Below are 144,179 nucleotides of genomic sequence, written 5' to 3'. Positions count from 1 at the left end.
GTAGGGTCAATGTGAATTAGGGACACAATCCTGTGACTGATCCTCACACTTGTGAAGTGGCATTATCACCTTATTAGGGTATTTCATACATTTCAGCAGGACTGAGGTCCTGCTATCCAACCAGTGTGGTATCTCATTGCAGAAATACTTTGGGTAGTTGAAGGCTGTCCTGATCAGGGGTCATCATTGATTTTAAATGATGAAAATCCCACTAACATTTTCCTCTGACTTAGTATTTATTTTTGTAGCTCAACGTTCCAGGCTGAATATGTGATATTCATATGTGATATGGTTCCATGATATGTGATTCACACACTTTTTCTTCTGAACAGAAGTAGTTTGTTCAAAGGAAGGGCGAGTAGGACTTGCTTTTTCCTACATAAGGTTTTAAGAGAAAAACTACAGGAGAAAAGGGTCAAAATGACTTCAGCAGCTGAAATGTAATGGAAAATTTGCCTGCTTTCAAAAACCTTAATCTTTTCTTTGTGACTTTTGACTTACCCTGATACTAGATAATTCTAATTTTATGACTCTGAATTGCTATTGAATTTTATTCCTGAGGGGGGGAAAGTGAATTAATTCTGTTTAACCTCTTGCAGAAATTCAGGTTCTTTCCTTCATATCCCTGCTGTGTTTTATTTAGGCAGCTGCTACCTACATCTGTGAAGGCACACCTTGTTTTGTTCACAGACCTGCAATTTCCCAATCCTCCTTGCAATTACTGCAGTGCAGTCAGTGTTGACCCAAATATTTACAAGCCAGGGGGGTTTGACAGGAGCAGGAGCAGTCTCTGAAAGCAGTGTGCAATGTGGCTCTAGAAGAGGGACATGAATTCCTCAACCTCTTTGTTAAATAAACAAAGTATTGATGCTTGTGGTGAGTTGAACATCTGCATTTCACTTCAAGCATTAAGTGAAACTTGAAAATGCAGTACCCTCTGTTTTTATTAAATTCAGCAGCTTGACAAAACTTGGCTGTCAAAAGTACTTTTAAAAGAAGTGACCAGTAAAGAATAGTGTCCTTTATCACATTGAAAAACCAGATGTACTGCATATACCCCTCATGTGGATGGTGATTCCATTACTGCTCTTACTGAGTGTGTTACTTTTTGTCTATGTGGTAATTCCTTTATAGGTTAAACTTCAAGGCTTTTCTTCTCAAGAAAAAGCCGCACAGGAAGAGGATCATTCCCATAGTTCTCCTAAAGCCTAAAGATTGTTTATTTTTTTTGGGAGGAGATCCAACATGAACAGATTTTTTTCCAAAAAAGCAGAAACATTAAATTATTTAGAAATTTTTTATAACTTCTGGAGGAAGTCTGGACTATCGCATTGGTCCACACTAAACCCCAAAGGAGTTCAAGACATACATGAATTTTTCTTTAATACCTTTGACCTACTGTTTTTAGGTGAACAATTTACTTCTCAAAGTACACTACTCCAGGCAATATGTTCTGGGATATATGCTAACCAGGGTTTGCTCCCATGATGTCCCAACCTACTGCTCTGGGCTACTCATGGGATGATGAGTGAAATTTCTTCTAGGAGTGTGCAGGGCAGTGTTAATGCTCAAGTAACCCATATTTTGGATGATTTTCCAACAGAAAAAGGTGAAACTTGTGAGTGGTGTTCCTCATTTCACTTGATCAAGGAGCAAAATGCTGCAACTCAGAAGCTGAGAAGAGGAAACCCTGAGAAGGTCACAGGCAGGAGGTGACAACAGCTCCCTGAGGCTGAGCATGTCACTTGTCCCTGATCCAGGCAGCGTGCTGGCCACAGCTGGCTCTTTTCCCCCAGAGAAGGGCTCAGAGGACACAGCAGCACGTTCCCACAAATCCCAGCCCTGCTGCTTTACGCAGCCAGGCCTGGCACAGGAATGGTCCCTGCACTGCCTGCGGGCTCTCTGTGCCCCGGGAGCCACGGGATCAGCACCTCTGCTACACAAAGGCTTTTTTTCCTAATGCTCTCTGACTCTGGCTGGCTGGTATTACTGAGTGTGTTAGATTTATTTCTCTTTGAATGAAATGTTTGTTTAATCTCAAATGATCTGTCTTAATTGGCTGAGTATGTGGAAACATTTCAGTTTGGGACAGACCCAAAACAATAACCACAAACTTGTTCTTTTTGGTTGTTGTTGGTTTTGGGTTTTTTTCTCTTGGCTACTGAACAACAAAAAAATATCAATTATTTGCATGTTTTCTGTTTAAACATCAGCTGCAGAAGAACTCAGTAGGATTATGCCTTTATTTGAACCTGAAAATCAATGCGAAATGTGATCAGAATCAAAGCAGACTGGGAGAAACAATCGGGATAGAGAAGACAGAGTACTTTGCTGTACTCTGTCTTGCTGTACAAGATGTACAGGTGTATTTCTTTCTTTATGAAAAACTTGAATTCAAACTGATTTAATATTGGAATCTCTTTAAAGTTGGTATTATTTGGGAATTAATGATTTCCTTTGATTAGGTATAGAAATAGAGCTACAGGTGATGCACTGTTCTGTTTCAGGATAGTGTTCACTTGTCACAATATAATGTGAGCAGGTGGTTTAGATCAGGACATAATGACAGATTTCAAACTTGTTAAAATCAGTGGTTTTTCTGGACCAGGGCTTCATATTTTATGTCATCATCAAAGTTACAATTTCCAGACAGTGTGAGCTTCAAAATCTTCCATTGGGATCTCCAGATCAGCTGCATCTCAAGTGAAGGTAAAACACCATGTGGAGAAGGAGACAGCATGAAAGACAGGGAAATAATTTTTCATGTTTGTCTTACAATGATGCAGTAAAGAATAGAAATGGAAATAATGTTGTTAGAAACTACCCAACACAAACAGGATTTAGAGAGATGAACAAGACCTTTGGTTGCTGCAGAAAGGAGTCCAAGGTGGGATTGGAGACCCATGCTGCCTCTCCTGTGGAGCAAAGCTAAGGCTGTGGTTTCTGCTGCATCTGCGTCAGTAGTGTTGGGCTCTCAGATGGAAAATAAGAATTAAAAAAATTCCATTCTTGTTTGTCCACGCACAAATTAAATAACTGTAATTTTCTTTGTCTGCAGTGGCATTGGGGAAATGGAAATAGCTCACTTAGGTGCTGGCTATGAGGGCACTCTCCCTCTCTCCTTTCCCTTCCTCTTCAAGCACTTTGTCATTTCAATCTGTCATTTGATATGCTGACCACCAAATTAAACACATACAACTACTGTTATTTTGCATTGCTGTCACAGGAACAATGTTAAAGCAGTTACCCAGTAAACACAGCTTTGATTAGGTAAACAGAGCTGCCAAGAGTAGCTCATATGAAGAATGTGGTAAAGTTAGAAGGTGATGTTTTGGGTAGGCTAGATATGTGATTAGGGTCAATTCAGGGGTTGCTTTTGGTAAATTAGCAATCTTTTTTTTTTTCTTTACTCATTGCTGCATATCTTTGAAAAGGCTACACTACAAAATGTAACAGTCTCAATTACACTTTGGACGAGTTCCTGTCAGACCCACTCATGTCCGTCTCCAAGTTCAGCGTGTCGGATCACACTGAGGTTTTCTGAACAGCAAATGGGGCTTGGAATGTCACTGAAGCAAAACAAAACTCAGCTCTGTGGAAAATAGCGAATAAGTGAGTTGCTGCACTTTCTGGGAAAGCTTTTGTAAATGAAAGAGGGAAAAACTAGTCAGCTAAAAGAATCTTATACTGTAAGGACATGAAATTTCTCTAAGCAGGTGTGTTTGTGGTGCTGGCTTTATGATCTCACAGAAATGTTTGCAGGCACTGCTTGCGTCTGACATGTCCCCAGAGCAGGGGCACAGCACTGCCTGTAGATGGCTTTGCTAATCTGGCTGCAGAGCTAAACTCTGGCAAGCCCTGGTTTCACAGCTCTAACTCTAGTTGTGTACACACTTGGTTTGTAAGATAAGAGGCCCTGATGTAGCATTATCCACTGCTCCTCTGCCTTCCTATTCCCACAGCTTTGCTCAAAGTGGTGCTGTGACATTTACAACTACAACTGGCAAGGCCATGTAGTAATACCAATTTATCATCTCCTCCTTAGTTATGATTTCCTCAGTCCTACTTCTCAAACTTTCTATCCCCAAAGTAAATCACACAATTAGTTTATTTATTTTTTTCCCTATGGTTCTGCTACTGTAACTCAATAAGTCTATCAGTCTCTGCTTTATTTCCTATTTTCGCTGTTAGACAAAAGTGAAGTCCTGGCTAGGAGGCCAAACATGGTACAGAGGGAGTAAAAATATGATATTTTTTCCAATATATTTCCATTGTCTTTTCTTTAACTGGTCCAACTTAATTTTTCATAAAATGTCAAGAGAATAATGTAACTGTTCTACCATAACTAACTGAGATTTTTTTTCTCAGTGCCTGTAACAGGAAACAGTATAAATTTCTATCTTCCTACTTTGTCTAATTACCCGTATCTAAACTAGGTAACAGCTTAAAGGGTAAGCAATATAAATAATTACCTAGGACTTTTAATTAAATTTGGACGCTGTGTTTTTGCCACAAAAAGTTGGACCAGATGATCCTTAAAATCCCTTCCAACCTGGTATTCTGTGATTGGAATATTGACCTTTGGTCTGAGTCATCACTTTCCACTATAATTGTGAACTCTGTTGGCAGTAACCATATGTACAGCCTTTGGTACATGGCTAACAGATCTAACAGACTCAGAGGCTTTGAAGCTGGGATTAGAAATGTTAAAAACATCCCAAAAACTCATCATTCATGGACATGGACCAAAGTCTAGAATGGAACAAAGTATGTGTCTCTCAAGATTGGATCTGTTATGGAGCAATCACAAACTGGGCTGAGAGACATCGAGCGCTTTTCAGCTGTGTTTAATTTTCCTTCATCTGTTAACCAGGAAACAGGTATTATTATTATTTCATTTTATACAGGGGGATCAAAACTAGGGAGAAATTTGTTTAAGGTCATTCAGGAAATCTATAGCAGAACAGAGGAGATCAGGAATTTCTGAGTTCCAGACCAGGACACTAACCATGGGACAGCTCATTTCCTCTCTGTAGGAGACTCTGCTGCCAAATTGCATTAGATGAGAACAAGTCCCTGTTTACACTTCTTTAAAACAAACCTTCATTAGGACTGGATTCAATACATCACAAATACATTATCAAGATTACCATGAAATGTTTATAAATCTCTAAATCCAAAGGATAGGATTGGCTCATGTAAATGAAAATGAGATCACAAGACTCAAGACAAAAGCAAGTAAGTTTTTTGAGGAGAAGAGTAAGGTTATTTGCTGATGTAAGGCAAATGAGTTGAAAAAACTCAGAGAAGCTTTTCTGAATTGGGGAAAAAACTTGTTTGTGTGATTGAATATGTCAGAATAATTTAAAAGCCCATTTATTATGAAACCAAATCTGTTTGTTTGAATACTGCATTTCAACTAATCCCTCGAGGCTGTTTACATAAAAGCAAACAATCTGCTAATGTTAAAAATTTTACTCACTTCCCTCATTTCCCAGTTCTTTCTTAAGGAAAAAAAAGGAAAATAAAGAAAACCACTTTAGTGCAACATTCTTAAACTTACAGAGATTGTCCTTTTGCAAGAGCCAAGTGTCGCTGAGCTGCCATTGTCTGCAAAAGATGTTGTTCAAGTAAGTAATGGAAAAAAACCTCTGCTTTAAAATCAAATAAAATCAAACTGTTTGTGCTTAGTATTATGGATCCTTACTGGATTGCAAGTATTGTTTAACACCTTGAATACGCTGTAGTGATTTCTTCATTTTTACAGTGACAGTGCATTCCTCACCTTGGTTCCAGGACAAACGGCTCCTTGACATAAGTCAGGATACATTTTCAGTACAGTGACTGTACAGACGCAATTTGTCTTTGATCTTCTTTTTATTATTTTTATTCCTAGGTACTTATTTACTTCTGTTACCACCAGATTAATTCCACAATAATTTCTGGGTTTTTCCTCACTTTTCAATAAAGGTTTTCTAAGCTGCACTAAATTTAGGCCTACATCTTGCCAGCATTATTCCTTCCGTGCTCTGCTGCAGTGACAGACATACAGACTGCTCTGTGTTCTGCCTGTGAGTGAACAGCCATTCATTTATTTCCCTGAGTGCAATCCTGCTGAAGTCAATGGGGGTTCTGTCTTTATTTCCATGAGTCCTGACTTTCAGCCTGTGCCTCAAATAGGGTCAGAAAGTTCCCAGGGACAGCAGCTAAAGCAGGGATGTGACTAAATCTGTCTGCAAATCTGGCATTGCTGGTAACTCAGCCAGCTCTGCTTATGGGATGAGACAGGTGAATGTGTCTGAATGTGTCTTCTGGTGCCCAGTGGCAGCCACATCCACATGTCCAAACACAGGGCTGTCCATGAATTGACTACAATGGAAGATAATAATCTTAATCTAAACGATTCATACATTTTGTTCAGTTTTTTTTTTTTTACGTTATTCAGCAGCCAAAATCTAGGCACAGAGAAACAGTTGAAAAATTACTTTGCCTGGGCCCTTATTGCTATTTCATAATCATGAAAACATGTGTTGTTTAAAAAACAAATGTCTGAATTCCTCTTGTTTCCCAAAAGAACATTAAATGCTTGTTTAATGTCTGTCAGGTAAATACAGATATCAAACTTCTTTTAGACTTGCATACATTCCTTTCTATTCAACATTGGAACATAGGGAAGAGTGAAGCTGGAGTAAGGCTCCCATAATAACTTTCTTTATTGCCAACCATGTCCCTCCTTCCCCAAATTCTGTAACCTTCCTGTTCTCTGTTACTCTTCAGTTAAACACCACCTTGCATCCCTCCTATCCTATTAATGTGGTCACTTGTCCTTCACTCCCTCTTCTCTTTTCTTTGGGAATGATTTTTTTTCTTTTTCAGACTTATCACTTCATATAATTTTTTTAAAAAAATGTATTTGAACAGAAATCAGAGGGGAACAGCTTTATCCTAAAGCAGTTCTCACAAATCCTTTGGGAAAGGCAGGATGATGTATTTGGCCAAGGAATATACTGTTTTGTCTTCTGGCAGGTGAACAGTGATTATTCTAGGCTGGCTCTTTTCCCTATTTCCTTATCAACAGTTTTGCTACCTACACAATTTCTCTCTCCCAGCTCTTCAACAAAGCATAAGAATTCTTGACATGCATCATTTATCTCCAAGAATAATACAGGCTCCAATACCAGAATATTATTTCTCAATTTTACCCATCATCTTCTTTTATATCAATCTTGCCAATAATTTACGGTGCTGCTGCATCTGTCAAGATGAGTCTTCTGCTGTGTTTAAAGGTGATATTTCTAATAATGCTTGAAATGGCACGCATTTTTTGTTGGAAAAAAAATAAACCCCAAACCTATGTCCATACCTGTTCTTTAATCGGATTTTTCTCTATATTGTTGACAAGGTCAAAACAGGAGCTCATGATAAAGATTAATTATCAACCAAGATGCTGATGCTGTAATTGGATAGTCTGTTTTCAGTTGTGGCAGGAAATCTCAGCTCACACAAGGGCTCTGCTCTGTGGAACCTGCAAAGCAACACTGGCCCCAAACAGGTCGGGCTGGAATCTGAAAGTTTTTGTTGGCCAACAAAATCCTCCCAGCAGTGACCTCCATCGTGAGCTCCCACATAATGTACTGCAATTTGACTTCCCAGAACTGGGAACAGGGATAATGGGAGGCGCATATTGCAAACTCTGTTTTGGTAAGTATACAGGATTTTTCTCCCTAGAATGGCACTGGCAAATTACTAGCTTGTTTTTCAAGTGTTTCAATGACTTCACTGCTTTATTGCTATCAACTGTGATGAAAGCCAGGTCTTTGGTTTACTTGACCCCTTTTGAAAATGAGACTACTTTCAATTTTTCTGGTAAGACCGCTTTGGAGATTTTGTGTCTATTGCTTGGTCATGTGCTGCTGATGGAGATTTGAGATTCTGCTCACGTATAGTAAAAATAAGGTTGAGCTTATGCCTAATCTCTCAGAATTTTGTGGTGCAGTTTTCAGGTAGATAGTGAATAGTCAGTTTGGAGTATTTCCCCCTCAAAGAACATAAATAAGGAATCTATGAGTGATTGCCACAGACACTCACAAGAAATCCACACCACAATCCAGGCAGTTTGATGTCTCAGTAGTTGTGTATTCTTGTGGGCTCTAAAGAACCTTCATGGGAAAAGAGGCTTCACTGAGGCTGTTATTAAGGATTTTATTCTCTCCTCCTACAAAAAAAAATATTGGTCAGAGATAATTTCACAGAAGACAAACTTCTCATCAGCTCTCAGCAGAATTAAGTGCCACTTATGGAGACAGAGGAGTTAATGGAAGAATGAACTGCATTGTAAAAAAGGCTGCTGTAGCTCTTACATGTACCATTTCTTGATCATCCAAGAAATGATGGAGATTTCATTAGAAAGAAAGAAGAACATTTTTAGCTTTGGATAGGCAAACAATAGGAGACACACTTATTTTAAAGCAACAATTGAGTTTCCATAAGATTCAACCAGCTATTCTAGAGCCAGCTGTGACACTGATTACTTCAGTAGGCAGGTGATGATCAGAACTATTTAACATCCATTGAAATAAATACTGAGGTAGAATCAAAAATGCTTTCATGCCTCAACATTGCTTGTTACTGTTATCAAGAGGGGGTAATTTTTAAGAAAAAAAAATCAGGTAAAGATGGATAGTGTGTTCAGTACTGAACTGCAACAAAGAAATAGTCAAGTAAATGAATTTGTTAAATAAGAAGTACAGTATTTATTCTGAGGCTGTCTCAATGACTATGTCTGAAGTGATCACAAGGAGGCAATCTGGACATTTAAACAAAATAAAAATGGCTGAGTCAGATAATCCATGGGAACTGTTTGCTCTCTTATTAGTCTGTGGCCAAGGCAAAGCATTGGATGTAACCTTTTTCCCTGCAGAAAGGACAAACCAGACAAGTGTCTGACCCAGATGACCTGCAGTTCTTTTGGCAGAGGGTTCAGAAGCAGGAGGTGAGCACTGTTTGCATTTATTGATGAAGGGTCCTGATCCTGCTTTCATGTCTCATGGTAAAGTGTTGGATTCAGCAAAACCTCAGCCTGTGAGCTGTGAGCCTGGTGGAGGTTAATTCTGTGCTCAGTGCAGAACACCAGGCACAGTGCACTCTGTGACATTTCATCAGAATTCCAGGGAAAAGGATGAGATGTAGACCACAGCTGCTCAAACCTGTTGGAATCACTCTTTTCCAAATGCAATCAGGCTCTCTGCTGAGAGTCTGATTCACAACATCCTCAATGTGATTCAAGTGTTTAGGGCTCTTGCATTCTAAGGATAAGGTTTTGTGGGAAGTACAAGAAGACAAGGGGCATGAAATATGATTGTCAGATGTAACAGTGTCTGGCTGTAGAAAAAACTGATACTGTGTTAGAATTTTAATTCCTTCCTGAGTGAATTACTCAATCAAATTCAAGCTCACTGGAAAAAAGAAGGCAGGAATCAAATTTCTGATGCAGATATGCTCCTGTCAACATCATACACATGAGAAAAATATGTAGTAGCATGAATTTGAGCTTTAATTGACTGTATATCAGCATAATTGCAAATGTGAGCTGATTTAGGTATAATATTTAATGAAGAAATACCCCTTAAAGTTTACTAAAGCAGGTAATGTATTTTTGACCTCTTTTTTTAGATCAGTTTTCTCAACAGCGGAGGGGTTTTGGTGTATTGCTTGGTAGAAGTGATTTTTGGTGGTGCTTTTTTTTTTCTTTCTTTCTTTTTTTTTTTTTTTTATCTTGAAGCCTGAATTCTCCTACAAAACAAAACCCAAATTGTTTCTTAGTATTACAATTTTCCCCAGATTTGGTAACTTTTCTTTCTGCTATGTCTAACTGGTCACCAGGAGAACTTGAGCAGGGTCCTAAGTGGTCAAAAGTGCTTGACTTTAACATCCAGAGGGAGGGATCTAGAGGCAGTTCTGGTTTACAGCTGGGTGTAACCTAGCTGATCTAAATGCTGAGTCTGCACAGAGCCCTGTAGCACTGCTGACATTCAAATCAAGCACAAGGTGCAGTTCCCACACTTGTATCACTCCTGATTTCCTATTCCTGCACTCTCCCACCCTTTTGCTAAGAATTCTTATGCTGCAAAGCAGGTAGAAGGATTTTCTTATTTTCTGACCCTAGAAGATTTAATTGAAGAAAATACTTTCGTTATTAAATGAGAGTCAGAAGTGGTGCTGGAAATGGTGGTACTGAATGAGCACCATTGGAATGGGTGAGGGAAACCCACCCAGTGCTGGGAGATGGATGCCAGCCCAGGGAAGGGGAAATTGAACTGCACAGCTGGAACTCTTTCCTTGGGGAAAACCTGGTCCTAAATCTTACCAAAAATTATATACTTCAGTCCTATAGTTTATAAAGTCACTAGCATACAGCCACCTCATTGTGATTATGTATGAAAGCATGAAAAATGTAGCAAAATACTCAGCTACAGAATTGTTCTCATTAGCCCATATCTATTAGCTTGGAATATGATTTTTCTAGAGAATAGCTGATTAAGTTCTTGAACCCTGTACAGAAATATGTCAAGCAAGTTTTTTTCTTTCAACAATAGAGAGATTCTACATGCCCATATTTAAATGAATATGACCCACAAGCCTTAATAGTTTTATTGCTGATTCACTGCCTAAATTATCTGCTGTTAGAAAGTTGTTGTTGATGTCCTGTATTGTTAAACCAAATTATTTCTATAGGCCCCATTTTATTGTCAGCATCCACACCTGAAATTCAGCAGCATGGCTGACTTTGCTAGTATTTCAATGAAGCAAGTTTTAATCATAGGTTCTCTCTTTTGCCTTTGCACCAGTAAGGCTCTTGGGTACAGCTTGTCCCCAGAAACATTCTAGGGAAATGTAACATGATTTTCCTCTGTTTTACTGAGGGCTTAATTGTGCAATGGTAAATAACTTAATTGCTCCTTTAGCAAATGGTGATGCTGCTGCACTGTTATACTCTGTGCTCCAATCTGTAACTCATTTTCCCTCTGACTCAGAAAACCACTAATTCTAAGGAAAATAGTTCTTTAACAGAATTTAGTATTTTTAATAGATTTTTTTTTTCTGTTAGCATGTCTGAACCTGCAGTGGTTAACCTGAACGCCTGACTCAGCTGTGTGACAGTGTGGCAGTCTGTGACAAGAGGGCTGTGCCATGCACAGCAGAAGATTGTCACCATGTGTCCCAGCACAAATTCTGTCTGCAATTAGGGGTCCTCTTTATAGACAGTGCAGACTAATTTGCTGTTTGTTCAAGATGATGAGGCATTAGCAGGACCATTTGTTTGGATCATTATGTTTTGGGTCATTGCTGAATTTTTGAAAAGAAGATAGTCCCACAACCTATTACTATTAGAATGTTTGTTTCTTTGATTTATTTTTTTTAAGGTTGGCTCAGTTAGGAAAACTTTTCTCTCTTCATGGATTCAGCTACAATTTATCTGCTCCCAAAAAAGATAACATACATTTTATGAAGGTGTTAACAACTCATGGATATTGATGCATTCCATTCACATATGACTCTGAATATAGCTAATCTGCTACACAGCTAATTAGGGCTTCAGGAATTTACCTCCACGTTTTATTCTGTTGTCAATATGCCTCACCAAAACCAAGCACAGAGAACTTAAGCCAAACATTAAATATTACTTGCTGTAAACAGCTGACTAAAAGATCACACTGAATTTCATCCAAGAGTAGGTTCTGGTAAACAAAGGACACTGTGCTCAGTGATCTTACAAACCTCTGAGTCCCTTTGGCCTTTTCTCTTTTAATACTGTACATTCCTTATGATATCTGCTCCTCTTTCTGTGACTTTTACTGTACTGGCCTTGCTGGGATATTCTGTTTTCACATTCAAATTATAAAATATTTTTTTTCAAAGCAAAACATGGAAATGTGATTTGAAAACAGTAACTTTTCCTGGCCTTTGATCATTGAAGGTATCATAAAAGAGTCAGTGGTTTCATGCAGCCATGTGTTTTCCATTTTTATTTATTTCATTCAAGTATGGAATTTTGAAAAGAATTATTACTCATTGATCAGTATGAAGTATGATGTTTTCATGGGATGTTCAGTCCCAGAGACTTAACAGTTCAGTTAAATTAAAGCCCCATAATTTCATTCATTGTGAACAATCAATCAACACATCTGAAAGACAGAGCTGCCAAGGAAAAATATTTCACATTAATATACTCAATGAACAACAAATAGCCAATTTAAAATTGATAAGCTCTTAGAAAAAATAGAAGTTCTGTAATCAATCTAAAAGTATAATATTGTTATGGGTGATTTTTTATTTCTAATTTAGGATGTAGCTGTTTTCATTTAAGAAGTAGATTTTAAAAAACTGATAATGTTTGTTTTCAGAAAGTGGGAAACATCAGGTAAAAAATATTTTCTCTTAGTTTAATAAACTGAAAAAACCCACTGAAATGAAATTTGTGCAGTTGAACTGGGCTGTCAGGTTTGGCTCTCCTGTTCAGTGTTGCATCAGCACCAGAATGCATCACAGCCACCCACCTCTCATTTTACTGCATTCTTCTGATACTTCCTATTGCTCAATCTAGTCCAGTCAGCACCAGTTTTGTCTCCTTGGGCTTCACTCTTAACATTTTCTTTCTTATTTTGGTATTTATGCTCATGTAGAATATAACTTCATCTCCCACTTAATTTCTGCTTAGCCAGGTCTGATTCATTTACAGCATTCTCTCCAAATTCACATTTTTCAGTCCAACCCCTTAATTATTATCCTTACTTAATTCTTTTCAAACTCTTTATCTTCTGTGGTAGCAAGGCAGAGCTATCTAAATTTTTCTAGATGTGAGGAAGCAGTAACATATTTTCCTAAATAATTCCTTATCAGCTTTTATCAGAGACAATGGAAGTTCTTCAGAAGACGTCAGAAGGGAGTGGATAATTAGCTGTGAAAGCTAAGAAAAAATATAGGAAAGACTGATTTTCTTGAAAAGTAAATCAAAGTCTGGGCACTATTCAAAAAGAAACAGGGAGGTTCACTGTCAGTTTTTACTCCTTGGTACAGCTCAGGTGCAGCAGGACCCACAGCAGTAAGGGCTGGATGTTTCCCCTTCATCCTACAGGCTGAGTAACTCAGAAGGAAACAACTCTGATCTCACACTGGCAAAGGAAAGTCAAAAAGGAAAGTAAAATCAAAGCTATTACTCAGGATGAGAGGAAATGTTCTCTTATAAAGGTCTTGATAGTTGATTACTTAGGCAAATTTCAGCAGAAATGGGACTTGTCCAGCAGCCCTCCAGACTCATCCATTTAGGATCCATTTGGGTTACTTTTCTAACCCAAATCAGGCTACTCAAATCAGGCTGTCTTGTTTCCACTGCAGTGCTGCACAGTGCTAGTATTATGGATTAATTTTGTACTGGTTTTCATTTTACTTCTGGAAGGAAAATGATTTTTACTGTTTTACATGTACTAATTAAACAGCCCTGCCTAGCCCAGTTCCCTGAGCTAGAAAGTAGAAGTTTGATGCATAACTTCTTGGTTTACTATTAACCAGCTGTGACCCCAGGCAAGCAGAATGTTAAAATGCTATTAATTGTTTTGCTACTAATTGGAGATTTTAAATAAATAAGCCCTTCTCATTTATTTTTGCAACCTGTAGTGTTGCTCATGGACTCACAAGTTGCTGAAGAAGGCCAGTTACTAATTTAAAAGTCAGAAGTCAGACTCACTCTTTCTGTGCTTGCTCTCACTTCTATCTATGTACAAATTTGTGTTGCTGGCCTCTAAGAACCCTTAGGCCACTTTGTGTTGTGAGTCCATAAAGCCAAAATTTCTCATCAAGCACCTGTACCTGGAGAGAGGGGTCACAAATCTGGGGCTGGCAGATGCTCTGTCTCTGCCCCTGGACCTTCAGAGGCACGTGGGCTCCACAATGATTACTAATCTGAAATTTGCTTGGTCAGTCCTGTTCTGTAGAGGTTCCTCACTGAACCTGAACACTTCCTTTGACTTATAAATTCAGCCCTCTGCCCTTCAGGAAACAAAGCCAAAGAAAACCAGTGTGTTGACATGTACTGCATGTGAATTCCCCTTTGCTCTCAGGCTTTGACACTCTGGTTCCTCTCCAAGCACCTTCTTGTTCTTCTTTCTCCTCTCCAGTGAAACTCCACTAATGCAATTACTGAAAATATCATTATCTTTCATTAGCTCTCTGCTCATCAAATCCTGCTGTTTATCAAGAGTAACTGCCTTACTGAGATTTCACAGGTAATTGTTCTGCTTGGCTCAAGCCTATATCTATACAGATTGTATTAATTTAGTAAGAGCTGAATGGTTACATGGCTGCCTAGCATAATATTATATTCTAATTAAGGATATAAACTTGTTTACCAGATTTCTCTAGCACAGATATTACTTGTGGTAAGCCAACACTGTGAGAACTACTTATAAAAAATTAGATCATTCTTAATTAAATCTTTCCACAGAGATACCTCTCCACATCATAAATGAGTGCTCTTCCTTTTCATTAATGTGAATTTATTTCTTCATCAAAAAATTATCTTCTGCCAGGAAATTTGAACACTTTCACTTAGTTGAAAGCCTTGAGGCTGAATTCCTGCTTCTGGCTGTGGTTTGTTGTTGAGTCTAAAGCTCCTACTACGCTTTAAGATAAGTATGATTCTAGGGAAAAATAATGTTGTGGAAACATGAAGCTTTTCTAAAATTAGATTTGCTTGCCTAAGTTGTTGTCTTACTCTAATTTCATTTAGTTTACTTTGGTATATCATAAAAATTATTTTTCCTCACTTTTAGATGATAAGACCTTCAGATAACTTTTTATTATTTATCTAGAGCAGTCATGTATTTTTGCATCAGTATCAATCTCTAGCTGTGGTGGCATGGCTCAGGGAGAGAACTGTTTATTTGAAATGTAATCATTGGCTATTCTGGGGCTGCTTTTTCTGCTAACCAGATGGCATTTACTTTGTTTGTAGCCCAAAACCTCTTGATGTTACTTAAAAGCTTCCCACTGCTTTGAAATGGACTTTAGATTTATATTTTATGATACACTTAAAGAATAACAATGAAGTAGTTTTACTTTGAAACATGAAAAATTATAAGAGGAGAATCAGAGTAAAAAAAAACCATCAGAAAACCAAATGAACTTTCCCACTTATCAGGATATATCAGAACAGGATAGAATGGAATATTTCAGTAGAATAGAACAGAATGGAACAGAAACTGGAAGGGGCATAAAATGATCATAAAGTCCAACTGTCTGACCACTTCAGGACTGACCAAGTTCAAGCATCTTTTTAAGGACGTTTCCACATGATTTAGTTATTGACAAATTTGGGGTATCAAGCATCGCTTGAGGAATAAATAAATAAAATAAATTGGAATAATTAGAAGGAAATTATTTCTTTATTTAATTTGACTTGAGCAAACTGATCAAAAAGAATACTTGATGACAGACTTCTTCTGGCTTGTTTTTCCATGGTCTCCATTCTGGAGAATGGAAGAAGAGAAAAGGAGCTACTATGAAGTTAAAAGCAGTTAATTTAGTATAATTTGTAGGATGCTTGTTCTTATGTCCCCAAATACTAAAGAGGTAAGTAATAAAAAAGAACATTCTGTCCTATATATTTAAAATAAGAGAAAATTACTTTGTTATTTTTTTGTGTAGAACTGTACTTCCACTCCTGATGAAGCCCACTTACTACAAATTACCCCATTCTGAACAGGCAGGATTCAGTCAGTAATGGCAATATGTGTCTCCTCTGCCCTTTTAAAAATTTGGGTCTATGGTAGTACAAAAAATGGATACTTTATATAATCATAAAGGAGCCAACCCTTAGTTCTGAAACATCAAATTTAACTTTAAAACATATGTTTAAAAATGCGTAATCTGCTATTCATTATCCAGATAAATGGGTACAGAACTGCTACATGAAGCTTCCTATAAATCCTTGAAGGGAATGCTTTCAAATTCATGGGTTTACAGGAAGAACATGCTCAGTGATACACCTGCTCTATAATCACATTGCTATTATTCTGTTCATCTTCCCTCACTCCTAAGGGCTGTACTTGTACAAAGCAACACATAAAACTGCACATAAAAAAGAATCAACCCACACCCTGAAGGATCCTAATGATCTCCCATGTACGCCTTGTATTGTCATATCAAAAAAAAGGGTTCAAGAAAGTACCAGATACAAGGTTTGCAAATGAGAAAAGGGAATTACTGCCCTGCAGTTCTTTCTGATACAGCCAATTTAGTCACTATTTGTAGCAATCAGATAATTTTAGAGCAACAGTATGTGATTAAGATGAAAGTGTATCTCTAAGCAGGAATAAATGCAAATCAATAAACTGATGTAATGAAAGGTTTCAAAAGCCACTTCTAATATTTAGCATTTGTCATGATCCATTAGGGAATCATTTGACCAACATGAGGCATCTTAGTTTTTATCCTTATGTAAATATTGCTCAGAACAAATGTGAATAAGGCAGTATGGAATATTTTTTTGTTGTTGTTGTTGTATTGAATATCCTGGCAGATTGCAAATATTCTGACTTAGATTGGAAACTTCTGGGTATAGTAATTTTTTTCCATTTGGAAGTTTTGTCTGTCTTTGATAGCTGCATGATGGATACTTGAGCTCACTCCTCCTCTGCTAACACAGTTTGGCAAGGATGACTTAGTCAAATGCAGTTGTTTCAGCAGTTTAGCACCTTTGTTTCGGCTTTGCTTATCAAAGAATTGCTTTGCAGGTCTGCTGGTATCCCAGTAAGAATCTGCTTGGAATCAATAGTACCATGAGCCATTTGATGATCAATTCCTTGGTTAAAGGATTGCCTCTCAATGGTCTTCTTGGACCCTCTTTTTGAGATCACATTAAAACAGAAAATCTGTCTTTGCTCTTTCTAGTGAAAAGAACTATAATGCAAACATATTTCACAAATTGTAGCAAACCTCTGTGTCCCCTCTCCCACCTCCAAACCTCACCAGGGAAATTGAGAATATTTCCTCCTTGTTCTGTCTACAGCAACTCTTACCTCATTTGCCAGGAGCTGTGTCTCATTATCAAGAAGCAAAGAATTTAACTTCCTTGCTGATAGGGATGTTTAGAAAATAAAACACCATTATTCACAACTGTACTTCCAGTAAGAGCAAACAGTCCCTGTTCAGATATCAGCAGGTGGAAATCTCAGTAGAAAGATGCATGTTTGTTGTTATGATTCCTGATGACCTTTCTTGGTTTTATTTTGCTTTGATAGTGAATGCTTACTGGCATGTTGGTGGTTTTAACCTCCTGAACAGATCTGGGGCTTGTTGCAAAACACCATTAATTTATATTTAACTACCTAGGAATTTCCTCCTTTAGCTGCCTTGGCTGTGTCCCAATTCAGGCAGCACTTAAGCCACAATTTGTGACTGTTTTACTGCTATGAAGGTCAGAGTGGTGGTTATCAGAATGACAAAGCCATGGGTGAGTTGTCAGCTGCATTCTGCTGAACCACACTTCTTTTAACTTGGTGAATTGCCTTAATATATATTTTAAAATGTGTATTTTGAATATGACAGGATGCAGCAAGTATTTTATGCACCCTCCTCAAGAATCAAGCAAACCCAGGATCCTGAGACACATCTTTAAGGAGACATATTCTGACCTCCATGTCTTGTTTCAGATACCTACATGGTCTGACTGCACACCAGGATGACTGTGCATGTGTTCTTACAAAATCCATTTCCTAGCCTGGGCAGAAATTTACCGTTTTGTCTTAACACTATCAAGCCAGGATGTTGAGGATACGCTGCAGTCACATAACACTTAAAAGGAAGCCTTATTTGCTAAATTTATATGTTACTTTAAAAGGCTAGGAATTTGTGACATCCTTTATTGTGCACTTACTGCCATTTTACTATGTACATGATCACCTTCCACATTGCTGACCTAATTTTCTGATTGCATTTTCTAGACAGGAGGCATAATTAATTTCTCAAGCAAAATTGGCCCTTATCAGTCTTAACTGCTTAATGAAATGAGATTGCAAATTGTCCTTCACTACTATACGATTTAAAATCAGTCTCTTTGAAAATCTGCTGTAAAATCAGGTTAACAACCTTAAAAAAGACATGGGAATAATTCCCCATTTCATAATGAGAATACTAAAAAAGACCACTAAAAATCCAAGAAGAATTAGTAATGCTGGTGTTCTTAACAAGTGACTCAGATTTTCCAAGACTATAATTTTTTATGTCCATGTTTCTGCTGTCTGACTATTGCTAACTTCAGAACAGAGCAAGCTTCTGCCCAACCTCTCAGCATTGCTTATTAACCTTTCGAAACTCATCATTTCCATGATTTTTCTTCTCAGCCATATAATACTTAGAATGGTATATATGCATAAAAATATGTGCAATCTTTCTGATGTAAATCCCACCTAGTCTAAATCTCCTTTGGTACCTTCAGCTGCATATAATCTTTTTTTTCATTTGAATAGTTCATTCATCATGTACAGTTAGACCTTTGATAGAAGCTGTATTTTGGGTGGCAGGGCACTAATTCCAGAGAAGAAGGAAGTCCTGAAGGATTGCTGGTTTTGGAGAAATGGAAGTCAGTAACCCTAACCCTCTATGGGGATGGGTACTGTAGCATTCAGTGTCTGTGGCCTCAGAAGTCTCTTTTGTCTCAAACAATTATGGGCTGAACAAGGTGGCATTTAACTGAAGGATTCTCACTGACAGCTTTATTTGACTGAGGTGCCCCGAATCTGATCCTATATTCACAGTATCCCTCTGGAGTTATTTTGATTTACTACTTTGGTCTGTGAAATTTAAAGGCTTTTATATCACTGCTATTTCACTAAATGGAAAGATGACACTTAGCTGTTGTTATGCACAAAAAGGAAAAGGTTTCCAATGTTTTGCAGCAAGAACTGTGAATATAATAAAAGTACATAGTAACTATCATTGAAGGCTGCATGAGGAATTTATGACGATGAAAAATGATGAAGAGATATTGTTTTTATTTGCATTCTACCAACTTTGCTGTTGCTTCTGAAATGCCTACCTGTTCATTTACAGCAAGGTTCTTTGAAGCTGGTATTTAGTGAAAAATCTGTGCAACACTTGAGTAGCTTCCTGGATTTGTAGCAGGAGGCTTTGAGGACTTGATTACTGTACTCTTAATTTGCAAACCAGCAACATCAGAAGTTCTCCATCCAGAAGATTTTGTGACATTTTCTTTCCACTCTTTGGCAACCAGTGTGTGGACTGTAATTGTCACAGAACATGAGATGTCTTTTTATCTCTGTAACTCTTTCTCTCTATATATGTTAAACCATTGCTCTTGAATTTAAACTCATTGAATGTGAGCAGGAGAGCAGTACCTTCATTCAAGTTGAAACTTGTGGCAAAAAGAGTATTTTAGCTTTCTGATTTTTGGAGTGCCCAGGAGTCAAGGGCTTTGGAACAAACACAAGTAGCCCAACATAATAAGAAGTGCTGAAGTCAGTGAGCTAAGCCAAGGCACCACCTCAGTTCTGCAGTCTTTGAATAGGTAGAACGAGAAAGGATCAGGAAACACTCCACTGTGGCTCCTGCATCTGCAGCTTTTGTTCTCAGGCATAAAAAGGAGTTTAATCAAACCCAGCTCCATTATGGTTGACTGTCAAATGGTTGAGAGGAAGAGCCACTGCCTTGCTAAAAATTACATTAATCCTTCCTCCACTTTCCCACAGCTCTTGGCCTGTGAAAGGACTGCTGGCCCCTGAGAAAGCAGTGGCTGCCCATTCACAACCCACAGCAGAGGCTCTGGTGGGACAACTTTGGTCACTCCTGTTTTCATCAGTAATAGGAGATGAAGGAGCTGACCATGGGCCAGTATGAAAAACTTAGTTCTGCTGGTGTCACTGCCAGTTTTCACCCCTCCAACACCTTCTGAAATCTCCATCCCACTTAGCCATAATCCTACAAACCCATCCCCTTCCAGAGAAGTCACTATTTAAGTTATTCCTGTATCTGGAGCACACAGATGTGTAAAGGGAGCACCAGACACACCTCTCCTGCTTATGCCAATGCTTAACAAGCTGCTTGCTCACAGCACAAAACTGGGATGTGGCACTTTGTGCTCTTACAGGTGCACAGATGCAGGCACTTTCAATGCCTCTTGTCTGAAAAGCAAGTTGGAAGCTTACATTTACTTTCCTAACACTATTTCTTGCCTTTTTTTCTCCATCTCTGCAGCAACTGAAATGCTGCCCCTCCTTTTGGCAGGCTACTGCATTACTCAGGATGCGCTCTACAAGTTTGCCTTTCCCTTACTACATTTTACAAGTACACTCAAACAGCTGTCTTGAGGTTTTTCTGTTCTTTCCTTTGTCTTGATCTACCTGATAATGCTGTTTCAGCTTTTACCACCCAGGCTGCAGTCTTGAAGTATCAACTTCATTGCTTCTTTTCAAGCAAAATTGCCCCCCTGTTTCAGGATCTTTGGGTGAAAAAATCTGGCTAGGGAAGAAAGGCATGGAGCAAGCTGTTTGTAGTTTGTGATCTCCATCTCCATTTATTCCTAGGCAGGGGAACATAAAATAAACTCTCCTTCTCTGATCTTTAATAGGTAATAATGTATTTTGAGATATTTTTATGTTTTACTGTTGTCTTAAAAAAGAACTTATGGGAATTTATAGGTCCCAATTAGACCAAACTGAGCATTTTTGCCCATTGTATGCTAAAATGCCAAAATCTGACAATTTTGAAGAAGGTCATCATGTGGTGCTCTTAACTGTTTATGCAAGTGACTCTAAATACTGTTTGAAGAAATAGATTTATCTAGCCTGTGTTTCCTCACTGGTGGATTACAGAAAGGCAACTTGCACCTGCACTATTCAAGATATGAAGATAAGCAAAAACTAGTACATTTGAGAATGTTAATTTTTAAGTAATCATCTTGTGGCACCAGGGACAGTACCACTCAAGACTGTGTACCAATGAAAACAAATTTAAGTTCATCATCATTGTAGCCATGATAAATTCTGTAGTATTTTACAGTTTTGTTTCATAATTTGACATTGATTTTATATTTTGGTTTACTCTACAGTAAGAGTTGTTACTAAAAGCTCCCATTCAGGCCTGTTTGGTAGTCCTGGGCATTGATGGATGAAAGAACTTGAAAGTCATGTATAACTTCAACTGGTAAGAGCTTGAGTGCATGATGGGAAACAACCTCTGAATTTCCAGCCTATGGGTCGTATCATTAATGCCTCATCTGGATGTGCTCTCACGGTGTTTCTCCAGTACAGAAATGGTCCAAGGAGCACTGTTGGCTCTCCTTGACCCGGGAGGCCGAGGGCCGTCTGTCTGGGGCTGTGCCAGCCGCATCCCTGACGGTATTCCTGGGGTTACCCCTTCCCGAGCTCCCCGCGTGCGGCTGACGGGCGCAGTTGGGAAGCAGCGTGTGGAAAGTGTAGAGGAGGTGAAGCGGTGCCTGAGGACAGATGTGGCCTCTTGGCTGCCCCATGAGTTGCTCCGGCTGTGGCTGCAGCCTGGCGGGCGGGAACCCGCCCGTGGCTGTGATGTGACACGGCAGCGCGGCTCTCCTTGCGGGGACACCGCGGGCTGCGCCTCCCGGGACGGCGGGGCGAGGTGCGTGTGCTGCAGCCCCGGGGCATCGAACTACGGCCCCGGCACGGAGCCGGAGCGCGTCCCGGGGGCGGCGGGCGGGAGGCCGGCTGGGGAGGCCGTGTGGGGAGGCGGAGGCAGGGCGGGCGCGGGCGGCGCCGGCGGGAGGGGGCTCGGCAGCGCTGGCGGCCGGCGGAGCTCCGCGCTGCGCTTCTCTCCGGCCCCGCGGGGCGACGCGAACGTGAGCGGCGGCAGGGCCGGACGGACACCGAGACGGGGGTAGGGAAGCACGGTGGCGCGGCGGGGCTGGCCCGGGCCGGCGGACACCAGGGCACTTGTGCCCGGCGAGCCGGGCTCGCTCCGCCCCCGGCGGCGGCAGCGCTTAAGGGAGAGCGGGGCGGGGGGCGGGAGCGCCGCTGCTCCGGCACCGGGGCTGCTGCCGGTGTGCGCCCGCCGGTGTGCGCCCAGTGTGTGCCCCCGGTGCTTGCCCGCGGTGCGGTTGCGCTGCCCCGCTCCGTCGGAGGAGCTGGCCGGCCGCGCTCCGCTGAGCGCTCCCGAGCGGCAGAGCTGCCTGGTCCGGCGTGCCCCGTTCCCGATGTAGCTCCGGAACAGAGGGGCTTCAGCGGCAGTTTGTAATACGGGCCCGCTTTTTTTTTTTTATCCTCCCTCCCTTTTTTTTTTTCTTTTTTCTTTCCCCCCCTGCCTGGGGAGGTTTTGGTATTGGGAATGTCCTTGGAGTAGAGATGGGAGATAAAGCATAAAGTAACTTGCGGAATTGGTTTCTGAATTACGGTGCGTCTGAAAACCAAGTTTGTGCTTCAGCGAGGGCGCTGGGAACTTGAAGGCTTCAGTGCTGGTTAGGTTAAAGCTTTGAAACATGAACTTGTGGGAGGAGAATTGTTTAGAGGTACTAAGATATTGTTTTGAAAAGAAATGTTTAAAAGTGGAGCGTGATTATGATCTCAAAATGCTCCAGTTTCAGTATTTCACTTTTGTGGTTGGGCTGGTTAAGTACTGTCATTCTTGGAGTTTATTGCAAAAACATTTGTTTAGCTTAGTTTAACCAACAGAATTGTTTGTATTGTTTATCTTACTATATGTACATAAACATGATATATTGTATACATTATTTTGTATGTATTATGCATGCAGAAACTTTAAATTTCCTGTGGGCTCTATTTGCATTGTGTAATCCATGCGGATAATTGTTTTACAATGTGAGTGATGAACTTAAAATGTGATGCCATATCATATCACTCAGAAAAGTGGAAAATTAGATTTGTACCGCAGACTAATATTATGGAATTTCTGCTTGAAATGCCATTTGAACAGTGGTATGCCTTTTACAGCGTTGTGTATATTTGTTTTTATAATTGCAGATGCCTTTTGATTGCAAGACTGCTGAAATGCTTTGAGGGCTGCGTCTCCTTTCCTAACCATGAACAGTTCAAAATCACCGGGGCTGGCTGGATTTGGAGTCTTGAAAAACACAACGTGCCACACGGAGAAGAAGATTTCAGTTTTCTTCTCAATAATCTTCATGACGGCGGGAATTTTGTCCAACAGTCTTGCAATAGTAATTCTCATGAAGGCATACCAGAGATTCAGACAGAAATCCAAAGCCTCCTTTTTGCTTCTTGCCAGCGGCTTGGTTGTCACAGATCTCTTCGGCCACCTCATCAATGGAGCCATTGCAGTGTTTGTGTATGCCTCAGATAAAGACTGGATTCGGTTTAACCAGTCCAACATTCTGTGCAGTGTTTTTGGCATCTGCATGGTTTTCTTTGGCTTGTGCCCACTCTTCCTGGGCAGTGTGATGGCTGTTGAACGGTGCATTGGAGTCACCAAGCCAATATTTCACTCTACAAAAATGACTTCTAGACATGTGAAAATGATGTTGACTATGGTATGTCTGTTTGCTGTTCTTATAGCTTTGCTGCCTATTCTTAGGTTTAGAGCCTACCAAATTCAAGCATCGAGGACCTGGTGCTTCTATAAAACAGAACATGTTGAGGACTGGGAAGACAGATTTTATCTCTTACTTTTTTCTTGCCTTGGGTTCCTGGCCCTTGCTATTTCATTCCTGTGCAATGCTGTCACAGGAATTACCCTCTTAAGAGTCAAATTTAAAAGTCAACAAAGACAAGGCAGATCTCATCATTTTGAAATGATCATTCAGCTCTTGGCTATAATGTGTGTTTCTTGCATTTGCTGGAGCCCATTCCTGGTAAGAGCATAATGTATTTGCCAATGTTTAATGCACATCACTGTATAAAAGTTATACTTTTTTGTCTCCAGGTTTTAAAGCACTTAAGTTGTGATAACAGCTCCACCCACTCAGTGATATTCATTTTATAGCATATTGCCCGTAATGTATGTACCTGTGCATCTATAAAAAACTTGTAGTTATTCTCCACTTCTGATGTATACACTAAACTAAATATATAGTGATGGTGAGGACTGCATTTCCAGTGCTGTGGAGCAGACAGTGGTAGAAGAATCACGGCTCGAATAATTCAGAACAAATATTGAGCTCTTCCAAAAATTCAGTGAAATCTAGGATTGGGAAGTCTTTTTACTCTGTACAGTGTAAGTAATTCTTTTATTTATGGCAGCCTGTTTGCTGTTATTTCAACAGTTTACTGCTACTTGTGAGCTTTGTTAGGGCAGGTAACAGTTAAGAACCTAAAAATCCTGCCTTCCATTATCAGGGTCTTAAGGGCTTAGCTTTAGGGTCGTATTGAAAACCAGTGGTTGGCAGTGGGTTGAAATCAACATGTGGTTTAGACCTAAGCAAGCTGGGTTTGTAATGTGGACAGAGGAGCAGCAGAGCTGGTATGGGACTGTCCCTGCTGCGAGATGGATCAGTGCTGGATCAGTGGATGGATCAGTGCCTGCTCTGTCAGTGAGCAGGGTCACAGGAGGTGGGATTGTGGCATGGGAAAGAATTTGACAGCTCCAGCTCTATCATGGCACTAGAAAGCTGGTGTTAGCTTTTAGTGTAGCAAACTTGTCTGAAGAAATTGAGGTTTTTTGCTAGAGGGTTTAACTCACAAGTAACGTGGAATCTTGATTTCTTCCCTAGAAGCAGGGTCCTTTAGTTTTCCAGTGATATGAATGAGGAATTCTGGATTGAACTAACAAATGCTGACATTTAAGTCTAAGATCTGTATCATATCCAGCTGTATTCCATCTGCTCACTGCCTGTGGTACAGTCTGAAGTTACCTGAGTTAGTTAAAAATTAGATACTGACAGTGGCCTGGCTGCAGCAGTTTGGTGTCTGTCAGGTAGCATTTAATTAATCGAGTATCACCGGCCTCAGGGTGAAGTCTAGGTATGAATATCTGCAATCACTGAAATTAACAAAAACTTTCAATTTTGTTCAAATCATGGAGAATTTTTGTAGTCTTGCTCTGCAGCATAGTTTAAATTCATGTTGGCTTCTGTCAGTGTTGTGCTGTAGTGTGTGGAGCATAAACAAAGTTGTCAGAGCAGCAGAGCAAGTTTTGTAGGGAACTTTACAGTTATTTCAGACACCATCTGAAGTTTGGGGCATGCCACAGAATGGTTTTCAAAAAAGGATCTCATATGATGACTTTACTTTCCATGAAAAAGCAGCATTAGTATCCTCTGGTAACATTTATTTTCATTTAAATTATTTGTTCTTAAAAGCAGAGATTAATTTGGTTTTGAAAAACCCTTGAGTGTCAGAAAAGCTATAAACTTTTTTAGTTCAAAAGAGACCATTTATTCAACACATTAAGGAAGACTAAATTGCAACTACTGTGGTTGATTTTGTTATGCCATTCAGTTTTAATTATGATATATATTAAAAGTATATAAAATTATAGTTTTAGAAATTGTGACAATCTAATGAAATCACAGCACTACTTTTGTTAAAATATTTAACTTCATCTAAGTGGTTGTTGAAGATGAATTAATGGTCAAGCAGGAATTTTTTTTTCAGACCCTTTTTGGAGTTGGTGTTTGCATCAGCTGATGCAGGCCAGTGAACGAGGTCTTGCTTAATTTTGGACTTGGTATTTTGTGGGACTGTGTTGCAGAGGGAAGTTTGTTCACACGGAATTCTGATTCATTGGGTGGCAAATCTGATGGTGCTTTTTGTGCCTGCTGGGCTTGTGATGCTTTGCCTCTGGATTTCTTTTGAAATGAGGTGAGCCAAACTCAGCCTGGCATTATGAAAAATAGTTCTGCTATGTGGACAAATTTAGGTTAGAAAGGAAGGTTTGAAAAAATAAAAAAAGTAGATGTAGTGTGGGATTAGATTCTTGGAACAAAGTTTCAAGGAAGTGAACAGTCAGTGTTTTAGCCAGAGAGTTTCAGTGGGAAATGCAATGGGACAGGGTCCTTTGTGGGTATTTCCTTTCGTAGATGTTAGGACCATAGAGTTTATACCAGTTAATTTGCTGATTTATTTACCCATTCCTTGTTTTGATAGCAACAGACTACAAACAGAATTACAAGTGTGGTGTTAATTTAGCAAGCTTTTTGGCCTGCAGTAGAACAAAGTTTTGTCAGGAGCATACTGCTCATGTGCTACATTGAAGTGATCCAGGGTTTATCAAGTTACATGCTTTATGATTAACTGCTGATTCAAACCTTCTGATTCTGAAAGGTCTCAGGGCTTTTAATTTGTGAAGAGAGTGGTTTACATTCTATAATACAATCAGCATATACCAAAATAAGTATTTCTTGACATAAATATGAGTAGATGTTCATAGGTGAAATTCTCTGGAAGAGGATGTAAATACGTTCTTATTCTGTGATTTGCTTCTTTCGTTTTCTTTCTCCAAGCTAAATCTAAAAGTCAGAATTTGAAGTCTAGTGTTTGAATTGTGAATTCTACCTATGTTCTCTGTCCCAAAGAGTATACAGAACAAAATGTTTCATGAGAGTCAATTGCCTCAAAGTAAACCAGAGTTACTAGAAACCAAAAAACTTCTGGAAGAGAAAGTGGAGGAAGGCAATGCATTTTATAGCACATGTGGTTTGCAGATACAAGAGTTTGGATTCATTTGGTGTTGGGGGGGTTTAATTTATTTATTTCCCTTCTGTTTTCAATCTAGTCTGGTATGTCCATTGACATATGTGTACGGCTGCCATAGCTGAGTCTGTCCAATGCTGTAATCCAACTGCAGATTTACTTTACTATTAGATTTTAAATTTTTTTTTTTTTCAAGTGGAGTTAATATTCAGACATTGTCATTGTCCTGTGATAAAATCATTTTCAGATGATGAGACCCTGGATTGTCCTTTATGGTGTCTGGTGTGGAGCTGAACTTGACTTCTGCATCTGCTCAGTGACAGTGAAGTTGTTTCGATGCCTGTTTATATATGTGTGTAAATGTTTAAATAGCTAACACTTAATATTATAAATAATAATATATAGTATTCTAATCAATCACCACCTCTGTCTTAAGATTCCTGAAGACATGGATGGAGCATTTTTCAAAAGCAGAGCCCATGGCATGGCAATGTGGAGCTCTCCCCATGGCTCTTGGACAGGGGAGATTTCTGATTTCTGATTTTCTTTTGATTTCTTTTTTTTCTGATTTCTTTTTTTTCCTTTGGATTTCTTTCCCAAAGCTCCATCTCATCTGTTTTCCAAAAATAAGCAGCTTTTTCACATTTTCTGCCACTGTGAGAGAATCTTCCCTTAATGAAGTATGAGAGGTACTCCCTGCTTCTTCCCTTATGGGGGAACACTGATGCCTTTTGAGGAATTGAGAGCAGGAGAAAATTCACCAAAAAAAACTCCAAAAAGTGAAATTCACAAGTTTTATAATAATATATGTAATCAGTGGTTTGCAGAGGCACATTTTTTCTGACAGTCCAAATAATTTTGCTTTGTGATGGGTAATTCCAGGTAAATATGTTCTGAAGGTACCAACTTCAACTTCTCCGCTTTCTTCATCCATTTGCTAAGGATATGCCAATTTTGCTGGATGAATTTGGTCCCTAGGGGTTGGATTCCCAAAGCAAATAGCTGGCAGGAGCACTTTGTGACTACACCTCTGATGAAATACATTGTTATATAAAGCTGTTTTTTGGCTGTCACTTGATGTCTGGCGTGTCATGAAACAGCTTGGTTTGGAGCTGTGCTTGTATGAGTAAATTCTGACATCCCTGTGTCGTATTCTGTGGGGCTCAAGGGATAAACATATTATAAAATTTGTTTTGTTGGAGTAGCAAAGAGAACTGTCTGTAACTATGGACAGGAGAGATTTATTTCAGAGTGAATTTATTTACAGAGTGAATTTATTGTGATACAGAGAAATTTCTAATCTTTTTCATGTGTGAAACAGCCTGAGAAAAATACTTTTACATTCAAATTATTCTTGTTAAGATCTTTTTTCCATGCAGTTAACTGATTAATTTCATTCCAGTTTTACCTCCCCTCTACTGCTGGAAATAGTCATTCCTGTTTTTATTGGAAAGAACTCTGTTTATTTCATAGGAATAAATCAACTGTTATTCAGTTGCTTTTTTTACTGCTGAGATTAATTTTTATCAGCCCCTTCCCCTGTAATCTGTTCTCTTTCCAATTTGTTGTGCTAATTGTGTCTCCCTGAACTCGCTCTGACTTTTTCTTGTCCTCAGCCTGTCTCATGCAGTGGGGCTTGATGACTGCTTTTTGTGCACCTAGGGCTGTGTTCAGCTTGTGATCTATTGAATCACTGCAACTCAGAGGCTGCAGGAGCTGCTCTGAGTGGTGCTGTCAGACACTGTGCTCTGGAGCTGGTGAGAAGCTGATGTACTAACAGGGAGGCTTTCACTGGAATGCCCTTACCCCATCCCAGCCTGGCTGCTCCACCAGCTGTTTGGGTGCAGAGCCAGGCTCAGGGCTGCAGTCTGCTGAGGGAGGTCAGTTTGTTGCAGGTTTTACCCTAAGTAACTCCTGGGCCATGTCCCTGTGTCCAGTATAAGGTAGTTGGTTGAACAAGGCAATCCTCTACATCTCCTTTGGTTTTGCATGTGTAGACTTTGTCAGATGCTCATACCTGTGTTACTCTTGAAGTCTCTCCCTCCATTCCTGTTTTCTGTCTTCTTTATTAAGATGGCAGTTTAATTTCTGTAGCACTGTCTTATATGTGCAGTGGACATGATATATATGAGCTTGCTGCTTTATTAATGCTGTTTGTATGCCTTCATTGCTGTTGTATTATCCCTACAGCTTAAGTTACTAAAAAATTTATCCCTTGTGCTCTTGTGAATGGTGATTTTTCAGAATCAGAAAGTGCAGCTGAGGAGAAGCAGGGAGATGTCCCAAGATGCAGGTCCATGTGAGGATTCAGTTCTCATGTGGGGCTGCTCTGCAGAAGTGTATTACCTTACTGTTTATTAGTCAAAGCTGTAGAATTGTGTTATTACCTTACTGTTTATCAGTCAGAGCTGCAGCCACCGTGAGCTTGTTGTGCCTGCACAGGCACTGTCAACAAGGAGAGTGATCTTTGCTTTTGAAAAAGATTAAATTAGGCTTTCAATTTCCAGAGGTGTGTTTCTGAAGAGTGAAGAAGGAGATACACTTAAATATGTTCAGCTAACCCTGCAGCTTTCAATGCTGTTTCAAGACTTTCAGAGGGGAAAACAACACTTACCTGTCCTTTTCAGGGCTCAGATTTTAAAGAAGATAATCAGTGATAATTACTGTGCTTGTGCTGGCTTTTGTCATTGAGTTCTTGCTGGAAGGTTTGTGTGCTGACGCCACACAGAGACAGGATGCCTTGTCAGCAGGAGAGGGGTGTGGGAACACCTCTCACCTGCCTGGGGCGTGGGAGAGAGAACTCGAGCCCACTGCTGTCACAATGCTTTTAATAAATGAACCCGTGTCATGGAGAAAGGAAAAAAAGCTTTTTGCCAGCAGCAGGCCTGCTGGATACACCTCCTTACCTCTGCCTGCAGCACTGATGCAGGGATAGCTGTTGTTGACTGCAGATAGTTATTTCTCTTCTCTTGCTCTGTCAGAGAAGATCAGGAATGCCAGTTTGAATGAATAAAATGCTCCCTAAGTTCCTCCAAAAAAGAATTCTCGAGTTTGATTGTCTTGTTGAGCCAAATTAGAGGAAGGGCTCCCACTCCTATCATGGTCCTCTGATTGCTTGCTGAGTTTTCAATAGATCCATTAAATCTGTGCAAATTCAATTACTGTTGTTGCTTGAGTTTCTCCTAGTGTCTGATAACTCAAGGTTAAATTGCTGAAAGATTACTGTCTTTCTAATATTATGGACCAAGTGGTGTTTTGAAATATATAACTCGTTTTACAGATTAAGTGGAAAGAGAACGCTCATTTTGATTGAGGTTTTTGTTAGTCTCAAGACAGAAGTTTCTTTCCAGCTTAGTTTCCCATGGAATAAGGTTTATTCAGCAGCTCAGACAGTTTGAATGTGCTGTTGTTTGTTGCCAAGAAAATACTCCTGAAAAGAACTTGCATGTGTGGGCAGAGAGAGTAACAACGTTTAATACAATGTGTTTGAAAGTCCCACCTGTTCAGGTGTGTTTCTATGAAACCTTTGGGTAAGATGTTCTTAGTATTGGTTGTAGAGAACTTTCTTTAATTTTGTATTCTTAAGTGGCACAGTCGCCTAATTCCACCAGGTTACACGAGAACTGGAGTGACATTAATTTTAGACTATACCTACCTAAAATGATACTGAATTTAGATTTTAAAAGTACTATTTTGGTGTTCAGAATTGGTCTCTTCCTATTGTCATCTTTTTACAGTACATAGAGATCTTACAGGCCTTCTCCTTTCTGAGAAACATGAATCATTTTAACAAAAATGTTTATAAGCATGGGCCAGCACATCACGGAGTGCTTAGAAAGTCTGTAGTGATTGTGGCTATATTTGTAATTCAAGTGTTCACCTCCCTCTCAGAAGTCAGGGAGCTGAGATACTCTCCACAGGAAAGTGCTGGAGAAGAAATGGGCAATGATGGTAGGAACCAGGGAAGGAAGGAGGGCTGAGATTGACATATTGCCCTTTACCAGAGGCTTCTGGAGAACCATAAATAGAGTTTTTGTTATCTGTGTTTACTTGTGCTGTTTGGAAAAATTTGCGTAAAGGCTTTTCTATTAATGCAGTGCCATCAGAAGACAATAAGATTGTTTGTTTTGGAGAGAAAAAGTAAGGAAGGCAGGTTTCCAGTCATGTGAGGAAAATGGCATTTTCAGAATAATGTGCTTCTGGTATTCTCTCATAATTATTTGCTTCTTGATTTTTAAATTTAGATGTTACATACAGAATTAAACTATGAAACACAATATTTTGTTTCAAATAGGTATCAGTGACTTTCATAGAAAATGTGGATTGGTTTTATTTTTTTTCAATTTTGAAGTTGCCATCTAAGAAATCAAATTCTGAAAACTTCACCAAAATAAATTTACCATTCATAACCTTTCCTTGTTTATTTTGCTTGGTTAAGTTTTTAGATTCTGTGTTTGATATTAAAAAGTAAGTCAGTTTGACATTCATTCCATTGTTTGAGATAAGAGAATTCTTCCTGTTTCCTAGATATTACACTTATTCAGGCATTTCTTACTTGAAAATATCATACACTGCATAACCATCTTTGGAGAATGTCATACATGGCATAACCATTTTTGGATGGTTATTTTAGGAAAGCTGTCTTTCCTGACTATCTAAACACTTTAAATGGTAAAGTTGTTGCTGAAAAATCTCAGGGAGTAATACACTCACATGGAAAAACTCCAGAAGGTCCTTCATCCTCCCCATTTTTAATGACAGACATCAGGGTGTAATACACACTCATGTATTCTGTGAGAGAATGTTTATTATTATAATTATTATGGTGTAAATTCACAATCTGCAGTGTGGCATGGTGCTTTCTAGCACAAGTTACTTGTGTCTCTGGTGCTATGGGGTTGGTTGATGTCTGAGAGGAATTGCTGAGTTGCAGTTTGGGTTGAGGCTCCCTGAGGATGGAGGTTCCCTGTGTGCCCACAATGCAGAGCCCAGCACAGATTCTCTGGGTGTCCTTTTGGAAGCAGCAGAGCTCCCTCTTTCTTTAGGATTCATTTTGGAATTGGGTGAGGTGAAATAGATGAACAGTGGAATGAACTGGAGATGTTTTGGAGGTTCTGCACCATCTCCTGCTGTCCTGGGCCTGTGTGCTCCCCTCAGGAGGTTTGGGCTCCCAAAGTTACAGGAGTGGGATAGGATGGAAAGGATGTAGTGAATCTGCTCAAGAAAAACCTTGTAATGACTGAAATCAGGACCTGAGTACGTGGGGAGAAAGACTCTTGTGCTGGGAGGGATGTGACCAGCTGTATTCCCACCTGCTTCGCTGCATGGAAAGAGAGAAAGAGAAGCAGGATAGAGTAAGTGGTAGCAGTTTGTTTTAGGATTTACAGTTCATTAGTGAATTGGAAAAGAGATTGAATCCATCTTTTACCAGAGGTGTGTGCATTTGCAGAAGTAATGAGAAATAAATGGAGACTTGATTTTTCTCTTCCATCTTCCTCCTGAAAGGTGGTTGAACACAATAGGCCCTTGCAATTTATTTGTCAACACAAAAGAAAAAGGTAATTGCAAATTATATATTTCAACTTGATAGATATATTGCTAATTCATTAGTTTTGATATTTCTGATCATAGCTGCTTAGTTTACTCCTTCAGAGTGATACACAGAATAAGTCACTTTAACAAAGGTGATCTAGAAAGAATGACACAAAAGCAATGCATTGTGTCTTCTGTTGCCTCCAGTCAGATTCCTTCAGACACTGCAGATCAGACAGTACTGAGTGACTGGGTGACAGTGACTCCAGTCCATCTCCAACAAGGACAGGATCACCAGTGGAGGTTTAAATAGAAATTAGGAACACATCTCTTCATAGAGAGGGTGATGGGGCACTGGAATAGGCTGCCCAGGGAAGTGCTGGAATCTCCATTCCTGGAAGTGTTCAGAAGCCATGTGGATGTGGTACTTGGGCAGATGGAAAAGGTTTTGTGGTAGGCGTGGTGGTGCTGGGGTAATGGTTGGAATTGATAACTGTAGAGGTCTCTTCCAACTTTTCCAGCCTGTTCCATGGTTATGGACCTCTGCAGCTTCTCTTCCCTCAGCCTGTCTGTATATTGTCACTTTTTTATTCATTCAGACAGTTCTCTTCCTCCCCAGTATCATGTGTTATTTGGGATTCTTTCTTGGGATATTTGTAGGGTGTTAGTGGGAGAAGTTCTGTCACTCCTAAACAAATTAAAATATTTATTTAAGCATTAAAAATATGATTTTTTTTCCCAAATGATTGTGAAAACCTGGAAAAGCAAAGTGACAACAGAGAAGTAATAGATCATTTCTAGGGTTTGAAGCTTTATCCAACTGACACTAATGGAAGAATAAATAAATCCCAAATACTTACAGATCTTGCCTTCCTAAATACTTAAGGACGGTCTTTATTGTAGATACTAGAAATACTCTTTTGTTTTCTGGCCCTTAAAATTGTCGTGTAAAGCTTCTCTAGCATTGCTGGGTAAAGAATATTTTTATTCTATCTATAATTTTTTTTTGTGCAAGAGGTTTTTTGATACAGGCTTTGTTCTTAGGCAGGAATACATTCCTCAAGCTGTGGAAACAGGCTTTCTTGCAGCTTTAAAGCATGTAGCTCAGGAAACAGGTTGTTTATTTGACTTTGGTATGGACGCTATGTCTTTTCATTATGAAGTGAGTCATCTTGTGTTTCCAATGCTAGAATCTTTTCTATCCATACCCACAATGCTTTCCTTTCAAATGAGTTATCAATTAAGCTGTGAGAGTAATTACATTGCTAGCTAGTTGAACTGAAGTATTTCTTACTTTGATGGCAGGGAAAGGAAATAAAGATCAAGGATTGCCAATCCAAGGTAGAAATATTTGGATTATTTAGGAGAAACAAAGAGGTGACCCAGAATGCTTTATTTAAGCCCAACATGAATTTATCCTACTGAAAAACTGATGCAAGATAGGTAGTGTCTAAGGGGAAAGTTGACAGAAAATAAAAACTTCACTTTCACTTAATGTTTGCAAGTTCTTGCACACAGACCTGCCCCTGCCCTCTGGTTTTGAGGCTTACTTCATAATTTCTTTCCTGTCAACTTCAGTGAGAAATTGCCTGGTCGCAGACTAGGCTGTGTCTGAGAAAGGAATATGAGAAAATATTTTCATTTGCTTTGTGAAAAATTTTGTGATTTCCCATTTTCTCTCCCCTTTTTGGACTTTTCACACCTCTTTCACACCTCTGTAGCTTAACAATACCTTCAAAATGTTTATGCAGTTCCTTTTTAAGGAGGCAAATAGTGAGCCAGTGGATCCACTCTTAATTTTTAGTGGCATTATTATTTTATCACAGAAATATACACGAGAGAAAAGGAGACTCCCTTTTTCTCCTGCTACTTCTCAAGAGCTGATCCTGCTAAAATGTACATTAGGAATTACTACATATGCTCTTAAAAGTACCCTCTGGGCTTTAATGTGGTGGAAAGCTGGCTCATATATTTTGTTGTCTACAATACCTTTTTAAATTGGCATTTTTAAATAAAATCCCTATGCTCAGTTAGAATTTAATTGCTAAGCTAAGTGATCATCTGGTATATAAAAGTTGAAGATATAGTTAATGCTTTTCTTTCAGAAAGGGAAAGGAAAACTCTAGGGGAAAACCATGCAGATCTAGAACGTAAAAAGCATTATGTGGCATAAGTAGAACAGTGTGTGTACTAATATTTTGATGGCAGAAGTGGTGCACTGCATATTGTTCTTGGAAGCTCTTGTTTTTAAACTGACTTGCAGAATTACATAAAAAATAAAACGAAGCATGCTCAGCTCTTTTGCAACGAATGCTTGGCTTGTATACTGCAAGATCAGTGTAGCAATGGTACAGGCAAGTTGCTGTCAGTGTTTCTTTTTTATCAGCGCTGCTTGAGAGATGTAAAATGGTACATAAAACGTAAAGATATATGCATTTTTATTTCTTTTTCACGCTATTTTGTAAATTTATTTTCTTAAGGTCTGTGTTTATAGAGTACTACAAAATGTCATCCTGTAAGGTCTCTTGCCTGTTAGACTGAAGCTGCTTTTGTAAAATGAGAAGTAAAAGTTCAAAAAACTCTAGGAATTCAAAATAAGTGTATATTTTTTGTTTCGGTGGATTGGGACATAATCAGTAAAGTTCTGCCTTGAAACCTCTGTGGTTTAGAAGAAGGGGATTTGCACCTCAGGGTTTGACATTGACAATAGTGACAAAATAGAAGTGTTCTGCAAATACTGAAAAATCCATGGACTTCCTTCCATTAATGGAAATCCTCGGAATGGCTTGTAAGGAAATCCCAAGGAAGAGGCTTGGGAGGGTCTGCAGGGTTCCCACAGGGAGTCTGAGGGCTGAGCTGCAGAAAACAAGAATTTCCGATATTTGTCTGTTCTGCTTTCCATGTCAATCTCTTGGTGACTGGGATTTACCCAGTTTCCTGAAGTCAAGGATAGAGCCTGGATTTAGAGCCTGTGAGGAGAAATGCATCAAAGTCTCATTTTTGTCTTATTTCTTAACTAGCTCTAAAGTCAGCTGCTTGTTTTGACTGGCTGTCCTTGGGTACTGACAGGAATGTGACTAAGCAGCACAGCCTTTGAGCCTATTGGTTGTTCTCGTGTAGATCCAATTGGAAGGAAAATTAAATTAGTGCTGTTTATGTTTGCAGAGTGGTGTGAAGCCTTGAAGCAATTTTTTTGTTTATTGCCCTGAGCTTTGCCCTTAAGGGAAATGGGAATTCTCTGATGCTGTCTGCTAGGTGCGGAATTGAAGAAGTCAACAATTTCAAAATGTTTAAAAAAATTTTCCATCAGACTTTCTGGATCTTGCAAAGTGAGCTTTGGTTTTAATGAAGTTTAAAATTGGACAAAAAGGATGTAGAAGTTTAATGTGTTGTGCCAAGTCCTTCCTTAACACAAATCTGATTTTCTGTATTTTTAGGAACACTGAATTCTCAGGTCCTTTCTTAAACCATTAAGGACTGGTATGAGTCAGAATAACTTTATATCTTTCAAGCAGGTACCCTTGGTTTAAAAAATTGCTTTTAAAGTTGTACTTTTTTTAGTACCTTTTATAAAGAAAGTTTGAATTGTCATAGTTACATCATGTGATTTTTTGGGTTTTTTTTGCAAACCAGGGAGACATACTACAGCTGTCCTCATATAAACAGTGTATAAATCAGCAGAGTGCTACTTGGACTCTTACATTTCTAAATATCTTAGAAAATGCCATGAGTTACGTGTATTATTTACCAGCTGGGGATTAATTTTTTGAGTCATGCTGCTGAATCTGCATGAATATTAACTTCAGTTGTGGAGACCAAAGGTGATTAGATATGATGCAATAGTGTTGCCTCTTCCCCACTTGGGTGCTGCTGCCTACAGAGAACAGAATTCCTTTGTCATACCAGCCTGGTGGACCTGCAGGGAAAGGAAAAAGGGGTTTGAATTGGTTCCCTGACTTTGAACCAATTATTGACCTCTAATACTCAAATAAGAATAATTGAAATGTTCTTTTTGTGCCTGTAGAGGTGGTCCCACTTTCAAAAGTCCACTTGGCACTGCACCAAGTTCTGGTGGCAATTTCTGAGCTGATGACTTGAACCATTTCAGTGACATGAATTTCTCACACCCAGGGAGAAAATCCAGACTGTCTGTGTGTTTTGCTTCAATGAAATCCTTTATTAAACAGCTGGTAGTGTATTTTCCTTTTTATCAGCTATGGTTTCAAACTTGACTTTGGAACAGTATTTTAAGAATTTAAATTTAAATAAATAGACTATGAAAATGTGAGAGAAATAATAATTTATATTAACTTCATTCCATTCCACCCCTCTTCTGCTGAAGTTTAAGTCTTGTTCTAGAAATCAGCGGATGATTTTAGAAAGGCTTCAGAACAAAATCTCCTCTTTGCACGGGTGCTTGCAGTTTTCGTACATGATTTTTCTGAAGATGTGATGAGCCCCCAGAACAGGGCAGTCTCTTTGGAGGAGTGAGAATCTCTCTCAGTTCATACTCACTGATGGCTACATGTCCTGCTGCTCTGCCACAAGTGCTCAAACATAAAAATGCTTCTGCTCAGGGCTGCAGTGAGATTCTCTGTCTTATTCCATTTCTTATGGAAATCTTGGCCTCTCAAAACTTCAAAAAGCTTTTATATTAGTTTTAGAGATATAAGAAAGAAAATATTTTTTAATTTCTGCATAATACTCCCAAATAGTGTTAGTAATGTGGTTAGGAAAATCTTATAAAACAAAATTTGTAGATAATTAGATTTTATCTTATTATTTCTAATCCAGGGACCTACAGCTGAGTTGTTTAAACAAGTGTCTGTGTACATAAGCTCTACTTGCTCTTGTGAATTTAGATGGATTATTTTTTGTATGTCTGATGTTCAGAAGAGGCAACTGAAATATTCTGGATGGAGCTTCTCCAAGTCAGAATCCATAGCTATGTATCAGTTTTCCTTGTTGTCCTGATTTACTTCATGCAAATCCATAATCAAGCAGGAGTTGTTTATGCTGAACGCCAAATTAATAGATTCACTTAGAGGTGATTACTTCTAAATGCAAATTACTTCTATATGCAAACACTTCTCACAAGAGTTCTAGGTAACATGAGAAAATAAGTTTTACAAAGTCTGGATGGAGCTATTTTTCCTTATTAGCTACATTTAGTGCTTTTTTGTCTGGACATGAAATTGCATTAGATTTGACATTTATTAACTTCAGAGAATGTGAGAGAAGAACAACAAATCAATTTTTAAGTACATCAGATTAGTGGCTTGTGTGTCTGTATTAAGTCAGACATGCGGAGTGGGATAAGGACATTGGTCTGTGAGCTCTGTTGAGCTGTCATTTCTGCCCAGTCCTGTTTGCAGAGTAAGGAGTATTCTGTCTGAGTTTGCCTTGTGGTATTGGACCTCTAATAAATAAAATGTAGACTGTCCTGAACAAACATGCCATGTGAAGCCAGGGGGGTTGTTCGAGTTTGGGTGGGCTGCTGATGTCAGAGAGGAATGTGCCCAGTGGTTGTGGGTGAGCAGCAGATTCAGGGAACTGGCTTGTGTTTGTGTTGGCCTGGCGCTCAGACATTCCTCCTGCTCCCCACACCAGTTCCCAGCTGTGTTCCTGCCAGTCCTACCAGCTTCCCCAGCAATGTTCCTGGGGGCTTCCTTTGCTGCTCCCATGGAAGCCACGCAGAAACACTCCATCAGATGCTTCATCAAATAAGTTCCAGTGTCCTTTTATGTGTTTGCTTTGTGCCATTCAAGCTTATACTCAGATGTGGTGACCTGCAAGCTATAGGAAATATAACTATAGGTCTGGAAATAGAGAGAAGCATTTAAAAAGAAGTAAAATAGGTTTGCTGGCATGTTCAGCTTTAGGTTTCTCTCTTCATTCATTATTATTTTTTAGTTTTGCCGTTGAGTTTCTTTTCAGTGCATCTTTTTGAAATTACAACCCTGTGCATGGACAGCCTGACCCTACTTCTCATTGCCCGATAAATTAGTGTACTCAGAGCATCAGTTGTAAAATATCCTGTTTCTTAGTTAAATAACTGCAGTGCTTTAAAGGCTTTGGAACAAAAAGCCTTACAGTGTTTCATCGTTCTACCAAAAAAGTCTTCGTGTGGTTTTAACATTACTAAGAGGGAGAGATAATTTACCACCTTCTGGCAGATTCCTGGCTTGGCAGATCAGGCTTTCCTCACGCAGGAACTCAGGTTACAAACGCCAGGAGCAGCCAGCCTGTAAAGGAGGTGTCCGCAGGGCAGGAGTCCCAGTGGCCTGGGTTTCCCTGGGGCTGTGTCCCTGCAGAGCAGAGGGGCCAGAGCAACACCTGGCTGGGCTGGTGTGGCCCTTGGGTATCCTCTGCCAGATGCTGCCCTGCTGAGCTGGTCTGGAATTCCTCCATGTGGAATTATTAGCTCTGGTAGTGTTGTTGCTGGTGGAGGTCTGTCCATGTGTAGCATTTCCAGAGGTGAATGAAACCTCCTGTGTCTCCACTGACAAGTGGCTTTTGTCACCATGGCTTGAATTTTCCTGCAGACCTCTAAATCCTCTGGTGTCAATAAATTGTGTTCTGCTGCAGCATAAAAAACATGAATCTTCTTGTTGAAGTCAAGGTACTGTGTTCCTTATGCAGCCTTTAATTAGGAAAATGTGAAAAAATAAATAGCTGGTACAAAAACATGCTGACCTACAAGTGGATTCTGTCCTTGAGAAAATCCATTTCTGGAACAGTCTTGGCACTCTTTGTTAGATCAAATTCTGGATTAAGTTTTTACTTGTTGCTTAGATCAATCCCTTGTTTTGGAGGATGTTCCCTGGCTGGTTGCCATCCTCTGCTTAAACAGCAGAAGTAATTCAGGAGAGGCACATGTATGTCCTTTGTGAAACATTAGAGGATTTCTAGGATGATGAATCCTGTATAGCTGAAAGTATTTACGTTGCAGTTTGGGATGCACTGATGCTGTGAAGGTGTGAAGATTAGAGACAGTGCTGAATATGGTTTCTTAATGTACAATTTTAAAATATTCAATTTTCAGGGTGTTTAAATGTGTGTTTTTTGATGCATAACTGTAAACTCCTGCCCTTTGCCAGGCGGCCATGGCCAGGATCGGGCTCAGGGAGGGCCGCTCGGAGGACACGTGTGAGACGCTGCTGTTCGCGCTGCGCATGGCCACGTGGAACCAGATCCTGGACCCCTGGGTGTACATCCTGCTGCGCAAGGCTGTCCTCAGGAACCTCTACAAGATCTCCAGCGGCTGCTGCGGCGGGCACGGCGTGAACCTGCACATGTGGGAGCTCAGCTCCATCAAGAATTCTCTGAAGGTCGCAGCGATATCCGAGTCGCCAGGGAGTTCCAAACAGATAAACCTCCAGCCTCTCAGCTCCATGGGAAAATGAAGTTGAACTGAAAATTAAACTAAAGTTTAACAATGAAGAGATGATGGAGGCAACGCTCCTACATGGGCAGTACCTTAAAATGGGTTCCAAGGCTCAGTGGTTTGGCATTTGTTTTAAATTGTCAGTGGTTTGCTATTGTTGCTCACCAGTTTGATATTGCTACTCCAAAAGACGCCCTTGAATGTTTTAATTCACTTCAGTGTACGGAAGGGAAAAATATAGATGATTTAACATTCCAGTACCAGATTTGGAAAGGATGTATTCTAAAGTGAAGAGGGCTCCTTGTAACACTCCCCACCAAACCTTTCACCTTAACAGGCTTTTTAAAAGGGCAGAAGTGATCTCCAGGGTGATTTTTAAAAGGGGTAGATTTTTTCCTACCAGAGATACCCTCAAATCCCTTGCAGAGTCACTTTTTTCTAGAATGAAGTCAGGCATCCTTTACATAAGGGTGTTCTGTGCTTCTAGGCATTGAATTTACCAATTGTATATATAAAAGACATGTTGCTTATGCCCAGTTTATTAAATGATCCACTGTGCTTGGTTCATTGACTTGATCTCTTAATTATTTACTGCTCCATGAGTTTTTGGGAGAGCTGTGAACTCTGCATCAGTGTTAGTGTTCCTTTCAAATCACTGACAAAACCTGAGGTTCCCTTTGGGAGCGGAGAAGCAGATGAGCTCAGCTTCCTTACAGTTATATTTTGAGGTGTATTGGTGAGCTTTTAGTCCTTTCAGCAATTCTGTTGAAACTAACAGGCATAAAGCAGTGGTTAGTCTGTGAAAACTGTGTTTTCCCCCTCCCTCCTGAACTGAAGGATGATTCTGGCAGCATTCCCCTGGTGCATGTGCTGAAATACCCATGTGGTACATCTGCTCCATTTGTCAAAGGTCACATGGTATTGTGAACATGTGTGTGTGACCAAATGAGCACCTCTGCAGGGAACTGCTTTGGGAGCAGGGTTTAGTTTGTCAGAGCAAACTGAATGCTCAGTTTTTGCAGGGTCTGTGTCTGAAGAGCTGAGAGCATTCAATAACTTGAAGGTACCAGAAAATTTTCAGGACAGCTTCACACAGAAGGCCCTTCACCTTTAATGCTGCTAAAAGAAGCTTTGGGTTTTGTGACTGTATGCTGTTCAGAAGCCAAAAATGAGAGATATTGTTTTAAGATAGGTCTGTGTTATTTTTACCTACTTAACTTCAAATAACTACTTTAGTGAAGTGTTGGTGTGTTTGAACAAAGTAGTTAAAAACAGATTCACTAAGAAGACAGTCTGAGGGACCAAAACTATTCACAAAGTACAAATTCATATTGTATGTGAGAATAGTTTGCAAGTCAGAAAATAAAAACCCAAAAGGTTTAAATGTTTCTTTTTTTTTTTTTTTAAAGCTATTTCCTTTTTGTTTTAAAAAGGTTGAAAAATAAGTGGGTTAAATAACCCTGTACTAAAGTGGCTTTATTTACCCTAAAAAATTTCTGTATGTGATTTTTTTTTCTCAGTCATAGGGCTGATAAATGGTGGACAGATTTGATGCTGGTGTAAGTTCTGCACTATTGCTTCATGTGAGTTCTGCTGAAATCTGGAAGCATTCAGTCAGTGCTCAACGTGGCTTTTTTATTTCATAGAATGTGATGTCAGTGTATCTGTTGACATAAATTATTTGTTCCCTATGGAAGATTGTTGTTTTAGCAGCTGCAAAATAATGTTGGTCCGTAAATTGTTGAGATATTTCATTGGTGAATAAAGCTTGAAAATGTTCCATTTTGTTGTGTGAACAAATAAATGTAGCTTGTGTTGTTCACTCTGGTTGGCTTGTAAAACAACAGAGCAAAGTTTATATGTATATGTGATTTCTTATATTTTGTGTACTGATACACATTGAATGTAATTGCAAAGCCTCATTAAAGTTGCCAAACTGTATCCTGAGAGTTAAGGTGTTTTTGTGTAACCAAAAAGATGATCCTGAGTTATCAAAAATAATGCTTATGACGAAAAACATCACACTGGACTCAAGCCAACCACTACCATTCCTGTGTGTGAAGGCAGAGAGGGACCAGTGGGAATTCAGGTGAGAGGTACCAGTGCTTGCACATGGCCAGGGCAGGGTGGTCTGAGGCAGTACTGATGACCCATGCTTAGAAAATGCAAATAAAAGTGGAACTGAGGCAGTTTGGTGCTTGGGATGTAAGTGGTTTTATCCAAGTATCTGCCTGTGTTTCACATACACTATGAAAAAAGCGAGTTTTGCTGTTGCTATTTTGCCTTGCTCAGTGATGTGGTGGCCTGCAGAGGCAGCTCAGGATACAGTCACCCAAGGACCTGTTACCCTGAAAGCGATTGGATTGTCATTGCATTTCATTTCATCTCACAGAACAGCCAGCAACGTGCTGTGCTGTATGATTAGCGAGTTATATGTTTTATGAAATATGAGATTATTAAAAACCAGTGGGATGGCTTCACATTAGGATGTGAGAGCATTGCCCAGGCAGGGAGCAAAGGACAGTGTGCTCAGGGCGTGCTGAGGTCTCTTCAGAAGTTGGCTAACGATGCGAGCAGTGGTGAGCTGCCTGTTTACTGCTGGCAATAATTAGTGCCTCCAGAGCAGGCAGGGGCAATAAGTGCTCTGGTGGGAAGAAAGTGAATCTCATTTCTGACTAATGACCGAGGAAATCCTCAGGGTGGGAGAATATTTTAATCTAATTGGGATTTTAAGCAGCAGCAGGCTATATAAGGGAGCACTTTATCCTGAAATGGAGTCCTAGCCTGGGCTGAGCAAACGTGCTGAGGAAAGAAACCATCAGTAACTAGTTGCTCATCATAGGGATTATGCAAATACCTGTAGTTTGTTACCTGGATACAAAGATGGAGAGCAAGGTTCAAGGTCTTTAGATTTGATTCTTGAGACAAAGTGTTCACCTTGTGGGTTTATTATCAGATTTCTGTGTATTAAGTGTTCCTATTAGTTCAGTCTGATATGTGAGCAACAATTTCAGGAATAGCAATATGTACCAGTTCTGTAGCCATGGTGATCCTTTAGGACAAGATGTTGGGACCTTTCAGATGTGCCTTACCTGCCAATGCACTGCTCCAGGATGTTACAGGTAACTCAGCACTTCACTGAATTACAGCATAGATTGGAATGAGATTTAATTTTCTTGGGAAAACGCTCAAATGCCAAGGGAATTTACAATGCCTCTGGTGACTTTTATTGCTTCCTTAAAAAAAAATCAAGTGCTTTTCAGTTTTAACTTCTGCAATCTACCACTATAAAAAATGGCAAAACTGGTCTTTCATTTCAGCAAACAACTTTCTATTAAGGGTTGCTGCGTTATATTGAGGAAAGTATTTTCTCTTTTAACAGACAATGTTTTCCTGCTGAATGTCAGTTTAATTTTGATACTTACTAGGAAATTTTTAAATACTAATAGTGTAATGCTGTTTCAAAAGTGAGATAAAAGAGGGACTGTTTAAAATGCATTTTGTGTTCTTGAGATAACTCCAAGTTTACTGCTATGGTGAGGAATAGCTGCAAGGAAAAAACCAATCATGAGTTCCAATACCCCGTGGCCATCAGCTTGTATTGAGGGTGTATCTCAGGTGGAAAATATTGCCCATTAAAGCTGTGCTGATTGGTTCAGTAACAACATGCTTTTTATTCTCATGAAAGTGGCTGGTTATAGGTGTGTTTCTCCTTACCAGTGGCTGCAGCAGTGTGGTGAGTGGTGGTGGCAGGTATTGTGTGTCTCACAGGTTGTTGTCTTGGACACTGGAACTGGGGAAACAATGGTTGAAATATCACATTTGCTTCTCTGCATGGAACAGCCACTATCACCACTTGCTTTCTGGTGGCCATTAATACATCCAGTGGGATAGTTTGGAGGGAGACCTTCTTATGTTCTAAACAGAGCAATTCAGATTATGAAGTAAACTGCTCTCCCTACACCAAAATGTTTGCTGCTGGTTTTGGGACCCCATGCCCTTGGTGGGAGGAGGTCATGCTAATGAGCAAGACCCTACACTTGCTTATCATTAGAGATCCTTGAAGGTAATAACTCACAGACTCTTTAACTCACACTTTCTTCAGGCTTTCCCAAGCTTTCCTGGTTATTTCATTAAGTCTCATTTTTTTTTTGTTGAAGGCTGAAAAGCAATGACACTTGCATGTCTTTATCATCTGTTATTGGTAAGTAGTAATCCATACTTTTTCTGTTTTCCAGTTCACTTTAACAGCGTCTGGGCAATCAAAGCACGTTTGCAGTCGGACCCTTTTGTAGCTGATGCTCAGCTTTTGTGCAGATGGATGCAATACACATATGTGGTCCACAATTTCTAGCTCAAGTATCTTGAATGCTGTCTCTGAGAACAAGGTTTGTTGGTTTGGGGTTTTTTTTTGTTCCCTTAAGGGTTGCCATAGGAAGAAGGTCCATCTGGCTCTGGGGAAATGCAGAAGTGGTTTATGTTTAGAAGAGGTAGGCAGTGCAGTCGAGGAACAGATCTGCTGGTGCAAACAGGGATTTGAGCAGAGCCTGAAAATTGTGCAAGCCCTAAACCATTAGGTCTTACTCAGTACAATTTATTCATAAGAAACAGAAAACAAACAAACATAATATTTGCAGCAAGTTACAGGAAGAATTAATAACAAAAATGCCAAAGATTGAGTCAATGGCAATTGCTTGCTGTAATAGATGTGACCCTCCTCGTGTGGGGAAAAGCTTCCTGTAAACACTTCAGGAACTCCAAGTGATGATGCTTTAAGAACAAACCCACTTGTCCCTTTCTGCTGCCTCCTGTAAACAAAATGACGTCTGAAGTGATTGGACAATGGTTAAATATTCAAAATATAATTAATGCAATTTAAAAAATTGTTTATAATTAGGATAAGTTAAAGAGTGACAGATCTATGAAAGACGGTTTCTTAGCAACACATTCATGGAGTCTTTAAAAAAAGTTCTATGTCTGCAGGAATATAAACATGTATCTATCTAGCTGTTTAATTTCAGCACCATGGTTGCAAAATAAATACTTTGTACAGAAGTTTACAAAAATAAATCCATTTCAGTTTTTTTTTTTTTAAACAACCTTACTTTCAGTTGGAGGTTAGCAATTTAAAATTCTTGAGGCAAAAAATTGTTACAGTATAACATCTCTACGAAGCAGCTACCTTTCCCACGGACATTTATGTGTGTGTATCTAATTTCTTCTGAAGGCAGCAGCAGAAAAATACTTTGAATTCTGTTGTAATTCATAAAAAAGATGCTTGTAATCTGAATCAATTTATTTTTTGGATTGCATCTTTCAGTCCTACTTTTACTTCAGACATGCTGAAGGCAGAGCTGTGTGAAGTGAGGGCTCCAGCAGGGGAATGTGGAACAGTCTATGCCAAAGCAGTCTGGTAGCCTGGAGTGGAACCTTTGCAATGACACTTGGACAAGTGAGAAAGTCTGAATTTAATTTCAGGGTTCAGATTTATTTTTATAATTCCTGAAAAGCAGAGACTTCCAATAATTTCTAGGATAGCTTTTATGCATGAAGTTCCCCAGATGCCTGAAACATTACATGCTGTCTGCTGCTCCTGGTCTGTGTGACACAGGCTGAAGAGGAAGATGAAGAAGACAGAACTTTAATCCAAGATTGCCTGGAACAATTCAACCCCTGCTTTCTAAAAGGGTAATTTGACAGAGATTTTTCATCTCTGTTGAAGGTATTCTGTTTTGTATTTAAACTGAAAGAGGGAAGATTTAGATTAGATATTGGGAAGAAATTCTTTCCTGTGAGGGTGGTGAGGAACTAGCAGAGTTTCCAAGGAAAATGTGGGTGCCCCATCCCTGGAAGCGTTCAAGATCAGATTGGGTAGGATTCTGAGCCACCTGCTCTAGTGGAAGGTAATTTTCTGTTTCTTGCACAAATTCTCAGCCATGCATCCCAAATCAGACTTGTCATCAGTGCAGCTAATTCCAATCTGTGTTTGTGGCTGATATAACAGAATTTATTGTTGCTGAACTTCCTTTTCTTACTCGTGCCTTCTGACAAAATCTTTGGTAAGTTTTTTGTGGTTACTCTTCTTGCAGCTGTGTTGCCTGCAACTGTGGGACTTCAGCAGCAATCCCCTTTAGTTTCAACTTTGAGCAAATAATCTCTTTGACTGCACATCCTGAAACATTTAACAGAGCACATTAACGTTGCTCCTTTATTGTTTTACGTCATCTCCTAGAAGAGAATGGTCACTTTTATGAGGATGTGAGGGCAGTATCAAATTTTAAACAACATAAAATAAAATATCTCCTTCAGATTTGTCTCCTCCAAATGCACTGAAGTGTTACATGATTCTTTGTGAATATTTTTAACCTGGAGACACTTTTTATGGCTCTACTGCAGTCTATAGAATGAGAAACTTGCAGACTAATAGCATATGGAAGAACAATGGTAAAAATTTTTGAGGAAAAGCTGAAATGAAAAACCCCTCATTTTCTTTCTGAGTTATTTTGACAATAGTCTAAGGCGTCTCAATCTCACATATAGCACCTTACTGTTCCTCTGCCTCCCTCATTTACAGCCATCATGCAGGGACTTGTGCTAATGGTGAGGATTCTTGAGATATGTGGCAAAATCTCCAAGAAAGAAAACAAAGTAAAGTAAAATTACTTTGTTAAAAAGTAATTGCAAACTGCGTAAGGTCATGGCAGCTCATTGTTCTCTCTCCTGCCTGTTTGAGGAGCCAAGTGCAAGCAGCTCCAGGTGTGCTTGGTGTGGCAGAGCCGCAGGTCCCTGGCAGCTCCTGGGAACCCATCCCGTGGGTTTGGGGAGGAACTAATGGCTGGAAAGGAGGAAATGGTCTGCATGATTTAACCTGCAAAGCTGGACAGAAATATCAGTCCTTGGACATTATTCTTCTATTCCAAGGAATCATTAATCCATTTGAGGGAGAGGCCAACGCTTGCTGTGGTGTTTTACTGGTTCAGTTCCATGGAAGCAATGAAACAATTTTTCAGTATTTGCAATGTTTAGTGTTACATTTTGTGGTTTGCCTAGTGCAAGCCTGTTCCTCTTGTAACCACTGTCAGAGTTCACATTGACCTTGATGGAGTGGTTTTCAGTTGTAGAAGATTTGACGGAGCTGCTGTAGCAAAGCATTCACTGCTTGAAGAAATACTGATGCATTTTGAAATTACTTCTACCAGATAATTTACACCTTGACACAAGATAATTCTACAAAATATCACTCACTGCTTCATTGCACTCCCAAATATATATTCACATTTCACCATGTTTGGTTGGTGGGTTTCTGCTTCCATAAGTGTCATCTTGGAAAATAGCTTATTTCCCAGGAAATAGTTTACATGCTTTCAGTGATCTGAAGGGAATGCACTATATGATTTGCAAACACATAAAGAACAACCAGGTTTTGCCCCAGAGTCTTTGCAAGCTATTTCAAAAAGTTCTGATTTCAAAGAAAGTAAAAAAACCCCAACAACCTGCCAAGTGAAAGTTTGAATAATTCATACTTTAAAAGTTACTTTTGTTCTTGAAACACTTCAGGTCATCAAGCATGAGCTCTGCTTTTTTTGCTATAATTGAGCAGGGGTGGTTCTTCCAACTTGTGTGCCTCTTCTTTATTAAGGTTATCCAACTCATTGTAACTAATTTTAGATGATGATATTTTTATCAAGGGAAAATACATGATTGTTGCTGGGATATTCCAATAATGAACTATCATCTGCTGTGTCAAAAAGCTGTACTCATTTTGGTCAGCAGTTTGTGCTGTGTATTGTCGTGCTAGTGCTGAAATGTCAGCAGTTCATGATAAATGGTCTGAGTTTAGGGTGGTAATCTGCAGAAAAATAACATCCTGAGTCAAAGCCTTGGTAAGGTCATATGTGAGTGCTGGTGGCTCCTGCCGGTGAGTAATTACTGTTGGAAGGTCATGCATGCTGTGTTTTGCTTAGTCCATTTTTCTTTCTCAGATATAAAAATTAGAAATGCCATTTTAATTTTAGAGCTGTGAATAACAGGAGACTTAACTCAGGATGTATATGTCTGTGCACCACGTGTTTTCCAAAGAAATACAGAATTACATTAAATATGTTTTGTAAAGGTTTAACAATGAAATAGATTAGAAGTTGCCAGTGATATTCAAAGTTATTATTTGCATGCCTTTTTTATTTTTACATGGGAAAGGCCTAGGAAATGTAAATCGAATGAAGAATCATGTCATACTATTGAAAATACATGTCTAAGCCAGACCTCAGTGCTGGTCTGGATATGTTGGATCCTGGATATGTTAATTCTAAGTGAGATCACAGAACATCTGGAAAAATCCTGGATTTTTCCAGGCAAAATCAAGCCAATAAGACTTCACAGATTTTTTTTTTTTTTAATAGTAAAACATTTCATTTGAAATACAGTTCTGTAAGAACCTGCTAGCCAGAGGGCAGCACTACTCATTTCTCAGGGAGACTGAGGCCACTTGGGAGTAATAACTAATTATAAATGTTCCTACTTACCTCAAGTAAGTGCAGTCAGAACAAAGAAATTTCTCAAACAAGCCAATGTGGAAGGTAGGGACAGCTCTTGGGAGCAGATCAGGAATTCCTTATTTACTTGAGGCACTTGGTTTTCCTGCCCCAGATGACTGAATAAAATCATCCTGCAATGTGGTCAGTGATTTCATGTCAAGGAATTCACCTAGAATGTAACAATGTCAGAAAGAGCTGAGTACACGAGTAAAAAAGTCTACAACAGTTCAAGGGATATTAACATTTTCTGTGGGAAGTACTACTGCTACTTTTGTGAATTTGAAGGTAAATTAAAGAAAGTCTGGGTGATTTTGGGATGATATTTCTTCTGTTATGCTCTACTTGATAGGACAGAAATATTCTTTTTCATTTCATTTGTTATGAAAGTGGGACTCCTTTCTGAGGAGACCTCAGGTTCTATAAAACAACATATAGTAACAATGCCCCTTCAAATTAAGATTTATTAAATGCAAATGTTGCCCAGTTGGGGCTGAATCTATTATTTTTACTCACATGGAAAAAAAAAAGTATTGTTAATTTTAGCCTTATACAGAAGAAACTACCACAAAAGCAATCCATTAGAAAGAGGAAAAACGACCCCTAGCACATTGTTCAGCACTCCTATTGCCAAACTGTCTTATATTTTTAATCTTTCCTCTATTTTTATGCATCTTTTCCTTTTTAATTGCTTTGTATTTTCATTGTCACTGGTGGGGATTTATGGCAGGAGCAATGAGAACTGACCCTATTACCCTTCTGGTACACTTTTGTGCCCTGGTTCCTTCCCCCAGCTATCCATCTCTGCTGCTTATCTTTGGGATGATGAAACGCTCATCTTTGCTGTTTTGTTTATAAGAGCAGCAAGATCAATGCACACTGTCCTTCAGAATGAGAAGTGATGTGAAACCACTGATTACAGCAGGATAAACAGACTGAGAGCCACAATCAGTGAGATGCACGTGGCAGAGCAGTGAGTGTAACACGGTGCACGGCGCTCTTTGCACATTTGCACATGCTGTGCTCTCAGCCTATCTGCTCTGCACACCAGGGAGACAAAGACAGGGGTTGTGGCTGTTTCTCCATATTCTGTTTGGAGAATATGCTGGACAGAAGTAAGTCTCACCTGGTGGAGCATGAAAAGTGCCGGTAGTTGCACACCCTCCTAGTGAGTGGAATAGCTTTGCTGCATTTCCTCTGCATTTACCACAGGGAACTACAGTGGGAACATGAGGGGAAATGAGGACTGTGCCACTGACTGAAGGACTTTTATGAGCCGTGCTTGCTAACTAATTTTTTTTCTTCCCCCTCCAGTATTAACAAACATTTATTGCTGCTTGCAGACAAAATGAGAAGTCATAGTGGTCATGCTCTAAAAATGGCTTTTCCAAAGTCCTTTCAAATTGTCATAAACTGTGCTACCAGTTTTGAGTGGCTTGTTCTGATTTGGGGATGAGCTCTATTTACTGTGCTGGATTCCAGTGCTACCAGCCCATGATGATTCACATCAGAGCCTCTCATGAGTGCCCTGTGTCTGCTGGCCTCTCTTTAATGCCTCGAGTAAACACAGCCTGCCCAGGATAAAATAAATGTGCCAGTGGGGTTAGGACAGTGATGCTCAGTAATGTCTCTTGTGTGGAAGACAGCATGTTCCTGTTGTGTCATCCAGAGGAAACGAGGGTCTGAGTAAGTTCTTCACTTATGGTTATGAGGGAAGCTTCTCCTTATCTGGGGAAGATGAGTGAGTGATTGACCCCATTCCCCCCAGTGTATTAATTTTTGCTAAACTTGTTCAGTACTTGCTAGTAGCTCAGTATGTATGACACACATGCCACTCTTTCACTCTTCACCAAAAGAATTAGGGAGTTGCAGGAAAAAATGCAGTCACAGAAGACAGACTCCACAGGTTTCTGGCTGTTTGTGCACCATTAAAAACGGACATCTCTGCCCCTTTTTTGACTTGGCTCAGGTTTTTTTGGCTTGATAGAGCACAATTAATCTATAATTAATTATATATTATATTGCGTTATATTGCGTTATATTGCGTTATATTGCGTTATATTGCGTTATATTGCGTTATATTGCGTTATATTGCGTTATATTGCGTTATATTACATTATATTATAATTTAAAATAATTTTTAATTAAAAATTCCCTACAGTGACAGAGATCTGACGAATACTTTATCAAAATCTTTGAAATTACTCTTAAAATTATTATTTTTAAAACAAAATCTGGTATGCATTAAAAGACTAATCTAACAAGTGTCCTCTTGACACAATGTGACAAAACATAAAAATAGATCCTTAGTTCTTTAAAAATATCCCAAGTCTGTAAATGAACCCGTTGGAAGACTTTATTGTCTTTTATCCAACAACAAAGGACAGATGCCTTCTTCAGTGCCCAAACTGGGTGTTGTTATGCCGACATCTTCATTCCTCCAGACTGCATATTTTCCTAATTTATTCAGAACTCTTTGCATGAGAATTGTAATTGACTTGGATCGTTCTAGCTAATAGTGTTGCGGGACTCTAAGCAGAAGGAAAAAACTAGAATTATGGCGTAGGTAGAAGAAGCGAGACAGAATGAAGGTTTTCTTTAGGCAGTTTTAAGAGATTTTGAAAAATAATGAAAATTAACATTTTTATTAAAAAAAACCCTTTTATTTTTCAAGTATGAATTATGGGTACAAATTGCTATTCAGTCCCAACTAAGTAGTATATAATAAAAAAGTTCACTAGAAGTAGGAAATTGTAATGTATTACTGTTTTTAATGGGCATATAACCTGTTTGTTGTATCACTGTAGCGCTCAGGGTAAAGTGCCAAGTGTAAGATGTTCCCTAACTGTCCACATTGTTTTTCACTTGTGAGATCTTGGGATTCTCAGTAAATGTAGAATGAGACACAGTGTTCTGAAAGCACTAGTGAGAATTCCTTTACTGGTTCTCTTTTATTTTTTTAAATTCTATTTTAATAGAAAAATGTGTCTTGAAATAACCTGAAAGGTGTGATACAGATTTATGTGAAGTGCAACTTCCCATTACACTTTAGAATTCAAAAATGGCTGAAACACAATTTATTTTACTTTCTCACTTATTGTTTGGTGTGGAAATTCAAGTGCTGTCCTCTGTGTTGATGCCACATTTGTTTTTCTTTCTTTTCTTATTTGGTTTTCTTTTAATGTGGCAGAAAATGTGTCTTTTGATTCTTTTGGATGTTTAGGAGTATATTAGGGCACTGAAGCCGTAGAGATCTTTTTTAATGATGATCACTCATTAGTCTCAGTGAGAATATAAAGGGATTTCCTTGCAGTTATATGTCAGTAAATCTATAGATGCTTAATGATACAGCAGTCAAAATAGGCAATGAGGCCCACGTGATTTTCATTTTTAAAATATTATTCAAGCTCAGTCACAAAAAGCCCTATGAGCTTTTATATTTGAAAGGCAGAAGCCCTGAGGAAATGGAGGGCTGTATTTTTAAGTCTCCAGGTGCCAGAGAACTCCTTTCACATCCCTCTCCAGTCAAAGTAAGCTCATCTCCCTGTTACCATCACAAGCTGTGGACACTGTGTGCTATACAGTAACTACGTGTGGTGAATGGAACAGTATTTATCTCTCATGCCTTCAAAGAAAAACAGCTTGAAATGAAAAAAAAAAAAAACCCAATAAAAACTCTGAAAGTAAACGAAGGGAGACCATGTCTTCCTTGCTTAAGTTGTGTTTAGCTGGGAGGGACGGCCCCATTTGTGTAAGAGCACATTATAAAAGTTCAGAGTCCAAATTGTGAGAACAATAGGGAAGTGAATCCATTAGCTGGATGCCATTAGTAAATTCTGACTGCTGCCAGCAGTGTGTGAACACCTCAACCACAGCTCCACTTTCTAAAGCGTTGACTTGTACTTTATCTGCCTTGGAATAATTTGTTAAAGGCAAGAAATTACTTATTTGAGCGGGTACAATAAAGATAGGTACGTAAATAGGTATTAATATGCTTTTAAATGGCTATTAAAATGAGGGAGGCATGATTAAATCTGCAGAAAGATTCAGTCTTGGATTTGATTCTGTTATCCCAGTGACAGAAATAAAAAGTATTTAATGGAAAAAGAAAACCACACCATGCAATTTAAGGCTCTGCCAACACTTCAAGCTCCAGTGTGCAGGGGAGTGACTCCTTATCTAAGTTCAAATAATGTAGCAGGACTATCAGGAACAGTGCTCATGCAGTATGAAGCCTTGCAAGGCAGGCAGGCATTTTGTGGAATGCCTGCCTGAATGGAATCCAAGAGATGGCCTTGAATTCATTCAGGAAATTGACTCATAATAAATGTACATGGTTCAAACGAACACGAAAAGAGTCAGTATACTGTAAAATTGACAAATTTGGTTCTATGTTCTAGCTGAATTAAAATAATAGGACTTATAGGCAATCCAAGTCATATCCTACAAATAGTACAGAATTATATTACTTAGTAGCAGATTTAATAATTACAAGAGATAAGGTTTTCTTGCAAGTTCTTTTTATGTAATTTAATACTGCCCTCTTGTTAGGTTGGGTTGTATGGGACAGTATATCTGGTCCTGTTTCTAGCTCCAATGACAGAAGAAACCTGCCTGTGTCTGTTTATTTCTTTGCTACAAACATGAAATAGCAGTACAATGTTGACTAGAGCAGAAAGAGCAGAAATATGGTTTATAAACAGTGGCAGCCAGGCCTGCTGAGCTCATACATGTCATCTGTCTTGAGATGCAGCAGGACACAGGGCACTGGCACAGCTGAGTGAGGATCCACAGCAGCTGGGCAGATCCCACAGGGGCCAGGTGGCTCCCAGTCTCTCAAGGTGCTGTCATCAGCAGCTGCATGGATCAGGCTCAGATGTGGGATCTCAGTCCTGAGGAAACTCAGAGTAATGTCCCTGATCACCCAGCCAGGGGAGGGTGCCTGAGCTGGGCAATGGCTGGGCCCTTTTTCTGCTGCTGAGTTCTCTGTCCCTGAATCCTCACAAGGGATGCTCACTGTCTCCAATGTACAAGGAGGTGGCAATGAGCCCATCTGTGATGCTCCCTGAGAACTCCAGTGCAACCACTTGCACTTGCTGAAGTTTGGAACATGAATATTTTGCTTGAAATAGCCACGTTGGATGGCTTCCTGAAGGGAGTCTTTTTGGGAAAAAATCAACTAAAATGGTTCAGCTGTCTGTGAAGACAGGACTGGGGAATGATATGTTATTTGGCTCATAGCCGGTGGGAAAAAAAGCTAAGGATTGTTTTGTGGTGCATATGTACATGAACCATAGCATTTGGCTGCAAAGGCTGCCTCAAATATTAGGAATTTTCTAGTTTCTGAGTGCTTAATTTTAAAACCTTCATGTCTTCAACAAAGTCTTTTATTAGTTACAAATGTGATAAAAAAACTTGCCTTCATAAAAAAACTTAATATGAAATCCCATGAGAAATGAATGGAGGTGCTCACTAGGCAGAAAATAGATAATCTTTCTTTGGGCTGTATCCATTCTGAACTTCTCTGGAGTTGCCACATTTGTGTCTTTCATGAAGGGAGCAATATATGAAGATGCTGTGATAGGGACAGGTTATAAGAGAAAGCAGAAAGTGTTGGGTGGGAAATGAGGAGGTTTGGAGCCCAGGTTAAAGAGCAGCACACAGCTCCTGCTCCTTGGAGTGCTGCTTGCTGGAAGCCTGAACTTCAGGCTGTGCACACAGAGATATGTATAACATGGCATAAAAGTTTTAATTTAAAAGAATTGAAGAAAGCTCTAAGAGTTGCTCTTCCCTTTACAATTATTAAAATGGTTTGTATGTCAAGAGAAGGAGCACATTCTGTGTGGAACAATTAATTATGTGAAAACAATCTGTATAAATAAAATACATCGATATAAAAGTGATCTGGTACTTATATTGCTGCAGAGGGAAGAACAAAACATTTCTGTCCCCTGTAAAAAGGATTCTTATTTGCATCATTTTAGCCGGGTGTATTATTATCCTTATCTGAAATAATTTTATTACATTTGTTGTAAGTTCACCTTGGAAGGTTGTTTTGACTCTGCACTGATTTCAATTTAGCTAACAAATAATTTCATTGTATGCAATTTTGACCATCTTTTTACTCAGTTGTAATTAGGAAATCACATGGGAAATGTGAATCTTTGCCTGTAGTGGTGCAAGGCTTTACATTGTTCTGAGTCAGTTTGAAATACAGGGAAAGATGATGATGTACTTATTCTTTCCTGCAGTCTGATATCTATTAATTTTGCTACTATTATTTCTAAATGAAACTGTTTGTTTTCCATTTTGCTGGTTACTATCAGAGAAAAAACCCCAAACCCTGAACATTAAAATGCTGCAGCTGAAAACCCAAAGCCTTTATCTTGTAGGAATTTTGATGCATTTTGAATAATTGTGTGTCATTCTGTAACTCCTTCAGCTAAGTGTTGTTTTTCAGGTAAGCCCATACACAAATAACTTGGACCCGGAGCAGTAAGTTTGAATGTGTTTTGCCTCCTTTTGAGATAAGAAGGATGATGATTTCAAATGATTTTTTTCCCTGAAAAACACTTTATTAAAAATAATGAGGGTTTTTTTTCTTTCTGAATCAATATTTTTAAATATGATGCATTTCTAGCTACCTCTGACCAAATGGCATTGGTTTTCCTTTTAATGTTGTGAGAAGTGGCTTCAGATAATAGGACTAATTAGCAAAGTGCTGGTGTGTCCAGCTCTCCATTGTGGTATCCCAAAGGATCTCGGAGGGAGTGCACTTGCACTCAGGAGATTGCACAGATAAAAATCCCCATCCCAAACCCAAAACAATTGAGTGTAATGTTCTTTCCCCTCTGCATTTACAATCCCAGCAGGATGAAGTTCATAGCTGAACAGATGGAGTCACTAGAGACTATCACAATATCTGTTAGATTTTGAAATGGTGGCAGGGTGGTTAAAGCCCAGCTCTCAGCAAGGAGGACACAAACACTCACAGAGCCATCACAAACACTCTGGTGATGCCTTGGGAGGCTGCCTAGAACAGAGGCTAGGCAGTGTTAAAGGAATAGAGTAGGTATTTATTAAAAAGTGGGGGCAGTAGAAACTTTTTACCCATGAAGAAAGATGAATCATGAATTGCTGCTCCTGTGGGACCATCGGTTCATCTTGTTCGTTTTGCATCAGTGATAAAATTCCTCACGTGGAGAGGAGCAGCTGAAAGCTGTCGGGGGGATTGCAGGAACAGCTGGAGATGTGCTCTGTGTCTCAGATACTTAAAAAGAGAAAATCAGCTTCTTTTTCCAAAGTCCTGGAAAGGTCTAGAACTGAGCAAGAAAACCAGCTGTTGGTCATACTTTCCGTCTGATCCGCAGGTTTAATGTGTAAAACAGGAAAGTCCCTCTTCATAAAATTATTCTCAAGCGTGCCATAAGCATACAGTATCATTTTTAGGATGACTGAAAAATTCTGTATCAAAACCAACCAACCAACCAACCAACCACCCACCCATCCACATGTTTATGTAAAACAAAACAGAAAAAAATATTTAGGTCATGTTAACGATCCAGATTATTTTAGTAGACCCTGTGTCAACAAATCAAATGAAGGGAGGTTTGGAAATTTGACATAATATGTAAACAGAACTTTACCAGGGCAGATGGTAAGGAAATACTTTCTTCATCCATTTTGAAAGAGAATGGGAAAATCCAGTGTGAAATTACTTTAAATTAATTTTATTTTGGATTTCTTTTGCATTGCCTGGAAACGACGTATCCAATATAATTCTGTCTTTGTATAGTTTCTGCATAATAATGTTCCTGACCAATACAAGCTAGGTAGGGCCTGGGTAGTCATGTTAGACCTAAAACTTTACTGACTGTGTATGTCTTCAGGTTTCACATTTTACAAGGTAACTATAATCACCAAGATTATTAACCAAATCTGACTGGGGGATGTCACTTGTTTTTCTTATTTTTACCTCTCTGATTTCTTGAATGTATATGTTTGCTCTGGTATATGAAATACAGGTTTGTTGGTAGATATTTGGAAATGCTCTGCAGCTGAATTTTATATCTATAATAATTTGTGAAATAAATTACAAAAGGCTCCTTTTTGTAGCACATTTAGGTATCCCCTAATTGTTGCACATACAATGGCACATGGACCTTTTATCATCTGGGAGATGCCTGATTGATTTTTTTCACAAATTAGATATCTTACATTTTAAGGGGAAATTTAAAGACCAAGGAACATATAAGTGAGTACATTTAAAAATACTATTTGCTGTTGTGTATGCAAGACAGTAGTACAAGCTTTAAGTGCAGACGTCTATAATGTGGATTGTATTTTTGCATTCCTTTTCATCTCTATTTGCATTTTCTCAGTAATGTGGCCAGATGTCTCAAAAATATATTTGTGTTTTGAGTTTTTAGTTAAATATAACTTAGTTACTGACATTTTTTGCTTTGAGATAGAGCTTTGTAAAGTTTTTGCAGTTTTTAAAACATTAATGAAGTTGATTAATCTATTTCTGTCAGAGAACTGGAGTAGCATATTTGAAGTGACCCTGTGCTGAGAGCTGTTTAAATTCATGCCACTGCATGACAGTGTGCTATCACATCTGGCAAGTTCTTCATTGTAGTGTCTTCCAGATTTGAGCCTATTTTTAGCTTTAAGGTGCCTGAGAAAAAGCATCTGCTAGAATGAATTGGTGGACAACTTAACTGTTTATATTTATTGTGCAGGAAAAATATTATAAACTTCAGATAATGACAAGAAGTAGAAATGTGCAAAGATCAGGTACGATCTGGAAACCTTTTGGCACTTTGGAATATTCCTTTGTCTTGGCATCTGAGTCTGCTTGCTGTGAAGCCAAGAATGTATGCTTTTAAATTAAAATGTTGCACTGCCTTTCAGATTGTAGTCCATTTGTCTTCTGATGTAATATTATTCACCAGTTACTGAAAAATTCCTTGGAGTTACTGTTACTCTGGTCATCCTTTCTGTTTATGCTGTGAAAACTCTGTTGATATTCCAAAATTCTTGCAAAGTGATAGAATCCTTTGAAGTTTTTGCATCTTCCCCCAAATAGAGAAATTTGTTTAGTGGTATTTTACCCTTCTGTTTTGTTTTACAGTCTTGAAGACTGATGTTCAAATTTCTCTCTTTATCTCCCACATTATTTTGAATTCTTTCTTGTCATTGGTGTCAAGATTCTATTTAGCTTTCAAACTTGACTAACTTTTGCTTGCCAGCAAATAATTCCCAAGATTTCTAGTCCTTCTGAATGTTCTTTGGTAGACCCAAAATGTAATAAAGTCTGAAAGAGCTCAGAGTCTTTGCTTTTAAAATAGTCACAGTTTAATTTCATTTTAGACTTTGTAAAAAGATATCTTGTAAGTTTGAGTGTGGCTGCTGTCATATGTCAGTACGCAGTATCATAGTTAGCTGTCTGTCTAGCCAGACCCAGGCTTACAAAAGCCAGTTTCAGAAATAGAAATACCCAGATATCAAAAAACCTTCTGCTTGGTTTTTCCCTTGCTCACTCCCTTTGCTTGCTGAAAATCTCTGCTTCTGCTGCTCCCACATTTCATGTTACTTTAATGCTGTTGGGACATTAAAAAAAAAATCTCAGTTTGCTTTTGCCTCCTGTGATATGTTTTTCCATGGTTTCACACGGTCTGATGTAGATTTTCTTCAAAGGATTTCTAAGTTGCAATGTCACTTGACACTTGCTCTTTCTGTCCTCTGCTGCTTTCTTCTGTTTTGTTTTCTGCCTGTGATTTTGTTTTTGCTCACCCTGCACAGGAGATGGGGTGACATGGGTTGACTTATGGGGAGACAACCTGGCCTTTAAGACACAAATCTGTGCCAACCTCACCATCTGTGAGTGCTCCATGCAAAAAGGAGCAAATATTCACCCCAAGTAAGCAATCCCCAGCACAAAGAATCTGCTGCTGACAAGAGGAATATAATGGAACTTGAGGAGGAGGTCAGAAACATGTGTGAAAGTGTTTACATGACAAAATAAATTAGAAAAACCATAACAAGGCAAGCCCAGCAGGAAATCACAGACACTGTGTTTACTTCTTGTCTCTGTCTGGAGTTAGAGGAGGAAGGTGGCCTCCAACTGCCATGGCAAAGGCACAAAACTCAAATTACAAATTTGTGCCATGTGTTTTCTAACGCTTGAATATAACAGTTTAACAAATTTGGGCGTGGACGTTTTACTGCTTAATGAAAGGCTGCCATGGAGAGCATCAGGTTTCCAACAAAAGTGAATCACGAGGGCGTGCTCCGCGAGCTGATGAGCGGAACGCAGGTGCCTGGAACAATGGCCCTTTGCGTGCTTTGCTTTGGCAATGTCATTCACATTTTGTGCAAGAACTTTCCTGGGTCTCTCTGGAGAGATTCCCTATGCCAGCAATTGCACTGAGTGCCTTTTGATAATAGCATATTTCATGTGTTTGGTGTGGCTGGTTCAGTAAGCATATTTGCTCCTTTTTGTAAACTATAACTGTTTGGTCCTTCCAATCAGCTGTGCAGACATCATCCTCAGCTAGCATCTCTCTCTTTTGTGTAGGGACCAGAATGAAATGAAAGTGCAGGGAGAAAAATGTCAAGACAAACTATTTTTTCCTTCTGTTTAACTTTCTCTTGTCTCTAAATCTGTCTTTTCTCCCGTTTCATACTCTGTCTCTCAACTCTTCCCTGCTTCATTTTAATTTCTTGTTTCTAGGTGTTATAGTAGAAGATATGACCATTTTAGAGCAGTAGAGTTTCAGGAAGGATTCAGAGGACTCACAGTAAAGAAACTAGGCTCATTTACTGAATTCTTTGCCTTAGGACTGGCTTGAGAAGTGGAAGATAGGTTTTGTCATGGTAGAGAAACCTCCACTCTGTCAGTGAATTAATATAACAAGGTTCACACATCTATCTCTGAGAGAACTAACTGGATGCAGATTAAATTTGGCTTTCAAATACTTCAGATTCTATTCATAAAGCCTGTGTTATACAGCCTCACACAGATGCCTTACATGGCTGTAAGAAAACAGTTTGTGTATTATACATGGATGGGAAATTAATCTCATGGAAGTGCTCTATTCAATAAAGCCATCAGGATAAACCAATTAGCACATCAAGGCCTAATGAGCAACAAGACCAAACCAATTATTATGTCGTTAATTAGTAAGGATTAGACTAAGAGGTGATAGAATATTTTCACCTGCCTCTCACAAAGCCCTTTGCAAGTCAGCATCCCTTTTCCTCAGGGAGACAGCGATGTGCTGAAGGTCAATGACATGAAATGGGAAATGGAACCTGTGAAATGGGAAATGGAATCTGGCTCTGCTGGGGCCCAATCCTGTGCCCGGGGCAGAAACAGCCCAATTACACTGACTGACCTTTGCTAGAAAAACATTACTAAAACTAATATTATGGATTGCTGCTGAAAAACATTTTGACTTCATAAGCCAATTCAATTTCAAATCCTTTTTTTACAATCAATAATGTTTGGTTTGCAATTACTGTGAAATTACTCTTCAGCCTTGGTCAGAATATTTGGCAGTGGAAAAATGATCTTTCATTTATTTCAGAGGACATTCAAGATGTCACAAGTTGACATGGAAAACCCAGATGTTTTTAATTCTGAAAATTGAGAAATAGATTTTGAACAGGAAAGTTGTCTTGTTTGGTGTGCATTCTCAGGAAGAAGGACAGCAGAACATTCCCCAGTTCTCTGCCAGGCTGTCATTTATATAAAAACATGAGCGGAAACAGTTTTGGGGCATCTGTGCAGAGCCTTAGGAAGATCTTGAAGAAATCAGAAGGAAATAAATAACCTACACAACTCTTTCATTTTTATCAGCTATGAAATCCTCTATCAGGTCTCTCAGAGTAAGTCGGACTATTTACATTCCTCAAACCCTTTCTTAAATAGACATAAGAGGAATTACAAATATAACTGACCAAAATACAATCTCAAAAATAACACAGTAGTCAGGAAATGCTAATTTTAATTTCTGCAAAGATATATTTTATTTATTTATTTTACCCCTCTCTGTGCTGTGACATACTTGCATGCCATGCTCAGCAAGCAACATTCTGGGATTTCAACAAAGTGTGGAGGAGAGCACCAAACCTTCAGCTTTGGTGGTAGTTGGTGTAATGGTACCTGGGATCTGAAGCAGAGAACTTCCTTGGAGGACAGCCTGCATATTGCAACCAGGTATGTGATATTTCCTTCAAAAATTTGAGTGGGAACCTGCTGTTTATGACTATGTAAAGATGTGGCAAAGGGTGTGAGGGACCAAGAGTAAACAAACATATTGCCATGAACTCTGACTTGGGATCCTGATGGAAGGGATTTAATCTGAATTTTATGTGGGAATATTCTCTCTTTTGGGTGATGTTGCTGTACTTGATCTTTAGAAAGAACATATGTAGTTTTCCTGTTTTCTAATATATGGATACCTAGGAAATTCATAAACTAGTATTATTTGGGTAGGTAATTTCCTTTTGACCTGAAAATATTTTTAGAAATCTGTTTGAAAGGCGTGATTAAAAGTGTATTATCAGATGATAATTTTATTTCATAGCGATGTTTTATCCTTGGTCGAGGGAAGGCCCTTTGGATTTCCTCCAGTACTCTGTGGTTTTCTTCTCATTCTGAATGGCTCTAGAGTAACATCAAAGGCAATACATATTATTGCAATTTGCTATAATTAAGCAGGACTTGTGTATATTCAGTGGGCAAATAGTTGGCGTGATTGAGATGCTGCTGTTCCTCTCTCTAAGAGAGCACCAGCTCTGGGCTGCACGCTGGAATCCACGTTAATCTGGAGTTTCAGCTGATAAGGCCTGGCTGGGAGTGAGGGAATTTTTTGCCTGGCTGAAGGGGTGCAGGCCAGGGGGCTGAGAGGGGGAGCTCCAGCCCTCACCCCAGGTGAGTTGGGAGGCTCTGTCCTGCCCCACAGTCACACGTCTTCTTGTTTCTCTGTGTTTCTTCTTCCATTCTGGTCACACAAGTCAAGAGTCATGGAGTTGCTCTTCCTCTATTTTGGCTGTGATTGTTTCTGCTTCATCTTGGGTGCAGCTGGGGCTTTTCCTGAGCTTGGTTCTGCTGCTCAGGTGCTTCAGTGGAGCTTTGCTGGAGCCTGAGAGGGGGTGGTGCTGCTGACATCCCTTCTGGACCTTGTTATGTGATGAGCTTCTAAAGAAAGCTTCTAAACTTCTGAACACCAAACACCAAGAGAGACAGAATGGAGCATGGAAAAATCAATCAGTTTAAAACTTCTAATGAGACAGGAAACTATGTCATAAAGGAACAGAAATAGTTTGCCAAAAATGAAAGCTGAAAGTAGATTCTCTTTTTCGTCTTATATTCTCAGTGCAAGCTTTTTTATTTATTTTTTTTTGTTGTTGTTGAAGGAGAGCTGCATTTCTGTAGAAAAATCCAATTTTCAGCCCACCTCTTTAATCAGAATGTCCACAACACAATCTAATGTTTCAATAGCCGATGATTTTTTCTTTCAGTTCACATCTAAGTCTTCAATAGACCTTTTTTCTTCCCCATAAGTAAAAATTTGCACTGACAATTCCTGAAAAAAAGTTGCTCTTACACTTTCATGTAAATTAACCTTAGCTATCTGCTTTAGAATTCAGTATTTCTTGCTGATAAATATTCCAGTGTTTTCTGCTTTGAGACCTGTAGGCATTGCCCTGTGAAGATGTGAATTTCACCTTATTTCTCTTTGTTGTGCTCGTCAGTGAAAGGACCAAGACTGACATAACTGAACCAGAAGTGTCCATGCCCTTTCCTTACCATTCCCCTGTAAATTTTAAATTCTTAAACCACTCCTGGAATTGTTGCACACATCCTAGTTCTCAGCTAAGAAGGAAGGGTATTTAGTGTGCTCTGGTGTTTTCAACCCCCCCTGAGTCCAAAGAATTTGAGGATTTGTTTTATTAAAACAAATAAATAAAGAAAAGAAGAAGAAAAAAGTTAACTCAGTCAGATAACCTGGACAGTCCTTCCATGTATATGGAAAGGGAAAAAGTAGAACATATAAATGTCTGTTTAAAAATGCTGGAGAAGGCGACGAATTTATGTATATAAAGCCTGTGCTATGATGTGTCTCGAAAATCTCACTTGACCATTTTAAGTAACACTTGAGTAACACTTCAACCAAATATTTTCCAGCTGTTATTTCTGTCTCTTCACTTCAAAATGTTATTTCTAGCAATATTGTTCAACAACTCTGTTGTATGCTGTGAAAACCTCTCATGTTCTGCTTCTGCAACTTTTCATTTTACCTACTGTTTTTGCTTTTTCTAGGGAATCAGGAAATAGTGTGGGTAGGAAGAGACCTCAGGAAGTTGCTTAATCCAAGCCATCAGTCTAAGTTGGTCTAACTTTAGATCTGGTTGCTTAGGGCCTTGCACAGTCAATTCCTGATTATCCTCAAGGAGGGAAATTGCAGCATCACTGTAAAATGCTCTTTGATTTCTGTGGTGCAGAACTTGGCCTGAATGTACTTTAGGAGAAAAACCAGTCTAATGCTCAACATTCAGGTGGGATTTCTGTGATGGATCAGTGCCTTGGGAAAGACCTCAATAAGAATCTGGATTTTAAAAGCTGTGTGGCCTCAAGTGGCATGATGAAAAAGCATTCAGGACTCAAGTGATGTTTTCCTGCAAAGAAACAATCAGTACTGAATAATTTAATCACTAATAGCTATCTCATCAGTATTGCTGCTGTGTAGTCCACTAACACCAGATTATTCTGAAAAGCCAGTTTTGGTGTACATCTCTGTAAAACTGTGTTCTATTTCATGTTTCAACTTTGGGGACTTTGGTTTCAATGAGATATTGTTGTAATTTTGAAGAGTATTTTAATATGTCTGTCTTTACTGATAGAAATGAGCCTCAAAAATGAGGTTAAATGATTGAAGAGTAGGACACTGCCCTATAATACTGTAAGATTAAAGTACAAGGATATGCTTTTTTTCTTTATTTTTGGTAGAATGTATACTGGTTGTGCACATCTGTAAAGATCTCAATGCAGTTATTTATTCAGGGTTTATTTCTAGTAGCTATGTTTACATATCTGAAATTGTTTTAACACACAGTTTACCTCTATAAATATTAGTGTGCTAGATATATATAGGATAATTGATTTAATAAATCTATTTCTACTAAGTTACTGTAAATTTCCATTAATGTATACAGTTGTCCTAAACTACTCTATGTTAATGTATCTTTTATAGAAGAACTAAGGCAAATGATAACACATTGGAAACATTGTTTTGCTTTTTCTATGCTGCCATAAAGCAAGAGATGGCAAAACTACTTCAGACACAGAATTTAATTTAAAAAAAAGTTACTAGTATATGTTTGGTAATATCTTTGTTCTTTCAATATCACAGAATAAATCTGAGATGATGTTTCAAAGCTAAAACACAAATTTTGCTTTCTCATGTCTGTTTTGGAATTAGTTGTTTTCAGATGCTCTTTTTAGCAGTGGACAGGGTTCTATGGAAACAAACTTATTTCTTAACATTTTTCCTCCTGGGAGAGCTTTGCATCATCAGGGTACCAGTGAGAGGTGGGACTAAACATCCAGAATCAGGAAACCATTCAATTTTACTGGGACCTGTAGTGTGGGAAATGTGTAGTCATATTGCTTTCCTAATTTCTCTGTCCTGTTGGCTTCCTCTCAAACCAGATTTAGGAAGAACAGATTCATCTGGAAATGTACTTTTTCTCGTTGTTCTTGTTTTTGCCAAATTTTCAATTAAAAGTGTTCAGCAAGCCAAGAAACCTGCCTTCCTTCTCCTCTCCCCCCTCCTTTTCTTACCGTTTATGACGTTTTTGCTATTTGCAATATTTTTGTACTTATATAGCCTCACTTTATGCATACACACATAAATATTTGAGAATATTTTCCATGTAAAGCCTTGATAGGAATAGTTCATAATTTTTAGAGAACAGAGAGAGATGCCAAAGCTCCTCTAATGGGACAGCTATGGAGTTTATGCAAGAATGAGATTCCAGTCCTGAAGAGCAGGGCAGGCCTTTAAACGTGGATCTCTTCCACTCTATATGAACAAACTACTATGTGGAATGTATAAATCTGTCTTATCAGAAATCTCTGTCTTTTAGGAAAAGGGATTTGACATTAATAAATGTCAAAACCTTAAAATCCATAGTGAATGGCACTCTTGTCACTTACCAGCTGTACTTATTTATCTCTTCTTCTTTCCCATAATTTTTTGGCCTTTCCTAGGAAAATGTGAAAGCTTCCTTGAGGTAATTCAGTTTCACAGTGTTGTTAAGAGCACTGCTTTAAAACCCAAAGCATGTAATAACTGCCTCTGTAACAGCCTGAGACTGGTGACTTTCACTGCTAAATGAGCAAAGAAAAATGGATTTTTCACACACAAAAGAAAGCTGCATAAGTTAGACCCTATCTGGTGAAAGACTCAATTTGATCGCTGACAAGCTATTCAGGTGTTCTCTGTTCATTTACTTGTTAGTTTTTGAGGTAGAATTAAGTCATTTGAGCCATTGTGCTTCCTGTAGGAGCAAGAGCATTTCCAAAGAAAAGGACTTGAATGTGAATCTGACCTATGGCCCTTCTTAGAGTGTTTAAATGAGAAAAAAGAAACCATGAGCCCCTCTGTCATCTTGAAAATGTTTAGAACTGAGATGTGCCCATGAAGTCCTTTCCCTCTGCACCTTGAGGAGAAAGGGTGAATGGGCTCTTTGTGTTATCTTTGAGTGAGAACATCATAGTATTTAATACAGGGATAAAATGTATACTGAGCAGGGAGGAGGGATGATTTTTCTACCACGTGTGATGTGAAACACATTGGTTAACATCAGGGAACTTGCCACAAAAAGTACAACTAGAAAACTGAAGGTAAAAAGGAAAATGAGCTTGCTGGGACTGGCATTGTAACACTCACTGCTAAGTGCACAAAGGAAAAGCATTGCCTAAAACACCCCATGCAAGTGAGGAATTGATGCTCTACTTGAACAGCCTTCTAAAAGAAGGCTTATATGAGGAGTTAGGGCAAAGAAAGTGGCTTTGCCAAAATTTCAGCTTACTGTTTTATGTAGAAATAATTAAAGAAGGGAATTAAAGTAATACTTCCCACCCAGAATTAGAGTTTTTTGTAGAGAAAATAAGACTTTACTCTATAGATTAAACCTGTGAATTGCCTATGTTGCCAGATGAAGGATGCATATAGGATTTTTGGGTTTAATAATTTTATTTCTAAGTTACTGTAGATCTCTACTAATGCATACAGTTCTCCTAAACTGAGATGTGATAATAGATCTTCGATAAAAGAACTAAGGCAAATGAGAACACACTAGGAAGTGTTGATGTGCTTCTTTCACTAGAAAATCCACATATCCTTGAGGAGGTGAGGAGGAACTGGATCCAAGGCTACAGTCAGTTAGTCTAGCCTTTTTATAAAGGATTGCTATAAGGGAAGTTTGGGAAATTGGGGAAGGAATCTGTGGAATTAGCTTTTAGTGATGTAAATGGAAGGACTGAGAAGACACTTTCAGAACTTAACAGCGTTCTGAAGTTCTTCATACCATAATATATCTGGAGGGCAAGTTTTAGAAAACAGTGATTAAATAGATGTAATGATTATCTTTGAGCAGCTGTTTAGCTGTGAGGAATGGTACAGCATATACTCAAAAAGTGAGCCAGGAGCAGAGGCATGCGCTTCTCCAAATATTGACCCCAAAACATTTCACTTTAAAGCTCTAGTCTCTAGCTGTAAGGAATCTAGAACTGCAAACAGTAACTCTGTGTTTCAAACTACTGGATTTTCAAAGTACTTTTTTGTTCCTGTGGCACAATTAAGTCATATTTCTGAGCAAGCAAGAAGATTCTTTTTGCTAGAGAAGTCATACAGTAAAGGGCTGTGCATTTGGCTGTGAAGATTGGATCCCAGCAAAGCAAATCATGGCAGTACTGGAGTCTCCACTAAACTTTCCAAACACAATTCATAGTATTATATCCTTTATTATTATGATTATTATTATTATTAGTGATTGTAGTATATAGTAGTGGTAGCAGTGGTTGTATGCTGTGACTTTATGATGTCTTGTTGAAGTTCAGTTTCTTTCAGTCTTCTTGACTAATAAATATATTGGACAGAACAAAAAGCAGTCTGAGACTGAACCTCATGTTTGGCAAGGGGAATAATATGAATATACAGATAGGTCTCAGGCACCTGACACAGCCAGATCAAACAGATAACACTAGGAATTTATTTCATCATGGCTCAGCCTCACTCTTTTTGCCACACCAATTCAGAGTATTCAAGAAGACAATGTGAACCCACTTTTGACATGTTTTCTTCATGTCTGAAATGGGACTGGTTTGCCTTTACTGCTCAGTAGAGGGGATCAAGATTGCATGATGATGTGCAGGGATGGTTCCCTCAATTGCAATGCGGAAATGCTTAGCATGCCCTAGGAGGACCTGATCTGATGGAGTACAGTGTGTGTGTTGTTTTTCTTGGACTCTGAGCTCTACAAAGTTTTACTCTTGTCTTTCTTGAAGTTCTTGTCAAAGGAGATTGCCCAAGATTTGGTAGAATTGAACATTCACAAAAAATGATGCCTTTAATCACTGTCACACAGGCAGATAAATAGCTTAATGCAAGAACACTGGGAAAAGAGAGTCTGGAAAAAGAGTAGGGACATTTATTGCAATTTAGGAAGGATAACTTTGAAATATTGAAACCAGAGTTCCCTGTCTCCCATATTTGATCTACATTAAAGGCCTATTTTAATCTCAAATGTGTTTCAGAGATCTATTGAAATGATGTGCCAGGAACTAAGGACAAAATCTTCAGTACATAAATGGAAAGATTTTTTTTTCCTGTAACTGCCAGCCTAGCAAATTAATATTTGGCCTGGGAAGTCAAATCATGTTCTTTATTTCTATTTCATTACCAGTTATAAGTGTTTAGCAGGTCAAATTATGCTCCCACAAAAGTGTATAACCTTTTCTGATGGTCTGGTAGCATCAAAGCAGAATTGGGCTGTTACCAGACACACCTCTGACAGCACTGCAGAGTAATGGATACCCTGCAGGAACAAAGGCTGGTGTAGTGGAATAGGAAATGGTCTTAGGGCTACAGTGAAGTTGTAGGGCTATGTTTTATAAGGCAAAGATTACTGATAAGTATATTGTTGCAGGAATACTGAAAAATAAGCTATTTTTCATGGAGAGATGTATACATCTCCAAGATTTTATTTTTCACCCTTCACATGCCATAAGGTAATGATTGGTACAGGCTTCTGCACGCTTTTGCTGTTAATATGTGATGGTCAAGGGCTCCTGGCTGCAGCTCAGAGGGATGGCTGTCTCAAAAGGACATTTCATCCCAAGGGGGCTCTGCACCCTTCCCTCTCTACCATGGCATGTTTCTCTCTGCCCTCCCCTGAGATTCACCTTTCTGGGGCTTAGTGAAGCAAATTATTTCTACAAGTACCCAAATCTGTCCCCAGTTCTGTTCAAAACCCTCAAATCTGAGTCTGTGTACCCCAGCAGTGCCTAAGCTCTGCTTGCCTGTACTAGAGGGGCTGAAGAGGCTCTCGTGGCCCTTGTACAGAGTGTAAATCACGTCACTGCTGCACTCAGCTGCTTCCCAGAGCTGTGCCAGGTGCAGGGCACAGGAAGTGGGAGCTGCTGCTGCTGCTGGTTATTTGTTCCCAGCATCAAGAAGGATTTCTGTGATGGATGTTGCTGGAACAAATGCAGTTGTTCATTTCCGTGGACATAAGCCACAAAAGACCATCATGCAACGCCAGAGTATGAGGATGTTTTTATAAATATGCATACACATGTATGCGAGTATGGATTTTATGTATATGTGTGTATGAATATTGCATTTCTTCACAGAAGTGAGTATGGGAATCACACTGCAAATAATTTTCAAGGAGAATCCCCAAATATCCAGTTATTCTACAAGATCTGACCTTAAAGGTGTTCACAAAGAATTATTGTTTCAAGTTGGTTGATTGAACAAGTAAAATTTTGAGGATGTGGATTTTTAAAAGGCAGATTGTAGTTTTAACAAGTTCCAGTGTTTCTGAAAAGCTGTGATACTTTTTGCAAGAAAACAGAATAATCACAGCAGAACAAAGTAATAGTAATTGTAATTATATAATATTTTGACAGGCTGATCTTCACTGAAGATTCAGTCAAGCTGTTCATCTTTCATTCTGATTTCCACCAACTTGTCCTGATTTATTTGTAGTGTACTTGCATTAATTTTTAGGGCATTACTCTAGATTTGTACTAAGGAGAGGTAGTGCATTAAGAATAGTGGATTAATCAAAAAGTCTTTTCATTTAAAGTTGGTCAAAGATGAAATTGTACTACGCTGTACTGTGGTACTCTGGAGCAAGGTATGTGTTCAGGATGTTCTCCAGCTTCCTTCCTCCCTGATCCAGCCTTGTGCTGTGGTGCTCTGTTGGTGTGGAGAGAGAATTTCTATTAACAGATATTATCCTCTCAATAGGAGACCTGTGTTAAAAACATCATCATTAAGGGAAATGGTCTGCAAGATGTTGGTGTGTGCAATATGATAGAATGTCTTGTGTCATTCAAGACATCATGAAAAGTGATGCTGCTGGCACTCCTTGTTTTAGCATTTTACAATTTTGAACACTTTCAGTCAGGAAACTAGTAGGTTTATAGGTGGGAGGATATATATATATATATAATTCCTTGTCCTGCTTTGAATTGCCTTGATCTAACCTTTCAGGAAGTTCTCTTATAGAAACTCCCCAATTCTAGACCAGCAGAAACCTTAAGAAGAGCTGCCCCTGAGCCCTGTCAACACAGCTGGTGGCTCAGAAGGTCCCATGGAAGCCAGAGACTGAAAGAAACAGTTTAGTTTCCTTGCATGACATCACTGAGCCTGATCATGTGGCTTTTGGGCAGAAAACACAGGAAATGAAACAATGCCAGGTCAAATATGCCTGCAGAAGCAATACCAAGAATCCTTGAGAAAACATGACAAGCAAGAGATGCAAAACCTCATAATGGCAGAACAAGGAGGATCTGTGCTTACCTGTTATCTCACCTGGGGGCAGCCAGCCCTTGTGATGGGAAAGGACTTTTCTCCAGATCTGTATCCCAGGGGCCATGGGTGTGCAGCAGCTGCATGAGGGGTGTATGGCCATGGGGAGGTGGCAGTGTGGGGTGACGCCGTGTGCTTGGGGCTGTGCTGGGGCCAGGGTGCTGGGACAGCACAGCCACAAACATGGCTTGCTTGACCACCCCAGAGCCTGTGAATCAGTCTTACAGATTCAGGAATTTTGCTTGCTCTTCTGCTAACAGAAGGCAGCAGGGAGAAATAGACTGTATCTATACATAAATAAAGTGAAACTAAAGTATTGCAAGCTATGCATCGTGAATAAGGCAAGGATATTGTATAGCACAGCACAGACAATATACCATGAGGGCCATCTTGTGGTCAGAGAAAGTTTATTCTCTGTGAGCGTAGGAAAATAAAACTATTCCCAGGTTTTTTCTTATGTCCCTGAAGATACTGGCAGCTGCATTGTGATTCTTAGAACCATGGAATGGTTTGGGTTGGGACCTTAAAGGTCACCTAGATCCAACCTCCCTGCCATGGAAAGGGACACCTGCTAGGCCAGGTTGCTCAAAACCCCACCAACCAGGCCTCGAACACTTGCAGGGATGGGGCATCCAGAGCTTGTCTGGACAAACAATTCCAGTGCCTCATCACCCTCACAGTAGTGAATTTATAATCTCTAAATCCACTCTTTCAGTTTAAAGCCCTTCCCCTTTGTTCCATCACTACAGGTCCTTGTGAAAAGTCCCTTTCCATCTCCCTTGTGTCCTCTTTGTGAGCTGGAAGCTGGTGTTGAGCTCTCTTCAGTGCCTCCTTCTCTCCAGGCTGAACAGCCCCATCTCTCTCAGCCTGTCTTCCTAGGAGAGGTGTTCCAGCCCTCTGAGCATCTTTGTGGGCTCCTCTGGACTCTCTCCAGCAGGTCCCTGTCCTTGTGCTGGGCCCCCAGAGCCAGGAGCAGCGCCCAGGTGGGGTCTCACGAGGGCAGGGCAGAGAGGTGGAATCTGCTCCCTCAGCCTGCTGTCCACGCTGCCTTTGGTGCAGCCCTGGACACAGTTGGCTTTCTGGGCTGCAAATGCACACTGATGGATCATGTGGAGCTTCTCATCCACCAACAACTCCAAGTTCTTTTCCCCAGGGCTGTGCCTGACCCATTCTCTGCCCCATCTGTGTTTGGGCTTGGCATTGCCCTGTCCCAGATACAGCATCTTGCACTTGGCCTTGCTGAACTTCTTGAAGGTTGCACAGGCTCACCTCTCCAGCTTATCAGGGTCCCTCTGCATGGCATCCCTTCCCTCCAGTGTCAAAATTAGAAATTGTTTCTGATATGCTGTAATGAATGGAGCTGCTCTGCTGCTGGTCATTAATCCTCAAGTGACACGCATGGGATTAGCTGTGATCCCATGCCAATAAAAAAAATAAGGTGTTCCATGGGTTGGGAATGGTGTTGTAGATGAATAACTAGAGTCAGAGTTTTCCCCTGATGAATTTTTTATGCCTATTTGCTTTGGAAATTTCTTTCATCCTCTACCTTGTAAGCAAGCTCTTTGAAATCCATGGATTAAATGCCATCACAGTGCTAGAGTAAAGAATGCTATTATTTATTGTCAAATAACACTTTAACTGAGAATCAACATTCTTTTCATGATTATCATACAATGAACCCACTCTGTGAATCTGAGTTCTCAGCTGCATCCCTCTTTAGTTGTGTCCCTGTGTTCTTGATGACAGACTAAAAATACTGAATTGAAAGGAGGACTGTCCATTCAAATTAAATGTATTATCCAACACAGATATGGAAAATTGAATAAGATCTTCTCTCTATTACCTGATCTATTCAGAATTACTCAGTTTCCCTTTTTTTTGTGTGCTTCCCAGTGAATCCAGATGCCTCCCAAAGAACCCAGAAACTTTTCTTTACCACTTTCCTAATGGCAACCTTCTGCCAATGGTGCTGGGCAGGCACAGCTTTGCTTGGTTTATGGGACCATGATCCATGGTCGATTAACCAGGCTTTTTTGGTTCTAGAAGAGGTGTGTTTACAAAAATCCAGCCCCACCATCTGGTACCATTGGCTGTAGGTCTGCTGTAGATCACTCACAGTGAACAAATATTTTTCTCATTTGTCAGTCAGCCTTTGTCCACACACAACTGACTTCTCTAATAACATCAAGTGTTCCTTATTGTACTGTTTTACTGCTACTTATGGATTATTTAATTCTTTTAATGGCTCTGCAATGGTTCATTTGCTTTCTAAAATTATTCTTTAAAGTACTTGTGCAGATGGGGATAGACAAAGTTGATTCCTCTTGCAAGGAGCTGTTGATAGATTCAGAGATGCTGGCTGCTGAGCACTGCTGTAAATATTCACTATCTCAGCTCTGCAGGCTCAGCTTCTTTGTAGGGTGTTTGGGAATATCTGACAGCACAGACTATAAAAGCAGAGCAGTGGAGAGCTGCCTTCAGCCTCCAAATGAAAATGACTGATTATAAAACCCCTATTTTAATGGCATTGTCTCTCCCAGGAACATTTGAAAGCCAAGCCAGCCAAGTCCCAAGCAGATTTTATGGGCTGTGCAGGCACGTGTCACTCGCTGGTGGGGTGAGTACCAATGCCCAGAGTCACAGATTTGGCTGCTCTGCCATCAGCAGTGCTCCCACTGCCTGCGCTGGACAGACCAGGAACCAGCCCAGCAGGGACCTCACCTGTGAGCAGCTCTGCCCAAGAGCAGCTCTTCAGTACAGGGGCAGATGGCCTTGGTGTGACAGCACAGCCGTGGTGTGACAGCACAGCCTGGCTCCTGAACATGCTCAGGGGGACAATCCCCACCTTCCCAGCGGGGAAATGAGAGCAGCACCAGCGCCATGGCACAGAGTCCCTGTGGGGATGTCCCCATCCCTTCCCAGCTCAATCTGTGCAGGGCTGCAGCTCCGGTGCTTTCACAGTGCCCTCTGCTGCAGGAATAGCAGCAGAGCCCTCGGGCTGGGAAAGAAGGCACAGCTCAGGAAGGTAGATCTCAGCACCAAAATGTGCCCATCTGCAAAGAAATCCCTGACACAGCAGAGGGGTTGTGTGGCATTTAAATGTGTTTAAGAATTTTTATTTTTTAAAACAGCAGAAAGAATTTTTGCATCTACTTGTTAGATTACACAAGTATAGAATACTTACTAGAGATACTGTTATTTTTCTCGTAATGCTGAATCACTAAGGGTCCTTAGAGAAGGACAACAGAGCTATGTAGGAAGTGCCCTGGATATATGTATATAATTTGTGTGCACAGCAAGCTTTCTTATGTTCTTGAATTGTCTGGTAAGGAATAAAAAACAAAAAGGAATCCTTAAGAAATTCAGATTTCAAATTAGAATTGGTTCAAATAAATTAGATTTTTCTTCAGCTGAAAGCACAAATATTGAGATAGATATGCATATATGCAAAGTTGATTGGTTCCCTCTTTACCCCTGTAACAGTCAAGATCCTTCAATTGCAAAACACCTGGATCCAAAAGTTCTTGTGACTCTGTCAGCACAGGCATGTGTGAGGAATTGAGGGGGCATTTTGACACATTTCTGCAGCTTTTGGAGGGGTAAAGGTAATTGACTCCAAGGTCAATTTGCACAACTTGGCTTCAGGACTTTTTCCTATCTAGTTGAGGTTTTCCCCAGAAGATGGAGAAACCTGATTTCCATTTTCTGAGGGAACCTGTGCAGAGGAATGAGGAATCCATGACCCTGCTTAGGGCAGCAGCCATGTCTGCCACCCTTTGGGTTTGGGGGAGCTTGTTGTGAATGGACTGTGCTGCTGGGCTCTGTGTCCTGGCCAGGACAGAGTCAAGGCAAGAGTCTGAGCCCCCTTTCTGACCACACCAACAGGATTATTAATTCCCTTCTGCTTTTTCACTGCACTGGAAGGGTGGCAGCACGTGAGTACTTCTCCCACTTGTTCTTTTCAATTTCTGAGAGCATTTGTAGTAAGTGTTGAGCGCACAAAATTATAGCTCTGTAGTGGGTGAGAAAGCTGCTTGCTGCAATCAAAGTGAGACAGACTCTTGACAGCAGACTTTGGTGCTTGCACAGAAGAGCAGAATAAATGAGAAATGTCAGGAATTATTCTGACGGCATGCCGAAAGCTTTGGGTGAATCTTGGCAGAACTCAGACCAGATGTTTAAGCCTCCCATCTTCTTATCACATTGCCACTTGTTAAGAAAATGTCCTCACATAAAAAATATACACGGTGTTTCCATCTGGGACTGTGCTGAGACATTTCAGAGTGTTTGGTTTGTTCTTTGGAGGCATTGTAGTTGCATTTCCTTTCTCCTTGTAGGGAATAATTGCCCCTTTGCAAAAAAATACAGCTGAACATCTCTGTACTACTATATGCTGCACCCTCTAATGAAAGCCTCAGAATATTTTCATATCAGTAGTAAAGAACAATGAGCATGGACATGTCCCTTAGTATTGAAATGTTAGCAAAGTTAGGAAAACTTAACACAGTCCAACTCATGAATGAGGCCTCATCAAATTAATTGCTGAAATCTGATTAACACTCATTGATATTTTTGATTATGGTACAGCTGGCTCATGTTTTACATAAGGTTATTGTTCGGAAAGGGTTAGTGCAACTGATTAATTATTAATAGTTACTTTTGCAGAGGCAGACCATGTTATTTATTACAAATAACATACAGGCAAGCAAATCAGTATTAGCAGTGTGTATCTGTAGCTGGTGTTTTATACTGGTTTACTTTTAACTCTCTGGAACTCAAGAGTATTCATGTGTAAAACCTGCTCTTGATATTTTAATTAATTAGTTTATCTAAACCAGTAATAGAAAGTGTAACCCATGGCTTTGGTGCTGACTGGTTTATTATTATCCTGCTACCTTTTTGGCAAACAATGCACAAATTTCATGCTGAAATAACTCCCCTTGGATTAGCTAAGGAGCAGAAGGAAGGGAAACGAGAAAGGATATAGAATGAGTGCTATGTTTGCAACTTGTGTTCACTTTTTTGTCCCCTGTGACAGTATAGATTTGATGTAATATTTAAATACAAGCAAAGCAAAGTCATCGATACAATTTCTTTCTTGTGCCATGATCTATTTAGGCTGAATTCTGTTGACAGCTGAGTAACACTGTTACCTGCCAGTGTGATTACAGCAGTGTCCGCCTTCATTTTCAAACCCAATTTGCATTTAATAAAATGAAAGATGAAAGCAACCTGGCTGAAAGTGCATCATCAGCACCAGCTTGCTGAATAATGGATTTGAAAGACTGGAAAGAAGTCACCAAACTAGTTACAACATTGGAGCGAATCTAGGTCAGAGAAACTTCAGCATGACTTATTGCAAGCCCATGGCATAAATCATCCAGGAGAGGCCAGGGAAGACCAGCTCCTGGGCTTATTTATTGTAGGAAAGATTGGCATTAATGAGCTGGAGGAGCAGGACGCATCCATCTGGGCTCAAAGCACCAGCACGTCCTTCAAGGGAATGGTGGCTGTCCAGAAAACTCTATAGCCAGCATGTCCAGCGGTACCCTGAGCTCCAAACCAAGGGGGAGTCTCCTGCTGGCTGCAGTGTCATCCCAAGGTGACACATCCCTGTCCTTGCTGTGCAGCCCTGGAGAGCACACACGGGGCTGGAGGGGCTGAGCTGGGGCTGCAGGGCTCAGCTGCTGCCCTAGCTGGGGCTGGTGCTGCTGTCACAGCTGGGCTCCTCTGCCTTCAGCTGCCTTCACCCATCCTGTCCTGGCCTGATGGCATTGCTGTGGTGCTGTGAGGGTGGTGTGGCTGCAGCTCACTGCCTGTGGCAGTGTTACACAGTGTGGTGAACCAAAAACCAGCTCTTTGTGGAGATCAGCTCTTTCTCCTACTGTCGTTCTTTTTGGGCACCAGCAGAAAAAGTGTTTCAGCTTTGGTTCCTGTGGGTTGAATTATTGCTGCTTACTGATTTTGAGCAGAGAGGATTGAAAGTTTGTGGGGTTGGGACTAGCCTTGATTAAGGCCTTTTTTCTCCTCTGGGGTATAAATATTTAGTGCTCAGTTGGACAGGGACGTTTTCCAATGCAGTTCTGTTTCCAGCATGATTTCCACTTCAGCTTCCATTTCTAAATCACAAAATTTTGCACTAATGATTCTGGATGCACGAGAATGGAACTAGTTGGATTGTGGGGGATTGGATATCATGACAATGTACATATGTTATTTTCTTTCCTTTATCTGCTTTGCTTGTAAGGGCTGTTATCTAACTGTCATTTTCCTGGCTGGATTTCCTGTTTTATGTTCTTGTCCCAGAGTATTTATTTCTCTTTTGTCTGCACCCAGTACTTGTAAGTGTCTTAATTTTGTTTTTTCTTGACATGCTCCTGTGATGCTTTATTTCATAAAAAAGTACACCTGGCAGGGAAGCCTTGTTTAGCCCATCAGTTCTCAAGAGTGTTTATAGAATAAAAACTTCCTGATGTTTCTGGAGGCGTAAATGTGTTCAGCCACACCTAACATTCACAATTGCAAGTTATTTTAGTGTTTTTTTTCCAGGAAATGATAATTATACAACAGTACTTTCTTTCAAGTTTTGCTATTACATGTATTGCAAGGCATGGAGGAAACTCTTTGCTTTCAAAAATTTATGTATCTTAAAAGGGCTATGATTTTGCTTGGTTATTATACAGACTGCTGGCATAGTCTGTATAATGCCTGCCATTTTAATAAGATTTTAAAAGTTAAGCTGTATAAAACATGCTTCTGAAGCAAGGAAAGAGGACTTGAATATACCTAACCAGTGAAGATGGGCAGAAAACCTGCATAAATCTTACTGGGAAGCTGATGTAACTGGAACCAGGATGTCAAAACTTCCAAGGGCCTGACAGCTATCAGCAGGACCTAAAGTGGGGAGAAGCTTTTGTTCAGTAGAGCTGATGAACAGCTCACTGATGTTAATAGGACACTTTTCAAGTAGTTCGAATTTTTGGACTTTGAATCAGGTCTAACATTCTCATTGAAAGTGTGATATTGCAATCCTTCTGTTGTCATCAGAATGACACCTTCTTCAGAGGAGATTATTTTCTTTTGGAAAGGGAGGGAGCCATGAAGGAAATAATTGATAGTCTTAAATGCTGTACTTTGAAAATTCAGGTTCTCTTTATAATCCTCACAGAATGAGAAAAATTACTAGCAACTGCACAATACTTACAGCAGACCTGATAATAGAGTAATTATTTTACAGAAGAGCACATTCTTTATTGCAAAGATGAGCATTTAATTCTACCTATACACAGCTTTGCAATAAAGGTAATAATTTCCACCAGAACATGTATGATTAAATGAGCAACTCGGTATAGAGTTGTCAATCTTGAATGTTCTGGTAGCAAGGAAAGAACAAGGACACCTTGTCTGTGATTATTGTTATTGGGGTGGGGGTGGACAGAACGATCTCACAAACAGTGTCTCAACTCACCTTAGGTTTATCCTTTAGATCTTCAAAAGAGAATGGGGGATAAAGTGAATAAAAAAGCTAAAATGACTGCCTGCTGCTGAACAAACCAGTCCCTAGGAAAAATGAAGTAGAAGCATAAGATGGGCAAAATGCATTATCTGTGCCTGAGGAGAATAATATGGAAGTAGAGAGAAAGAAATTAGTACAACTTAAAATTTAGGAGAATAACATTATCTAAAATTACAGCGCCTTGAAGGAAATAAAGATATTTTAATATATTAATTAATTTTGATATCTTTATTTTCCCCATTTTTAATCTGTGGGTTTTTTTTAATTAGTAAGAATTGAAAGAGTGAAGTTCTAATTAATTTTTTAAATATGCAGGAAATTATATTGTTATTTCTAAAGGTACATATGCGTGGATTAGTAACTTAAAATTATTTTATTTTTTGCTTAAACTGATAATTGCATTAGTGGTTCATAATCTATTAATGGGAATGTAACTTTCATGTACTTTGGTTAAAAGACATGCTGCAAAGCAGAAAAAAAGCATTAGAGATGTGCAGTACAATCCTCAGTGTGCTTGCAAAATACATGAATGTAATGCTGTGGAAGTGAAAGCCAATTTTTAGGAACAAGCATTTGAACTTCACAATTTTTACCAATGCTGTGTCTCTGGCGAGCTGTGGGTCACAGCAGCAGGAACTGCAGACCTGGGAGCATTGGGAGGGTGACCAGGGCAGTGCTCCAGGGAAAGCAGTGCTTTTGTGCCCAGCACTGCACCCATCACCACACTGCAGAGGGGAAAGGAAGCTCATCTCCTCATCCCTTAGATTTACATTGTGTGGCATGAATTCTGATGAGGTTTTGCCTGTATGTTGTGTAACCAGTGGAACTGTCTGCAACGTTTCAGTTTGCTGATGTCCTGTGGCATTGAATTCCTTGAATTCCACAGACTGCATTTGCATGAATTTTTGCCTTCTAACTTTCCTGTTATTTCTCACCTTGAACATTGTTTTGGGAAGACAAAGGAGTGTGATCTCTGTTTTCTAAGCCCTGTTGCAGCAAGAGTTTTTTATGGCAACAAAGTACCTGCAGAGGACTAGGACAGGAATGTATTTGTTGGTGAGCACACAACTGTAGCAAAACACCAGGAGCTATGAGCACTTTGAAATTTGCTCATTTGTTGATCTGTTGTTGTTTTTGTGCCATTCTCTTTGCTGGGAGAGGTGGGATCTGAATGGATGGGGCTCTTCATCCTCCTGAGGGTCTCCTGACTTTTGAGGTGTTTGTACTTTGCTGCCTATGCTTACCCAGCTACTTGTAAGTGACATGCCAATGAACATGTGAAGGGACTCTGTGTTCTGTACATATTGAGTAAGATGATATTTCCTAATATCAGATGTTCTTATGTAAGAACATGTTCTTGTGTTCTTTTCTTGTACAACCTGAGAACATTTGCTGTGATAAAATATGCAATTTTGCACATTTTATTATAAAATGACTGTACAGATAATACTGATCTCTATTTAAAAGAACTCAAGCTATGCAATAGTATTGGGCTGGACTGGGCTGTATGTAAATGTATTATCTCCCAAATACCAAACTGGTGAACCCAGATAATGAATACCTTTGTTCTTTCTTTGCAACAGGTAACAGTGAAAGCCACCTCATTTTGGCATCCTGCTATTCATTCTGTGATAGTCTGCCCCTTAAAGCTGCTGGTGTTTTCATTTCTGTATTGAAACTTGCAGACCGCAGGGAAGTCCAGGATAGAGCCCAGCCTTCTCTGATTCACTTCTGCTCATAGAAATGTATGGATAAATGGCATAGAGCTGTGGATTTGAGGTTTAAGGAAATCTAAGCATCCACAGTGCAAAAAGTAGCCTGTAACAAGAATATTTACCCCAAATCAGAGTCCAAAGCTGCAGAGTGTTCACCCTTAGATGTGTAAATTTTTTTTTCAACACAGAGATGAAAGAAAACAAGTGGCATCCAGGGGAACTTCACAATCCTCTTTTTAATGGGGACTGCAAGGTATGTGTGAGAAGAAAGGCAAGGGAGTCTCAACAAATCTGATGTCTTTAAAAACAAAATGGGTGAGCCAAGTCTATATAGATATTATATAGATGTGGAAAGGGTTGCATTTAAATTTCATACTGGTTAAATGCTGTTATAAATGCACAAGAATAGGCTATGAACCCTTGAGTTTTGTTGGTTCAGAATCTATTTACATGTTTTAGTGTGTATACATGCAAAGAATTGGTGATTGGGTCATTAATGTTACTGCTAGACACTTGCAGCCATCTCAGCTTTTCTGAATCCCATTCTCTGATCAGCTAAAATCATAGTGAAGATCCCATCCTTTCTCCAGTGATGGTTTTAAGAAGTGATGGGACATAATGAAACTGACATCTCCCAGTTTGTGCAGAGTGGGTGAAGACGCTTCTTTAGAAGCAAATATTGCATGAAGAAATACAATTTTCCAAAGAAGTACCCCTTATAAGGAACATTTTCGTGAAACACACAATGAAGTCTGTCACTGAATAGCTGAACCCAGTGCTTGTGTTTATGAAATCATGCTTTGTTTGTGAGAACCACAGTGATGGGTTTCAGACAGAGAGCAGGCACAAATCTCCGTGGGGAACACTGGTGAGAGTGTAACCCCAGCCCTTTCTCTCCGTCTCTGGGCTAGGGGACACACTTTCAAGTGACAGTAACACAAGAAATTAAAACATTCCCTTGACATCAGAGACAATAATTCAGTCTTTGTTTCCAGATGAAAGCACAGGCACTTGCTTGCCACTGCGACAGAAGTAATTTCAAAACAACAAGTGTTAGGGAGCACTCCGTGGGCTATGATGAACTACAGGTTTATTGCCTTTTATATATTTTGTATTGTTTTTATTCTGCCTGGATTTAGGTTACTCAGGGAGTATTGGAAAGATTCTTTTAAACTATCTGGGCCTGAGAGGAGATAATGTTGTATATATTTGATATAAAGTATAGGCATCCCAGCACATGAAGATTTATTTTTAGCATACAGGTAGATGTATTCAAAGAGACTTTTTGATAATACAGAATAAGAGATGTGAAAACAGCCTGAACCACTGGTCAGGATTTAGCAATCTGGGCTGTGCATACCTGGCCAAAAAAGAACAACAACCTTGTTTGTGAGATGTTTTCTTGTATGGCTGAACTGCAAAGATTTATTCTGGCAAAGCTGTCAGTATGGAAAAGAGCAAAGGGCAAAAGCAGGATGTGATAGAAAAATAACTCAAACAAGAAAACCAACACCTGGTTTGAGTTGGGTCAACCCATATCCTAGTTTTGACACCCATGCACAAAGAGGAAAAGGCAAGTCGGCTTGAAAAATGCACAGATAAAACTGATGAGCTCCCTAAGGATGAGGTTTGCTGAAATTCCACAATTCAAGAGGTTTTTGTAGACATAAAAATATCAGTACAGTACAGTCTGCTGTATGATCAGTCTTTACAGAAACCGTTATTTAAAACATATCTATAAAATTTTATAAATAAAGCAAAATATTAGTGAGGATGTATATATGATTTTACTCATTCAGGGCTGACTAGTCTAGCAGTTTTTTATGCCTTTTTAATGCTTAATAGATGCAGAAAAAGTCATTCCAAAGATGAAAAAATCCTTGAGACTAGCTAAAGATTTGTCTTGTGTTTCTTTTCTTTAATCATAAAAACAGAGATAAAACCAAATTAGTTTCTTTTACTCATTTGCCTTGTTTTTTCCAGCTCTGGGCCTTGAATTTCAAGGACCAAGATTTCTTCTCAGGCATCTCCCTGACCTCAGTAGCCCTGACCAGTTTCCAAGCACTGCAGCTAAAATGATAACAATATTCATGGCATCTGACGTAGGGATAGATCTGTAAATGTTTTTTTTTCACTTTCCTGTTCAAGAGAAAAGAAGTATTTCTGAATTACTGGAATGTAGTTTTTTATCACTTCTTAATAAGAACCGTGCCCATGGTTTCCTCGCTGCTGCCAATCAAGTCAAGTGTTGTTATCAAGGTCTGACTGTTAGCAGTCATACATAATAAAACTGATGCTGTTTATAGATGTTTTATTAGTCAAAATTGTATTCCAGCTGAAAGGTTTGCTAAAGATGAAATTCCATTTCATTTTACATTAAACAGAAAAGAGTGCAAAGGAAAAAATATCCTATTAGAGACAATGCACTGTATGCAGGTTTATAAATTTGACCCTCATTTTGGAAAGGAGTCTCTAATCTTGCTGTGCAAGCAGCACATGCTGCACAATAATAGCACAGCCATAACATCAGGTTTTAAAGCCTGCACATTCAGTGTGACAGACTTCCTTGGAAATGATCTAAATCTTGTGGAATGCGAGTCAAAGGCAGGTTAATGTTAGAAAGCTCTGGTGACCCACTTTGAATGTTGCACTGCTCTGTCTCCTGGCAGGTGTCTGACATGGACACAAACTGCATGGCAGGGAATCCTTGCAGCAGCTGCCCTGGACTGTGGCTGGGAAAGTGGCTTCTCTTGGGAACCAACTAAAGTAGATCTATGTTCTCTTAGGAGGTCATTTGGTTGCCTTGGATGCTGGAATTTTAGGTTCTTCCCCATTCCGAAGAAGCTCCAAGTGCCTCAAAGGCCCAGTGCATCTATGCCCAAACTGCTTCAGTCAGATGGGATATTCCATCAGTTAGATGGGACATTGCACAGGCTGAAATGGGGGCTAATTCTCTAAGTTTTGTGCCTCCAGTCAAGGCATGTAACTCCTGGTTGTCCTGATACCCCAGAGGATCAGTAGGGCTCATGGGTGGGACTCCTGGAAGATGCTGTGCCCAGAGCTGCTTCAGAAGGCCAGGGGGAAATGTCCTTTTTCCCAGACAGGCATTTGGGTGGGAGGCAGAAAGCTTTGCACACCTCACGCTGCACCCAGGGAGGAAGAATGAAGCAGTGCCTCTTGCATACTCCCTGATCCTGTGGTGTTCACCTGCAAATGTAGCTCTCCAGAAAATCTCATCCCTGTTGTAGACAGGGTAAGTGTGTTAGAAGGGACAAGGGCAGATGAATTATAACATCCTATTCCTTTTCAAATCATCTTTACTCTAAAATCCTCAAGGATATTTTTTCTAAAATCCTTTAGGTTATTCATTCCTGGATAGGGGATTCTCAATTTTGCTTTCTTTTTACTACAACTTAATTAAATATTACTTGAAACAGGGGTATGATGCCCCAGTTAAATGGATGACTGCTGTAATCATAGAACACGTTTGAAATTAAATGGAAAGGTTTCTTGTTCCAGGTGCAGGCAGTGCCATGGATACCAAGGATGTGTACAGTCCCAAGGACTAATGCATGAGGGCAGTGCAGCTGCAGTAGTTACATCAATGTTACTATTACACATAACTTCTCTCTGACCCAGGGAATGCAATAGCTTGTTTTTCAGTGAAAGAGAAAAAGCATGTCTGCACTGTGCCGTGGAGGGGCAATGCAGAGACCTCCAAGCTGCTGCAGAACTGAAATAATATCATTGCACTAGCACGTTGCAAATAAGGTCTGCCAAGAGGACTGGCATCATTATCTAACCTAGTGATTATGGAGCTTGGCCAAGAGTGATGTATTCCTGCTCCCAGTCTCACTGTCCTTGATTATTTCTGGCTTGTATTTGTTTTTTAATCCAGATGCCATCTGACATTGGATATTTGAGCATCCCAGGGAGCAGAAGCTGAGTCCCAGGTCTCTTCTACTCAAATCCAGATTTGTCCTCCTTTGCAGGCTCTGCATTTTCCCCCAGGAAGCAGAAGCCATAGTTTCAGCCCTCCTCAGCAGGGAAAAGCCTGGAATTCAGGTCTACCACTTCCTGAGCAAATACTCTGTTCGGGTATTATGCAAAAGGCCATGTCCGTGAATAAAAACTTGGCATACATTACGATTACTCAAAGCATACCAAATAAATCAGGCTCTTCAGGAGGGACAGCTAGTTTGTAAATCCCAGGCAGCCTTTGTTGACAGAGAAGTGCTTAGATTGTCAGCTCAGCTTGGATTTTTCAGAAATCTAGTGCAAAATCCCTTTGTGTCTTCAGTTTTCATTACCCCCTGAGCTGTGAGGCTCAGGGTTCGTGTTTGGCATTCAGGATGAGGTGCTTTGCCTGTCCTGTGCACCTCTAGCAGCTGCACCCAGAGCCCCTTTCCTGTAAAAGGATTTGTGGCCAGAGAGCAGCAGTGCAGTGAGAGCAGGAGCAGAGCTGTTTGAGGGGAAGACCCCCAGTGCATCAAAATTCAGAACAGGAGACTGGTGAATGTATCAAGAGGGAAAGCACAAACAGATTCCCAGTCAGCTTGCATGTTCAAAAGCTGCTTTTTTTTAAAAAAAAAAAAAAAGGAGAAAAAAGGTTATAGAAGGAGCAAAGAGGTTAATTTAAAAAGAATTGTATAAGCCCAAATTTTAATTCAGTTTTGAAAGGAAACAGCCTTTTACTACACACTTGAGCAGTTAAAGTCTCACCCTTGTTAGCTTCCCAAAAAGTGATGCTTATTGCTGTCAGACTGAGCACTCAGAACAACTGTCCAGAGGCTGTGGGCCATACCTGAGCAGCCAGATAGCTTAATAACAAGAGACAGTAAGTTCTTTTGTGCAGCTATGCTGCACTTGGCTAACTAGGATGTCCTGGAAGATGATGTCTAATGTCAACAACATTTGTGTCTTGGTTCTTGTCTCACACATGTGAAATTAGAAATCCTGAAATGTCTGTCCTGGGTGCTCAGAAACTTCTTTACTACCCTGGCATCTTTTCCCAGACAGTATTCATTCTCCAACAGAGCTACACAATGGTTTATACATACTAAATCTATTTATGTGCTCATAGTATAAGGACTGCCAGGACTTATTTGAATTTGTGGTTTATAAAACCTGAACATGATTTCCTGAATGCGTGACAGTGCCCTGTATTGTCTCCTGATATGCTCTGAAAAACAACTTTTAGCCTATTCCTAAGGCTGCTTACATTATTGTAAAGTTGTTGAGTTACCTCTAACAGAGCCAGCAGCTCACTACTGATTTTTCATTCCCTTGTGAGATGCTAAAGCAACTCTTTTTCTCAGCTGCATCAGTTGTCTCCCTGCAGATAACTCGGCCCAGATTTACATAGGTGTTAGATGTCACAGCTGCACGTCCCAGTGGCAGCAAAAGGCACCCAGGAGTGCTCAGTGCTTGCTGAAAAATGACACTATTCACATTTCAAATTTACCACTGCAAATTAGAGGAGTGGAAAGCATGAGGCAATGAAGGATGGGATTTATTTGCATTCTCCTGATTTCTGTGTGCTGGGGTGACTACTAAATATATTTTGAGATCCCCTGAGTCTTAGTGAGAATGTAATTTTTTTTCTTTGGTCTTAACAAGGAAAGGAAGAAAATGATGGATGAAATTGGATGTCACAAATTTTATTTAAACATGCTGTCATTGATTTGCATTTTATTTCTTGGTCCAACTGAAGCAGGAAAATCCTGCTTTTTCAGCTCTCCAGGTTCTCCAGGAGTACCCCCTAAAGAGCTGATAAAACAAGTGTGACAACTCAAGATAAATAATTGCTCCTGGATAATTGTTTCCAAACTACAGATGCAGTCACATAGTCAAAAAATCATCGTGGCCAGTTCATGGAACAGCTGTTTCATATAGAAATGCTGTGATTCATTTTGTATTCCTGTCCATTATGTGCTCTTGGTGAATTTAGTGCAATTATGTGTAGAAAAAGGTTATTACTTTTTTTGAGGAAGGCACTGTAAGCTGCCATTTTCCAGAGCTGTATTTCTGTGCTGTATTATTCCTCTCTATGAGAAGCAGCCAGAAGGTGTGTCAGAAAGACATCATCTTCAAAAACACATGAAAGGTGTCAGTCTGATTTTAACACAGTTTTGTGCAATTTATATTTGTTTTCTGTCACATTAACTGTTAACTGCCCTGTTTGGTAAAGATGCATGCTGATAGTAAAAAAATCCAAATGAGAAATGGCAGGATTTTCTAAAGAAAAATGCTTGTGAGAAATTTTGCTGGGCTATTCCTTCTGTTGCAACAAATAAACAAACTGCCACACAAATAGAAGGGATTCTGCCCAAATTTCACTCTCCACCCATGGGAATGGATGTGGAAGTGAAGCCACAGTGATCCTGTCTGTTAATTTTTCTGGGTGTTTGCTCTGTTATCTCACTTTCCTTCCTATAAAATGGGATATTAATCCTTCTTTCGTTCAGAGAATTAGTTGGGTTTTTGTGCAGTCCTTTGGTACTATTAATGAAGGATTTCCCCTGCAATTTAACTCATCTCTCCCTCTTTGCACAGACAATCCTCACTACACCAGGAACCTTTCTTTGCAGAGTCAGATTTGCTGTTTTTCATTAGGAGCTGATGAATGTAAAGCTGAGATTTTCCCTGAGAATCTGGAAGTGAAGCCGAAATCACTTCACTGAAAAGTGAGCCAGCATGGTGAGTTTTATATTCCTAAATTAGCACTGAAGAGAAGGAAAACTTAAGAAGTAATTTCAGAGAAAAGCCTCGGTGTGCTGGTGAGTAGGAAAATAAAGTATTCTTCACCCATGAATCATGCTCACTCCCGGGGAGGAGAGATAGATACTTATTGCTCTTGCCATTTACCCTCTAGCCAGCTGTCTGAGGAAGAGTCATGCACCTATAGCCACATGTTGAAAATATCTTCTCTGCTCTCTTGAGTTGTTACAGTGGTTAGAACAGAGAGGAATTGTGAAGGACTTCATTATTCTTCCCATTTAATTTTGCAGGATGCCCTTTGGTGCTTCTGCTCTGCGGTAGAGCAGAGTCATTCTGATTGATGTGTACATCTGGTGGACACCAAAATAAGGCTACCATTACTAAGAAATACTGACTTCGAAGTCATGAATTACAAAAAGAAGAAAGAAAGCAGTAAGAACATTTTGAAAATATGAAGTAGTAATGCTTACTAATTTAGCAGACAGAGCACAGAAGGAGAGCACCAAAAAGCAAATAACGCCCCCTTAAAGTATGGGACTCTAGTGCTGGCAAGCACCAGTTCAGCCTTATCTCCCATGGATACAGTTGGATGCAGCAGCAGGAGTGTTATTTTCTCCCTGCATGATACGAGTCACTTCCACAGGAGACAATATGCAACCCTAAGAGCCAAGCACTAGGTGTTTCATATTTGCTGAATCTCTTGCTTTGAGTCATTGATTTCTTCACATCGAATCTCATCTCTGGCCCAGTTAGTGAGCCATTAAGTGGGGACTCTACTGTGTTGATGAAATAATAATTCTGTTTACAGAGTGCCTTCTCACCAAGGCACTGTAGGTGCAGCACACTGTCTGCTTAATTCACACTCTTTTAATAATTAAAGCTTTTCTACCTAATGCCTTTGTGAAAAACTGAATTCTTGTGTGAGCTTCAACCAGAAGCAATTGCAGAGAGACTTCCTGGGGAGCAGTTCCTAGGAGGTTGCCCATTTGTTTGGTGCCAGAGCAGACTTTCTTCTAGAATGAGGAAAACATTTCCTTCTTTTGAGGAAGGTGCTCAGGCCTTGTATTCAAGCACATCAGCTTAGGAGAACACAGCTGTACTCCATTTCTGCCATGCTTTTGTCCCATTAGGGATCACCATACTCTGAATGCATAAGTTGTGTGACAACTCAAAGTCTTTTTTCACCTTCTAAAAAGTTAAGATATGCTGAAATGATGTCAATATTCCTCAGAGAATAAATTGTCTTCTGTTAGCAGAGAAAAAGGCAAACTTGGGAAAAGTAAGGGCTAGCATGACTTGCTGCATCCAGCCCAATCCAGAACAGCAGGAGTTTACCCACCCAGCTGTGGAGAAGGAAAAAAAATCTTGTTCATGTGTTTTTGGACAATCACTTCCTACAAAACTCCCTCTATTTTATTTTTCTTTAATTCTCATGCATAATTAGAGGAAGAAGACAGGAGTGAGGTATGCTGGCTGTTAAATTATGTGCTGTCTCACTCCCTAACACCTGCACACTGCTGGCTTAAATGTGAGCAGTTCCACTTAAGATTCCATAGGGGAACTTGCAGAACCTGTCCAGAGTTTTCTTTCCTAGGCCACAAAAGCACATCTTTGTATGCTTGGTGAATCTAATCCAGGAGAGAATAAGGTTTAGTTACAAAGGCAAAATTTTTGCTTTAACCTGAAGGGCTTGTGTCTCCTTTTTTTCCCTTCTGTGGACATTCATGAAGTTTATGTAAAAAGAGACTTTAGGGCTCTGTACATACCTTGTGTGGGTGCAAAAATGACACGCAAAAAGAAGGATGTAAAGGATCACAGATCGTCATCTTAACCTGGCTTTATTTGAGATTTGCATCTGTAGGCCTGCTCTTGGGCTAATACTGGGACATTTATTAGATGTAGTGGCTGGATATAGCTCTGAAGTGACCATCCACAGGGGAATAGTTGAGAAACCAGCTATGAAACATGGTGACTCACACCTGGCTGACATGACTTCCCTTAACCTGCGGGAAGGGCTCCCAGAAGCTGAAGTTCTTGTAGCAAAATTTAGACTTCAGGTCACATTACTGCTTGTTTTTGAAGTATGCTTTGAACATGAAGGAAACCTAGCAGGAAACAGATGATAGCCCATGTTGGCAGGAATAAATTAATTTGTTTCTTACACTTGTGTGAACATTGGCTTCAGGAAGCAATGTCTGTTCCACTGCCATGGCATGTCCTTGGTGGCCATGGGAGGGAACCACTAACATGCTCAATAGGTTAAGCTCATCAGGCTGAAACATCTTGAAAGTGCCCAGCTTTTTTAATTATTTTTTTTTTTTTATGTTCTTGCATTTCTGTTCTCTTTCCTTGTATTTGGAGGGTCTCTGGCTAAGGCATGATGCAGAGAGCAATTTCAATTCCCATTGTGTGGTCCCAAACACTTTCTCTGAAGGCAATAGGCTGCAGCAGTGGATGAGTAGTTCTGGTGGCATTAGCCCACCTGTGAGCTGTTTCCCTGAAGCTGCTGGGTGTCCTGGTGTCTGCTGCTGACAGAGGGCTGGGGCTCATGTGGGAAGGGTCAGCAGACCCCAGGAAAGGTGTTGGTTGGGAGCAAATGTCATCAGCCAAACTGCACCCACGTGGCCCCATTGCTGGTGTGAAGGCAGGGGAGCAGCCAGCACTTACAGACTCCTCAAAAAATGCCTTTGAAAATATTTTCCTAAGATTTTTACTTTGCTTTTGTCACAAAAACCAAGGCTAGAAGACAGTTTGAGAGCTCTTTAAGATAAATCCTTTTGTGCCTTTCCTACAGATGCAGGTAATTGCAGAGAGATTTGGGATCTGTCTGTGTCAGATCCTGCCCATTAAAAAATAGATCTCAGTGCTGGATTTGACGTGCAGTGTTGACATCCTTCTTTTATAGTAAGTCAGATGATATGTTTAGCAGACAGCTACTTTGACAACTTTCCTTCTGAGAAGCTAAAGAAGGAAAATGCTGAAAATTTCCTGTAGCTTTTGACATTTTATGTGCTTGCTGAGCTAATCTTTGTAAAATCTTGATGTTGGGAGGTCACTTACTGATACCAGAGGCAAATGCAACTCCAGAGTCTTCATTTCATTGCAGTTAGGGAGCTGGACCTCCTGTTAACAAAAAATATTGCCTTGCTTACATTAAAGGGAAAACAGACTCAACATTGAACTTTGATACCAATTCTGCAGGATCTTTCTAAACCTTCCGTTTCTTTCCATTAGAAAAATCACCTGCATAAATCTTTCAAGAAATTATCAAATGAATACTATTTCCTCTTCATAGTTTAAATGACAACTTGAATGATTCCCTACGCAGTTTTCTTTATTTTCTCCTTTCACTTGGCTGCACTACCTTCTCTATCTTAGTTGAATAGTTGAATAGCTAAACACCCATATTATGTGATAATGACTAACTCCACCTACAGACCCTGAAGCCATTATGAAGAGTTATTGAACAAGAGTTGAGCTGCCTTTGTGCTCATTCAGAATGAGATGAAAGCTAGATAAGAGCCTTGTAGAGGAGGTCAGTCTGGATATCTCATTGTATCACCTTCTGCATTGACAGGAAACACCAAGAGTGGGATCTCTAAAGTTTTCTGGAAGCCTTTTGACTGGTTACTGTTAATATATTTTTTCAAAATAATTCTTTTCCATGGGGTGTAAAATATCTAGATTGTTTTCATTTGTGTTGGTTTGAAGAACAACAGTGCATATACCATATTTTTATTTGAATATCTGAGGAGAGTGTTTTGCTTGCTTGCAGTTATAAATTTTTTAGGGACATGTAATAAGGTGTCCATGTATTTTGAGTGGGTTCCAATTATGAATATTTTTAGTGAGTCTGACAACCGTGTCTCTGGTAGAAGATTCCATCACAGTATCCTTGCTGAAGGTACAGTGGGCAAAGAGGCTTCTTCGCAGAAAAATCAGCCATAATGAAAAGTGATTATGTATTAATGTAAGGGGTTTCTTCTGTTAGATGGCTTGGCCATGTTTGCCCTCTAGTGGCAGTGAGTTTGCAGCTGATGGACCCCCAGAAGTGGCCAAGAGAAGCAGAGAGCCTCACTAATGGATTTTATTTAACTCTGTTGTTTGTTTTGTGGTTCTATTTATCAGCTCCTGCTGTGAGCACACAACTGTACAGGGAAGGTTTCGTCTCACCTAGAGGTCAGGGTGAAGTGTGAGCAAACCTGTTTCCTGCTGCTCCATTCCCTCAAGGGTAAAACCATTGAGAAGATCCCCAAGTCTCTTATCAAGGAGGTAAATGCAGCAGCAGCAGCTGGTAGGAGCAGAGGGGGCTGCAGTTTGCTTTCCTGAGGGTTTGCTGTAGGAATCTGTTCAGCTTGTTGAGACACACTTGCTTCTGTAGTGCTTTCCTGACAGCCCTGCTTACTGACTAACAAGGGAAAAATAAGCCCTACAAATAGCATAATGCAGAACTCAGGCCAAGAGAAGAACTTAAAGGAGGAAAGGTCTTTTCATAGAAAGGAAATCTTCTGGGGAGGGAAGAGGGTAATGAAACCCAGTAGCTGTGAAATTGCTGTGTGATCACCAAGCAAGAAAAGCGCTTGGTTTGTCATTCAGAAAAATTATTGCAGTTTTCAGTCTTGAGACATTAGAATAGCAAGGCAGATTCTGCCACAGATTTTATTTCTCATATACTGTTTTAAAAGATCTATCAACAATTTTGCAGCAGAAGAAACTTTTTTTCCTTTCTTCCTTAAGTGCATATTGATGTGGAGGAAAACAGCAAGGCTCATGTTTTCAGTGTTAGTGCAACTATAGAGGAAATGGTTGACATTTAAGGATGATGTAATGAGGAAATTACCAGGTATTTTCCTGAGGGGCTGACTCTGGGTGATCCCACTCCATCTGTATTCCTTACACCTATGACTCAGGACCATTGGTTTTTAAAAAGCACTATTTATTACATCTTGATTGCCTTAGGATGGAGTGCTTGTAGAATGGTGGAAGTGTAATGAGAGCCTTATTGGATGAGAGACTTCCCAAGCTAAAATATGAGTTTTGGCAGCTTGGCTAAACAAATACATTTCCAGCTAGCAGTTGTGAAAATCTCACACTGTCTCCAGCCCAGAGGTTATGCAAATGTAAGCTGTTGTGGCACTGCTTGTCTCTGCTGCTCCATATGGAGCTGCAGTTAAAAGGGGACTTGATGATCGAAACAATGGTGAAGGGATGGACACAATTACAGGAAATATTTCTGTTGCTGTTGTGGGGCCATCCAGGCATAGAGTCCTGATCACTGATTTCAGAACAAATCAGGTGCATATATAAATAATTAAAAAACCTCCTTTAAAGTGAGATTTTTAGGGAAAGACAAGCTCATGAAGAGCAAAAACTTACACATTTCAACTACTCTTTGGTACCATGCTGAAAACATACAGCAGATGAATGAAGGTGACATTCAAATATTTGTACTATAAAGGAGTTACCCCTAGAATTGATAATAGAAGCTGTGTGAGAAACAAGAAACCCTTCTTAATTATTTTTATATTTGTATTGACATGATAGAGAACTATACCATACTCTGAGCTATGATTCTGCTTGGCCAGGACAGGGTTTACTCTGTAGGTGTTTATGTAAAGCTGCAGATTTGGTAGGACACAGAGCACAGAGCTTTGCCTGTGCCTATAACCTAAACCATGACCTTTAATTCAGCCAGTCTGTGCCTACTCATTAAGAGAAAGCTGAAAAGGGACACCAAATGATGTGCGGAAATTTTGAGCTTCAGATCCTTTGAGAAATAGAAATGAAATAAATTCATCCCTGCACTTCTGAAAAGCCCCTTTGTCCCCTGCCTGGGTGAAAGACTGGGGCAGGGATCAGCCTGCAGGTGCTGATGGAGACGCCATCCCGGGGCAGTTTGGGGCTGTCACTCCGTGCCTCGCTCTGCGCAGGGAGGGATTTCAGCATCCCAGAATTTCTCATGAGTGGAGCAATCCATTTTGTGGATCCACCAGCTGGCCAAGAGGTGTGGGCAGTGCCAGCTTGCCTGTCTGCCTGGTGCTAAGCAGCTGGCCCTGGGCAGGCAGAGGAGCCTGCAGAGCCAAGCCGCAGGCAGGAGGCAGCGCAGGGAGCTGCTGCTGGCTGGGCTGGGGCTGGCAGTGTGATCCGTACGGCTGCAGCTGGGAGCTGAGCACTTGGCAGAGGGGACAGCCTGCCTGCCAGATTTATTTTGGTCTGTCAGGCAAGGTCACCAATTAATTCCTCTGGAGCATTTCAGTTTGGTTGCATTAGGATTTTCCAATGAAGCTGTAGTGCTGTAGAGACTGATGCCCAGCTTCACAGAGGAAAGAAAAAGATTTAGCTACAAAGCACGTGCTTATACTCAAGACTGAAATACTTAATACTCCCTTCTATACCTTTAAATGGTGAAGTCTTTCACTGCCTAATTTTCACAAGCTGTAGAGCTCTCTCCAGCATCCTAAAAAGCAGCCTCGCCTTTGCTCAGAAATGGTGGAAAACACGCAGGGCTCAGCCCTTTCTCACACAGATGATGTGAAAAGTGTCAAACAACTTGCTCTTCCCTCTGTATTACACCTGTGATTATGCTTATGCCTATTTTCATTCCCTGATTTAACAGGTTGAGCAATCATCAGAGATGTGAGCCTCCTTCCCCAGCTGTGTTTCAGAGCAGGCAATGCATGTGCCAAAATCTAGAAGGTGATTTCAGGTATGGAAACTGTTCTCAGGGAGCCCAAGGCCCTGTGAAATCGAGTGTGTATGATGACATCTTCAGCATTTCCTGAGGTCTTCCTAGGAATTGGGCTGGGAATGATGCCTTAGATCCCACCTTAAGTGTTTTATCTCCTTGATAAGGGAAGTGAGTGCATTGCTCTGGGATGAACACTGTGCTCTGGCTCAGACACAGGCAAGTCACAGAGACTCAGAATGCCAGAGGGAATGGGGGCACCATGACTCATGGTGTAGATCAAAAGGAAGTGGTGTTATTTCTCAAAGGTGAAACATTCAGAGATGTGTCTGCATTGAGTCTGCAGTAATGTAGGCAGGTTAATGCCACTGTGAGACAAGCACTTCTCTGCCAGTTCTAGCCCCAGCCTGAGCCCCTGTTAATCACTTATGCCCATAGTGAACCTAATCTTTTATCATCCCCCAAATCATGAACAGACCTTGAATAGTACCAGTTTTGTTTTGACCACAGAAGCAGGAATCTGAGTAGAATTCTAGCATGTTAGCTTATCCAGCCAAATTCTTGGCTCTTTTATTCTTCTTTTTTTTTCCCCCCGTAATTATCTTTTTTATCACCTGGCAAAAAACAAGCATCAAGACAGCTCTAATTAGAGTAAATTCTCAACCACAAAGGAGGCAGATATGACCACAGTTACAGTAGGCATTTAAATATTGTTTCATATAATATCCATAAAGAATGTTGGGTTACTTTTTTGGTGTATGTTAAGAAGATATGTGAAGGTTAGGTCCCCACGTGTCCTGACCAGACCAGTGGATGCATAAATAGGGAAGGGAAACTGCAGGAAGAGACAGGCTACAGATAATGAAGGGAAAGCTCTATGATCAGATCTGTCAGCATAGATAATTCCTGCTTATCAAACCTGAAATCTGAAAGGCAACTTAAAATTATTAGGCCATGGAAGTGTTTGCTGTGAATTACAGCTAAGTGAACTGCAAGTGAAAAAAAAAGGGATAACCAGATTTTTTCTGTACATGAAGCATTTTCAGGTACCAAAATAACAGCCTTCTCACACTGATTCAGGATGAACTGTAAGTACTATTTTTGAGCAGCTTTGGATTTTCTTAGTAAACTGTTCTTCCAGTACTGCTTACAGGTATAATTATTGCCTATTCAGCAGTACCAGAAATAAGAATGTCTTATGCAATGCCTTTTTCCTCTGGGGACAATGTGAAATGGTATTCAGAATAGTGCCAAACTGTAATGCTCTTACAGGAAGAAAAAATCACATAGTAATCAAGTGTGGAGATAAGAGGGAAAAACACCCCACCCCAAACCTTAAATGGAATTTATGTAAAACTACCTGGAATATATCAGACCTATAAAAAACCTCAAGGAAAAACATTTAAGCCATTGTAACTAAATAAAAAAAGCCAGTAGATGGCATGAGAGACCTTGAGATTCAATATAAAACTCAGATGGTCACTAATAGCTACTCCTGCAACCTTCTGAGCTGTCTCTGGTTTTAGCCCTAACTACTGTATTTGCTGGATTCCTGAGGTTTCTTATTCATCAGCTGCACTTAGATCTGCACACTACATTTATTTTTAGGGACAACTGAAGTTCATTTAATAACTCATTCAAACATGCTGAGTAAAAGCCTGGCTCTGTTGAGTTTAACCATTGGTTTCAGTGGGGTTAAAATTGACGATTTTTTTTTTAATGCTCACGCTGCAGAGCTGGCATTTCATTTCCAGGAAGGGTCTGGTATTAGTGGTTTTGTCCTTTCCTATCACACTGCAGCTCCTTTCTCTGGAGCAGAATGATCCTGCTTTCCTGAGATTCACTGTGTCATTTAAAATTAGTGAATCAAAAGAGCCAGGTCTGGTGGACAAAAGGTTTGTTGTCTTTGTCTAGGATACAAAAGGCTTTTTGCCTATCTGTCTGTAATAGCACCATCCAATTCTAGGCTTTTGGGAATAATCCACTAAGGTATAACCAAAGCTGACCATGAACAAATTAGGTGTATTGTTTTGATTTTTTCCAAATGTATAGTTATTTTACAGTTGGATGAATCTGAAAATGAAAACCTTCAACTTAGCAATAAAATATACTCATGTGGTTAGGAGATCTAGTGGAAAAATTTACTTTTCATTTCTAGTATCACTGAAGAACTTGCAAAAGACATATGGGACTATAAATTCATAAGCATTTCTGACTCCATCAAGTAGGTAAGTAGTCATATCTTTCTGATGCAGAAAATGAGACACAGAAGTCCCCAGCCTGATGCAAAACCACATTACAGAGCTGCAAGGGCAGGATTAGAATGCAAGCCTGGCTTATGCTTAAGTCTGCATCTTTTTTCTGACACTTTTTTAAAAAAACAATACTAGAGTACCATAATTGCAAGATTATATTCCTTGGTTACTGCAGTGAAGTCCAGAATTCATTAATACATACAATTGAGGAGCACTAGGAATGAAAAGTGGAATGCATAAAAGCTCAGCCTGTGTAGTATGCATTTTAATACTCAGTTGGGTACAGAGTTTTGGCTTGCTTTATAAGATAGGACAGGCATGATTTCCAAATGAGGTTTAAATCTGGACTGCAGATATTCTCCCAGATGGGTTGGAAATGTCTGTGTGGTGCATTAGAAATTCCAGAAGGGCTTTTTCACACTTGTACTGCTAATGTTCTTAATTCCTTTGGCAAAATGAGCTGGTTCTAAGTCCTGCTTTGCCGTACACAGTACCAACCTCATGCTTTTCTAACGTCCATTGCATTGTGATTTTACAGCTGCAGTGAAGCCTTTCAGGCAGTCAAAGGCATTCAGCTGTCCCAGCAAGAGGGCACTAAGGAACAGGAGCTGGCCAGAAAGGAAAGCTGCCCTTGGAAGTGGAAAGGAGAGCTGTGTCCCACCCATGCCCTGTGCAGAGCAGAGAAAGTCTGTGCCTGGGCTTGACCAGCGACTGCTTTCCCCCAGCCCAGGCTGCACTACTGCTGGGGTGATGGTGAGTGAATTCCCTGCCCCAGGAGCAGAATTTCTTCTCTTACTGATGGTTCTTTGCTGTTACTAAACCGCTGTTTTAGTAGTTGAGCATGAAACTTCATTTTTCTTCTCCCCCTACTACCTTTGTCTTATCTGAAGTGGTTGACTGGCAAAAGTTTCTCTTTTGTAAACAAGAGGATTAAAGAGAGAGGTGTTGGATTAAAGATGACAGTCTGATCCTGTGAAAGTCAATGTCAAATCTCCCATAAGCCACAGTGAAAACAATACCAGCAAGAAAAGAACTCTCCAGGTGTAAGACTAGTGTGATTTTAAGGGAAAGTGGAACGCAATATTCTTCATCTCCCCTCTTGTTTGAGGCTATCTGTTTTGCAATCTAGTTCTTCTGATGAGTTAGGAAAACACAGCTTTTGTACATTTTGTGAATGCTTTATTAAAAATAAAAACACAGGGCAAGGATTCATGTTACTGGTCTTAGTTTGGAGATCCATGCATGAAGAAAAGCTGTTGAATAGAGCACTGGGTATTTGCATATATTCTCAAATACAATAGATGAATTAAGGCTGGGGGAGGAGAAAGAGGCAGGTAACTGCCTTTTGCCTCTGTAGGTTATCCAGGAGAGAGGCTTGGGGCAGAGGCAAATACCCTTGCCCCAGAGTATGCATCAGGCATCTGGTTTGAACAAACTGGTAATGGCTTACTTCTGGAAGTAATGATGTTATGGCTGTACATGGAGAAAATCTGGGCCTTTTCTGAAAGCTGGTGACAAGCCGCAACTCGAGAGAGAGTAAAAGGAGTACCTCCTTACAATACTCATGCTTCTGCTCTTGAAACAAAAGCACTGTGAAGTGTTATGCTGTAATTGTTCAACTATTTAGTCTTCAATCATTTTTCTGATAGATCAGTTTTTAGTTAGAAAGAAAAGTATTTTCTTTAATGGCACTTTAGTGCCAGGATTTGGGTTCAGCTGTCCCTTGCCCACGCTAAGGCTTCTCTTGGAAGAGCGTGCTGGCTGCTATTGACTGCTGTGGAAAACATGGCATGGTTCAGTGCACGGCTGATTTGTGACACAGGGTGAAGAGATATTGTGCCATTGCTTGGGGCTTGAAGGTGCCTCCTATTCCTGGTCCCCTGGGGTGGGAGGGAATTACCTTTCTGCACAGTGAGGGCTAGCAGATTGACTCTTCACTGGTTAAACACAGTCTGACTGTCCTGCCTGTATTTTATTTTAGCTTTGTGGTGCTATTGATCTTACATATCTTTCTATATATTGCTTTTCGGAGTATTTGGAATGCTACTTGATGTATTATTGTTCCCTGAAGTTTTTGAAGCCATCATTTTCATAAATATACAATAGGAGATGGTAAAGCAAAAAAAAGTTCCTATTCACACTTTTAGTTAGTTCATGAAGCAACAGCACATCCATTGAAATTTAAATGAAAATGGGGACTGTGTCACACACTATAGCTCTCTGGAAAGCTACAGTGGGAGTCTAGCAGTCCAATTCATTCCTTTGTAGAATGTACTAAGGCTAATGGTCTTGCTGGGAGTAAAATATATTTTTTTGCAGAACGGTTCCAGGAACAGACGTTGCTCTTTACCAGAAAACATAAAAGAAAACAAATGCTTACTGTGTCTTTAGTATGCTAAATATGAAATTCTTTGCACAATGGAATGTTAGCTGTAGCCGTAATCATGTTTTCCTTTCATCACCTAGTGAACATAATTTTAGGAGCGGACTGCTGTAATTATATCTCAGATAAAAGGGAGCAGAATTTCTGTATAATATTATAGTTGGCCTGATTATTTTGTTGATAGGCAAAAATAGAGAGACCACATGAATACTTATTTAATGAACATATTTATTAAGCAGTGCAGACTGTACATAATGCATTTGACTTTGCAATAGACTTACTTACTTTCTTCAAGCACCTTTCTTAATATTTTACTACAGCTATTATGTTCCCTTCTTATCTGTCCAGCTATTCAATTATTTGTGTAGTATGTCTATAGCACAATGCCAAAACGTTTAGCTTAACTACAGCTGCCAGTGCAGGTACAATCAATGTCAGCATCCACAGACTCCACAACATCCTCAGATGCAGATTTCTTATCGCTGATTTTCTGCCATTCCAACAGGCTTACAGCAGTTTCTGTCAGAAGAGTGAAGCCATTGTTAACTAGCATCAAGCAAATTAACACATTTCAAAGAAATACTGTTTTGATGGCTGTCAACTCCCTCATCAAGTAAAGAATGAAATCCTGCCCTCACGACTGACATCTAACTGACTCATTGACTTGGAACAGGATTTTTTACCCATGATATAATTACTGTAATACTTCCCTAAAACCAAAATGAATTACATTTCACGATGCACAAAGACAAAAGGAGGCTGTGAAAGTGCTGGAGGTAGCCCCTGTCAGTGTAAGACCATCACGTACCAACCCACATCAGCAATCACTTCTGTTAGTGCTGCATATCACTTGGTATTTCTGCTGACTATTTGTCGAAGTTCATTTCTGAAGGGTAAGCCCTTTGGAGAATTTTCAGAGGTTCATAAACTTCTAATTAAAGTTTCCCATATACTGTGAAATCTGGCAGAGCATTCTCAGTTGCAGTATTAACCTTACCACACTGCTTTATCAACAGCAGCTTGAATAAGCCATATTCCTTAATGCTGAAATAATCTAAATGGAATAATGATGTTCATCCTCCCAATAAATATTCCTAGCTAGTTGGAGGTTTATCATTGCATTGGAAGAATATTAGGATATCCATTTAGATTAAGTTTGTATAATGAGAATGCATAAAGCTTTCATAATTTTACTTCCATTTGTTTTATTCCTTAGTTGGACAGTACATTTATAACATGCCATCCCTCATCACAGGGAAATATGGACACTGCTGTATGAGTTCAGGTTGCATCAGTCACTTATCTTCTGAAAGGTTAACACCCTCCATGGCTAAATTACTGTCCAATATTAAGCGCAGGTTTTGCATAATAAACTGGATAATGAATATTTCCCAGAAAGATGCTGGAGATGCTTTTAAAAATGATGCTTTTAATAAAATATTTTCAGGCTGTGAAATGAGAAATGCTGTAAAATGTCTGAATTCTGGTTTTTTTGGTATACATTATGTCTCTTACTCTTAGCCCACTGTGGGTCTGAGCACATTCTTATCCATGTAGGAAATGGTTTCCTTGCAAACTGGATTGTGGGTGAGTAACTGATCCACTTGTGGCATGTTTGAAATATAAACCAATATGTGGATTTAAACTTGGAGTGATGCCTGCCTCAGTCAAGCTCCTAAGGCCACAGTCTTGGTGATTTGAGGGCAACAGGAGAAATTCTGCATTCTTGTACTTCATTTTATCCTTGCTCCACTGCAAGTGGGGTGCTTAACTGTGATGGGGTCCTTGAATTTTGAAACAGCAAATTATCATGTCTGAATTCTCATATAAAGAGTTGAGAAAAGTTCTTTGTCCTGTGCATGTGTGTTCCTAGATTGAGAAAGATGAAGATTTCTACTGCTTCTACTGCTTCTCCAAGTCATTAGACAAAGAAAGAAAAAGAATAGTTTTAAAGTGCTGGCCTTGTATTCCTATTGATCTTTAGCCTAAGAAAAAGCAATCAATTTAGCAAGCTAAAGAATGATAAATGGAATCTTTTTCTTCCTCCTTCCTTTCCTCCTCTTTTTCTGCTTCTTCAGGACAAATAAATAATCATATAAATAAATAAATAAATAAAATTAAGGTCTTGATTAAAAGAATTTCAAGTGGGCTCCCCAGTCTTTGCTTCAGTAAATGAAAAAGAGAAGCCTGCAGTTGCTCTGAAAGCAGCACTGGCTGCAACAACTAACATTTTATTTTTTTCTGATTTTCCTCTTTTCTCAAACTCTTTTGTGAGAGAATGAGACAGCTTTATTATAGCCTAATATTCTAAGGCAGTGAGTGGTCTGGGGTTGTGACAGTTCAGACTTAGATGCACAATAGAAATCTGTGGAACATGGATATAACAAGATTTTGGAAGGTTTTTTTTTAGAGGGTGAAAGAAAGAATGCATCCATCTATTTATGAAAGAATGCATCCATTCTCATCTCAGGGAGCCACCAAAAGTATGAACACTCTCTCTGTGCTACTTGTTGAATAGGCTGTAGCAGATATTTGACTATCCTCTCTGCTTTTCTGGGCTGATTCAGCACATTGAAGATACTAAGAACACAAGCAAAGTGCAAAGTTCTACACAGATGTTTAAATTCACACATAAAATACCCTGTCCTTTCCAGCCCTACTCAACACAGGGGTGCATTGGCTCCAGTGAAGCTACACTGGATTATCTCAGCTAACAATGGATTTGGCCAGCAATGGTTAACAGAGAACAAAACACTTCAATAGATTCTTCCTAATGTTAGGGTTCCCTGTAGGCTATATAGGTAATTTTAATTAAAAGCCTTAGGAAAGAATGCTCCAGAAATATCTGTGGGTTCCAGGTTGGATTCTCCTTTCATGATTACATAACTTCAGTGTGAAAGTGTATTAGACAATGCCTTGCATCCTGGTATAAATGAAATGAGAAAAAGGATTGTGTTTTTTTTTTTTTTTTTTAATCTGGGGCATGAGTATGTGTGTATAAAATACCTTTAAAACCAAACCATTTTCTGAGACAATCTAGAGAAACTTCCAGCAATGTGGTTTTGCTGATGAATTGCACAGTGGCATAGCATGGCAGTCTAACTACAGCACTCATGTCACACTAGCTGACTGACTTTCAATTGCCTTGCCTGCCCTGGTCTACACAAAATTGCAGGCTGTAATGTACATAAAAGGACTCAGTGTTGCTTATCTCAACTTTATGGAGATCCTGAAGACATGACAAATTTTATTTTGTGATTTTATTGATCGCTGCTGCCCCTTTTACCTCCTGAAATGTTTTTCTCAGATGATGCTACCTGCCATCACCTAACCTAGCTTTTAGCTGGCCAGCACTGTCAGCAGTTCTAGCAAATACTAATGGGATTAAAAACAGCAGCTCAGAGAGGAGCCAGAGCAGCACAGGTCTGTGCATGGCTGTGCTGTGTTTTGTTCTTTCGAGTGCTCTGACAGCTCCTGCAGTACGTGACACACAGAGGGAGAAAAACACTGTACCTTTTGGGAAGCAGTGGAAGCCAACCTTTACTGAAGCCTTTTCACTTGCAGTACAGTCTTTCATACATTTCAGTACTGGGTCAACAGAGTAGCAGGTAGATTCCTCACCATCAACAGTAGGGTTTCGATTCAGCTTCACATAACTGCGCTGCAGCTTGCACCCTGAGAGGAAAAGGAAAGGTAGTTAAAATTGTGGAAATAAATCCCAATCGATCCTTGTAATAATAAAGGTCCATATTTTCTCCTCAGCTTTTATTAAAACACAGGTATCTGACAAACCATTTTCACAGTAGCGAGGTTATCAAGATAGGACAATAATAAGTTGAGGAAAGAGTCTGAAAGGGGAGCTATTTTTAAAATCTAATTGCACAATAGAACCCAAATGGAATCATGTATACTCAGTTTTTTAGAACTACATAATACACAGAAAATAACCTCTCATGTCTGAAAGCTATTAAGAATAGATGCTGCAAGCACAATGGCTACTTCATTGCATTAGGAAAAATGTCAACTGTAGTGAATGGATAAAAAAGGGCAGCATTTATTTAATAACAACAAGGATAATTTTTGTATTGGATGATTTTTATAATGCTGCAATTATCTCACTAGAAAGGTATAATGTAACTTAACAGGATCCCAGCTACAACTCAGTTTCCTGACACACAGATAAGAATAATTCTGCTGCCACTGAAGTCAAGGAGAAAGCAACCATTAACTTCAATAAAATTATTTCAGGTCCAAGGTAAATGGAGACCTACCAAACTAAACTGTATTGATATTTTGGGAGTCTAACATTGTTTTTCCAGCTGCATGTGAGATGAAGCTCTTTAGGAGTAGCTCTAAATATTTTCCTGAGATTGCACCCTCAAGTGGTGCAGAACAATAATGAATTTTTTTTACACTTTGGAAATTTACATGAGTGTAGGATCTGACACTGTATTCATAGTCTGCACCTTGTGTGGTGAAATTAAGTCTGCAGACAACAGCTGAAACTGTTGTGATACAATGGTGAAAATCACAATTTATTTTCCAGTAAGAGCAAGATTAGGGCTGATTTTGCCTCTCAGTGTAAGAAATGAAAACCAATTATTTAACATTGAATTACACATGAGACAAAGACTTTTGCTGGAGTATATATTCTCTATATTCACAAGCAGTGTTTTAAACAGTCAGTGGTCAATAAAGTTAAAATACATACATATGGCTATTGAAATTTCTAAGTAAAAGGCATCTACTGCCTTAAAAAATATTTTTTAGGTCCTGGCAGAGGAAAAGTGAAATCATATTCTATCCAAGCATAGAGTTTTTCCATATCCACTCACCACCAGAGCAGGTTTCTTCTAGCAGTACCCATGAATGAATAAACGCAGAACAGCTGTGTGCCAGCCTATGGTTTGGCATGAGCAGCTCATTTTCCTTTTCTCTGTCATTGTTACCACAAACTCCGCAGGTCTTTCCTCTCATCCACGAAGCAACCGTAACCTGCAAAGCAGCACATCTTTGTAGTGAATGCTGAAGTGTTGGTCTGTCACACTGGCAGGGCACCAGGCAGAAAGAAAGCAGTAACCTTGAAAGTAAGTGCAGTACCTTAAGATTTACACCATCAAAAGTCACCTTCTGCAGTCCAAGTTCTGGAACTTCCACGGTAACTGTTTTTCCATTTTTATAAATTTTAACATTGCCTGTAAAAAGATGGTGAATCATACCCTGATCATCTTAAATTAATGGAGAAACTGTGTAACACAAAACTCACCATAATGCATTTTCCTTCACAATGATCATTTTGCTGCTACAGTTAAATATGTATATTTAAGTGGAGAGGAAAAAACAAAAATAGAAGAAATAATATATTTTCAAAAATATTCTACTGCTGTTACCTATAGTGGGAACTGACTTCTGTAGCTAGTATGCTAAATTTTGAAATGATAATGACAGTGGTGGTTCTCCAGCTAAATGTCTGAATAAAAGTATCTCTCTGTGACTATAACGCGAACCTTTTTTCTGAACAATCACCAAGCTGGGTAAATGATAAGAAAGGGCTTTATTCACCTGTCATTGATGCTGGAGGAGTAGAAGTAAGAGTATATATACTATAGGAATCATGAACATAAGTCACTACAAAACTTAAAAAGTAGTCCTTAGTTTTCTCTTTGAATTAATACCACTTATGTTTTCTTTACACTGAGATTTTTCTGTGAAATTTATAAAATCTTGATATTTAGCTCCCAGGTCAGTCCTGGAAAACTGGCTATCACAACTTACCTTTTGCATACACAGAACTTCCACTGTGTGATAGAACTCGCTGTTCATTGTATGCCACAAGGAGAGACCAATTTGAGGCAGGACTGATTGTGATGTTCCTTAAGAAAAACCAAAAAAAAAAGAGAATAAATTAGCGGTCAAATATGAAAAGTATAGATATTTGTGACTATCTGAATTTGAATGAACAAGCAGTTTTCTTTCCAAGGTGCAAAATTCACTGGGACTGTGGGTTTTAGTAGTCAGCCTTTAAAGAAAAGACAGCATGGGCACTTAGTGAGCAAGTTATCAGATACTGGTGGCTGTGGAATTCAAGACAAGAGCAACTACACCATTGAGCCTCAGACAAGGATTCCTTCTAGAAATTCTTTCTTTCCCATATGTCTTATTGAGAACCAGTTTCAGCTAGAAAGTAGATATCTCTTACTCCTAGAGTGATTTCCTGAGGAACTTTGTACCTAATTTCTAAGCCTCAATATAAATCACACTTACGCTGATGTTGTATTTATGTGAACCTCTCTTGAGAAAGATTGAGGATCAACCTTTCTTGTAGAAATGATGAACTTTGGGTATTCCTTACAGTCTTGAACCACAACCAGGTTGCAGCTTTTATTGAAAGAATATGAATGGCTCACACGATCAAATGTTTTGAAATCTCTCTCCCCGATTTCACACGTGGCTGAAAGACAAAACCATAAAAGAAATGGCAGATGTGACCACTGTAGGTGCTGCTGTGAGACTGAACTCTATGAGATTGAACTACCCAGCAGACTTGAAGAAAACATCACCTCCTTGGCAGAAGCCAGAGTCTGTAAGGACATGAGAACACTACAAAATAGCTACCTGCTGTAGATTATACCAGTATTGATTTTGATTACATGCCAAGCACAAAACTCAAGCTAACAGGGAATAAAATGTACAAAATTCTTGAGAAACTGGATGCCATAACAAACTGTGATAAAAACTCCCCATTTCCCTTAGAAGTGCTAGGCACCAACCAGGAGAAACTTATGTGACTTCTTTTTGAATAAAATAAACTGGACAGAAAATATGTGGACTCTCCTGTGCCCATCACCTGATGCCTCTCAATGCAGAGCTAGCTCTTTCTCAGGGGGAGCAAACGAAAACCTCTAGTCCTTGAAGACAGAAGCAATTCCCAAACTCTGAATGTTTACAGCAGTTTGAAGCCTCTTCATTCACCTGCCAATAAACCTGCTTCTCTGTGAGGGAACGAGCTGCTGGAAGCAGGGCTACAGATGGATGCTATGCTGCCCTGTAAGACCATTAGAAGGAAAGGCAAGGCCCAGCCATGGCAGAGTATGATCTACACACATTGCTTATTCATGAGACAAACATATAAGTAACATTTACATTGATCTTCTTGTGCTATTTGTGAAGCTATTGCAGGCAATAAATTCCAGGCAGTGATGTCTTGAGTCTCATAAGCTGGAGACGGGTCTAAGGGCAGAGTGAATGGCAATCGGAATCCCTGACAATAAAGTGTTACCTGAAAAAGCAGAAATGAAAATACATTAAGATAAATTGAACCATATGCTCAAGATATGACTGCAAAAAAACTCTCTCTTATCTTGGGAAAAAAATCCCTTGAAGATGCATTTCTACAATTGCAGTTGTGTTAGTCAGCAGAACGTCCCTTAACCTTCAGCTTTTGTGAGAAATCATTATTATCTCTTCTAGTCATACTTGACTTTTTGAGAAATATTTAAGAACATTGAAAAGTAACTGATAGAGACGAGTTTAAATGATATGTGAATGACTTAAAAAACAGGCTAACAAGTTGAGTAACTGAGATGATGGATGTGTTTGGAAAAATGAGTCTCATCCATTAAGGGCTGAAAACTGGCATGTTCAGTGGTGGGGTAAGATCCTCCACTGTAGCTATAAATTATATTTGCCAAGAGAATCAAATGAATGCCTAATGCACAGACTTCCTCAGGATCACATATTTAAGATCCTGCCGTACTGAAGCACTGTGGTGGGTTAAAGACACACAAGTTTCTGTGTATGAATTGCTAGCTGTTATTAATTTGCCAGAGATCCATAGGGGAAATTATTCAAAGAGGTGCATAGGAATTTAGTGGACAAGGACCAATTAATCAGTGGGACTCTGCAGACCAGGCCTGTGCAGGCTCCTGTGACAGGGTGACTAACTGCTCCAGTTTGGTTATGGCCGAGGTGCATTTGTGGCTGCTCAGGCCAGTCACATCAAGCACGGTTACTGCAGGTGTGGGACTGCAGTGCCAACACACACGGCTGCTCTTTGTGGCTGCAGCCGTGTGCAAAGTGCTCCCAAGGCCCCCTCCATCTGAGACCCTCATTCAGGAACTGGTCAAACTGGGTAAAAATGCATAAAGGTGTGAGTGCAGAGCAGTTATACCTGAGACAATTTGGCCTCTCTGCTGTTCTCCAAATGCAAATAAAATATTGGACTACAGAGCCTGATTTTCAACTTACTCCTGCACTGGGCCAAAGCAGCACAAAATCAAGGGAGCTGTTGTATGTATTTGAACACCCACCTCATACTGTGAGGTATGTAGCAGATTCTCTAAAAGGCAATGTTTTGTTTTTTGTTTCTTTACGTTAAGTGTCAAAACATTCTAAGTTGAAAATAATTTCATTGAAAGAAAAACTTAAATAAAAATTTAATGTACCTCAGGAGCTTTAATTACTGTATCAATTGTTCGTGGAGATGTTGCAGCTGCTCTTACTATAAATTCATGAGATGGATTTCTCTGGTGTACTTCTGAGAAGCCCAACACGAGCGCTGCACCAGGAATGTATTGCATGAATCTAGAGATAAACAAGATGTGACAAATTCAGGTGCATGAACAAAAGCACACATGGGATGGTGAGGGCTACTGCAGATCCAAAACCTCAGGAAAAAATGGAAGAACTGAAAAGTTGAGGAAATATTACTTTGGGTCAAATTAAATGGTTGATTTTATCAAGAAGAAACACATTGGTTTTATTTTGCCTATTTAAAATGGTTATTTTTTGAGATTGAATAGAAGAATATTTTAAAACATAAAGGCATTTTGAAAATAAATAGAAAGTAATTTAATATGGAGAATGAAATCAAACACAATTTTAATATATTTGGAGGCTATCATTTAATATGAAATGTGTGGAAAAAATAGAACACATTCATAAAATACTTGTGCACTACTGAACTTGTGGTTACCATCCAAGCACCACCCAGACAAGTATGTTTGCGTTGAAAAATTTCATCCACTCTTTCAGTGTCTTTCAAAAGCCAAGTAGGGTAAAAAAGTAAAATAAAAATTTAGGAAATAGTGAATTACATACTCTGTGCTTGTCTTTTTTATCCAGGATGGAAGCTTTCCCCACTGCACCTTCAGCTGTGCAGCTGGCTTCTTTGCTAGTTGTCCTGTGGTAGTTGCTGCTTCTATCCTGTAATCCTGGCACTCCTTGCCCCATCTCAGTCTGGCCTTTGTAAACAGGGAAACAGTCACCCAAAGTTCAGAAAAGAATCCCAGAATGAACTTTGACCATTTCAAAATGTAAAATTTTCTTTCACCAATTTGTGCATTGATCCTTCATATTTCCAGTCTTTAAACAGGCTCACAGAGAAATGTTGACTTGTTCATGCAAAAGCTAAGGCATAGTAGGAAAAAAGTTTTCTGGTCTGTGCAAAACTACATACACATGTTCCTGTCTCAAAGCAGCTGCAAAAAGCATGTTGAGATTTCCTTAGATGTGGTAACTTCTTAATAAATATGTATTTTTTCTAGAAGAGGACTGCACTATAATTTCTTTTTTTTTTTTCCCCAAGACTTCTTGATTTGAACCCACCCCACTTTCTTCAATAGTGAATGTCATGCTGAATTTGTTAATTGCAGCTGCAAAAAGCAGAGATTTATAAATTGTTGCACAAACATCTCTTGTTCTAAAAAACTCATGGGAAGCACAGCACAGGGATATGCAAAAACAGTAAGGACCTTTTCCTTCATTTGTGATGCTCTCTTTGGCATCAAACCATTACCCAACTTTGCTTTTTCCATCTTTTCATATAAATCCTAGGAAATACAATGTAAATATATTTGAATTATGAGTCTTTTGAAATCACAGAACAGTCTGACTTGGAAGGGACCGAGAAGGATCATCCAATTCCTTCCAGAAAGAGTTCAGCTCCTGAGTGAATGGCCCATACAGGGATCAAATCCAGTGTCCTTAGTGTTATCTAAACACTGCTCTAACCAGCTGAGCTAAACTTGGGGTCAATAAATTACATACAGAAAACTAGGCAGATTTCCAGACAAGAAAACTCATAGTAGAACAGATAATAAATACTGATGAAGAAGTGAATTTTTCAATTTTTTAAAATGCTTCTACTGGTTATATTTTGATTTATCTTGAAAATCAATATTTTTTTTTGCCAGAGTTTGAAGTGTGCGAGTATTTCTTTATACTATTTTCTATATTAATGGGGAAATATTTTCTGAAACTTCCCCAACTTTATGAAAGATTAAAAAATAAGTATGCCTTTCCTGTTTAATACTCTTAATCAGCAGATTCTCTGTGCCTGCTCTGGGCTTTGTGGATGTCCCTCTGTGCGAAGCTGCCTGGGCACTTACCTGTGCTTTCAGAGGCAGTATCACAGCATCAGCACACGCTTTCCAATTGGTTTCAGCCAGCTGAACCACAACTAGTTGCACATCAACTTTGGCAGCATCAGAACGAACATATGCTGTGGCTTGATAACCTTGATTTCTGCTGTCACTCCTCACTGCCTGCGCCACAATCGTGATGCCAGGTGGAATTACGTCTCCCAGGAAGTTGCGCTGAAAAAGAGCCCCCGACCATCTGTGTTTAAGGATTCCTGTGTGCTCACCAGAGAGCCTGCAGCCCAGTTAATGTGCACTGATAGCAGGCAGCAGCCCTTGTCCTTCACCAGCTTAGTTTGCAGTACACATTTCTATATCCACAATAGTTAAAGATGAATTTGGTTGGAAACTTACTTATTCAAAGACGTGATTATTTTGATGAGGGATCCAAGATGCTTCCAATCTATCTTTGTGCATATAGCAAGGTTTTGTTCATTATGGTAATGTTCCAAATAGTTGCTTTCAATGTGTACTAGAGACATTCAGAGTAATATACACATTCACAACTTATTTTGCTATACTACAGTTTCTTCAAGCCAATCAAATATTTTGAAATCCTGCTTAGTAGCAGAATTTCCCATGACATTGCCTGCATTTGCAGAGCTATTTGTTCTATTATTATGTAGATACCTTTATGCAGTACAATTATAGAATACTGTGTGCACAATAAAGGTAAAAGCAATCTGTGCTTAATGGGCCTTCACATTTACCAATCAGTAATGTCCATGGAAAGTCTGATTTTAGTTATATTCTGCATGCACTCATGACCTCCAGTCTACATTTAAAAATAATTAGGCAGACTTATTTATTTCTTCCTCATTTTTACCTAAAGCAACTGATTTTGTATTCTGGGCTTTCACAGGATAAAGAAAATTATTTCCTCTTTAACTCACAGCTACATTCCCTTCAACATGTATAATTTCCAAATCCAGGCTTTCACATACTGCAAATACCTTCAGAAATGAAGGAAAGGAAACAGACAAACCTGAACACAAGGGGATTAAAAAAAAAAAAAAAGAGGTTTTTTGGGGGGAAATATCTCAATGAACTTTGGCTTTCAATTTTAGTGGCACCACATCTACAGCTCCTGCTCAGCAGCCAGCTAAGCCTGGCTGCTCTGGGTACCACACGCACTTGTACCTCACGTGTCAGGCTGGAGCTGTGGCTGTGGTGGTGGATGCTGACTCTTTTGCTCCTCCTGGAGTTGTGGGCAGAATTTTCTCCATGGTGGTGGTGGTGGCTGCTGCTGCTGCTGTCACTGCTGCTGCTGCTGCTGCTGTTTCTGTGGCTGCTTCCCAGCTCAGAGGAAGATGATGATGAGCTGCTTGATCCTTTATGATCTGGATGCTATGAAATAAAAAAAGGTTAAAAATCTATGAGGTAGCTCCAGTTTTACAGTGTAAATATCAAAATCAGAGCTATCAACCTCCCTTTATAGGTAATGGACTTGGACATATCTAGAGTGTTATTTTTATTTCCATTTATAGACATGAATTTTGTTGGTTTGGAATGTGCCTTGCATCCACCTGAACATCTATTGAAAAAAAGACTGCACAGATACTGATTGCAAATAGCAACATCACACCGTTCGGATCTAATGCTAGGGAAAATGAAAAGTGGCATTTCATAAGTGGTCAAATACACCCATATCCAGAAAAAAAAGATAATACAATTTTATGAATAACACTATAAATCATCTTCCTTTTTCATGTGCAAGGTATATAATAGCTGTACAGGTAACACCTACAAAAGCCACTCCATTATCACCCTTCTAATATATGCTAAAAATAACTCTGAGCCATAATGAGTACTGAACCTGGTTTCTGAAAAAAAACTGTGTAATGATTTTTCCATGGCTGCCTAAGAACTGTGAGCATAACTATTCCCATTGGAAGGTGCAACTTTTTTATCATTTCCCCCATGGTCTTTGTTAACCTAGCTTTGGCTGCATTTGTGTGTCCTGACCCAAGTGCTGCAACACCAAAAGGATGGCATGTAATAGCATATTAGTAATAAATCTGCTTTTTTTTGTTCATCGTAAATATTGTTATTGGGGGTTATGGAATAGTCAAGGGAATTGGCCCAAATAAGGCCCTTCAGTAACAGGTTTGATCACATCAGCTGCAGCTACCATGGCAATGTGCACTTGAATTAGGCACCTACCCAATGGACGTGAGCAGACTTGAAGCGGAGACTGTATACTTTTGGAAGGTGATATTCCTACAAAATTCACAAAGAAGTTATCACCTACAGGTCAGTCAAGATGGCCTCCTAGCAGAAGTCAAAGTATTAGACATTTTACCCATTCTGTGGAAGTGTGACTACTGCCACTGTGAACTCGGGACTTGGCATGGTTTGTCTCAACTCCTCGGTCAGATTTGCTGCGCCAGCGGGAAGCACCAGTGCTCTCACTGCTGCTGCTGCTGCTGCTACTCTGTGTTTTAGGCTTCTGCTCACGGTCACTTCTCTCTCCTTCAGCAGCACTGGCAAGTGGAAATGATGTGGTCTTGGACTGCTTCTTAGCCTTATGCTTTACACCAGATGCTTTGCTACTGCTGCTGCTACCTGCGCTGCCTCTGGTACTGCCTTTGCTGCTGCTGCTCTGGCTGCTGATACCACTGCTTCTGCTGCTCCTGCTGCTGCTGCTGTCCTTGCTGCTGCTGCTCTTACTACTACTGCTTTTGCTACTGCTACTATTGCTCTTGCTACTGCTACTACTGCTCTTACTACTACTGCTGTTCTTGCTGCTACTACTGCTGCTGCTCTTGCTACTGCTGCTCTTACTGCTACTACTGCTGCTGCTCCTGCTACTACTGCTGCTGCTCTTACTGCTACTACTACTGCTCTTACTGCTACTACTACTGCTGCTCTTACTACTACTACTACTACTGCTGCTGCTCTTACTACTGCTACTGCTGCTCTTGCTGCTACTACTATCACTGCTACTGCTATCACTACTACTGCTTTTGCTGCTGCTGCTGCTACTGCCCCCAAATGGGTAGAACTTCTTTCCTTTGGCTTTGGACTGCCCTGCTTTCAGATTTATCTGGGTGCCTCCCTGTGATGCTCTGTCATCGGAGTCGCTGCTGGAGGGGCTGCTCGTTGTACTCTCGGCACTTCCACTGGCGCTGCTGGCACTGGATGATGAGCTCCTGTGTTTTCTTGTCCCCTAGTCAAGGGTAACAATGGAAAAAAAATATTTTTCTGTGCTCCTGCAAAATGGTATAAGTAAAATCAGATGCAGACATCTCTGAATCTCTGCTGCCTTAGAAGACAAGGTGTATGCTTGATAACATCTTTGCAACACATCACAATAATTCAAAGGCAATTTCATAATAATGTGTTAAACCCACACATAAGCAGAACACCCCAAACACTTTTGTGATAAGGAGCGTGTGTAGCAGTTGTTGGCCTCACAATGACATGTAACTGGTATCAGTAATGACAATGCTGTAGCTGTCACTGTCTCAGGGCAGGTTGTGTAGCTGGTGTCAGAGCATTTTGCTGCAGTTGCAGTAGCTGTAAATAACAGACTACTTTTTGGCCACACAACAGCTATTTTATCTCTTACAAGAGATTTTCAAAAAAGCATGTAAAACCAACCTGCTCCTTCTAATGTCTTTCACTTGCAGAAAGGATGAGTGCAAACAAAAGACCTGCTGAAAGACTTGTGTATCCAAAACTCTGTCTTTATTTTCCACTTTGGCATAATATCTAAACAAAGGAAGCTACTTAGTAGAAGGAATAAAAATAAGCTTTGTGTAACATCTCCCATAAATTCAGAAGTGGAATTTTGCAGCAGTACCTGATCATCAGTGTCAGCAAGGATTTTCTTCACTTTTTTAATTGCTTCTTTTCTGGAAGATGCTTGTGCCTTTGGATCTTCAAATGTTACTAGACGTATCATTTTTGTAGGAGCTTGGTCTCCTGCTTGAATTGTGACTTGTATTTTTTCAATAGGTGCCTCAGTGGAAACTGAAATTGCATGACAATTAGTATTATTGTTACTATTAGCAACTGAATGAGAGAATAAGCCAATTTCACCATAATTTATTCAGCCATTTTTTCTCAAATATAAATGTTCAGTGATTATTATTGGTATTGAGCAATTTTGTTAAAAAATTTCTCTAATAGCTAAAACACTTATTAATGGCAAACAAATTTTAAAATATTACCATGATACGAGATTCTTTTCAAGTCAATAAACAGAATGATCAGCAGATTTAAGTCAAGTGAATTGGATTATTTAAAGAGATAAACCATGGGTTAGAGAATTAAATGTCAGACAGGAATTGAGGCTTAAGTCTTGAATGCTAAAGAATGGCCCAATGGTTAGGCCATTAGTTTGATACTTAGAAGACCTAGATTCAGTGGCCTGCTGTGCTTTTATTTCTTATGATCATGGATTAAGACATTAAGGACTAGATCCTGGCAGGGTTAATCCATAATTCCCTTTTAGAGTCTGGGTTTTAGAATGTAGCTACAGGACACTGCATCAGATCTGTTGCCCATGTCCAATTGCTTCGTGCTTGCATCCCAAATCCAATGATTCAGGATGCATCAGACACACTCTGCAGGCACAGATCAGCTCTGCTTGACGCTGGCCACGCTGAGCGGCATTGCTGGGAGAGCTGGGAAATTGCTGCTCAGGCGGCTGGGGGAGAAATGGATTCCTGCTGTGAGCACAGGCTGCTGCCAATACTGGCTGGCCTGGTTCTTCTAATTGTAGATTTAGTGGTACTTGAGATGCAAAAAATACATATGCACATATACATCTGTATCTATCTATATGTGTGAGTGTGTGTATATACACATCTCCACCCACTATGTTCTCTTTTGTGTCCACTTGTTTTTACCTGGCTTGAAGCTGATTCTCAGGGCGTGCTCTCCAACCAGGTAATAAAGAGGCAGGTTTTTGATAAATGCTGCGTGCACGCTTTTCTTCTCAATGCACACTTGAACTCCAAATGTGCTCGCATTGAAGCACACGGACTGAACAAATGGCTCTTTTTGGGAAGAGGAGCGTCCAGAAGAAAAGGGATTTCGAGATGAAACATCCTCTGCAGACTGTCTACCCTATGAGATAGCACACACATCAGACTAAAATGAGAGTAATTACCTGCACGTTATGCATCATATTTTGGTAACAGTACCTGTGCTCTGCAGGGGGAATTAACCAGTTTATTTTAGATAGCAAGGCAGTGACATAGAACAACTTGGTTTTAAAGTGGAAAAAATTATCATCTGAATGGGTTGATTAGACTAACTACTGTAAAAAGAGCTTCAGGTTGTAAGAATGGGAAATTATATAAAAAATTAATTTCAAATATTTAATTTTGTTTCCCTGGAATATTAGACAGTGTTTAGAGGTTCTTGACAAAACTGACTGTGCTTTAGACTCACTGGACTTTTTTCCTTTGATTTTTGACATGTCAGACAACAGAACTTTCAACTATGTCCACAGAAATTCTGAGTCAGATGAGATCTAACATGAATGTGACACTATATCAATTAAATGGTCAAAACAGATCATGTATTAGAAATTTCCACTAAAAACTATGTAATTTACATGTGATAAGCAATGCTTAGAAAAGAACAAATTAAAATTAATTAAAATTGGAATCAAATCCATGAAATGAAAACTATGATTTCCTGAAGCAATGAAGCAAACACCTAAAGACATAATAATCACAAGATTTCGTTTCACATATAATTCATGCTTGCAATTAGTTTTTTTATGCAGTTTATCACGTCTCACAAGATTACAGCCTTGCATGAACCCTACCAAAAACCCGGAATTTCTGGTGATACTGAGAAATGCTCCATTCAGTGCCATTTTTCAGCTGCTGTTCATTTAAGAATAACTGTGGAGTGCTGAGTTTTCAGGAAGGGCAGCACAGAGGCACAAAGCAGAAGGAAGTTTGTTCCAGGATATTGGAAATTGCTCTCACTGATAGCACGTTTGTCTATTGACTTCTCCATAGGAAAGTGCTGTTCTTGTCCTCTGTTCATCTCTTATTTTATCTGAAAACCCTTCAGAGTTGCAGGATAACAAAGAAACCAGACCAGGACAGTGTATTCCTGCCTCTGTTGGTCTGAATGAATTCTCACAGCGATGCCTTCACAGCACTGCCTGGATTAGAAAGCCTGTCCTGGCTTTAAGGAAACCTGGCTCAGGAAGTCATGACACAAACTGCACTCTGTGCTCGAATCAGGACGCTTATAGGCATTAAGTTTGGCTCTCTAAGTCGAGCAGTGAAGCATCTTGTGGAACATTTGTGACTGCCCCAGGAATGTGGTGCTTCCATAATGGTTGCGAAGTATTTTAAAGATTGTGGGCCTGTAGATGGCAGTGCAAAATTAATTACCAAAGAAAATGCTTTTGCTTTTGACAAAGTGTTGCGAGTTTGATGTATTACACTCCAGATTTTAAAATAATGTTACTATAGGGCTATTTGTGTTATTAGATTGAACCTGACTTATTTGAGTGAATCAGCATTGGTCAGAGATGAATTGTAGCCTTTCCTATAGAGAAAAGAAATGGTTCCCTACTGTTTAAAAGCCCAAAAAAGAATAGTCAGACACTACATCATTTACCCTGATGTTATCAGTCTCGCCTGATGCAGAATCTGAATTGAAGGACGTCTTCATTAAGTCAGGCACTGCTTCAGGTAAAAGAACTGGAGTCATCTTACTAGCAGCCAAATCCCCAATATTTCGTGTAACAGCAAATGTCTTAGACCTGCAGAATAAACATTAGAGGAAACCTGTATTGATAAAGCACTGCTGAGGAACAGACCTGAATAATGCCTTGTAGCCTGCACTCAGCAACAAGTATCATACCTTGCAAATTGCTTTACAGATATTTACAACATCCTTCCTGTTGTGTTTTCAAGGACTGCTAAGAGTCAATAAAGACAATCTCAGGGGCAGATAGCCCAGTTAGAATTTTAGAATCATGTGTACAGGTTAAAAACCTTTCAGTTGATTGAATCTTCATACTCTAACACCATGAAAAACAGCATGCTTAGAAGCCTGGCTGCGGATTATATTATTAAATTTTTGAGTTTCCTATTTTGAGCTCATGGACTTTTAAATTTTTATATTCATCTTCTGTGTCTTCACTGCAGCAGCCTTGGTTCTAACTTCTTTTGACATTGTATTTGGAAAAATACTGCCATAACTTCAAAAAACAGCCTGGGAACTGGTAGCTACTGAATGCTGTTTCCTGTGCAATTTTTATTAGAGCAGAATTGAAGAAAGGAGTGTGAAATCATGAAACTAAGTGTCTCCAGCTTGATTTAAATTCACTAATACTCATGCCTTGGCCATGACTTGGCAAGAGGTCAAGAGAGTTGAGCAGGAGGGTTAAGAGCCTATTTATGTAAATCTTTCTGGTACATTGTTTCCAGTGTTGTGAATTCTAAGTGTATTAGTCAGGATCCCAGATTAGAGATAGAAGGTGCAGCATCAGGCTGAGGCTCTCATGGCAAAATATCCTGAACCCCTGGCTGCATACCCCACATTCTTCGTGGAACTTGTTACGGTGCTGTGAACTATGAGCTTTGTTTTGGGTCAGAGAAACATCTCGAATGCTGAAACACTTTTGAGAGACACAAAGCTATTTCCCTCAGCTATTAACACTGTGCTAGCTCTACCTTATTAGCCATTTATCAGCTAACATCCGTCTCAAAATTCCCCATGTGCTCTTTCTCAAGGATGAAGCTGATCTCTTTGCCCTGGGGCTTTTGTGGTCTGCCAATGGAGGTGGCTGCTGTGACAGTGAATGGAGATGGTCTCAAAATGGTCTCTATTTTAATACGGTCCACACTGTACTAGCCTGAGCAATTGCAATCTAACCTATTTGAAAGATGAATTTGTATTCATTTGATAGCCCTCTCTTCCTCTTGAAGGCTCCTACCGTGCTGTGTGCAATGTAAAGCACACAATTGCTCTTCATGTGGAACACCTCAATAAAACGTGTGTCACCTGTGGGCTTTGTTTTCTTTTCCATCTCTCTCTTTTTTTAGATAAGGACATGACAGCAACGCTCCACGCTGGGTGATAGGAGAACCTTGAAGAATGGAATCTGAAATAAAATATTCTCCCTAACAAGCTGAGGGGATAAAAGAAAATACAAATCAACTTGCATTTCAGATAGCTCATCTGGGTAAAGAGACAAAAAGGGAAATGGTTTTATTTTAATCCCATTCAATAATTCAAATGACCACTGAACTGCAGGCTGGATCTCCAAGCAGAAAGCCCTGGGGTTTCTTTTCCAATTTTTTAAGTATTTTTATGCCAATAGTCTACTCCTGCCACCTAATGAAAGCGAAGGATCGATTCCTCCCTGTTGAGCACAGAGAGCCGACAAATGTAGCTGCATCACAGGTGACACATGTCAATGTCTGCAGAATCACACGGCACAGTAAAAATAGGCTACAAGAGCCAGCTCTGGTGCTTTAACAAGAAAAAACAGTGACAAAGAAGGCCTAAAGCTATGGTATGAAAGAATCTGTTCTCTCTGATCCCACACAAGGGAGGAAAAATAAAAAGGAGATTTTCCAATATGTATTAGTGCATTTTTTTGGATGAGAGAAGAAGCTGTGCTATAATATAAGCCAAACTCACTGCATGGGTAGGGGACAAGCAACTCAGCTGTGTTGGACACACTGATGTTTGAGAGAGTGTGGCCTTTGAGCTCTCCTGTCCCCCCTAGGATGGGGACAGGAGAGCTCAAATGTCTGTTTAAAACAATAAACAATCAACAAAAACCTATTTTTCCAGGTTTTGAAGTACAGCGTGACAACACATGTAAATAAATGAGCAGTGCTCCCCAAACACACCTTGCTGCCTCAACAAGATCACTCTCTGCATTCTCTGCTATATGTGGTGTACTATGTTGGACAAAGAGATTTACAATTACCTGGCTCATCTTGCAAATAAGATGCCTATGTGAAGCAATTTCTGCTTATCCTACAGCTAAAATAAGCAAAAAACCTTATGATACAAGCTCTATTCATGGTTATGCATATACTTCAGTAGGCTGTCATTATGAATGTGTGGTATATTAGCAAAGTGCATTCTCTGGCAGCTCTCCATATTTATACTTTAATCACAGAGCTCTAATTTCCCCTGAAATTTATTTGATTTTTACTTCTTGTAAATTTTGTTTAAAAATATGTTGAAGTAGCCATCTGTAGTATACTAAATAATTATGTTAAAAGAGCCTTAAAAATAACCATTATTTTAATTAAATTTTGATAGGATTGAATTGAAACACATGTTATATATTCTCTCCATAGTACGATTAATTACTGTGCTCTGATTTTTGCTATAGAGAGAGTTGAGCCCATAATGTGCTGATTTGTCTTGGGAATGCAACATCTCTATCACCAAAGTTTTCTATTTTTTTTTTCTTCTTTTGAGCCTGTGATTACTAACCTGAATTTCTTTTTGGCTCTTGAAAATTTATATAAGTCCCACTGCTGTGACAGGTTATAACCTTTATGGTGTGTAGGATATAAATGAACCTAATACTATTGAAAACTGTTTGCTTCCTATGTCTGAATACCAGAGATGATGGGGAAAATAATACCATGCCCTGTCTAACTTTAATGTCATGGGACTGTAGAAAGTAACCTGCTGACCATCAAGACAGTGCCCAATACGAAAATGTTTTGAACAGAGCTTACAAACACATGAAAGATCAATAGCTTTCTAGGACTATTTCTTGAAATGGGGTATTTAAAGCTAACAAGGGAAGTTGTCACAATATCCCTAAAACATTGACTTCAATTGGATCTTTATTATTTGGTAGGTCTATGTAAAAGGAAGAAAAAGGCTGTGTTGAATTAAATTTTTCACTCAGTCTATATAGCTATATATATCTATATATTTATACATCTATATATCTATCTCCTTTCTGTCTACCGTGCCTGCTTGTTTTTCTTCATGCCTCTAAGATTTTACTTTGCTTGGTCTTTGACCTCCTCAGTGATGTGGTTCAATGTTACATTCTCTAGTTATTGCTTTGCCTTCTCTTGCACTCATTGCTGTTTCATTGCTCCGTGTGGTTTCCACTGGCCATTTGTTTTGTAACAGTGAATGGGAATGCTTTTTGGAGAGAAATTGATGGTGCTAGAAGTCATCTAGTGAGTATTAGCTTTCTCATATACTTGGCATTATGGAGCTATTTCCAAGTGACTACTTCACTTTATAAATGGTAATGCTGCAGGGTCTAGAGCAGGGCTTGTGCTGGAACTCGTGGGCTTCTCTGCTGTAATACCTTGTTTCTGATACTGACTTGCTTTATGCTTAATGGCAATGCATTTAACCCTTTTTCTGTCTCATTTGATCTCCCCTTAAGTCAAAGGAGGAAAATATTTTTTATCTATTTGCAGGGAGGATCCTTCTGCTAATATTTCTCTCTGCTTGAGGCTCTAAACTCCCCATCAGTATTCAATATTCTCATTTCAGTTCAGTGTGCTTATTGAGTTCATTAATATCTGCCTCCCTCTCTCTAACAGTGGGAACTAGTGAGAGCTGTTGCCTGCTGTCCCTGATGACCTTAGGAGCAGGCTGTCCTGGCCTCCATAAGAAACTGAACCAAAAAAAACCATGCAGCTAACTTGTCATCTCTGAAATGCTGAGACCCTCCCTACCTCTGCATGGAGAGGACCTTATTACAACCACACTTGATGGAGAGGAGGAATTGTCTTAGGGAGGAGGATGAGATGTCAAATGCACGTCAAATGGTCTGTGACTATTGAAGGACAAGGGAAAATAATGATTAGCCTAACTGGTGGCTAAATGGAGGAGACCTGCAGAGCATGTCTGGGCTAGCAGCCATGGATGCTAATTGCAGCTGGATCAAGCAACTGATCTCTTTTGTTACGGCTGTATTCCTAGATTCCTAGAACAGAAACTTGTTAACATTTCAGTGGTTTGTATAATCGCTGATTTCTGTTGTCAGTGAAGCTTCTTCCTTTCTGAAGAATTTTCAGCTTCTCTTTCTCAGGCTTTTTTTTTTTCATGTGTGTGCGTGAGAAGGTTTTCTAAGTTTGGTCTACTGCTTTGATTCCTTGGACATATTCTTTCTGTTTCCTCCTGCTCTTTGCATTTGTATTTCCATCTGTTTTCATTTGTTTGGCATCTGGCTACAACAGTTTTCCAGAGTGTATTGTAATTGCATGCACTGATAATAAATCAAGGTAAGAAAACCAAATGGCAGCCACAGGGGAACAAAGTAAAAACATAAGAAACACCAAACACTCTATGCTTCAAGGCATCTAATGAAAATATAGATGGGTTAACTGTTCTATCTGATAATCTGGCTTATATCTTACCTAGTGTTTCCAGTTCAAATATTTTTATCAAGATAGAAATTTTAGGTAATTTGTGTTTCAGATAGCTTATGGATCTCAACAACTGAGATATAGTCCTAAGGAGTATTTTCAGGTGAAGGCCACAGAAAGTAACACATATTTTCAAGCAAAGCTTTAGTGCATATCACTTCATTTAAAATGAACATTAACTATACCAATCACCACCACTTATCCAAGCTGTAAGTCAGAGACAAGATTCCTAGATGTATTTGGGTGACTCTGCTTTGCTACATAGAAAGATACTAAGTGCTGTGTCTTACCTTATGGTAACTACATCAGTCTCATCTTTACATGGTGGGATTTCAATTTTGATATTTTTTTCCTTCATCTGGATACTGGCAACAACATTCACAGGTACATGAGCATTCATTTCGGTGCGTGCTTCCAGCCCTGCCTGGACTGTGTGTGTATTAATTCCCATTACAAAGGTCACCTCCTTGGCCATGCTGAAAAGGTAGAAGGAGGGTATAATTATGTTCATGCAGCAATCAGCTGTTGAATATTTATGGTCTCTGTCACTTGAAAATATTATTCTTTTATTTTATACTAAATACTTACCTTAGACTTGTTTTGGATCTCAGCTTTATGTTGGCATTTAGTAACTCAGTCAATTTGAAATCAGACTTTGGAGAAGGTGTAATCTGTGCTTGAACTATTAAAAAGAAAGCAAGGAAATGGTTAAAAACGCCCTCCAGTCCTAGCAAGAATGTTTGTATTGCTAAAGCAATGAGCTATGTTACCATTTCCTGCCACTTTTGTGATGGAAGAGTAATAGAAGCTGGTCTCTGTCGGGAAGCCAGTGCAGGTGGGCACAATGCGGCGGATCTCAGAGGACAGGAGAGCCTTGGTCCACTGCCTCCCTACACCACTTTGAAGGCTACTGATTATTCTCCTTAGTGAAGGGATTTTTTCATCAGATCCATACCATGCCTGCAATTACAGAGTTCAACATGTCTAAATAAGCAGAACTTGAATATCATGATCCGTGTCATTAACTATGCCTCAGGGGAAATTCTGCCAGCAATGATTATAAATAATCCTGATCAAAGCTTGACCTTATTTGCCTTGATTAATACTAGAGACAAAAACCCCAATCATGGATTTATAAAAGGGAGAGAATGCATGAAAGTAACAGTATTGTAGAGATTTTGATGCTTGGGTAGTGGTGCTTTAAAAATGATACCTGCAGTGCATTTTGAATGGCGTTTTTATCAAGTCCACCAAAAAACAGCTCTTGGCCAAACATCTTCAAGTAGCCTGATGCAAAAGGTTTGTCACTGGAGAATGCCTTCCAGTCAGAGAGCTGTGTGAGAAGATTAAAAAAGCCTGATTCTTCATAACATCTGAGAAAGCAATATCAGAGATTTTCTTTTCCCCCAGAATTTACCGTTTTCAGGATTTTCTTGAAGTTATAGTCAGCCTCCCAGTCCCTGTCAGGAGCGTAACCTTTGGCAAACAACTCCTGCAGTCCTTCAGCTGCTATTCCTACCTGTGGGAAGGAAAAGCGCAGGTGCCAGTGGATGATGGTTATAAGAAGGGATTAGAGGGCAAACTGTGGGTAGACCCAATTACCTCCAAGGGATCAGCCACTCTTCCAAGGAAATGTGCCCGTAGCTGGGACATTGCTACAGTTGGAATTAAGCTACCTGCATCATTCAATACCAAATACTTAGCTGCCAGCCCGCTCATAAGGGACTCTGCAGAGAAATAGGCAGTAAGACACAGCACAGTTAGTTTTTAGTTCAGAATGTGCAGATTATATCTATTTACTAATTTAATAATCAATATCATATGAGCAAGACCAGAAAACTTAGCTATAAAACTGATGTTCTGAAACAGTTATAAACAGAATATTCTGAATTTTTTAAGTAATAATGGGCAAAGCTACAAGCTCACTGTTCACTGCATGGTGGTTATGCCATTTTTCCAGTTGCTTTTGCTATATCATAGAATCATAGTATGGTTTGGGTTGAAAGCAATCTCAAGGATCATCCAGTTCCAGCCTCCTTCCATGGGCATGGGAACTCTCCAGTAGACCAGTTTGCTGAAATCTGCATCCAACCTGGCCTCGAATACTTCCAGAACTGGGGCATTCACACTTTCTCTGAGCAAGCTGTGCCAGTGTCTCATCACCCTCACAGTAAAGAATTTCTTTGTAATATCTAATATAAACTGATTCTCTTTCAGTTTGAATACATTCCCCTTATCCTGTCACTCCATGGCTTGTGTAAAGCTGCTCTCCAGGTCCTTTGCACGCTCCCTTCAGGTGCTGGAAGGCCAGAACTAGGTTACCCCAGAGCCATCTCTTTTCCACACTGAACAGTCCCAATTCTCTTAGCCTTTCCTCATGGGAGAGGTGCTCAACCCATCTGATCATCTAGCTAGTCCTCCTCAATCCTTGCTCCAACAGGTCCAAATCTTTCCTGTACTGAGCATCCCAGAGCTGGATGCAGCCCTGCAGGTGGGGCTCACAAGAACAGAGGAGAGGTGCAGAAAATACCCCTTGTCCTGCTGGTCAGGCTTCTTTTGCTGCAGCCCAGGACACAATTGGCTTTCTGGGCTGCAAGTGCATGGGGCTGGCTCATGTCTAGGCTCTCCTTCTGCAGCACCCTGAGTCCTTCTTGGCAGGGCTTCTTTTGATCTGCTCATTCCCCAGCCTGGATTGATATGGAGGGTTGCCCTGACCCCTGTGCGGCATCTGGCACTTGGTCTTGTTAAACCTCCTGAAATTCCTATGGGCCCACCTCGTGAACTTCTCCAAGTATGGAAAATATGCCTGTCCATATCATTTACATCCAGTCACACTCTGTAAAATCAGCTTATGAAATGCTTTTACGAGACGTCATTTAGGGCACCTTGACTAAGGAGATGAGAAATGAAAACAGATTTGCCATCCTTTGCTAATAGTTCAGGGAAAGTGATACAGATGTCCTGTAAGGACAGATGGTGAGCTATAGATTTGTCTCTCAAATGACTCAAAGACTATTTAATAAATCTAGTCCCAAATGCTGTAAACCTCACATGAAATGCACCAGTTGTTAAATTATTGATAACTACTGAGTGAACTTTGAGCAAACAATTTGTTTCTACTTATTTCTCTATTTAGATATATAATCCATAATGTTCTTCAGTACAGATAATCAGTGCAGAGCACAGTCAGGAATTCTTCCCAGTTCTGGCACAGTTAGATTCTGTCCTGTTTTATGAGTTAAAGTAATCCCTTTGCTTTTCTAAGTTTCCTTAGGTTTCAAGAGAAACAAGGCTGACAGGGTATGTCAGCATCCTTGTACTTCCTTCTAGCACTCCTCTTGTCTTCCTACACCTTCTGGAGAATAGGGAAATATGTATGAACTGTAATTTTGCCAAATTGCCTTCATTGTTTTGCTGTATGAATGTACTGTGTTATCCAAAGTGCTGGGCACTATCTACCTACAGCATATGAGATTCAGAAACAGCCCCTGCAAACAAGACACAGGCATTTATGCCACCCCACTTTTGACAGAGGAATAAGTGGAGAACATTCAGTAGATAGTAATGATGATCCTATTAAAAAAACCAAACAAACAACCAAGTGGTGACACAGCGGGACATTACTAGTGAGTTGACAGAAAACAGAAATGTGAAGACTAGTTTTTCTCTGCATGAGCTTAGCCAAGGCAATGCCAGGTGTTTTCTGGACAGGACACTAAAACTGAGGCACAGTACTTAAGTGAATTTGTTAAATTTTTTATGTTCTTACCACAAAACCAATAAGTTAAAAAGTCCATGGTACTTCCTGATACTCAATAAGAAGTATTGCTTAAAGTTAATAAATAATTATATAGAATTCATTGACTTGAAGAGAGCAGGAATATTTTCCACACCTCGGGCATTACATAGTGCTAATACTCCAAGAATATATTTGCCATTTCACCATAAGAGTTTGATGACACCTGCATATATTTGATTAATGTCTTACCCCAAAGATGGGGGAAAGAAAACTTAGTGAGACAAGAAAGCAGTCTTTGGTACATATAAACATCAGCATACATTTAACTATATGAATCTGTGCATATTAAGAATCAGATTCTCACAGTCCTCACACTGAGCCACCCCTTTGATTTCAGCAGCAATGTGTAGAGCGTGAAGGACTATTTGTGGTGGTCATGTGTGACAAATTCCAGAGCAGAGATAGATTCAGCTGACATTATTTCCTGTCATTAAAAATTCAGCATCTAGCACCACAAAGATCTGCAATGCTGGGGGCAGATTTTTGTTTTTATCAAGGAAATAGGTACTGCGTTACAGCCGTCACTATGGTAACTCTTCCAGAATGGACTCACAGAAAAATATTTTACCTGTGGCTAGTGGAGACAAATCAAATTAGAAATCCTTTTCCCATGCTAGTGTAGTACAAGATTGACTTAATTTAGCTGAGTTATGCAAGTCTAAGATTAGCATGTGTGAGAAAAGGATCTTGGTTTTTATTTTTCAGGATGAGGACCTACCTATCCATGGTAGCCAAATTACTGACAATGGTCTTCACTAGGAAGTAACAGCAATTCCCTGATATAGTTCATTTCCAGGCTACAGCCAAAATAAAGTATTCCATTTCACATAGCCTCCCTCATACGTATTGCACCCTTCTTTCTCACTGTGTGAAAATTTGGATGGCTTAATTTTAAAAGCAAAAATTAGAAGACAAAATGAGTGTCTAAACCAAGAAACACATATCTTCATATTAACAGAAAATGTATCTATCCCTGAATGTATTTTAAGTAGTACAAATGTTCAGTTGGTGCATATTAGTGACTGTGACTCTTTGGACAGTTGCTGTCTCCATCACTGAGGCAGCAAGCACATGTATAATATAGTATTGTGATTCTTACAGAACGTATTATATTTATTTCTATTATAGCGAATATTAAATGGCCACATAAAACCCACAAAACCAGGGCAAGACAACAAAGATTTACAAAAGTCTTTCACACCACATCCCTGTCTCCAAAAAGGAGGCAGCAGTACTTGTAGACTCAGCACTGTGGATTTCAGATGTTTCAGAGTGTCTTAATATTGATTATTTTGAGAAGAATCTCAATACATACCAGTGAATGACAAAAGTTCTAAAAACATCCAACTCCTGATAGATAAACAGCATGCATAAGGAGACTGTGTTTGGAGATATAATCTCCCAAGTCTACCAGATACATATGCCAAGTCATTGAGGCTGTCATGGTCATTTACATAGAGGAGTTGCTTAAAAAATTTACTGAGAAAAATAACATACATGGAAAATAGCAAAAGCTACAATGTGGCCCAATAAAACTTCTCTTCTAATCTGGTCCTTCCCTACTTTAACTACATTTTTATTTGTAACTCTGATGTAACTGGCCAGTCTCCTGATACCATACATGGATCTGCTCATTGTAGTAAAGAATCCTGGTAGGAAGATGCAAGAAAAATCTTTAGACAATAAACCTGATGTAGCTGCTCCTGGGTGCAATAAATTGTCTCATCTGGATGTTTTCAGAGTTTTCTGTTTCACTGGGCACGATTGTTGGGGTGAAGAGCATTCAGCATCACATTTGGATGCAGCAGGAGTTGTAGGCGTTCAACACTGGTAGAAATTAATCCACTTCAGCAGCAATTTAGGTCCCTTCTGTTTGTTTGGTGCTGAACAATGGTATGAAATTGTTAAGCACCACTGAGAATACAGCATTTGATACAGGAGCATGTGCCTCCCTGACTAATGAAAACGGAGGGTTAGAGCCCCACAAGCCCTCTGGTAATTTCATGCTGGCAGTGTACAATGCAAAACACACAGGGACATAAAAACTCTTCACATGGAGGGTCTGACATTCTCATATTTTTTTCACTGAAGATCAGAAAACATGGAGGAACAACAAGCAGCCTAACAGCTGGCTAGGAGAATTTTGCTCTTATACTGTACAATTTTTTCCCCCACATATTCACCAGTGTACATTTTCTACAAAACCTTCTGGATCTTACCTTTAAAGATGCTGAAGCGGAAAACCTTGCTGAACTGATATCCAGACCTGTCAAACTTGGGACTTAGAGCTCTGACAGCCATCCTGCAGGCAGAACCCCTGGAAAAGTTCAGTGAGCACATTAACATTCCAATTAGCTTGCAACAAGTGCTTCTCCTAGGAGGGGAATTTTCCTTACAGCACTTGAAGATCTGGATCTGAGCTTCTGCCCAGGGCCCTCAAGTGAGAGTAGATGAAACTTGCCACTTGCATGCTGGGCTCCCTCAGCACAGCATCAGCTAATGTCATCACGACTGGGAGACCTGGCTTGGTTTCAAGTAAAACCGCTGCAGCCAACATTCGGATTCGAGGATGAAGTTTTTGATTCAGGAAAATCTCAAGGGTAATAGCCTGGACCTGAAAATAATAGATATATCCAGATTTACTGTATGTTTGAACATTTTGCTAATAACCATCCAACAGCAGTGAATTATCTGTTTCATCAACAGCACAGTAAAAATTTGGATTAATTAATTATCATGGCAAGAGTGTGGTTTCATAGTCCATGGGCTGGAAGGGGCATTATGGTAATGTAGTCTGACTTCCTACACAATCAAAGCCAAAGAACTTCACTGGATAACTTCTACATCAAGTCTTTATTCCTTTTTTGAGCTATCCCACTCTAGGTAAAAGAGATTTCATGAATCCATTACATACCTGAGAAGTGATTTCAGTAATCATTTATCCCTCTATATAAAGGTACAACTTATTTCTAATAATGTGATCTTCTGTGGTACTTTCTGCTAAATAATAGAATAAAAATGAAATAAATAAAACCCAATTTACTACCAGAAATCTCTATGCCATATAGGCAACTTAAACCAAAATTCAAGGCAACAAATGTAGTAGTACTTGTGGTTGATGTGTTCGCCCTCAGCAATATTCACCACCAAGAACAATTTTGTACCGGAACCTTTGCAGTTTCCAGGGGGGCACAGGAGCCTTTGGCCCTCACTTTGAAATGGATATGGATGATGTGCCCCTGTTCTGGCAGCCCTTCTGCACAGCCCTGTCCTGCCTGGGAGAGAGCACATCCATGAGCTCTAATGAGGAATGACCCAGGAAACTTCAGCAAACTTTGGAAAAACCCTGACTGGTTTTATGAATTTGAATATGTTGATTATCAGATGTCAATGTAGATGAGGTGACAAAGATGCAGTAGGCCTAAATTTTCAAATTAAACAATAAAAAAAGGCCATGAATTATGTACATTTAATCCAAATATGGGTGTGTGCCTAGCTGCAAGCCAGGAATTGAACTGTTTTTGGAACAAAAAAAAAGTGGCCACAATCATTAACTTGTTCCAGATCAATTTTCCCCAAACAAAATGCATAGGAAATGAAACTGAATGGTCTGGGGCACCTGTGGAAAGCCAGGCCAAAGAGTAATCAGAGATGCAGTGTTGGTCTCAAACATCAAATTGACTTTTTTTTCCCCCAGAAAATACTTTAACTTCTACCCTTGCAATTCTCTCCCCTCCCTCCCCTGCATTTCCCCATCCAGCTCCTGCACTCCACTAAATTGTTTCTTTATTCTTTTGGTTAAAAGCATACCCTGGCTCACTATTGTCTGTGGATCAATATATGCACTCAAACTGGGAGGCACATGCAAAAAATGAATATAATGGAAACACTGATACTGATTAGTAGGTGAATAGTTAATGAAAGCTTTTATTTTACCATTTTATATTAAGAATTTACTTATATAAAACAAGAAATTTCAGCATCAGGAAAAAGATCTTGAAAAGCTTGAAAAGGTTTCCATTTAAAAGCAGATTGCTTCCAAATGAAAACGATTGTAAAGTGATGTCTGTGGTACATGAGAGTGTTCTGGGGTAGGCATTGTATGTGAGATCTAATAATTATCTCAGTCAGGGACAAAAGTCACATTTAGTAAATGCTCTGTTTATGACTTAAGCCCACACAATGTCTGTAAATTTGTAATTAGGATGCAAACCCCTGGTATCTATTTACAATAAAATCTGGTCTTGAATTACGATTAGATGTGACACTCAGTATTAAATGTCAATTCTCTGAAAACCTTGTTTTGTGGTTCTCTCACATACCAAAGGTGAAGTAGTACTAAACACATTTGGGTCAATAATTTAGTTTTCTGTCTAATGTCCTTGGAAATGAAATGTTTGCAATGGAAATACCGATTTGTCTTCAACAACAATGAATGTACCCTTTTAATGGGATTTTTTGTTGCAGTCTGAAATACTGGAGGTTAATGTCAAAAGAAATAAGACATGCCTACCGAGGAATGGCTAAGTATTTTTTTTAAATAACGTTATCTTTAAAAAAAATAGATCTTTTTTTCCCTCATCACCCATTATCTGTTAGCAGCTTTGTAAGTGGAACTCAGAAGGGCAAAGGAGGCATTTTCTTACCATTTTAGGGTCTTTCAGGCCTATGTTTTTCAGGGCCATCACAGCAGTCACATGGACCCTGAGTGGCAAATCTGAGGCACCAGCTGCATATCCTGGCAAAAACTTCTTGATGTGCTTGATGCTGGCTGGATGTCCTACATTCCCAAGGGCTTTCAAAGCCAGGGAAATTTCTTCTGTGCTAGACTTGCTCAGTGCCTCTCCTGCAAAGCCATGAAGAAGCTGAGAAAAGAAAAACAGATCTGTTGAGTTCAATTCCAGCTCTTATCTATATTCCATCCACCAGCCTGTTCTGGGGTTTGACTTCTATAATTTCAGTTTGTTCAATTCATTTATTTTAAATGTTTTCAAATTCTTATTTTTCCTCATGAATAGAACATTTTATTCATAGAACAAGAGTAGCTGCACTGAACAGCTTCTTCTCACTATACCTTAAAGTTACCAAGTAAGATTTTTAAAGGAAAAAATAACAGCTTGGACCTAGCATCCACTGGCTTTCAAGGTAAGCTGGTAACCCTGAAATAATGCTGCTTGAGCATCTCTCTCTTGTGGTTGAAGATGGGTGCAAAAATACAGATACAATTAAACCTTCAGACCCTTAAAAAAGATTCCTGAAGATATGGATCATGGTGGTGCCCTTAACCAGCTATGACAGCCTCTTTTCAGTGTGGATCAATTGATGGAAAATGAGATCTCTGCCAACAATTAGGTTATTTTACAGCCTTCATTGTAAGCGACTGGATCACACTTCCTTTAGTATGGCAAGATTAGAAGTAGCTGTCTGAAGGCTGAATAAAAGCAAATAATTAAATCCCAATAGATAACAGTTTAAAATGATAAGAAATGGCTCCAAAAAAGCAACTGAGATGTTGAAGAATAATTTCAATACAGACTGTGTAGTTTAAAATAACACATTTGAGATCCCTTGATGGTGCAGAAATAGTCTACTTGGTATTACTGATCAAATGAAAGGACGCTGGAAATGCATTGAATAAGCCTAAACAGTCATTTGCTCTGGGAAAGAATTTTCATTCTTTGACACAGGGTTTCTCAGATTTAATTAGCTCAAGAGCCTTGGTGGCGATTGTAGCACAGGAGACCAATGTAGGAATGTTGGCCATGCCTATGTACTGCAGGAAAAACATCTTGTCAGGCATGCAGTGTAATTGGAACTCCTTGCTCTCACTGGGGATGGTGGATTGATGGGTGCCAAAGACTAAACACATATTTCTCTTTCCTTTGCTGTTACTGGCTGAGTGGTTGGCTCCACAAAACTTGACATGCATTTTTAGAACTGGGAAATGCTATTCAATGACTACTCAAATTGTTTTGAAGCCTGCTGATTAAAAGCAGTGTAGAGCAGGGAGAGTATTACTGCTGTTATAACAACCTTATAGCCTATATTGATGACTGGGCTCTGCTTCTGGCTAGGATACATTAATTCTGACAAAAAACCTGGGCTTTTGTATCATTTAGTTAATTTATAAATATACATAATGCCTATATTTAAAGTATTTTTGAGCAATGTCACGGGACTTCATTAATAATTGGCAACAAAGCACTCAGAGACACTCAGATAGAAAGTATTATGAATTGTTTGCTCTTTCCTCTCACTTTCTTTTGTGTTCTAATCTAAAGATAAAAATGCTGTATTTAACCAACTGGGGTTCCTTTCCCCAAAGGAAACGCTGCAGTGAAGCGAAATACAGCTTTCTGAATAATGAAGAGAGAGCTCAAGGCTTAATTTTTCTTTTAAATGATAGATAACCCCGTGGTTACCTGGAGACACTCGGAGCAGGAGTCTGAGGAGGAGCACTGCTTGTGGCACAGGGACGCGTAGCTGAGGTGGCAAACCTTCCCAAGCACGGAGCTCGAGCGTGGGCAGTGCTTCTTTACTATGAGCTGGGGAGAAGGCAGCTGGTTGTTACTACCATTAATGAAGAGAAACATTATTGAAAAATATGGTTCTGCCCAATGGAAGACAAAATTGGGCTTTTGATATTGTTTTTGTTGATGGATTTTCAGTTAATCTGTGGATAGTGCTGTATTTGACACTGTAATTGTAAAGTAACACCAAGTAACATCTGGGAGGCAGATCTATCTCTTTTACAGTGTTTCACATTTAAATTTGGCATAGCCTATAATCGAAAGGGAAGAAATCACCCAGTCATGGAATGGAAAAATGCACATTATTGAAGAAACATTCATCATGTTTTGTGATTGCCTCAGCTATAGGTGCAATGAATTTGAGATTTGTTGTGAATGGACATCACTGCTTGGGCAGAGAGGAATATCTTTTATACATGTAGGAGCTGACAGGAGGCACCAGCCCACTGGTTTCTTGTGTGGGAAGCAGAGCACCAGCACACAGTAACAGTTGGGCTGTCAGGGCTTTCACTGGGGGAAAAAATCTAGTCTGGGGTTCATCATCTCTACTTAGGGTAGGCAGAGATAAATTCTTGCATCTGAGACTGGATTAAAGCCTGTGTATACAGAAAAAATTGCAAAAATAATTAGACTTCCTCCTACATGGCCTACACATTGACATAGTTTGCTTGGTTTTGACAGATCTTCTCAAATTCATAGCCATCCTTCTAGGACAATTAGGACAAATATGTGGATATAACAAATATGTATTTCTTGCTCCCTTGTCTTTGTAAACAGTCAGAGAGCTAATCTGATGTAACTATAAAGTACATTTGGAAAAAGAGAGACTAAAGCCACTGTTTGCAGCAATAACCTCTGTCCCTGTGGGGTATTTTAGTCTTTATTTCCCGTTTCGTTCCGGACTCATTTTCGCCCTTTTGGTTTGCATTCTCCTCCCCTTAAGACACACAGGAAACAAAGCCCTTTCAACCTCACTAGAGGATATAAAACCTTTGTAATTTCAAAGCCTTTGCTATCTTGTGAAATGAATAAATACAACAGATGCTAGAATCAGGAGGGTGGTTTGAGAGTGTTTAGAGAATCCCACCATTGCTTCCTCCATCACATCCTGAGTTGGAGGGCTGGAGTGCAGAGCCACAAGCACTGTTTGAGTCACTTCCCAGCTGGTGAGCTCCTGCCTTTCCATTTTGTGCCGCAGGAACCTGAGTGCTCGGTGACTGGCCACTGCAGGGATTATATCCAAAATGTGGCGCCTGCAATGGGAAAGGCAAGCAGCATTTTCCAAGTCTGCCTCTGAACACAGGGATCCCAGAGGGTCTCCACAGAAGCAGCACCACCTTTACTGCCTGTACCTGTAGGCTGGCCGACTGGAGAATCGCTTCCACACTGATTCGTAATTCTCCTCGTTTGCTGCACGGAAGAGCTGCAGGAGCTTGAGAGCTTTTGCTGGTGCATCACTGGGAAGCTGCTCAGAGGTGGCCTCTACTAATTCTTGGAGGCTTTCCTCTATCTGCAGAAAGATGAATATGCGTGTAGATCACATGCATTGTTTCCCACAAGCAGGGATTTAAATCTCCAACAAAGAATCTGTCCAGTTGCTGGGATTTACCTCATTTTCCACATCTTTTATTTTGAATAAGTGGACAGGAAGCTGAAGCAGCTCACTGCCAAACTGATACTGGAGAGATCCACGATTCTGGTACTCTTTTGATGGGACCTCTGCCTTCTGCTTCTGCACATCAGTCAAAACAAGTTTCTGCCTGGAATGGAGAATGCCAGGAAGAAAACATCACAAGATTCAGGTTACAAACGAAAAAAACCCCAACAAACAGTGATCCTGCTTCCCCGTACTGCAAAGCAGTTACAAAAGGTTTTGCTGTTGAGGGTATTTGCAGCCAGATGCATTTGGACATGCTGCTCAGAACCAGGCTCTGAGGAGGTGTGCACTTGCCCAACAGGGCTCAGAACAGAGCCAGCCTTTGCCTTCCTTTGGGAAAAACTGGGCTTGAGAATTTATGGAAGAAGAGGGAGGTGAGAGGTTGTGGCCTGAAGAATATCACAGGAAATACTTGCTGTGTCTTAAGGAGTAAAAGATGAACTCTAGACAAACACAGATGGGAAACTTGCTCAGAAATTACAATTTAATTTAAACATTTTAAGAAGTTCATAAAAGCTGTTATGTGTCTGTGTCTCTCCTGGAAGCTTCAAATGGAATTGAAAGTTTTTAGATACAATAAGAAATGCTACAATCTTTTTACTTGAACTATTACAATTCCCTCCCCTTTTTGTTTGGTAAGCTGAATATCCTGGAGACTACAAAAGAAGGTTCTCATGAAGCTTTAAATTAGATTTTAAAAGAAAAGGGCCACATAAATTCAGGATTAGTCTTTGGAAAAGTGCTCGACCTTTTGAAAACTTTTTAAGAATCAACAAACCTTCATCATTTGTTATTAAGAATAATTCCGATGAGAGACTGTCTTTGTAAATATTTGCTATCTTTTTACATTTTCAGCTAAAGAGATGCAGCTTATCCTACCAATTATGTTTAAAATGGGTCATTTAGGACACTATAATAAAGTTAGGTATTTGTACTGAACAACTGAAAACATTCCAAAAGCAATATTGCTGTACTACAGAGTCTCTCGAAATCTCTGTAGAAAATTGGTGTGTTTATTTTGGAATCTCTATGATCTTCTGTATCATTTCTATTCACTCCTTCCATATGGATTGCAGAGAACTGCTGCAGAAAAATAGCATATAACTGCTTTACAGACAAGCCACTGGAATTTGAATAGAAACTGCTACAGAATCAGTAGAGATTTTTTCTCTCTTGAAATTTTATACAATATTATTGAAAGGGCATTTGGGTCACAAAGTATAACATCAGGTACACTCAGGCACATTTAACTCCCCCTTTCAAATCTTGATGAATCTATTATGTCTCCATTTTCATTGTTTTGGGAAGAGATATATCTGCCTGGAATAGATGAGAAAATGCTGTATTCTGAAGAGAAGAGCAAATGAATGCTAAAGATAGGATTAAAATGGTGAAACAGTAGTGAAATCTCTCTTGGCCTTGAAAGGTGCTGCAAGAGTCTTATGCTGAGCAGGTCTGAAAGCTCAGCTCCAAGTGCCTTGATGGATTACTTTTTTTTAACAGAGAATGCATTGTGGAAATAACTTCTGAAGACTTGAGTGAGATAGTCACATCTTCCCAACTATCTTATATTTGTCCCCTTCAGCTGGGTAATGATAAAAATGCAGAGAAAATGGGAAAAGTAAAGGTACTACCCTTCAGAGAGCTGAGAAAGACCTTACTGAAGACAATCTCTACAGGCTGCACAAGGAGAGTGTAATGCACCATAAATCCATTGTCTGCAGACTAATGCAGACTCAAAAATCCCTATAATTTAATAAGAACTGCAGGTGTGTCTATCTACACCTCGATTGTGTAAGACATTAAAGCCACTTTCACTTCTTTTTGGTTTAGTTTTGTTTGGTTAGCCAAATGGAACAGGTTCATTATATACATGAAGTTAATCAGTCAGCTACTGACACAAAATTTCTGATGCTGCTGTTTCCAACAGATCCTTGCAGAAGCTAATGGAGCAATGAAGATTACAGCAGCTGTAGAGTGGGATCAAAGAACACCTTCTGCACTGTGACATTTATGCAAAAAGCCTCTCCCTTCAGTAGGGCACTCCTATTTACAGAGCCCATAATTAGAGTAAATTTAAATAACTGAAATTTTTTCCAATAAACGAATTTGATAGATGAAAAAAATTTCAAATAATGAAAGTTTGAGTGCTTGAGCTACGGACACAATTTCATAGAAAAATAGATTTGTGTTTTGCTCTAAATTTCTTTAAGAAATATGCAGAATGTGCTGTGAAAAAGCAAATGCATTTAACATGTCTTGTGCCCAATTGTTTTGCAATAAAACCCAATTTCCTATCAAGAAACAGTTTTGGTGGGAGATTTGCAAGCTGGCCATGGTATTTAGGAATCCAAAGTCCTATCTAGGTTTTTTGTGAACTAGTCTCCAAGGATCTCTTACTGCATTATTATTTTCCAGGGAACTCTTTTTCCTGAGTAATTGTCTTTCAGAGTATTTTGCTTCAAATATATTAGTCCACAATTTCTCAGATGGAATTACATTTGTTTTGGCTTTTATGGCATAAATCAAATATCCCTGAGAAATAAAATAGTCAAGTCCTGCCAAGTTTAGCTAACAAAATTTGGATAGGGATGTGCATGTTTCAGATTTACAACTAACAGTGACGGTTGTTTTTATGAGCTGTTTGGGATTTTATGTAATTAAGTACTGGCAAACAATAGGCTGTGGAAGTAAAGGATTTATTTCTCTTATAGACCTTCGCTCAGGTTACTGGGTTGCTGAATTAAAGCAATATGTACAGTACCTTGCTTCTACAATAGCATTTCCTCCTGTTATCTCGTTGAAGGGGGAAAACTGGTGAATTTCCTCAACATCAGCTTGTGTAATTACAGCTTCACTACGTGAATATTTAATTTTGTAATTGTAAGTAGCAGTTGCACGAGAATTCTTGTTCCTCTTTATAATACAAAAAAAAAAAAAAAAAAAAGAAAGAAACAAAGAAAATAAAAAGTCATTGAACTTTGAAATTCTGTAACTAGAAGCTATTACATCACCCACTTCAACTCATTTGTTTTCCAGGGCTGTTTTGTTCATTGGCCATAAGAGCAATCACTGTGAATTCTGTGCACTCACTTCCATGGGAGAGGTCAGGCACGCTGCCTGTCTCCATTACTTTTACTGCTAAGAAGTGTTAGCTGCTTTTTCCTTTTCCCAAATCTAAGTAATTGGTCATTCCCTCGAGAAGCAGACACATTTTTCTGAGGAGAGCAGCTGCATAAACCACTCTATTTCAAAGACAGGATTATAATAAAGTTCAGCAGTACCTGTCTTGAATAGCAGAAAATGGACATCGTGACTATTTTTTTTTACTCAACAGAATAGGTGAACTAACTCATGCTGATAATTAATGGTTTCCAAGCCAGCTAGCTTGAGCTAGCTCAAGTGTGCTTGCAGTACATTACAGTGGGCAGCCCAGACCTCTGCTTCTCTGTGGCATCATTTTCATACAGAAAGAAAATATTGACAACTGGATACAGCAGATCTGATTTTCCTCTCATTTTTAGTATTTAAAATTAAGAGATTTTGTGGATATCAAATGGTGTTCTGCATAAGAATTTAAAATACTTATACACAATACCACTCTGATTTACCTGCTGGCAGGTCTTGCATGGATGAGTGTATGCTGATCCTGTGACAATTTGAACTTTCTCTTCACAGCTGTCCAGGTCCTTGGATTTGCCCACGTAGGCTACGCTTGCTCTCTTGTTTTCCTGGATTGTATATGTTGTGTTACAAATACCTCCAATCCCAGCCTGGCAAAAATGAGAACAGAGAAGGTCACTATTATGCAAAGCTTTACCTCACCTCATGAAATTTCCTGTTAAATTCTGCATTTTCAAAATTACTAATGGAAGTGAATGCTTTATTTTTCCTTATATTCTTCAGAAGCAAAATTGCAATGATCATTACTTTCTTCTCTTTTTCACAAGTATCATTTCCAGTAAGCCAAATCAGAGTTACACTGAGAGAACCAAATCTCCCAAAAGTTTCACTCAGAGCCTCAGGAAACGGGAGTAATAATTTTCAGCTAGAGCTGTTGATTATGAAATATATTTTGAGAAAATATTAATAAAAAAGTGTCAAAATAATTTGATCAGTCAGAATGAAATCTTAACAGTAAAGTATTTCAAGGTTGGAGATGGCATTCTGCCCTCAAAACATGCTTTTACAGAGAGCTTACAAATGCCTATGGAGCAGGCCTTGCAGTATCAGGTGATCTGTCACAATATGACCAGCAATAATTAAAAAAAATTTCAGGATAAGAGTTTTGATTGTGGGTCTTCTTGAGCTCTTCAATAATATTTTGAGCATTTACATTTATAAGAGCTTTTAAGTCTCCACAGTCAGTGAGATTTTTGTAGAGGAAAAATGCTTGATTGCATTTCAGGAGGAAGAGTTATTTTCCTGATTTTTTTATTATTGTTATTTATAGCATAGCTAGTGCTGAAACCAGCTCTGGGCTATGTGAGAGCAGAGAAATGCTCACGTGGTGTTTAGGAAGGAAGATGTACCCACTTCATCTTCAGCTTAACAGAATCCCCTGAGACACTGTGTCTTTGGTAAAGGTTAGAAATAGGAATTGCCCAAGATTTCTGGAAGCCTTGCACTCTGCAAATACAGGTGTGGGTCTCTGCACTCTGCAAGGTATGGTAGAGACATTCAGACTTTAAATGGGAGAATCCAACCCAGAGAGTTCAGTGGGATGGAGCAGACTCCTGCCCAGCTGAGCTTCACATGAGCTGCACTGTGTGCAGTTTATGGCCAGCTCAGACACCCTGAACCCACAGGATGGGATGTACACCTTCCCAGGTTAGTCCTTTAAACCTCTCTGCACCTCAGATTTTGGGACTAATAATGTTTATCTTGCTTTGCAGAGTGACTCAAGATTGTCAAGCATGGGTGCCAAAGCTCATTAATCAGTTGCTGTCTGAGAGAAGCAAAGAAAACTTGGAAATTATTCCAGAAGGTGAAGTCACATGTATTGCCTAGCGGTGAGAGTAGAACATATTGCTAACCGAATTAGAAAGAATTAAGATGTGAAACTTGATACGAGAAAATAGTGTTGCAGAATATCCAACACTACCACACGGATTTTTAGTGCAGCAAATAGTGTGCAAAAAATTAAATCATCTAACTTCTTTCCCAGAAACAACTCTACTTATGTAAAAATAAATTAAAAAAAAATAGAGTTACTCTTGTCTATAGTTCCAATAAAAATAACATGAAAGTATAATAATTTCAAGGTTTTTGCCAATCTCTGAATTGAATGTAGTCTAATCAATGTAAATATGGTTTCACAAAAACTAAACACATTGCAATTTTTGTGGTGAATAGTAATATCAGATGATTGACCTTGACTAATATATTAAAACTTGAAAAACAGTGGAAATTTCAACAGAACATCTACTGAAACTGTCAAAGCTGTTATGGTAATGTTATGACATATATACTATTTTCTTCCTAAAAGAGGAGCTAGAATAGATTAAAGTATATACGATTGGTAGAAAAAGTCAAATTACTGTTATTTTGACTTTAATATGAAACTGTATTTTCAAGCATGTTTTATACAGTGTTCCCATTTTATGTAGGCTTCATCTTTCACAGTTTACTTTCTCTGGAATCACAAGCCAGATTTTCCAAGAGTTTAATTCTGCAAGTGTATTTTCTGAAATACTTTCATCAACCAGTTTAAAAATATGTTCTTCTGTTGTTCTGTTTAAATATATCTCCACCAAATATTTTCCCATATGAAACTTAATTATGATGTCCCAAGCTTAGGTCTTTCTTATAAGTGAATTTTATGTCAAGGATGAATACGGAAAATGCAGTAGAAGACTCTGAAGTGAAAGTTTATTTATTTACAAAGGCACCACAATGGCCAAACCCAAAACTCACCTCCTGCAGACTGTATGAATTCTGCGCCTTCTTTAAGCTCAGCTCCAGCACGTTCACAATCCCTCTGTAGATGTTCAGCCCATCATCCGAGACAGAATCAGGAGCCATAATGTTCCCAACGTGGCCATTGCTGTACTCAAACTTGATGGGGCTGCTGAGCTGCCCAGTGAGGACCTGGGTCAGTTTCAGGGACCGCGAGAACGAGCTCTCGGGCCAGGCCCCGTTGTACTCTGCGGCTTCGATCGAGTGAATCTGGAACAAAGGGGGAATGAAACTCCTCTTTCAGTTTTTTCCCCCCAGTTAACTTTTTTTCAATGCACGCAAGCATCTAGAGCTTCAATCACATCAAAAATAAGCTTTTAAATAACGCAAAGCTTCTTCAAAGGCGAAACTTAAAAGTTGTCGTTTAGCATAACCAGTGTTGATACACACATTTCTGTATATAAAGTGAAAGAGAGCACTGCAAATGGCTGATATTTCCACAGCCACTGCACTCTGTTCTGTTTCACAGACAATCCATATTGCCAAAGGTTGACTTGTGCAAAGAAATGAGCCAGAGAAGAGCCACATGCAGCAGGTTGCTACGTGAAAGTAGTGTGGAAGAACTGCAGGAAATTGCAGGAGAAAGTTAATGTTGCATAAAGCATCATTAACTCCTGTTGTGACCTCTGTCATTTCCCTCACTGGGGTCACAGAGCGCAGGCAGCAATCTGAAACTAATAAGCACATGGCCTCTAGGCCAGCCAGACATGCAGAATTAGTCTGAGCAGTGGACAGCAGGTTACAGAAATTGTCCTTCCCTACACGTTTTGCCGTGGAACCAAAGGCTGAGGCACTGGCTCCAGCCCCACTCTGCACTTCACACTCCAGCCTCAACACAGGGCACATCCAAACAAGTAGAAACTTGTGCTAAACTATACATAACTTGAAAAATTCCTACCCCAGAGAATGGGCATGTTTAGCTTAGTTTCTCAGAGGACCCTTCCCTTCTATATATTTTGACAACTTAAAGAGACTTTTCTCTGACACCTCAGGCTGGTGATGTGGCGCAAGACACGGATTAATTTCTCAAAAAGCCACACAAACTAAATCCTCATGCAGCAAATCACTGGAGACTGCACTTTCATATTTATTTTTGTTATTGTTGGTGGAGATCACTGCCAGCCCCAGTAACTGAAGCTTACAGGGAAGGCTGTTAGAGAGTAAATCCCTCATGCTGCCTCTTGGACATGCTTCTGGCATATTGCACACAGGCAGGTTTGGGACTGCTCTGCAGGGTCAGGGCGAGGTAGTTTTCCCCAGCCCTTGGGGCCCAGGCAGGACTTAGGCTGTCTGCTTGGTTTTGAACACAGCTGGCAATTCTTACTTGTTGGTTTGTGATGAAAAAATTGTCAGCTGGAAACTGCCCAGGGAGCACAGCTTTTTGTTTGGGCTGAATGTGAACTAGTAGGCTGCAGATGAAAGTTTAATTCCCTGAACCATCCCTCCAAACTGTCTAATTTAAATATAACAGCAGCAAAATAAACTTTTCCCAGAGAAGAAGGGAATAAATGTACTATTTCCTTTAGCTTAGAACTTGCCCAAAAAGTTATGTTTATTTTCCTCTTCTCCTTTCCTTGCCTGAAATTATTTCTGAAATGGAAACTTTTCAAAAATGCAGTAATACCAGTGAAATTATGTTAGAAAGTTTTAGAGAACAGGAATCAATTTTTGGTGAAGACTCACCCTGGCACACCAAGAGCCATTTAGGCAGGAATGAAGGAGGATCTGGGATAAGGACAAGACTTCTCCTGCCTCTTTTCTGGTAGGGAAGCTTTCTACTCACCACTCCAGATGTGTGACTCTTATTTCCTTGGCTTTTTTTTGTTTTGTAGTCCATCCCCTTACAAATGTCATGGGAAAGCAATATTTCCCATCTAGATCTGTTATAATTTAAACTTACAAAAATACCAAATAACAGCAGGCTAATTCAGGGTGGAAGGCTACAACATTTACTAGACAGCCACCAGTCTTTTTGACCTAAAGTTTTCAATATGCCAAATTAAAGATTTTAAAATAACATTTTTCTTCCCTGCATGCACAAGGTTAAGTGAAGTTTGTGTAAAGAAATTGAGGTGTGCATTTCTCTACAATCATTATAAGCACGTATAGGCTTCTGTTAAAGACAAAAGTGTATTTCATATAATCAAAACCCTCAGTAATTACTCAGCAAGCAGTAAAAACATACAATTGAGGATGACAAAGAATGTCACTCAGGACCCTTCAGAAAAAAGAAGGATGACATTAATTATGCTAAATATTGAATCACATGCAACTACTGTTGCATGTTTTATTGCCTTTTGTCTGATGGTTATGAAATCAGTTGATTAAATAATCTTATGTTGTACAGTTTGAAACAATTGGATTGATCTAGTAATAAATAATTGTGCATTTCAAATTACATTCCATTGTTTCCCTGACCACAAAGCAGAAGAAATCCTTCAAGCCCAAGGCTGGCTTGAGCTGAGATTTACCTTGCAAAGTGCAAATAGAATTTAGGGCACTGTATAAAAAATAACAGTGTTAGTTACATTATCCCTGAGTAAGCACAACACACGAGGAAAGCTAAAAGCTTCACAAAAGCTTAAAAAAGAAGCTAAGTATGATGAGAATTTTACCTTTCATATTGAACATATTTTCTTACCCTAATGAGACAAAGTTTTGGCCCAATACCACTAATTTCCACTTTACTTTTTATTCTTATTCCAGCTCTTGCAAGTCCTTTCTCTGGAAGTCCACTGAGAAGTGTGGTTTCATAATCAAATGTATAAACCTTGTTTTCACTGAAATCGGGTTCTGCAAAGAAATGGTTTCCATAAAATACTATACACAAGGTACAGAACATATTAAAGTACCTGCATTAGAATGTTTGGAACAAAAAAAGACAAATTTGTTCATTTTGCATTGCACCTGAACTAAATCAGCTGTTGTAAAGCTATATTAAACATTGATACACTTTTCAGATTCTATTTTTAATTTCACTCATTATAATTATATTAGTTGATAGGAAAATTACTTACGGTAATTAAGATGCTGGCTCCCTGAAAGAGAAGAAAAAATAGAGGAATAAAATGACAAAGAAAAAAAACAACCCTAAAAGGTGAATGTACTGTAGTATAAAAGGCTATATCTCATCTTGCACATATAGCATAACCCTTTCTAATTAACTTTACTTCCATTTCAGCACCAGCCAAATACCCTTTTTTTCTTTAAACAACAAAAGAAGTAATGAAATATTTTTTCTACAACATGTTAAAGTTTACGTCTGCCAGTGGACTATATTTAGGTTCTGAAACCTTTTCCTGAATATACAATTTTAAATTGATCAAAGCACATAGGTTAGATACTTACCCACCAGGGTTAAAACCAGGGCTAATATCAAGCCCCTCATGATGGGGATAGAGTAAAGGTGAATGTGATGGGTTTCTCTTTTATAAAGGCATGTGATATCACATGTTTCTTTTGGCACGTTAGTTTGACAAATAAGTGCATTCTAGAATGCATATTGATCAATCAAAAAATAAACATTTCTGTGGCCAAGAATGCTGACAACTTCAAATCCCCTCATGAGTTCAGCTACCTTACTTTCTATATAATTCACCCTGTTAGTGAACCTTTTGAAATTCAGCAGGACACCTTAGCAGCTATATGCTGGAAAAGATTTAATTTTAAAAATATCCTGCTTTCTATTTTCCTCAATTTCTCTACATTTTATTTATACAGTAAAAACCCCACTAAAATTTAAATTATCCAAATATAGTTCCTCCATCATAACTGAAATAATTTAGCTTTCTTCTGGTCATGTCTTCTATCTCCTGATATTTTATTCTTCATAAGGGTCACTGCTTTGGAGATAAACCTTGCTCACACTGAAACTCTCCCTTTAGAGGAGAATTTGTGGTTGATTTCAGAGATTTAGGCTCGAGACACCTTACAGCTCATGGGCATGCACCTTTCTGTGGTGTTTACCATATCTTGCTTCCCACACCTGGAAAGACAAAACTTGTCAGTATGACCATCACATTAGCCTGTGGTTAACAGCGAAAGTTTATACTAAGAAAACAGGAGGGAAATTATTCTCTTTGTTTAGAAGAAGAATCTAATAAGAAGTGAGTCAAATTTCCAGAGGACCTCAGTGAGTTGGGACCATTGGGAACTTCTCAGTAGGTTCTCATGAGGCTTTTTCTGCTATCCCACTTGGGGAAACATATCCAGAATTTCCCTCTTGCAGCAATAACATTTAGATCAATCCTTAGCAAAACCATGTCAGGAGGGAGTTTGCTCCCTAACTTCAATTATATGTATTTTTTTGCAAGTGTTTAACATTTACTTTGAATTTAAACTTGTCTTTTGTTCAAATGATAAATTAAATATCAGGTAAAAACCCACCTGCATACAAAGGTTACTGAGGGGGCAGGAAGGAGAGCTCAGGAATGTCTACCTGGTATTTCCATGAGGCTGTGGGAGGTGCAGCACAGCAAACACTACACTGAGTCAGGCAGCCAGACTTTATCCTCCAGGAGGGGAACAAGGATTTCTCTGCTGGTGCTGTCCATCAGGGAGGAGAAGGGTGAAACCTAAACCCAGGTCCTGAGGTCTTCTCCTTCAGGCCTGGAGAGACATTTACTGCAGGCCCTATCAAACAGGACTTTACATTATTGCTTCATTTACTTGGAGTAATGCCACCTGACCGAGGAATAGTGAAGTTCATTATTGTGGTGCCAGGGCACCTGGGCTGGAGTCAGGGATGCAGTTTCACCGTCCCTCTACCCCATCATTGCTCCACCAGGAGTCAAAGGAGGGCTTCTTCACTACCAAGACCTCCTGAAATCTTGAGGATTTTAGTATCTCAGCTTTCCTTCATGAAGGGAGTGGTACAGAATTGTCTGGGTACTCAGACCTTCCCTGAAATGAAATCCCTCTAGTAAAATGTTTAAGTATATAGTAGACATATGAACCATTAAAAGAGATTAATAATTGTGTTATGGTTCAGTGTGAGCTCAGGTGGTGAAAAATTAAGTGTACACAGATTTTCCTTGATGTTTTCCCCTAAGGTTCTAAGTCCTGTGAGCTATGACAAGATGCACCATGTTTGTGAGCCCTGTGAAATTCAGCAGCACACCTTGGTGCTGTGAGATGTAGTCAGAAACATCCTTACAAACAGCTACATATTTTGCAGCCAGCATGGAAGTAAATGCACAGCAGCAAAGTAATACTGTAAGTGATAACATGCAAAACTCCTGCTCCTCTCACCCTGCTCATCACTGCCACAGCTTGACCTCTGCAGTAATACTGTGCTATCATATTGAGCTCAACTAGCTCCATTCCATAGGGCAGAATGTATAAGATAAAGTACACAACGGTGTGAGAAAGAATATTTATTTAAACATCATTATTAATAGCTCATTGAAATACTGTGTGAGGGACACATACATAATAAAACAGAACTTCAGCATTTTTCAAGTTTAATAAAACGTTTTATATTTAAGGTGTAACATGAATAAATTTGTTCTAAATGGATAGTGAATATACTGCATTTCTTTTTTCTAATGAAGCACACTGAATCTAAGCTTACAATCACCATGTGGACACCTGATTGCAAAAATAACAACTATAATAATTAAGATGGTGCAGGCTGCCATTTTCTCTTCATTTGCAGCATGTACTCTCTCTTTTTAATAACTCCTCTCTACCCAGGCTTGTTTCCTTGGGGGAGAAAAGAAAGTGATCTCAGAATTGTTGTACCCATTATTACTTTAAAGGAGCTACAGAATAAATGAAGTAAGTAGAGAGGAGACACAGCTAGAGTTTGAGGGTCACAGCACTGAGCTCTAATCCTTTCTTCAAAGTAGACACACCATTCCAGCTAGTTCTGAGGGAATAAACAGGAGATCCATCACTTAAGGGAAATGGATATAAAAGGAGGAAAGGTAAGAGGTACACTTTTTAAAGGCAATACAATTTTTCTTAAACATTCAACAGGTCATGTTAGTGAGCAAGAAAATACATGAAAAATAAATAATCCACAGTCAAACAGGTCCTTCACAAACAATATCCAAGTGCCTAATTTAGTTGCAGAGGAAGGAAATTTAATGTGGGCAGAGGCTTTATACACAACCTGAATCTTTTCCTTTATTTCTTCTTTTAAGCATAAACCATGAAGAAAAGGGATTGTTAAAAAGCAATGGGAAATATCTTGGGATTTTTTTTCTTTTAAAGAAGAAAATATATGGTGTTGAGTGTTGCAGAGAATGTGATGGCTGTATTAGGAGTGCAGTAATAGGAGGTAGACTGCTTTGATTTTACAGGGCACTTGCGCCATAAATGAAACATGAATACAGCCTAATTAACCTGATTAGAGCTATTGCTTCTACACAGCAATTGTCTTTACATAACACATTCTGCTTGAGTAACAGAGTCTTATTATCTGCTGTTGTACTGCCATGGATAGCTCTGCACTCTCCTTGTTCTGTATTCACATTGCTGAATTATGGTGCAGTGATGCCATTTCCATCCTGCTAATGTATAGCCTAATGACAAAGCAGAGATTAGCCAAACTGCTCCCAAGCAACCACAGCAGGTTAAAATAGATATAACCAGTTGGCTAGGAGAAGAGATTTTTAGCCTTCAGTTTTCCTCATTTCAAAAGATTTTTAAAAGGAAGCTTCACACCTATTTCATATTTAACATTCAATCCCTGAGTTTTTTGCTCAAAACATTCAGCATTTGTAAGAGTGGCACAGCCTCCAAGATAATGTTTGATATTCTCTCCAGAGACATCATCTAATGAATGAGAATGTGTTCAAGGCTGGGCTAAATTGCCATATGCTTATTCTAGTACATTCACAAAGGTATTTTTTTCCATTAGATTGCTTTAAAAGGAGCTTTGGGTTTTTTGGGGTTTTTTTGACTGTTTTCCCATTTTGATGCTGGCACACCACCACTGGAGGGATAACTGTGGGCATTGGATCCAAAGTTTAAAAATTAAAACAGGTAGAAATGCTATTTATATGTTGCCTAGCTTCTGATGTATGCATGATTTGAAACATACTGTTGGTCTAGATTAATGGATTAGCTGTAGAATTTTATTTTGATAAAATTGCTTTTTGGTTTTTGCTACTAAGATAAAGACACATTTTTGGTGCATTTTGTGAAGTAGCTGTTGGGACAGTTCCTAAGGCCAAGTGTGCATTGCCTGTCATTTCCAGATAAAAGAATCAAAGTACAAAGAGGAGTGGGGAATCTAACTCTGACATCCTCAATCTGAAAACAGATTGTTTTGATACGACTTAGTTTTACTAAGAAGCTCAAAGGTGTTTATTTGTATTCAAATATGGAAACACATTCTGAAGCCTGACAGTCCACCACTGTGGCTACCATCATTGGCTCATCAGCCAGCATACAGATTCAGTGCCTTCAGGGTTTGCCCTCCCCTTTCAGGATATACTATTTCCCAAGTCATTCAGCAGGGTTAAATGTTAGACAGCTTGCATCTGAGGCTTGAGTCACATCATGTTTGAGGACTGGTGTTTGCTGTGTAACTCCATTGCACTAGAAGATAACTAATAAGTTTATCTTAACCCTTAGGCTTCATGGTCACAGGGTGGTTGGCTCCTGTGGGGTTGGTGCTGACAGGAAAGCAGGCAGCCCTGGAATTTAGCCGTGTCAGGAGTCCAGCTCAGTCGCTTTGGGGATGGAATGGTGATGGCACAGACGGGACACAGAGCTCTGAGCCCTGCAGCGCCCTGCTCAGCAGCCTGAGGGGCTGCCTGGGGCTGCATGCCTGGCTCCAAGTGCCATGGCTGGTAACTTACCCAGAGGGAAGTTGTCAGGTTTATTGTGGTGAACTGTGGCTGTAAAAAGTGTGAGCACTGCTCTAGGGAGGTGAGGAGAGTCCACACCACCCCTTGTGCCTCAGTATGAAAGCAGGAAGAGGGAGTTGGTTAAGCCAATTCAGCATCACAACCCTTTTTCA

General features: G+C 39.5%; 2 protein-coding genes across 5 annotated transcripts; one reads left to right on the top strand and one right to left on the bottom strand.

Annotated features, from left to right (window-relative positions):
• The first annotated feature begins 21,583 nt into the window (after positions 1-21,583).
• On the top strand, positions 21,584-41,508 carry PTGFR (prostaglandin F receptor). 3 transcript variants are annotated; one of them, XM_064719707.1, is made up of 3 exons: positions 21,584-21,666; positions 23,022-23,869; positions 39,281-41,508. In XM_064719707.1, exons 2-3 carry the CDS (start codon positions 23,081-23,083, stop codon positions 39,584-39,586), a joined length of 1,095 nt encoding a protein of 364 aa, XP_064575777.1. In that variant the 5' UTR covers positions 21,584-21,666; positions 23,022-23,080; the 3' UTR covers positions 39,587-41,508. The 3 variants fall into 3 exon arrangements, with proteins under 3 accessions (XP_064575777.1, XP_064575778.1, XP_064575776.1); XM_064719708.1 differs by lacking the exon at positions 21,584-21,666 and adding an exon at positions 21,828-21,921 and having other exon boundaries at positions 23,022-23,548; XM_064719706.1 differs by lacking the exon at positions 21,584-21,666 and adding an exon at positions 21,834-21,921.
• A 55,323-nt stretch (positions 41,509-96,831) lies between these two features.
• LOC135451108 (vitellogenin-1-like) lies at positions 96,832-140,829 on the bottom strand. 2 transcript variants are annotated; one of them, XM_064719997.1, is made up of 35 exons: positions 140,646-140,829; positions 139,225-139,245; positions 138,849-139,000; positions 136,166-136,417; positions 133,861-134,022; positions 133,014-133,165; positions 130,202-130,352; positions 129,945-130,102; positions 129,680-129,845; positions 128,485-128,607; positions 126,709-126,927; positions 124,459-124,676; positions 124,282-124,379; positions 119,866-119,990; positions 119,681-119,782; positions 119,477-119,596; positions 119,034-119,223; positions 118,852-118,945; positions 118,554-118,739; positions 113,504-113,648; positions 111,763-111,982; positions 110,712-110,881; positions 109,209-110,075; positions 109,070-109,126; positions 108,047-108,253; positions 106,877-107,083; positions 105,588-105,730; positions 104,933-105,071; positions 103,632-103,767; positions 102,753-102,939; positions 102,264-102,361; positions 101,589-101,683; positions 101,324-101,483; positions 100,002-100,163; positions 96,832-97,007 (listed from the first exon to the last, which is right to left on the bottom strand). In XM_064719997.1, the coding sequence occupies exons 1-35, from the start codon at positions 140,656-140,658 to the stop codon at positions 96,889-96,891; spliced, it is 5,814 nt and encodes a 1,937-aa protein (XP_064576067.1). In that variant the 5' UTR covers positions 140,659-140,829; the 3' UTR covers positions 96,832-96,888. The 2 variants fall into 2 exon arrangements, with proteins under 2 accessions (XP_064576067.1, XP_064576069.1); XM_064719999.1 differs by lacking the exon at positions 109,070-109,126.
• Between the last annotated feature and the right edge of the window lie 3,350 nt (positions 140,830-144,179).

This window comes from Zonotrichia leucophrys, chromosome 8, assembly GCF_028769735.1.
Source record: "Zonotrichia leucophrys gambelii isolate GWCS_2022_RI chromosome 8, RI_Zleu_2.0, whole genome shotgun sequence".
NCBI lineage: Eukaryota > Metazoa > Chordata > Aves > Passeriformes > Passerellidae > Zonotrichia > Zonotrichia leucophrys.
Note: the sequence above shows the minus strand (reverse complement) of the source record. Positions and strands in the feature narration are given on the sequence as shown.

Bases quoted from the DNA above. Each gene is read 5' to 3' on its own strand.
- PTGFR (XM_064719707.1), top strand. From the start codon at position 23,081: ATGAACAGTTCAAAATCACCGGGGCTGGCTGGATTTGGAGTCTTGAAA. The intron at 23,870-39,280 runs GTAAGAGCATAA...GCCCTTTGCCAG, and splicing joins TTTGCTGGAGCCCATTCCTG to GCGGCCATGGCCAGGATCGG.
- LOC135451108 (XM_064719997.1), bottom strand. The intron at 110,882-111,762 runs GTAAAAACAAGT...ATGCAATTTCAG, and splicing joins GAGAATCAGCTTCAAGCCAG to TTTCCACTGAGGCACCTATT. The intron at 105,731-106,876 runs GTAAGTGCCCAG...CTGTTTACAAAG, and splicing joins TACTGCCTCTGAAAGCACAG to GCCAGACTGAGATGGGGCAA.